General features: G+C 43.3%; 5 protein-coding genes across 5 annotated transcripts; 2 read left to right on the forward strand and 3 right to left on the reverse strand.

Annotated features, from left to right (window-relative positions):
- Positions 1-6141: 6141 nt before the first annotated feature.
- SPG21 (SPG21 abhydrolase domain containing, maspardin) lies at positions 6142-46604 on the reverse strand. Its single transcript, XM_079699693.1, has 9 exons — positions 46491-46604; positions 42480-42566; positions 39391-39552; positions 14879-14959; positions 13839-13984; positions 11757-11865; positions 10975-11082; positions 8246-8386; positions 6142-6816 (listed from the first exon to the last, which is right to left on the reverse strand). The coding sequence occupies exons 2-9, from the start codon at positions 42540-42542 to the stop codon at positions 6700-6702; spliced, it is 927 nt and encodes a 308-aa protein (XP_079555819.1). The 5' UTR covers positions 42543-42566; positions 46491-46604; the 3' UTR covers positions 6142-6699.
- An 8194-nt stretch (positions 46605-54798) lies between these two features.
- MTFMT (mitochondrial methionyl-tRNA formyltransferase) lies at positions 54799-74252 on the reverse strand (the record flags this gene model as incomplete). The annotated part of the gene is made up of 9 exons (XM_079701176.1): positions 54799-54984; positions 56169-56251; positions 57109-57187; positions 63433-63524; positions 67266-67341; positions 68474-68576; positions 70323-70445; positions 71922-72125; positions 74017-74252. The coding sequence occupies 9 exons, from the start codon at positions 74250-74252 to the stop codon at positions 54799-54801; spliced, it is 1182 nt and encodes a 393-aa protein (XP_079557302.1).
- Positions 74253-103242: 28990 nt separating this feature from the next.
- On the forward strand, positions 103243-107224 carry SLC51B (SLC51 subunit beta; the record flags this gene model as incomplete). Its single annotated transcript, XM_079698985.1, has 3 exons — positions 103243-103336; positions 104390-104480; positions 107035-107224. The coding sequence occupies 3 exons, from the start codon at positions 103243-103245 to the stop codon at positions 107222-107224; spliced, it is 375 nt and encodes a 124-aa protein (XP_079555111.1).
- Positions 107225-108889: 1665 nt separating this feature from the next.
- On the reverse strand, positions 108890-126307 carry RASL12 (RAS like family 12; the record flags this gene model as incomplete). Its single annotated transcript, XM_079699685.1, has 6 exons — positions 126253-126307; positions 120662-120771; positions 118655-118711; positions 112843-112916; positions 111928-112118; positions 108890-109265 (listed from the first exon to the last, which is right to left on the reverse strand). The coding sequence occupies exons 2-6, from the start codon at positions 120762-120764 to the stop codon at positions 108890-108892; spliced, it is 801 nt and encodes a 266-aa protein (XP_079555811.1). The 5' UTR covers positions 120765-120771; positions 126253-126307.
- Positions 126308-128048: 1741 nt separating this feature from the next.
- KBTBD13 (kelch repeat and BTB domain containing 13) lies at positions 128049-129419 on the forward strand (the record flags this gene model as incomplete). Its single annotated transcript, XM_079700441.1, has 1 exon — positions 128049-129419. The coding sequence occupies one exon, from the start codon at positions 128049-128051 to the stop codon at positions 129417-129419; it is 1371 nt and encodes a 456-aa protein (XP_079556567.1).
- Between the last annotated feature and the right edge of the window lie 10976 nt (positions 129420-140395).

Consider the following 140395-nt stretch of genomic DNA (forward strand, 5'->3'; position numbering starts at 1 on the left):
ACTCCTTTCATCAGCGTCTTATAGTTACTTTTCTGAGTAAAGGTCTTTTACCTCCTTAGGTAGGTTTATTCCTATTTTACTCTTTTTGATGTGATAGTAAATGGATTGTTTCCTTAATTTCTCTAATAGTTCGTTCTTAGTGTTTAGAAATGCAACAGATTTCTGTATATTAATTTTGTACCCTGCAACTTTAGTGAATTAATTGATGAGCCCTGTCAGTTTTCTTGTGGTGTCTTTAGGATTTTCTATGTATAGAATCATGTTTCATCCAAACAATGACAGTTTTACTTCTTCCTTTTCAATTTGGATTACTTTTCTTTTCTTGTCTGATTGTTGTGGCTAGGACTTGCAATACCATGTTGAATAAAAGTGGCAAGAGTGGTCATGCTTGTCTTGTTCCTGATCTTAGAGGAAATGCTTTCAGCTTTTTACTGTTGAGCATGATGTTAGTAGTGGGCTTGTTATATATGGCCTTTATTATGTTGAGCTATGCTTCCCTCTATGCCCACTTTCTGGAGAGTTTTTTTAATCAGAAATGGATATTGAGGGGTTTTTTTTGTTTGTTTGTTTTGCGGTACATGGGCCTCTCAGTGCTGTGACCTCTCCTGTTGCAGAGCACACACTCCGGACGCGCATGCTCGGTGGCCATGGCTCACGGGCCAAGCTGCACCGCGGCGTGTGGGATCTTCCTGGACTGGGGCACGAACCCGCGTCCCCTGCATCGGCAGGCGGACTCTCAACCACTGTGCCACCAGGGAAGCTTGGATATTGAGTTTTTATGAAAAGCTTTTTCTGAATCTATTGAGATGATCATATGGTTTTTATTCTTCAGTTTGTTAATGTGGTGTATCACATTGATTGTGAATATTGAAACAGTTTTGCATCCCTGAGATAAATCCCACTTGATTATATTATATGATTCTTTTAATGTATCATTGGATTTGGTTTGCTAATATTTTGTTGAGGGTTTTTGCATTTATATTCATCAGTGATATTGTCCTGAAATTTTCTCTTTTTGTGGTATCTTTTTCTGGTTTTGGTATCCGGGTGATGCTGGCCTCATAGAATGAGTTTGGGAGTATTTCTTCCTCTGCAGTTTTTTGGAATAGTTTCAGAAGGATAGGTGTTAACTCTTGTAGAAATGTTTGGTAGAATTCTCCAGTGAAGCCACATGGTCCTGGACTTTGGTGTTGTTGTTGGGATTTTATAAAGTTTCTGATTCAGTTTCATTATGGGTAATTGATCTGTTCATATTTTCTACTTATTCCTGTTTCAGTCTTGGGAAGTTGTATATTTCTAGGAATTTGTCCATTTCTTCTAGGTTGTTCATTTTATTAGCATATACTTGTTTGTAGTAGTCTATTATGATCCTTTGTATTTCTGTGGTGTTGGCAGTAACTTCTCCTTTTTCATTTCCGGTTTTATTGATTTGGGCCCTCCCTCTTTTTTCTTGATGAGTCTGGCTAAAGGTTTATCAATTTTATCCTTTCAAACAACTAGCTCTTAGTTTCATTGATTTTTTTAAAATCTCTATTTCATTTATTTCTGCTCTAATTTACTATTTCTTTCCTTCTATTGACTTGGGGTTTTGTTTGTTGTTCTTTTTCTAGTTCCTTTACGTGTAAGGTCAGGTTGAGATTTTTCTTGTTTCCTGAGGTAAGCTTGTATTGCTATAAACTTCCCTCGTACACCTGCTTTTGCTGCATCCCATAGATTTTTGGATCATTGTGTTTTCATTTTCATTTGTCTCTAGGTATTTTTTATTTCCTCTTTGATTTATTCAGTGCTTTTTAGTAGCATATTGTTTAGCCTCCACCTGTTTGTGTTTTTTGCAGGTTTTTTTTTCTTGCAGTTGATTTCTAGTTGCATAGTATTGTGGCTGGAAAAGATGCTTGATATGATTTCAATTTTCTTAAATTTACCAAGGATTGTTTTCTGGCCTAGCATGTGATCTCTCCTGGAGAATGTTCCATGAGCACTTGAATGTGTATTCTACTGCTTTTTATGGGATGTTCTATATATATCTATTAAGTTTATTAGGTGTAAGGTGTCATTTAAAGCCAGTGTTTCCTTATTGATTCTCTGGATGTTCTGTCCATTGATGTAAGTGTGGTAAGGTCCCCTATTATTATTGTTACTATCAATTTCTGCCTTTATGTCCATTAATGTTTGCTTTATGTATTTAGGTGCTCCTATGTTGGGTGCATATATATTTACAATTGGTATATCTTTTTCTTGGATTGATCCCTTGTTCATTATGTAATGTCCTCCTTTATCTCTTGTAACAGTCTTTATTTTAAAGTCTATTTTGTCTGATATGAGTATTGCTATCTTGGCTTTCTTTTGATTTCCATTTGCATGGAATGGATATTTTTTCATCCCCTTTTTCCATCCCCTCACTTTCAGTTTGTGTGTGTCTTTACATCTCAAGTGAGTCTCTTGTAGCCAGCATATATGTGGGTCTAGTTTTTTATTCATTCAGCCACTCTGTCTTTTAATTGGAGCATTTAGTCCATTTACATTTAAAGTAATTACGGATATGTATGTTCTCATTGCCATTTTGTTAATTGTTTTGGGTTATTTTTATAGGTCTTTTTTGTTCCCTTCTTCTTTTGTTCTCTTGTGATTTGATGACTATCTTTAGTGTTGTTTGGATTCCTTTTTCTTTTTGACTGTGTGTGTCTATTACAGATCTTGTGTGTGATTACCATGAGATTTGTTTTTTAAGATTTATTTATTTATTTTGGCTGCTCCACGTCTTAGTTGTGGCATGTGGGATCTTCATTGCAGCATGCATGTGGGATCTAACTCCCTGACCAGGGATTGAACCTGGGCTCCCTGCATTTGGAGCACAGAGTCTTAGCCACTGGACCACCAGGGAAGTCCCCCATGACGTTTTTATATAGCAATTGATATATATATGTGATTGTTTTAAGTTGCTGATCTCTTAATTTCCAATGCCTTTTAACAACCCTGCATTTGTCCTCTCCTCTCCTCATGTTTACTGTTTTTGATATTATGTTTTACATCTAATTGTTTTGTGTATCTCTTTCCTGCTTACCGTGGATGTAGATTTTACTACTTTTGTGTTTTAACCTTCCTACTAGCTTTGTGTGTGGGTGATTTCCTGCCTTTACTGTTTGCCTTCACCAATGAGATTTTTCCTTTCATGATTTTCGGGTTTCCTGTTGTGGCCTTTTCTTTTTTGCTTAGAGAAGTTCCTTTAACATTTCTTGTTTGGTGGTGCTGAACTGTTTTTGCTTTTGCTTGTCTGTAAGGCTTTTGATCTCTCCATGAAATCTGAATGAGAGCCTTGCTGGGTATTCTTGGTTGTTGTAGGTTTTTCCCTTTCATCAGTTTAAGTATATGGTGCCATTCCCTACTGGCCTACAGAGTTTCTGCTGAAAAGTCCTCTGATAGGTTTATGGGACTTTATTTGTATTTCCTTTGTTGTTTTTCCCTTGCTGCTTTTAATATTCTCTCCATCTCTACTTTCTGCCATTTTGATTAAAATGTGTCTTGGTGTGTTTCTCTTTGGGTTAATCCTGTGGGGACTCTGTACTTCCTGGATTGGATGTTTGTTTCCTGTCCCATTTTAGGCCAGTTTTCAGCTATTATGTCTTCAAGTTTGTTCTCAACTCCCTTTTCTGTTTCCTCCTTCTTGGACCTCTATATTACTGCACTTGATGTTGTCCCAGAGGTCTCTTAAATTGTCATTTTTTTCTGCTCAGCTTCAGTGATTTCCACTTCTGCATCTTCCAGCTCGCTGATCCATTCCTCTGTCCCATTTGGTCTATTGTTGGTTTGTTCTAGTATATTTTTCATTTCAGTTATTGTATTCTCATCTCTGTTTGGTTCTTTACATTTTCCAACTCTTTGTTTAAAACTTCCAAATTCTCTGTTTATCCACTCTACTCCCATGTTCTTTGATCATTTTTATGATCCCTACCCTGAACTCTTTCTTGAGTAGAACTGCATATCTCCACTGTGCTTAGTTTTTCTTCTGGGGTTTTATCTTGTTCCTTTGTTTGGAAAATACTTCTCTGGTGCCTCATTTTGCTGAGTTGTTGTTTTTATTTTTATATATCTGGCAGGTTGGTTACATTTCCCCTCCCTGGAGAAGCGGCCTTTTGTAGGAGACATCCTATGCATCCCAGCAATGCATCCCCTTCTTGTTACCCAAGCTGTATGTCCTCTAGGGGTTCACTCTTTGAGGGCTGCATGGGTCCCTCTGTTGTGGCAGGCTGTGTTGGTAGTTTGGTAGGCTTGATTGGCCCCTGGTTCAGTTGATTCCCAGGCCTTGCCTTGTGTGTGGGGTGCTAACCATTGGTTGGTGGAACCAGGTGATGTGGTGGCTGAATGTGGAACCCAGGAGGCCCGGGACTAGTGCTAGGCACTGGTTGGCAGAGTCAAGGTCCAGCAGACTCTGGGGCTGTTGCCCACCCACTGGTGCGGGAACCCAGGTCCTGGGGCTAGTGTGATCCTACCGGTAGGCAGAGCCAGATCCTGGAATCTAGTCCCGGTGACCAGGGGTCCCTGAGCTGGTGTCAGGTCGCTGGTGGGTGAGGCCCTTTCCTGACATGGTTGAGTGCAGACTCCAGAGCATCCTGAAGTTTGTGTTGGCCTGCTAGTGGTGCAGCCAGGCCCAGCTGGTCCTAGTGCAGGATCTGGCCTGATGGTGGAGTGTCCGGGTCCATTGGCTGTGGAGCTGTGGTTTTCTTGCTGTTGGTGTCTGCTCCCTTGTGGGTAAGACTGGTCTGGAGGGTAGAGCAGACTCCTTGGAATGTGGGACTGTGGCCCAGGCACTGGTGCCTGCCCATGGTGGGGTGGAGCTGGGCCCTATGGTGGGCACAGCCATGTCCAGAGGTGGCTGGGGGCTCAGGGGGTCTCAAGGCAGCCTGATGGTGGGTAGAGCTGTGTCCCCACCCAGTTATTTGCTTGGCCTAAGGTATCCCAGCAGTGGTGCCTATAGGCTGTTGGGCCAGGGTCAGGCTGGGTGCTGGGGCTAATAAGCTGCAGGGAGGATTCCACAATGACTTACCAGCACCAGTGTCCATTTGGTAGAATGAGATCCCAAGACTGGCTGCTGCCAGTGACTATGTCCCTAGGGTGAGCTGCAGTTGCCTCCTGCCTCTCCAGGAGATTCTCTAAGAGCAGCAAGTAGGTCTGACCCAGGCTCCTATATAATCACTGCTCCTGCCCTGGGTCCTGGAGCATGTGAGATTTTCTGTGAGGCGTTTGAGAGTGAAGTCTCTGTTTCCGCCAGCCCTCTGGTACTCCTGAAAGTAAGCCCCTCTTGCCTTTTAAAGCCAAATGCTCTGGGTGCTCATCTTGCCAGTGCAGGACCCTTGGGATGGGGAGCCTGACTTGGGGCTTGGAACCCTCTTTTGGGAGAACCGCTGCAATTGCTATTCTCCCGTTATGTCGGTCCCCCACCTGGGGGTATGGGACTTGGCTATATTGCGACTCCACCACTCCTGCCCGTCTTGCAGTGGTTCCTTCTTTATATTATCTTTAGTTGTAGAAGACCTTTTTGGTAGGTTCTGGACTTTCAACAGTGTCAACTTTGGAAGCTGATTAGAACAAGTCAACTGTAAAAAGACATTTATGAGATAATTACAAATAAGAACATTGACTGGATGTTAGTATGAAGGAATTATTGGTGAATTTTTTAGTGTGAAAATGGCATTATTTTATCTCTTGAAGGTATATATAGATAGGTACAGATGAAATAAGGTATCAGACATTGCCTTAAAATAATTCAGTCATAGGAGTATATGTGGAAAAAGTGAGGGTTGGGTAAGAGATGATACAACACAGTCCATGAGTTGATAATTTTTGAATCTGGGTAATGGGGATGTAGTTCATTATACTATTTTCTCTACTTTATGTGTGTTTAGAATCTTCCACTGAGGGGGAAAAAAAGCAGGTATGAAAAGTACATTGCACATAGCAGCACCTCAATAAAGGATTGTTTCTGTAATCCAACAATGAGCAAACTGCACTTTAGAGAGATTAAGTAGCTTAACCTAAAGACACACAGCGTTGGCAAACACCAGTCTGCTTCTCAGAGAGTCCTATGTGTAGGTAGCCCAGTTGGCAGCTATGATAATCACAAAAGCCACTCACTCAAATTGAATTTTTATTCCAAAGACTGTAATGCGTAGAAAGACAACAGCCAAAACGGAAAACAATTTGCTGAACTGGAAATTAGAAGTAGGTCATTTGCAGGAGAGCAAACAGTGGGTGACAGCCTTGGCACTCTGATACGTTGTAACCAAGAAAGCATAAAAATAACCAATGTCCTGATATACAGTGTGGATGTGCAGCATTTACAGCAAATAACAGGAAGAAAGGAAAGGAAAAAAATCCACAGAATCCCCAAATTCAGAAATTAACATTCACTTAACAACAGAGTGGTGAAGACTTTGGTAGCAAAATTTTCACAATTCTTAAAATGGGAATCTTCAAAAGTACTTCTTTAAGTTCAAAAGCTAAAAAAACTGAAGAGGGAATAGTTACACTGGCTTAGAAGAGCTGCCGCCTGTCACGAAGATGACAATCAATCAGTCCTAGTTCCAAACACAGTGATAACCGGTGAACCTGACGAACCGAAGAGAGAGGCTGACTGGTGGGCACTGATGTCACTGATTGTACGAACACCCTGGATCACTCATCACTAACAGCCAACTCTAACGGCTACTGCTCCTCCTGACTGATGCCAAGGTTGCCTTTCTGCACCTCGAGCTCCTCAGCACTGACCATAGATGGGTCAATAGCCGCATATTTGGTTCCATGGAATTGCAGCAAATGTATCTGCAGAAATGCAGAATAATTATTTTAAACATCACTGTTGTTGTGTATTAATGGTTCCTAGTTCTAAAATTACAGAGTACTGGGGGAATGGGTTAGATAAGGTCAGGGGGTTAAAAGGTACAAACTACTACGTATAAAATAAGCTAGAAGAATATATTGTACAGCACAGGGAATATAGCCAATATTTTATAGTAACTTTAAATGTAGTATAATCTCTAAAAATGTTGAATCACTATATAGAACACCTGAAACTAATATTGTAAATCAACTATACCTCAATAAAAATAAATATATATGCTAAAAAATTAGAGTAGTACATACTAATTAGAAAAATTAGAAAACAGAAAAGTCCAACAATTTTTAAAAACCACAATTTGGGGACTTCCCTGGCAGTAGTGCAGTGGTTAAGCATCTGACTGCCAATGCAGGGGACATGGGTTCAAGCCCTGGTCCGGGAATATCCCACATGCTGTGGAGCAACTAAGCCTGTGTGCCACAACTACTGTGCCTGTGCTCTAGAGCCCGCAAGCCACAACTACTGAGCCCGTGCGCCACAAATACTGAAGCCTGCGTGCCTAGACCCTGTGCTCTGCAACAAGAAAAGCCACCGCAATGAGAAGCCATGCACTACGATGAAGAGTAGCCCCTGCTTGCTGCAACCAGAGAAAGCCTGCATGCAGCAACGAAGACCCAACACAGGCAAAAACCAAAAAGAAACCAAAACCACAAAACCACAATTTGGGATCTTTGTTCCTCACTTAATATGTAGCCAGTCTTTCCAGGTTAACTACAAAGTGTTATTTACATCTTACCATCCTCTGCTGTTCTAGCACCATAAGGGCTATCTCTGGGAATCAAGTGTTTTTGTATTTATGATCCTCTCCTCAGGATTTGTTGCCACACGTGGACAACAGGATCAAAGAACATGACTGGCTTTTTAAGGCTCTTGATATTCTTGTCAAATTGCAAAGCAACCATTTCTCACCACTATTCTAATATCCATTTAGGCAGGTATGAGAAGAAGTGGTGTGTGTTTGTTTGTGTGTGTGTGTTTTAATGCATTAAAATTAGACCAAGAAGTCACTTCATAGGATTCAGATTGACTCCATTTAAGTCTGGTGTCCTGCTCTGGCTGAATTCATTGTGTCCAGGAGCCAAGGTCCCATTGTACCAAACGGCTGCTTCAGTGTGTGAGTTCAGGCCTGTGGTTCTTAGAAAAGGGATAGTGGGCATAGAGTCCCCCAGGTGTCTCTAATATGCTTGAATTCTCCTGTAAGTTACTAATGTAGACCACCTTTATCAAGTCAATGCTTCATTCCTACAGAGAATTCTGTAGTTCTCTTACTTGACCACCAAAAAAAAAAAAACACTTTATGTTCCAAACCAGACTCTGGGTTCAAAGTGCTCTGGGTTCCAACCTAGGACCTACCTGTACATAGAGATTCACCTCTGCACTTCTGCACAGGTATGGGAAATTGCCTCCTGTTTTCAGGTGAGCTCTCCGGGCATTAGGATACAGTTTGTACATTTCTTCTTTAGCTTCAGTTGAAAGTGCACTCTGGTCAAACACCTTTAAAAAAACATGAGGCCCAAACTGTTATTTCAATGTGTTCTTTTCATGTTCAGCAAAGTGCCCCACCCCGCCAAGCATTCCTTTCAAGAGACATGGCTGAACCCTTCTAGAGCCCTCTTGCTCATCCCTGGTGACTCTAACTCCAATGTAAAACATTAATACAGATTTTATTGCCAAATGTCTCCTGCATTGTTTAGCAGAAAAAATTCTACCATGAATTTCCTTTGTCCTCAAACATAGTTAACTAAATTAACAGAATATTAATAGCAATTTTTTTTTTTGGGGGCTGCGTTGGGTCTTTGTTGCTGTGTGGGCTTTCTCTAGTTGAGGCGAGTGGGAGTTACTCTTTGTTGTCATGTGTGGCTTCTCATTGCAGTGGCTTCTCTTGTGGAGCACGGGCTCTAGGCACATGGGCTTCAGCAGTTGTGGCCCACGGGCTCAGGAGTTGTTGCGCATGGGCTTAGTTGCTTTGTGTCATGTGGGAGCTTCCAGGACCAGGGATTGAACTCATGTCCCCTGCATTGGCAGGCGGATTCTTAACCATTGAGCCACCAGGGACGTCCCACGAACAATCGTTGAAAATACCAATTTCAAAAAGATCCCGAAACCCCAAAAGAACTTATTATTAATTTAAAAACAGTTATAGGGACTTCCCTAGTGGCGCAGTGGTTAAGAATCCGCCTGCCAATGCAGGGGACATGGGTTCAAGCCCTGGCCTGGGAAGATCCCACATGTCGCAGAGCAACTAAGCCCATGCGCCACAACTACTGAGCCTGTGCTCCGCAACAAGAGAAGCCACCACAATGAGAAGCCCATGCACCACAAAAAATAGTAGCCCCCACTTGCCACAACTAGGCCTGGGCACAACAATGAAGACTCAGTGCAGCCATGAATAAATAAATTTATTTAAAAAAAGAGAAAAAAATTTTATTAAAAAAATAAAAAGTTATATAAGTAGCGTATGCTCGGTGAAGAAGAATTGAAAGAAAAATTTTTATAGTATAAGTCGAGACCCTTTTCTGGGGGAGCCACTGTCATAAGTTTGGAATATATGACTCTAGAATCTTTCAGTACTCATACAAATTTATGTTTATGCACGTGCAAAAAATTATTCAAAGTAATTTAAAAGAAACAAAAGAACCCATGAAAATAAAAATAGGTGCATCTCCACCTTGCTAAAACTTGTAGACAGTTTTAAGTGACCATGTACCCAAGTGGTGAACACAACTTTGAAAGGGCAGGCAGAGCAAATGCACTGTGAGGACCATATATTTCACTGAGAGTATTGGAAAGCTTGCTCTGTGTCATGGTAAGTGTTGGAATGTAGGAATTATAGTGGAGAATGATAAGTTATTGTACATGTTTGTAATGGATCATTTCCTGATAAAAATCAGTTCTTAAAAATACCATGTTGCTTGCATTTAGGAATAAATCCATTATGAGACAGAACAGTTATATGATTAAAATAAAAAGTCAAAGCCACAGTAAGATACCACTTCACATCCACTAGGGTGGCTACTATCAAAAAAAACAGAAAACAACAAGTGCTGGAGAGGATATGGAGAAGTTGGAAACCTTATGCATTGCTAGTGGGAATGTAAAATGGTACAGCCCCTGTGGAAGACGATAAGGCAGTTCCTCAAAAAGTTAAATATAGAATTACCAAATGATTCAGCAATTCTACTTCTAGGTATGCACTACCCAAAAGAATTGAAAGCAGGAACTCAAATGGGTATTTGTACACCAATTTTCACAATAGCCAAAAGGTGGAAACAACTCAAATATGTCAGTAGATGAGAAGATAAACAAAAGGTGGTATATGCGTACAATGGAGTATAATTCAACCTTAAAAGGGAATGACACTGTAACATGGATGAACCTTGAAAACATTATGCTAAGTAAGTGAAACAAGCCAGATACAAAAGGATAATTATATGATTCCACTTGTATGAGGTACCTAGAATAGGCAAATTCATAGAGAAAAAAAGTAAGATAAAGGTTAGTAGTAGGGACTGGGGGGGAATGGGGAATTATTGTTTAATGGGTACAGAGTTTCAGTTTGGGATGATGGAAAGTTCTGGAGATAACAGTGGCAGTTGGACCACACTGTAAATGTACTTAATGCCACTGCTCTGTACACTTAAAAGTGATTTAAATGGTGAATTTTGTTATGTATATTTCACTACAATTAAAAAATATATAAGAAGCAAGTTTTTGTGTTAGACTTTATGGAATTCTTGATTCTCTGCACTCACGAGGCACCTTCACTTTACTGCCCAGATTTGTAATTTAGGCTAAAGAGCAATCTCTGTTGATGAGAATAGCAAAGCAAACCAAAATGGGTAAGGACTACCATGTTTGTTTAAATTTACTTTGATTTCAATGGTGTTATTCCTGCCAGGAAAAATACAGGATAAGCAATAAAAGATTATTTTGGATTTGATAAAGCTGGGGGGTAAAAAAAAGAAAATCCAAGGCAGTATTTGAAGAGGCACACTGAAAAATCATAAAATAATTATAAGGTGGATCTTGACATATACATATAGAAAAAGCAAAGCATCTATTTTACTTAAAAGAAAACTTACGTCCATGATGGTTACAGGGATGTCCCGAATTTTATGAGGTTCCACATAAGAATTTTGACAATTCAGGGTAAGTCTTGAAGCCAGTTCACTCTGCCCCAAACTTTCCAGCTGCAGCAAGAAACAAAGGTGAATTTTTTAAAAATTAATTTTGTTTTTCACATTTACATTAAATCCACAGATAATATCTGTGCTTAGAAAGGTGGCATTATGTGTGGTGGGGCCAGTATGGTCACCACTGAGGAAACACAGTGTATTTGAGACCATAACTGGGCCTTGCAAGTGGTGACATTTTTCTATTCTGGGCACCTGGCCTTCCACAGCCCTCAACCTGAGCCGACTCTCCCACCAGGTGCCTGTGGGTACCAAGCCAATTCCAGCAGCTCCAAGAGGACAGACAGACATTTAAGTAGAGGCCTCCGAAGAAAAACGTCTATCCCAGTAGTTCCTAAATGCAAGTCCACAGACCTGCTCCGTCACACTTACCTGGGGAGGTGAAAGAGGAGGGGTGAAGTAAAAACACAGATTCCCAGCGCCCTCGGCCAGGGATTCTAGTTCAATGGTCTGGTGTGAGGCCTTAGAATCTGTATTTTTAAAAGCTCCCCCAAGTGATTCTGATGAATTACTTAGCAGCAGGAATATCTGTCTGGATGTAGTAAAGTTAATATGGAAGAACGCTTAACAAATACCTCTAGTACACAGTGAGACACGTATTTCTTCAGGAACCAAGTGGACATGAAAATTCCAAGTACAAGGTGTCCCCACCCCAAGGCCATGATCCTTACCCTGTCCACCATGAAATCAATGGCATCAGCCATCATAGGGTCCACTGGGCCAGATGCAAAGTTTCCAAGAACTATTTTTTTGAGCATAAATGATGGCATCAGCCAAAAGCTGTTAAAAAAAAAAAAAGACCTGATAATTTAAATTTCCAAGACTACACATAAATGGCAAATATTCATTCAACACTGAAGCTTCATATTAGCTAGGTACTTGGGACCTAGAGATTAAAAAAACCCTAGTCCCTTCCTTTAAAGAGCTAGTTTTGAAGCATCTAGTTTTTGTATGCATTTTCTCAAGCTCTGAGTTATGGTTTAATATGATCCAACTTTTGGGGATTTGGAATAATTATAAGCAATATTTCAAAATGCCATTACAGAGGTAGACATTCTGATGATTCCAAGATTTTATTTTCTATTTGGTCTTATTTCCAATGGCTAACCTATTTGCAGTAAAGTGAACACTTACCATATCAACCTTAAGGTTTATATCACCTTTTGATTAAAGATAGATTTCAAAATAGGAAAATCAGAGTTATTATTATACCTCCTATTGCTACTACTGGGTTCAATTGGGCTAATTCAAAGCAACTCAATCTTTATGTATTTCTATATGTGATCTGTCATTAGTATTTACTCCACTAATTACACTGAGAGCCATTATACAGGATAAACATGAATTTCTCTACCCTATGCTGAAAATGACTTATAAAAGGTGTAGACCAGGGACTTCCCTGGTGGTCCAATGGTTAAGACTCCATGCTTCCAATGCAGGGCACGTGGGTTCGATCCCTGGTCAGGGAACTAAGATCCCACAGGCTGCAGCCAAAAAAAAAAAAAAAAAACCACAAAACACGTGCAGACCACCTTCTGATGCATATTCTCAGTGGGCTTCCCTCACAAGGACCAGACAGCCATCTTTCAGTCACCTTCAGTGATCTTTCTAAGTTCTCTACCCCACAGCTCCTTATCTTCTAAAGGTGATGCTGCCTAGGTGTGCTCTGTAGAGGGTGCATCCTCTTGGCTCTGTTTGCCCCTGCAGCCTCTGTGTGGCACATAGTAAGTACTCAGACATTTGATAAAAAGTAGCTGATATGCAAGAGCACAAACAAAGTGGGGGAAGTCTTGGCTTCTGACAATTAAAACAACATGAAGAATCATCAAAAATAATCAATGACTTAGTGTATCATCTGGACATGAAGTATCTCTGTCTGATGTATATAAGAAATTGCTGCATGAATGTTGAGTAAACAACTGAGAAAATATCAGGAGAAATATTTTAAAAATCAGAGTGAATGTTGAGTAGATGTGAAAACCATGAAAACAATGTTTACCTAGAACATTATGTGAAAACCAATCTGATCACACAGGTAGGTTTAGTTACTAGGCTGCTTTTTGGGGTAGAGCCTAGCCTTGCTAGCAATGAAAGAAATATCACGTCAGCTTTAAGGTACCATTAGACATCTATCAAGTTAATTAAAATGATTAAATCAATAAAGGGATGGCTCAGAGGAAACAGGTACCCCACTAGTTGCCCCGCAAAGCATTCCACCATTTCCATCTTTCTAAAAAGCAGACTAACATTGTAAAAGTGTCAAGATGTGCAGAACATCTGCTGACAGACTAAATGCTCTAATCTCTCCCTTTTGGGGAACATATCTCAAGAAAATAACCCAGAAAGGGAAGGAACAAAAGTAATTTATACAAAGATTTACAGTAGAACATGATGAAAAATTGGGGGAAGCCAAAGGCCTTAAAAAACTATAACAGGACTGTGTACACAAAATACTAAGTGGAGCAAGCAGAACACAGTATCAGTTACATATGCACTAAACTGTAAAGGCATGTGAACATATAGTAAACAAAGCTAGACAATGATTTAGAGTAATGGAAACAACTGAATTTAGAAGTCTTTCAATTCTTTTCTTTTCCAAAGGTGATTGTTTCTAATTTTAAGAGCCAGGGTGGTTTCAAAAGACACAAGTATATATGGCCTCTCCCTCCCTAATGCATTGAAAAACCAAAAGCCAACATTTTCAAAATTCCACTGAAAATAAAAAAATGTTGGTTGAATGTTTACATTCTTACCTGTTTGCAGTCCATGTTTGGTTAAAGATAGAAGTGTCACTGAAGGAATTGCAGAGGATGAGAGAATGGACTCTGGGAGATTTGTGAGTGTATTCAGCAAACTTCTGGGCCAAAAAGCCTCCCAAAGAAGCCCCAAAGAGATGAACCTAATTGGAAACAAACACAAGGATCCTAAGAACAATGATCAATCTTGAAGTATCAAAAAAAATTGTTTTAATTATCACCAACCACAGAATACAATGTCATCACCAGTCATTAGACTGAAATATTTACAGCAGTTAGAAGTTTAGGAAATATTGTATTTAAATGCAAAGTCTACACCCTGTCAAGAAAAAATACAACTGTGCATATAAATTACACAAGTTAAAAAATATTATTCATAGATTGCATTAGAAAATTAAACTTCTTTGTAGTTTCTGTTTAAGAAAACTATGATTCGGTAATTCCACTCCTAGGCAGGTACCCAAGAGAACTGAAAACATCTGTCTACACAAAAACTTGTATAAGAATGTTCATAGCAACATTACTCATAATAACTAACCAATGGAAACAAACCAAATGACAAATGGATAAATAAAATGTGTTATATCCATACAATGGGATATTATTTGACAATAAAAAGGAATGAAATATTGACATAATCTGCAACATTGATGAACCCTGAAAGTGTTTATGCTAAGCGAAAAAAGCCAGTCACAAAAGACCACAAATTACATCATTCCATTTACATAAAATATCCAAAATAGGCAAATCCATAGAAACAGGGCTCCAGGGAGGAAGGGTGGGGAGTGACTGCTAAGTATGGGGTTTCTTTTTGGGGTGGAAAAATGTTCAAAAATTGACTGTGGTGATGGTTGTACATACTGTGAATATATTAAAAAACAGTGAATTATACACTTTAAAAGGGTAAACTGTACAGTATGTGAATTCTATCTCAAAAGAGCTGTTATTAAAAAATAAAAGACAACACCAGACTTAACAATGTATCAATAAATGTTGCATTAAAATCACATGTGAGTAATTAGTTTCAAGGGACTCACTTTATCCAACTGTAAATGGTCTAAAAGTTTTCTGAATCCATCACAGAATTCAAGATGGTCCCAATAAACTGGATACTGCAACTAGAATAATAACAATAAATTTAAAATTTATTTTAAAAACTGTAGAGGTAAAATACAACTCATATATATCTGAAAAATTTAGGAATTTCATAATAGCATTTCTCATTTGCTTAATCTCTGCTCCTTATTCAAAATATGTGGAAAATAAGCTCTCATCTTATCCTAAACTTCAAAATTCACATTTTATCTAATAGAACAATTTAACAAATAAAAATAAAAAAGCACACTTTAGTGATATTATGTACACAACAATTTTAATTCACATCAATTTCCTTTCCAAATAGCTAAGAAACTCTGAGGTTCAAGGATGAACAGAGCAGAACCCATTCAAATAAAGAAATTCTGTTTTCCCTTTAAACCAATTTCGTTCTGAATTATGGCTCAGGAGAACAAGAAATAAAATCTGTTCTAAGGAGAGTTTCCTCTCTTTTTGGTAGCATTTCTTTAAGGCAGTATTCAATAAAATTGTTCCTCTACTTTTAATGACTTAGTCATTCTCTCTGATTTCTTGTAGTACTTTTGTTTGTGACCAAAAATTTCAGATGCTTGACCCTAAGTAGCCTATTAATGTTGACAATAATGAAGAAAAAGAAACACAAGTCATTAATTCCTTTCTAGGAGACTCAGGCTTGTCACCTAAGAGTTCCCCTCTCTTTAATACATGTAAAACCCATCTTAAAGGCTTGCTGTTTTAAGCACTTAGATTCATTTTGCCATTGACAAATCACTGGGATAGATACTGCCATGTAAATTATGGGATAATTTCAGATATGATGTAATATGTTACTTTTACTATTAAAATCCCACTTGTGGATAGAATTCCACTTTTCTGAGGCAGGATGGAGAACAGACTCTCCCTAGCTGCAAATTTGAGAATTTGAGTCAGATGACAGCCTAAAAGAAAGGAGATGACATTTTTATGAACCCTTTAATTTAAAAATGTCTGTGCCTTACGGAGTGTAGCAGAGCTGAGGTGTCAAGCACAGCCATTTCACACTAGAAACTCTGGCTTGAAGTACCAGGTGGAAAGCCTCTGCATGCAGGACTCTATGAGCAAGTGAGACTGGAAGCACAAAGGGAAAAAAGAAAGCTGGAGATAAGATGGTGGAGTAGAAGGACTTGAGCTCACCTCCTCTCATGAAAACACCAAAATCACAACTAACTGCTGACAAAAAACACTGGAGCCTACCAAAAAAGATATTCTATACCCAAAGACAAAGAAGCCATAATGAGATGCCCGAGGAACAGAGACCACAAACACAGAAAATTAGACAAAATGAGATGCAGAGAAATATATTCCACATGAAAGAACAAGACAAAACCCCAGAAGAACAACTAAGTGAAGTGGGGATAGGCAAGCTACCTGAAAAAGAATTCAGAGTAATGATAGTAAAGATCTCAGTAAAAGAATGGAGGCACAGATCGAGAAGATACAAGAAATGTTTAAGAAAGAGCTGGGAGGGGGAAGATGGCAGAAGAGTAAGACGCGGAGATCACCTTCCTCCCCACAGATACATCAGAAATACATCTACACGTGGAACAACTACAGAACACCTACTGAACGCTGACAGAAGACCTCAGACTTCCCAAAAGGCAAGAAACTCCCCACGTACCTGGGCAGGGCAAAAGAAAAAAGAATAAACAGAGACAAAAGAATAGGGACGGGACCTGCACCAGTGGGAGGGAGCCGTGAAGGAGGAAAGGTTTCCACACACTAGAAGCCCCTTCGCGGGCGGAGACTGCAGGTGGCGGAGCGGGGGAGCTTCGGGGCCGCGGAGGAGAGCGCAGCAACAGGGGTGCAGAGGGCAAAGCAGAGGGATTTTCGCACAGAGGATCGGGGCCGACCAGCACTCACCAGCCCGAGAGGCTTGTCTGCTCACCCAACGGGGTGGGTGGGGCTGGGAACTGAGGCTCAGGCTTTGGTGGGAGCACAGGGAGAGGACTGGCGGCGTGAACACAGCCTGAAGGGGTTACTGCACCACAGCTAGCCGGAAGGGAGTCCGGGAAAAAGTCTGGACCTGCCGAAGAGGCAAGAGACTTTTTCTTCCCTCTTTGTTTCCTGGTGCGCGAGGAGAGGGGATTAAGAGCGCTGCTTAAAGGAGCTCCAGAGACCAGCGCGAGCCGCAGCTAACAGTGCGGACCCCAGAGACGGGCATGGGACGCTGGGGCTGCTGCTGCCGGCGCCTGTTTGCGAGCACAGGTCACTCTCCACACATCCCTTCCAGGGAGCCTGTGCAGCCTACCACTGCCACGGTCCCGGGATCCAGGGACAACTTCCCCGGGAGAAAGCACGGCACACCTCAGGCTGCTGCAACGTCATGCTGGCTTCTGCCGCCGCAAGCACGCCCCGCACTCCGTACCCCTCCCTCCCCCCGGCCTGAGTGAGCCAGAGACCCGAAGCAGCTGCTCCTTTAACCCCGTCCTGTCTGAGCGAAGAACGGACGCCCTCCAGCGACCTACACGCAGAGGTGGGGCCAAATCCAAAGCTGAGCCCTGGGAGCTGTGAGAACAAAGAAGAGAAAGGGAAATCTCTCCCAGCAACCTCAGGAGCAGCGGATTAAAGCTCCACAATCAACTTGATGTACCCTGCGTCTGTGGAATACCTGAATGGATAATGAATCATCCCAAATTGAGGAGGTGGACTTTGAGAGCAAGATTTATGATTTTTTCCCCTTTTCCTCTTTTTGTGAGTGTGTATGTGTATGCTTCTGTGTGAGATTTTGTCTGTATAGCTTTGAGTCCACCATTTGTCCTAGGGTTCTATCTGTCCGTTTTTTTTTTTCTTTTTAAAAAATTTTTTTTCTTAATAATTATTTCTTATTTTAATAACTTTTATTTTATCTTATTTTATTTTATTTTATGCTGTTTCTTTCTTTCTTTCCCTCTCTCCCTCTCTCTCTCTCTCCCTCTCTCCCTCCCTCTCTCTCTCTCTCTCTCTCTTTCTACTTTTTCTCCCTTTTATTCTGACCCATGTGGTTGAAAGGCTCTTGGTGCTGCAGCCAGGAGTCAGCGGTGTGCCTCTGAGGTGGGAGAGCCAACTTCAGGACACTGATCCACAAGAGACCTCCCAGCTCCACATAATATCAAACGGCGAAAATCTCCCAGAGATCTCCATCTCAACACCAGCACCCAGCTTCACTCAACGACCAGCAAGCTACAGTGCTGGACACCTATGCCAAACAACTAGTAAGACAGGAACACAACCCCACCCATTAGCAGAGAGGTTGCCTAAAATCATAATAAGTCCACAGACACCCCAAAACACACCACCAGACATGGACCTGCCCACAAGAATGACAAAATCCAGCCTCATCCACCAGAACACAGGCACTAGTCCCTTCCACAAGGAAGCCTACACAACCCACAGAACCAACTTTAGCCACTGGGGACAGACACCAAAAACAACGGGAACCTGCAGCCTGAAAAAAGGAGACCCCAAACACAGTAAGATAAGCAAAATGAGAAGACAGAAAAACACACAGCAGATGAAGGAGCAAGATAAAAACCCACCAGACCTAACAAATGAAGAGGAAATAGGCAGTCTACCTGAAAAAGAATTCAGAATAATGGTAGTAAAGATGATCCAAAATCTTGGAAATAGAATAGAGAAAATGCAAGAAACATTTAACAAGGACCTAGAAGAACTAAAGATGAAACAAGCAATGATGAACACACAATGAATGAAATTAAAAATACTCTAGATGGGATCAATAGCAGAATAACTGAGGCAAAAGAACGGATAAGTGACCTGGAAGATAAAATAGTGGAAATAACTACTGCATAGCAGAATAAAGAAAAAAGAATGAAAAGCACTGAGGACAGTCTCAGAGACCTCTGGGACAACATTAAATGTACCAACATTCGAATTATAGGGGTTCCAGAAGAAGAAGAGAAAAAGAAAGGGACTGAGAAAAAATTGAAGAGATTATAGTTGAAAACTTCCCTAATATGGGAAAGGAAATAGTTAATCAAGTCCAGAAAGCACAGAGAGTTCCATACAGGATAAATCCAAGGAGAAACATGCCAAGACACATATTAATAAAACTGTCAAAAATTAAATACAAAGAAAACATATTAAAAGCAGCAAGGGAAAAACAACAAATAACACACAAGGGAAACCCCATAAGGTTAACAGCTGATCTTTCAGCAGAAACTCTGCAAGCCAAAAGGGACTGGCAGGACATATTTGAAGTGATGAAGGAGAAAAACCTACAACCAAGATTACTCTATCCAGCAAGGATCTCATTCAGCTTTGATGGAGAAATTAAAACCTTTACAGACAAGCAAAAGCTGAGAGAATTCAGCACCACCAAACCAGCTTTACAACAAACGTTAAAGGAACTTCTCTAGGCAAGAAACACAAGAGAAGGAAAAGACCTACAATAACAAACCCAAAACAATTAAGAAAATGGGAATAGGAACATACATATCGATAATTACCTTAAATGTAAATGGATTAAATGCTCCCACCAAAAGACACAGACTGGCTGAATGGATACAAAAACAAGACCCATATATATGCTGTCTACAAGAGACCCACTTCAGACCTAGAGACACATACAGACTAAAGGAAGGGGATGGAAAAAGATATTCCATGCAAATGGAAACCAAAAGAAAGCTGGCGTAGCAATTCTCATATCAGACAAAATAGAGTTTAAAATAAAGACTCTTAGAAAAGACAAAGAAGGACACTACATAATGATCAAGGGATCGATCCAGGAAGAAGATATAACAATTGTAAATATTTATGCACCCAACATAGGAGCACCTAAATACATAAAGCAAATACTAACAGCCATAAAAGGGGAAATCGACAGTAACACATTCATAGTAGGGGATTTTAACACCCCACTTTCACCAATGGACAGATCACCCAAAATGAAAGTAAATAAGGAAACACAAGCTTTAAATGATACATTAAACAAGATGGACTTAATTGATATCTATAGGACATTCCATCCAAAAACAACAGAATACACATTTTTCTCAAGTGCTCATGGAACATTCTCCAGGAGAGATCATATCTTGGGTCAAAAATCAAGCCTTGGTAAATTTAAGAAAATTGAAATTGTATCAAGTATCTTTTCTGACCACAATGCTATGAGACTAGACATCAATTACAAACACATGGAGGCTAAACAATACACTACTTAATAATGAAGTGATCACTGGAGAAATCAAAGAGGAAATAAAAAAATACCTAGAAAAAAATGACAATGGAGACACGACGACCCAAAACCTATGGGATGCAGAAAAAGCAGTTCTAAGGGGGAAGTTTATAGCAATAGAATCCCACCTTAAGAAACAGGAAACATCTCGAGTAAACAACCTGACCCTGCACCTAAAGCAATTAGAGAAAGAAGAACAAAAAACCCCCAAAGTTAGCAGAAGGAAAGAAATCATAAAGATCAGATCAGAAATAAATGAAGGAAATGATAGCAAAGATCAATAAAACTAAAAGCTGGTTCTTTGAGAAGACAAACAAAATTGACAAACCATTAGCCAGACTCATTAAGAAAAAAAGGGAGAAGACTCAAATCAATAGAATTAGAAATGAAAAAGGAGAAGTAACAACTGACACTGCAGAAATACAAAAGATCATGAGAGATTACTATAAGCAACTCTATGCCAATAAAATGGACAACCTGGAAGAAATGGACAAATTCTTAGAAATGCACAACCTGCCAAGACTGAATCAGGAAGAAATAGAAAATATGAATAGACCAATCACAAGCACTGAAATTGAAACTGTGATTAAAAATCTTCCAACAAACAAAAGCTCAGGACCAGACGGCTTCACAGGCGAATTCTATCAAACATTTAGAGAAGAGCTAACACCCATCCTTCTCAAACTCTTCCAAATAATTTCAGAGGAAGGAACACTCCCAAACTCATTCTACGAGGCCACCATCACCTTGATACCAAAACCAGGCAAGGATGTCACAAAGAAAGAAAACTACAGGCCAATATCACTGGTGAACATAGATGCAAAAATCCTCAACAAAATACTAGCAAACAGAATCCAACAGCACATTAAAAGGATCATACACCATGATCAAGTGGGGTTTATTCCAGGAATGCAAGGATTCAACAATATACACAAATCAATCAATGTGATACACCATATTAACAAATTGAAGGAGAAAACCATAGGATCATCTCAATAGATGCAGAGAAAGCTTTCGACAAAATTCAACACCCATTTATGATAAAAACCCTCCAGAATGTAGGCATGGAGGGAACTTTCCTCAACATAATAAAGGCCATATATGACAAACCCACAGCCAACATTGTCCTCAATGGTGAAAAACTGAAACCATTTCCACTAAGATCAGGAACAAGACAAGGCTGCCCACTCTCACCACTCTTATTCAACCTAGTTTTGGAAGTTCTAGCCACAGCAATCAGAGAAGAAAAGGAAATAAAAAGAATCCAAATTGGAAAAGAAGAAGTAAAGCTGTCACTGTTTGCAGATGACATGATACTATACATAGAGAATCCTAAAGATGCTACCAGAAAACTACTAGAGCTAATCAATGAATTTGGTAAAGTAGCAGGATACAAAATTAATGCACAGAAATCTCTGGCATTCCTGTACACTAATGATGAAAAATCTAAAAATGAAATCAAGAAAACACTCTCATTTACCATTGCAACAAAAAGAATAAAATATCTAGGAATAAACCTACCTAAGGAGACAAAAGACCTGTATGCAGAGAATTATAAGACACTGATGAAAGAAATTAAAGATGATACAAATAGATGGAGAGATATACCATGCTCCTGGATTGGAAGAATCAATATTGTCAAAATGACTCTAATACCCAAAGCAATCTACAGATTCAATGCAATCCCTATCAAACTACCATTGGCATTTTTCACAGAACTAGAACAAAAAATTTCAAAATTTGTTTGGAAAAACAAAAGACCCCGAATAGCCAAAGCAATCTTGAGAACGAAAAATGGAGCTGGAGGAATCAGGCTCCCTGACTTCAGACTATACTACAAAGCTACAGCAATCAAGACAGTGTGGTACTGGCACAAAAAGAGAAAGATAGATCAATGGAACAGGATAGAAAGCCCAGAGATAAACCCACGCACATATGGTCACCTTATCTTTGATAAAGGAGGCAGGAATGTACAGTGGAGAAAGGACAGCCTCTTCAATAAGTGGTGCTGGGAAAACTGGACAGGGACATGTAAAAGTATGAGACTAGATCCCTCCCTAACACCATACACAAAAATAAGCTCAAAATGGATTAAAGACCTAAATGTAAGGCCAGAAACTATCAAACTCTTAGAGGAAAACATAGGCAGAAGACTCTATGACATAAATCACAGCAAGATCCTTTTGGACTCACCTCCTAGAGAAATGGAAATAAAAACAAAGATAAACAAATGGGACCTAATGAAACTTCAAAGCTTTTGCACAGCAAAGAAAACCATAAACAAGACCAAAAGACAACCCTCAGAATGGGAGAAAATATTTGCAAATGAAGCAACTGACAAAGGATTCATCTCCAAAATTTATAAGCAGCTCATGCAGCTCAATAGCAAAAAAACAAACAAGCCAATCCAAAAATGGGCAGAAGACTTAAATAGGCATTTCTCCAAAGAACATATACAGACTGCCAACAAACACATGAAAGAATGCTCAACATCATTAATCATTAGAGAAATGCAAATCAAAACTACAATGAGATATCATCTCACACCAGTCAGAATGGCCATCATCAAGAAATCTAGAAACAATAAATGCTGGAGAGGGTGTGGAGAAAAGGGAACACTCTTGCACTGCTGGTGGGAATGTGAATTGGTACAGCCACTAAAGAGAACAGTATGGAAGTTTCTTAAAAAACTAAAAATAGAACTACCATATGACCCAGCAATCCCACTACTAGGCATATACCCTGAGAAAACCATAATTCAAAAAGAGACATGTACCAAAATGTTCATTGCAGCTCTATTCACAATAGCCCGGAGCTGGAAACAACCTAAGTGTCCATCATCGGATGAATGGATAAAGAAGATGTGGCACATATATACAATGGAATATTACTCAGCCATAAAAAGAAACGAAACAGAGCTATTTATAATGAGGTGGATAGAGCTAGAGTCTGTCATACAGAGTGAAGTAAGTCAGAAAGAGAAAGAAAAATACCGTATGCTAACACATATATATGGAATTTAAAAAAAAATGTCATGAAGAACCTAGGGGTAAAACGGGAATAAAGACACAGACCTACTTGAGAATGGACTTGAGGATATGGGGAGGGGGAAGGGTAAGCTGTGACAAAGCGAAAGAGAGGCATGGACATATATACACTACCAAACGTAAGGTAGATTGATAGTGGGAAGCAGCTGCAGAGCACAGGGAGATCAGCTCGGTGCTTTGTGACTGCCTGGAGGGGTGGGATGGGGAGGGTGGGAGGGAGGGAGATGCATGAGGGAAGGGATGTGGGAACAGATGTATATGTATGACTGATTCACTTTGTTATAAAGCAGAAACTAATAAAAAAAAAAAAGAAAATTGAAATTGTATCAAGTATCTTTTCTGACCACAACGCTATGAGACTAGATATCAATTACAGGAAAAGATCTGTAAAAAATACAAACACATGGAGGCTAAACAATACGCTACTTAATAACGAAGTGATCACTGAAGAAATCAAAGAGGAAATAAAAAAATACCTAGAAACAAATGACAATGGAGACACGACGACCGAAAACCTATGGGATGCAGCAAAAGCAGTTCTAAGAGGGAAGTTTATAGCAATACAATCCCACCTTAAGAAACAGGAAACATCTCGAATAAACAACCTAACCTTGCACCTAAAGCAATTAGAGAAAGAAGAACAAAAAACCCCCAAAGTTAGCAGAAGGAAAGAAATCATAAAGATCAGATCAGAAATAAATGAAAAAGAAATGAAGGAAACGATAGCAAAGATCAATAAAACTAAAAGCTGGTTCTTTGAGAAGATAAACAAAATTGATAATCCATTAGCCAGACTCATCAAGAAAAAAAGGGAGAAGACTCAAATCAATAGAATTAGAAATGAAAAAGGAGAAGTAACAACTGACACTGCAGAAATACAAAAGATCATGAGAGATTACTACAAGCAACTCTATGCCAATAAAATGGACAACCTGGAAGAAATGGACAAATTCTTAGAAATGTACAACCTGCCAAGACTGAACCAGGAAGAAATAGAAAATATGAACAGACCAATCACAAGCACTGAAATTGAAATTGTGATTAAAAATCTTCCAACAAACAAAAGCCCAGGACCAGATGGCTTCACAGGTGAATTCTATCAAACATTTAGAGAAGAGCTAACACCTGTCCTTCTCAAACTCTTCCAAAATATAGCAGAGGGAGGAACACTCCCAAACTCATTCTACGAGGCCACCATCACCCTGATACCAAAACCGACAAGGATGTCACAAAGAAAGAAAACTACAGGCCAATATCACTGATGAACATAGATGCAAAAATCCTCAACAAAATACTAGCAAACAGAATCCAACAACTCATTAAAAGGATCATACACCATGATCAAGTGGGGTTTATTCCAGGAATGCAAGGATTCAACAATATACACAAATCAATCAATGTGATACACCATATTAACAAATTGAAGGAGAAAACCATAGGATCATCTCAATAGATGCAGAGAAAGCTTTCGACAAAATTCAACACCCATTTATGATAAAAACCCTCCAGAATGTAGGCATGGAGGGAACTTTCCTCAACATAATAAAGGCCATATATGACAAACCCACAGCCAACATCGTCCTAAATGGTGAAAAACTGAAAGCATTTCCACTAAGATCAGGAACAAGACAAGGTTGCCCACTCTCACCACTCCTATTCAACATAGTTTTGGAAGTTTTAGTCACAGCAATCAGAGAAGAAAAGGAAATAAAAGGAATCCAAGTCAGAAAAGAAGAAGTAAAGCTGTCACTGTTTGCAGACGTCAGGATACTACACATAGAGAATCCTAAAGATGCTACCAGAAAACTACTAGAGCTAATCAATGAATTTGGTAAAGTAGCAGGATACAAAATTAATGCAAAGAAATCTCTGGCATTCCTATACACTAATGATAAAAAATCTGAAAGTGAAACCAAGAAAACACTCCCATTTACCACTGCAACAAAAAGAATAAAATACCTAGGAATAAACCTTCCTAAGGAGAGAAAAGACCTGTATGCAGAAAATTATAAGACACTGATGAAAGAAATTAATGATGATACAAATAGATGGAGAGATATACCATGGTCTTGGATTGGAAGAATTAACATTGTGAAAATGACTCTACTACCCAAAGCAATCTACAGATTCAGTGCAATCCCTATCAAACTACCACTGGCATTTTTCACAGAACTAGAACAAAAAATTTCACAATTTGTATGGAAACACAAAAGACCCCGAATAGCCAAAGCAATCTTGAGAATGAAAAACGGAGCTGGAGGAATCAGGCTCCCTGACTTCAGACTATACTACTAAGCTACAGTAATCAAGATAGTATGGTACTGGCACAAAAAGAGAAAGATAGATCAATGGAACAGGATAGAAAGACCAGAGATAAACCCACGCACATATGGTCACCTTATCTTTGATAAAGGAGGCAGGAATGTACAGTGGAGAAAGGACAGCCTCTTCAATAAGTGGTGCTGGGAAAACTGGACAGGGACATGTAAAAGTATGAGACTAGATCACTCCCTAACACCATACACAAAAATAAGCTCAAAATGGATTAAAGACCTAAATGTAAGGCCAGAAACTATCAAACTCTTAGAGGAAAACATAGGCAGAACACTATGACATAAATCACAGCAAGATCCTTTTTGACCCACCTCCTAGAGACATGGAAATAAAAACAAAAATAAACAGATGGGACCTAATGAAACTTCAAAGCTTTTGCACAGCAAAGGAAACCATAAACAAGACCAAAAGACAACCCTCAGAATGGGAGAAAATATTTGCAAATGAAGCAACTGACAAAGCATTAATCTCCAAAATTTACAAGCAGCTCATGCAGCTCAATAACAAAAAAACAAACAACCCAATCCAAAAATGGGCAGAAGACCTAAATAGACATTTCTCCAAAGAAGATATACAGACTGCCAACAAACACATGAAAGAATGCTCAACATCATTAATCATTAGAGAAATGCAAATCAAAACTACAATGAGATATCATCTCACACCAGTCAGAATGGCCATCATCAAAAAATCTACAAACAGTAAATGCTGGAGAGGGTGTGGAGAAAAGGGAACACTCTTGCATTGCTGGTGGGAATGTGAAGTGGTACAGCCATTATGGAGAACAGTATAGAGGTTCCTTAAAAAACTAAAAATAGAACTACCATATGACCCAGCAATCCCACTACTGGGCATATACCCTGAGAAAACCATAATTCAAGAAGAGTCATGTACCACAATGTTCCTTGCAGCTCTATTTACAATAGCCCAGAGATGGAAACAACCTAAGTGTCCATCGTCAGATGAATGGATAAAGAAGATGTGGTACATATATACAATGGAATATTACTCAGCCATAAAAAGAAACGAAACTGAGCTATTTGTAATGAGGTGGATGGACCTAGAGTCTGTCATACAGAGTGAAGTAAGTCAGAAAGAGAAAGACAAATACTGTATGCTAACACATATATATGGAGTTTAAGAAAAAAAAATGTCATGAAGAACCTAGGGGTAAGACAGGAATAAAGACACAGACCTACTAGAGAATGGACTTGAGGATATGGGGAGGGGGAAGGGTAAGCTGGGAAAAGTGAGAGAGTGGCATGTACATATATATACTACCAAACGTAAAATAGATAGCTAGTGGGAAGCAGCCGCAGAGCACAGGGAGACCAGCTCGGTGCTTTGTGACCACCTAGAGGGGTGGGATAGGGAGGGTGGGAGGGAGGGAGACGCAAGAGGGAAGAGACATGGGAACACATGTATATGTATAACTGATTCACTTTCTTATAAAGCAGAAACCAACACACCATTGTAAAGCAATTATACTTCAATAAAGATGTAGAAAAAAAAAACAAAGAGCGAGAAGCTTTAAAGAACAAACAGAGATGAACAATACAACTGAAATGAAAAATAGAATAGAAGGAATCGATAGCAGAATAAATGAGACAAAAGAACAAATAAGTGAGTTGTAAGACAGGTTGGTGGAAATCACTGCTGCAGAACAGAATAAAGAAAAAAGAATGAGGGGGCTTCCCTAGTGGCGCAGTGGTTGGGAGTCCGCCTGCCAGTGCAGGGGACGCGGGTTCGTGCCCTGGTCTGGGAGGATCCCACATGCCGCGGAGCAGCTGGGCCCGGGAGCCATGGCCGCTGAGCCTGCGCGTCCGGAGCCTGTGCTCCGCAACGGGAGAGGCCACAACAGTGAGAGGCCCGTGTACTGCCAAAAAAAAAAAAGAAAATAGAATGAAAAGAAATGAGGACAGTCTGAGAGAACTCTGGGACAACATTAAATGCACCAACATTCACATTATAGGGGTCCCAAAAGAAGAGGGAGAGAAAGGGCCTAAAAAAATATTTGCAGAGATAATAGCCAAAAACTTCCCTAACATGGGAAAGGAAACACTCAAGTCCAGAGACTTCCATATAGGATAAACCCAAGGAGGAACACGCCAAGAAACATATTAATCAAATTTATAAAAATTAAAGACAAAGAGAAGATATTAAAAGCAACAAATCATATACAAGGACTCCCCATACAGTTATCAGCTGATTTTACAGCAGAAACTCTGCAGACCTGAAGGGAGTGGCACAATATATTTAAAGTGATGCAGCCAAGAATACTCTACCCAGCAAGGCTCTCACTCAGATTCGACGGAGAAATCAAAAGCTTAATGGACAAGCAAAAGCTAAGAGAATTCAGCACCACCAAACCTGCTTTACAACAAATGCTAAAAGGAACTTCTCTAGATGGAAAAGAAAGGCCACAACTAAAAACAAGAAAATTACAAACAGGAAAGCTGACCAGTAAAGGCAAACATACAGTAAAGGTAGGAAATCATCCACACACAAATATGATATGAAAACCAGCAATCACGGGACTTCCCTGGTGGTCCAGTGGGTAAGACTCTGTGTTCCCAATGCAGGAGGCCCGGGTTCGATCCCTAGTGGGTGAACCAGATCCCACATGCATGCCACAACTAAGCATGCCACAACTAAGAGTCCGCATGCTGCAACTAAGAAATCTGCATGCTGCAACTAAGAAGTCTGCATGCCGCAACTAAAAGATCCCGCATGCTGCAACAAAGATCCCGCATGCTGCAACTAAGACTCAGCGCAGCCAAAATAAATAAATAAACAAACAAATAGATAGATAGATAACACCAGCAATCGTGAGAAGAGAGTACAAATGCAGGATGTTAGAAATGCATTTGAAATTAAGAGACCAGCACTTAAAACAATCTTGTATATATAGACTGCTATAACAAAACCTCATGGTAACTGCAAACCAAAAATCTACAATAGATACACACACAAAAAAGCAGCAGCAATCCAAACAAAACACTAAAGAGGGCATCCCTGGTGGTGCAGTGGTTGAGTCCGCCTGCCGATGCAGGGGACACAGGTTCGTGCCCCGGTCTGGGAGGATCCCACATGTTGCGGAGCGGCTGGGTCCGTGAGCCATGGCCACTGAGCCTGTGCATCCGGAGCCTGTGCCCCGCAACGGGAGAGGCCACAACAGTGGGAGGCCCGCGTACCGCAAAAAAAAAAAAAACCCACTAAAGATAGGCATCAAATCACAAGCGAAGAGAACAAAAGAGGAAGGGAAGAAAAAAGATGTACAAAACAAATCCAAAACAATTAACAAAACAGCAATAAGAGCATACATATTGATAATTACCTTAAATGTAAATGGATTAAATGCTCCAACCAAAAGACACAGACTGGCTGAATGGATACAAAAACAAGACCCATATATATGCTGTCTACAAGAGACCCACTTCAGACATAGGGACACATACAGACTGAAAGTGAGGGGATGGAAAAACGTATTCCATGCAAATGGAAATCAAAAGAAAGCTTGAGTAGCAATTCTCATATCAGACAAAATAGACTTTAAAATAAAGACTGTTATAAGAGACAAAGAAGGATACTGCATAATGATCAAGGGATCAATCCAAGAAAAAGATATAACTGTAAATATACATGCACCCAAGATAGGAGCACCTCAATATATAGGCAAATGCTAACAGCCATAAAAGGAGAAATCAACAGTAACACAATAATAGTGGGGAACTTTAACACCCCACTTACATCAGTGGACAGAACATCCAGACAGAAAATCAAATAAGGAAACACAAGGCTTAAATGACACATTAGAGCAAATGAACTTAATTGATATTTATAGAACATTCCATCTGAAAGCAGAATATACATTCTTCTCAAGTGCACATGGCCCATTCTCCAGGACAGATTACATGCTGGGCCACAAAGCAAGCCTTGGTAAATTTAAGAAAACTAAAATCATATCAAGCATCTTCTCCAACCACAATGCTATGAGATTAGAAATCAGCTACAAGAAAAAAAACTGAAAAACACAAACACATGGAAGCTAAACAATATGTTACTAAACAACCAACGGATTGCTGAAAAAATCAAAGAGGAAATCAAAAAATAGCTAGAGACAAAAGAAAATGAAAACATGATGATCCAAAACCGATGGGATGCAGCAAAAGCAGTTCTATGAGGGAAGTTCACAGCAATACAATCTGACCTCAGGAAACAGGAAAAATCTCAAATGAACAACCTAACCTTACACCTAAAGCAACTAGAGAATGAAAAACAAACAAAACCCAAAGTTAGTAGAAGGAAAGAAATCATAAAAATCAGAGCAGAAATAAATGAAATAAAAAAAAGAAAGAAATGAAATAGAGATGAAGAAAACATAGGAAAGATCAATGAAGTTAAAGCTGGTTCTTTGAAAGACTAAACAAAATTGATAAACCTTTAGCCAAACTCATCAAGAAAAAAAAGGGAGAGGGCTCAAATCCATAAAATTAGCAATGAAAAAAGAAGAAGTTACAATGGACACCACAGAAATACTAAGGATAATAAGAGACTACTACAAGCAACTATATGCCAATAAAATGGACAACCTAGAAGAAGTGGACAAATTCTTAGAAAGGTACAATCTTCCAAGACTGAACCAGGAAGAAATAGAAAGTATGAACAGACCAATCACAAGTACTGAAATTGAAACTGTGATTAAAAAACTACCACAAACAAAAGTCCAGGACCAGATGCCTTCACAGGCGAATTCTATCAAGCATTTAGACAAGAGTTAACACCTATCCTTCTGAAACTATTCCAAAAAACTGCAGAGGAAGGAACACTCCCAAACTCATTCTATGAGGCCACCATCACCCTGATACGAAAACCAGACAAAGATACCACAAAAATAGAAAGAAACCAATACCACTGATTAACATAGATGCAAAAATCCTCAAAAAAATAATAGCAAACTGAATCCAACAATACATTAAAAGGATAATACACCATGATCAAGTGGGATGCAAGGATTTTTCAATATCTACAAATCAATCAGTGGGATACACCACATTAACAAACTGAAGCATAAAAACCATATGATCATGTAATAGATGCAGAAAAAGCTCTTGACAAAACTCAACACCCATTTATTATAAAAACTCTCCAGAAGGTAGGCATAGAGGGAACCTACCTCAACATAATAAAGGCCATATATGACAAACCCACAGCTAACATCATACTCAACAGTGAAAAGCTGAAAGCATTTTCTATAGGATCAGGAACAAGATGAGGATGTCCACTCTTGCCACTTTTATTCAACACAGTTTTGGAATTCCTAGCCATGGGAATTAGAGAAGTAAAAGAAATAAAAGGAATCCAAATTGGAAAAGAAGTAAAACTGTCACTGTTTGCAGATGACTGTAAACAGTCATCTGTTTACACTGTTTATACTGTACACAGAAAATCCTAAAGATAATACCATAAAACTACTAGAGCTCATCAATGAATTCGGTAAAGTTGCAGGATACAAAATTAATATACAGAAATCTGTTGCATTTCTATACATTAACAATGAAAGACCAGAAAGAGAAATTAAAGAAACAATCCCACTTACCAATGCATCAAAAAGAATAAAATATCTAGGAATAAACCTGCCCAAGGAGGCAAAAGACCTATACTCTGAAAACTATAAGACGCTGATGAAAGAAATTAAAGATAACACAAACAAATTGAAAGATAGACTATGTTCTTGGATTGGAAGAATCAATATTGTCAAAATGACTATACTACTCAAGGCAATCTATAGATTCAATGCAATCCCTATTAAATTACCAATGGCATATTTCACAGAACTAGAACAAAAAAATTTAAAAATTTGTATGGAAACACAAAAGACCCGAATAGCCAAAGCAATCCTGAGAAAGAAAAATGGAGCTGGAGGAACCGGACTCCCTGATTTCAGACTATACTACAAAGCTACAGTAATCAAAACAGTATGGTACAGGCACAAAAACAGAAATATAGATCAGGGGAACAGGATAGAAAGCCTAGAAATAAACCCACGTGCCTATGGTCAATTAATCTATGACAAAGGATACAAGAACATACAATGGAGAAATGGTGCTGGGACAACTGGACAGCTACATGTAAAAGAATGCAACTAGAACATTCTCTAACACCATACACAAAAATAAACTCAAAAAAGATTGAAGACCTAAATGAAGACTGGATACTGTAAAACTCTCAGAGGAAAACATAGGCAGAACACTCTGACATAAATCACAGCAATAAATTTTTGGATCCACCATCTAGAGTAATGAAAATAAAAATAAACAAATGGGACCTAATTAAACTTAAAAGCTTTTGCACAACAAAGGAAATCATAAACAAAATGAAAAGGCAACCCACAGAATGGGATAAAATATTTGCAAATGAAGCAACTGACAAGGGATTAATCTCCAAAATATACAAACAGCTCATGCAGCTCAATATCAAAAAACAAACAACCTGATTGAAAAATGGGCAGAAGACCTGAACAGACATTTCTCCAAAGAAGACATACAGATGTCCAAAAAGCACATGAAAAGGTGCTCAACACTGCTAATTATTAGAGAAATAGAAATCAAAACTACAATGAGGTATCACCTCACATGAGTCAGAATGGCCATCATCAAAAAGTCTACAAACAATAAATGCTAAAGAGGGTGTGGAGAAAACAGAACCCTCCTACACTGTTGGTGGGAATTTAAATTGGTACAACTACTGTGGAGAACAGTATGGAGGTTCCTTAAAAAACTAAGTACTACCGGGCTTCCCTGGTGGCACAGTGGTTGAGAGTCTGCCTGCCGATGCAGGGGACACGGGTTCGTGCCCCGGTCCGGGAAGATCCCACATGCCGCGGAGTGGCTGGGCCCGTGAGTCATGGCCGCTGAGCCTGCGTGTCCAGAGCCTGTGCTCCGCAACGGGAGAGGCCACAACAGTGAGAGGCCTGCATACTGCAAAAAAAAAAAAAAAAAACCAAAAAAACCCCAAAAAACTAAGAACTACCATTTGATCCAGCACTCTCACTCCTGGGCATATATCCAGAAAAACTCATAATTCGAAATGATATATGCACTCCAATGTTCAGGACAGCACTATTTACAACAGCCAAGACATGGAAGCAACCTAAATGTCCATCGAGAGGAATGGATAAAGAAGATGTGGTACAGGTGCCGGCCTCTGACGCCGCAGGCTCGCCCCGCACGCCGTACCCCTCCCTCCCCCACGGCCTGAGTGAGCCAGAGACCCGAAGCAGCTGCTCCTTTAACCCCGTCCTGTCTGAGCGAAGAACGGACGCCCTCCAGCGACCTACACGCAGAGGTGGGGCCAAATCCAAAGCTGAGCCCCGGGAGCTGTGAGAACAAAGAAGAGAAAGGGAAATCTCTCCCAGCAACCTCAGGAGCAGCGGATTAAAGCTCCACAATCAACTTGATGTACCCTGCGTCTGTGGAATACCTGAATGGATAATGAATCATCCCAAATTGAGGAGGTGGACTTTGAGAGCAAGATTTATGATTTTTTCCCCTTTTCCTCTTTTTGTGAGTGTGTATGTGTATGCTTCTGTGTGAGATTTTGTCTGTATAGCTTTGAGTCCACCATTTGTCCTAGGGTTCTATCTGTCCGTTTTTTTGTTTGTTTAAAAAAAATATTTTTTCTTAATAATTATTTTTTATTTTAATAACTTTATTTTATTTTATCTTACTTTATTTTAGTTTATCTTCTTTCTTTCCTTCTTTTCTTCCTTCCTTCCCCCCTTCCTCCCTCCCTCCCTCCTTCCTTCCTTCCTTCTTCTAATTCTTTCTTTCTACTTTTTCTCCCTTTTATTCTGAGCTGTGTGGATGAAAGGCTCTTGGTGCTGCAGCCAAGAATCAGTGCTGTGCCAATGAGGTGGGAGAGCCAACTTCAGGACACTGGTCCACAAGAGACCTCCCAGCTCCACATAATATCAAATGGCAAAAATCTCCCAGAGATCTCCATCTCAACACCAGTACCCAGCTTCACTCAACGACCAGCAAGCTATAGTGCTGGACACCCTATGCCAAACAACTAGCAAGACAGGAACACAACCCCACCCATTAGCAGAGAGGTTGCCTAAAATCATAATAAGTCCACAGACACCACAAAATACACCACCAGACGTGGACTTGCCCACCAGAAAGACAAGATCCAGCCTCATCCACCAGAACACAGGCACTAGTCCCCTCCACCAGGAAGCCTACACAACCCACTGAACCAACCTTAGCCACTGGGGACAGACACCAAAAACAACGGGAACTATGAACCTGCAGCCTGCAAAAAGGAAACCCCAAACACAGTAAGATAAGCAAAATGAGAAGATAGAAAAACACACAGCAGATGAAGGAGCAAAATAAAAACCCACCAGACCTAACAAATGAGGAGGAAATAGGCAGTCTACCTGAAAAAGAATTCAGAATAATGATAGTAAAGATGATCCAAAATCTTGGAAACAGAATAGAGAAAATGCAAGAAACATTTAACAAGGACCTAGAAGAACGAAAGATGAAACAAGCAACGATGAACACACAATAAATGAAATTAAAAATACTCTAGATGGGATCAATAGCAGAATAACTGAGGGAGAAGAACGGATAAGTGATCTGGAAAATAAAATAGTGGAAATAACTACTGCAGAGCAGAATAAAGAAAAAAGAATGAAAAGCACTGAGGACAGTCTCAGAGACCTCTGGGACAACGTTAAACGCACCAACATTCGAATTATAGGGGTTCCAGAAGAAGAAGAGAAAAAGAAAGGGACTGAGAAAATACTTGAAGAGATTATAGTTGAAAACTTCCCTAATATGGGAAAGGAAATAGTTAATCAAGTCCAGTAAGCACAGAGAGTTCCATACAGGATAAATCCAAGGAGAAACACGCCAAGACACATATTAATCAAACTGTCAAAAATTAAATACAAAGAAAACATATTAAAAGCAGCAAGGGAAAAACAACAAATAACACACAAGGGAATCCCCATAAGGTTAACAGCTGATCTTTCAGCAGAAACTCTGCAAGCCAGAAAGGACTGGCAGGACATATTTAAAGTGATGAAGGAGAAAAGCCTGCACCCAAGATTACTCTACCCAGCAAGGATCTCACTCAGCTTTGATGGAGAAATTAAAACCTTTACAGACAAGCAAAGGCTGAGAGAATTCAGCACCACCAAACCAGCTTTACAACAAATGCTAAAGGAACTTCTCTAGGCAAGAAACACAAGAGAAGGAAAAGACCTACAATGATAAACCCAAAACAATTAAGAAAATGGGAATAGGAACATACATATCAATAATTACCTTAAATGTAAATGGATTAAATGCTCCCACCAAAAGACACAGACTGGCTGAATGGATACAAAAACAAGACCCATATATATGCTGTCTACAAGAGACCCACTTCAGACCTAGAGACACATACAGACTGAAGGAAGGGGATGGAAAAAGATATTCCATGCAAATGGAAACCAAAAGAAAGCTGGAGTAGCAATTCTCATATCAGACAAAATAGAGTTTAAAATAAAGACTCTCAGAAGAGACAAAGAAGGACACTACATAATGATCAAGGGATTGTTCCAAGAAGAAGATATAACAATTGTAAATATTTATGCACCCAACATAGGAGCACCTCAATACATAAGGCAAATACTAACAGTCATAAAAGGGGAAATCGACAGTAACACATCCATAGTAGGGGACTTTAACACCCCACTTTCACCAATGGACAGATCACCCAAAATGAAAATAAATAAGGAAACACAAGCTTTAAATGATACATTAAACAAGATGGACTTAATTGATATTTATAGGACATTCCATCCAAAAACAACAGAATACACATTTTTCTCAAGTGCTCATGGAACATTCTCCAGGATAGATCATATCTTGGGTCACAAATCAAGCCTTGGTAAATTTAAGAAAATTGAAATTGTATCAAGTATCTTTTCTGACCACAATGCTATGAGACTAGATATCAATTACAGGAAAAGATCTGTAAAAAATACAAACACATGGAGGCTAAACAATACACTACTTAATAACGAAGTGATCACTGAGGAAATCAAAGAGGAAATAAAAAAATACCTAGAAACAAATGACAATGGAGACACGACGACCCAAAACCTATGGGATGCAGCAAAAGCAGTTCTAAGAGGGAAGTTTATAGCAATACAATCCTACCTTAAGAAACAGGAAACATCTCGAATAAACAATCTAACCTTGCACCTAAAACAATTAGAGAAAGAAGAACAAAAAACCCCCAAAGTTAGCAGAAGGAAAGAAATCATAAAGATCAGATCAGAAATAAATGAAAAAGAAATGAAGGAAACAATAGCAAAGATCAATAAAACTAAAAGCTGGTTCTTTGAGAAGACAAACAAAATTGATAATCCATTAGCCAGACTCATCAAGAAAAAAAGGGAGAAGACTCAAATCAATAGAAAATATGAACAGACCAATAACAAGCACTGAAATTGAAATTGTGATTAAAAATCTTCCAACAAACAAAAGCCCAGGACCAGATGGCTTCACAGGTGAATTCTATCAAACATTTAGAGAAGAGCTAACACCTGTCCTTCTCAAACTCTTCCAAAATATAGCAGAGGGAGGAACACTCCCAAACTCATTCTACAAGGCCACCATCACCCTGATATCAAAACCAGACAAGGATGTCACAAAGAAAGAAAACTACAGGCCAATATCACTGATGAACATAGATGCAAAAATCCTCAACAAAATACTAGCAAACAGAATCCAACAACTCATTAAAAGGATCATACACCATGATCAAGTGGGGTTTATTCCAGGAATGCAAGGATTCAACAATATACACAAATCAATCAATGTGGTACACCATATTAACAAATTGAAGGAGAAAACCATAGGATCATCTCAATAGATGCAGAGAAAGCTTTCGACAAAATTCAACACCCATTTATGATAAAAACCCTCCAGAATGTAGGCATGGAGGGAACTTTCCTCAACATAATAAAGGCCATATATGACAAACCCACAGCCAACATCGTCCTAAATGGTGAAAAACTGAAAGCATTTCCACTAAGATCAGGAACAAGACAAGGTTGCCCACTCTCACCACTCCTATTCAACATAGTTTTGGAAGTTTTAGTCACAGCAATCAGAGAAGAAAAGGAAATAAAAGGAATCCAAGTCAGAAAAGAAGAAGTAAAGCTGTCACTGTTTGCAGACGTCAGGATACTACACATAGAGAATCCTAAAGATGCTACCAGAAAACTACTAGAGCTAATCAATGAATTTGGTAAAGTAGCAGGATACAAAATTAATGCAAAGAAATCTCTGGCATTCCTATACACTAATGATAAAAAATCTGAAAGTGAAACCAAGAAAACACTCCCATTTACCACTGCAACAAAAAGAATAAAATACCTAGGAATAAACCTTCCTAAGGAGAGAAAAGACCTGTATGCAGAAAATTATAAGACACTGATGAAAGAAATTAATGATGATACAAATAGATGGAGAGATATACCATGGTCTTGGATTGGAAGAATTAACATTGTGAAAATGACTCTACTACCCAAAGCAATCTACAGATTCAGTGCAATCCCTATCAAACTACCACTGGCATTTTTCACAGAACTAGAACAAAAAATTTCACAATTTGTATGGAAACACAAAAGACCCCGAATAGCCAAAGCAATCTTGAGAATGAAAAACGGAGCTGGAGGAATCAGGCTCCCTGACTTCAGACTATACTACTAAGCTACAGTAATCAAGATAGTATGGTACTGGCACAAAAAGAGAAAGATAGATCAATGGAACAGGATAGAAAGACCAGAGATAAACCCACGCACATATGGTCACCTTATCTTTGATAAAGGAGGCAGGAATGTACAGTGGAGAAAGGACAGCCTCTTCAATAAGTGGTGCTGGGAAAACTGGACAGGGACATGTAAAAGTATGAGACTAGATCACTCCCTAACACCATACACAAAAATAAGCTCAAAATGGATTAAAGACCTAAATGTAAGGCCAGAAACTATCAAATTCTTAGAGGAAAACATAGGCAGAACACTATGACATAAATCACAGCAAGATCCTTTTTGACCCACCTCCTAGAGACATGGAAATAAAAACAAAAATAAACAGATGGGACCTAATGAAACTTCAAAGCTTTTGCACAGCAAAGGAAACCATAAACAAGACCAAAAGACAACCCTCAGAATGGGAGAAAATATTTGCAAATGAAGCAACTGACAAAGCATTAATCTCCAAAATTTATAAGCAGCTCATGCAGCTCAATAACAAAAAAACAAACAACCCAATCCAAAAATGGGCAGAAGACCTAAATAGACATTTCTCCAAAGAAGATATACAGACTGCCAACAAACACATGAAAGAATGCTCAACATCATTAATCATTAGAGAAATGCAAATCAAAACTACAATGAGATATCATCTCACACCAGTCAGAATGGCCATCATCAAAAAATCTACAAACAGTAAATGCTGGAGAGGGTGTGGAGAAAAGGGAACACTCTTGCATTGCTGGTGGGAATGTGAAGTGGTACAGCCATTATGGAGAACAGTATAGAGGTTCCTTAAAAAACTAAAAATAGAACTACCATATGACCCAGCAATCCCACTACTGGGCATATACCCTGAGAAAACCATATTTCAAAAAGAGTCATGTACCAAAGTGTTCATTGCAGCTCTATTTACAATAGCCCAGAGATGGAAACAACCTAAGTGTCCATCATCGGATGAATGGATAAAGAAGATGTGGTACATATATACAACGGAATATTACTCAGACATAAAAAGAAACGAAACTGAGCTATTTGTAATGAGGTGGATGGACCTAGAGTCTGTCATACAGAGTGAGGTAAGTCAGAAAGAGAAAGACAAATACCGTATGCTAACACATATATATGGAATTTAAGAAAAAAATATGTCATGAAGAAACTATGGGTAAGACAGGAATAAAGACACAGACCTACTAGAGAATGGACTTGAGGATATGGGGAGGGGGAAGGGTAAGCTGTGACAAAGCGAGAGAGAGGCATGGACATATATACACTACCAAACGTAAAATAGATAGCTAATGGGAAGCAGCCACATAGCACAGGGAGTTCAGCTCTGTGCTTTGTGACCACCTAGAGGGGTGGGATAGGGAGGGTGGGAGGGAGGGAGACGCAAGAGGGAAGAGATATGGCAACATATGTATGTGTATAACTGATTCACTTTGTTATAAAGCAGAAACTAATACACCATTGTAAAGCAATTATACTCCAATAAAGATGTAAAAAAAAAAAGAAACAAAAAACCAAATGCGAAGGATATGAGCCAATTAATGAGCCTCACCTCACCTAACAAAGACTCATATTAAAGCAAGCTTTCAGTCCCCTGGATGTCAGCTGATCCCTCTGCTGCCCCCAAAGCAGTGATGTAATAAAAGGGGAGGGTAAATGGGGTCAGAAGACTGAGCTGGCCTCTCCCTCCATGGCTTACTGGCTGTGTGACCCTCGGTGATCACTAAAACGGTCTGGACCTCAGTCCCCTTAACTATAAACAAGGACAATGCTTCCTGCTGGTCAGAGTTATTCAGAAAATGCATGTTCAAGCTGAGGGTAGAGAAGGCTTCCAATAGAGGTTTGTCCCCTCTGAGCCTCTGTATGTTGGTGAACCACACCACCTTCCTTCAAAAAACTCCCTTTCACATTTTAAGAAAGGAAAACAGTATCTTACCTCAATAAAAAACATGCCTATTACTACAGTTAATCAGAAACAGAAGCGCACATGCACACACACACACAGAAAACCAGAAAATGTGGACTTAATTTCCATCCTGAGTCAATAATACTTACAGCTATAACCCGGTAACCCCATCCAGTCAAAGCCAAAATCTGCCGGAAAAATACATCAGCAGTTCCGCTGACGGGAGGGAGAAATATGAGAGGACACCTGATATTTCTGGGGCCTGCATCGTAGAGCGACCAGATCTTACTGTCGTCATCATCCACAATAATCTGGAGGGAAAATTATAAGAAAAAAAAAAGAAAAACCTCATGGATTGGGTTTTATATAGTTATTTCAGCACTATAATTTCACTGACAATTTTAATACCACTGCCTTGGTTGTTACAAGCTAATGCGGGGATCACATCAGACTAGCACATATAAAAAACGGTTTTGTCTCCATTTCTTTCTTCAGTGCTGACATAGTCCATGGAACTGCTTTATACTTCTCCCAAGAGCTGTTTTTTCTATCAGTTTTGAATTTTCCTCCCCAGCCATGATTATATGAAGTTTATTTTGTTTACCATTAAACAGTAAACTCTGTACATGGCATCTTATTTCTTCCCCATACTTCTGCCTGTGTGTGTGTGCACACACACGTGCATGTGCGTGTGTGTGTGCACATAGGAGGAGGACAATTTGCAGAGTCATTCTCGGGTGCTGGCCCAGAGGGCGGGCTGGGATCAGCAGGGTCAGTGTGTGACCAGGGGAGGTGAGGGGAAGAAAAGACTCCAGGCTCCGGGGAGAAACTGGGTAGAGATGGGACCTCTCAAGAGATGCTTCAGTAGCCTGATCTAGACCAAGCCTCTGAAGGGGAGACCTCTGCTAGAGAGGAGGGACAAGGCAGGTATAGGCGTCACTGTCCCCAGAAAATGTTTCAAACCATTTAGTCAGTGTGGGGAATGGGCTCAGGGAAAAACTGGCTTTTTGGGGAAAAGGGGGTAAGAAGGAAGAAGGTCATCAGAAACCTTCCTGATTTAGTGGCTCTTGACCCAAAAAGGGAAACAGATGGGCATTACATGAGCTGAGACAAATCAGGTGTTTAGCACAGAGTTTGGCAGATATTGAGTGTTCAACAGTGTCAAGAGTGTTAGCTACAGTATGCACTGCATGATAGTTTAATTTTTGTTCTCTTTGGCTGACTTTTTGGTAGTTGGAAAAGTACATTAACTGCTTGAACTTTTGCCAATGCAAATCAACACTTATCCTTTTTACATTAAAAAGTTCAAGGTTCTATTTTCTGAGAGCTCCTAACTGGCAGTGCTGTGGGGACCATGGTGTCAATGTGGGTGGCGGCACACTAACCGGGGTCACCGGCATCACTGGGAGCAGACAACCAGGGCAAGGAAACGCCCAGAGGGCCCTAACCAACACCTTCTGGAATTCCCCGGGTGACAGTATATCTCATGATTATGTTTTTGCCCTTTGTATTTGCCACTCACATTTTTGCTTTTCCTGTTTCTTTTTGCTCTGATTGTAGTAAAAAAAAAAATCTCAGTAACCTCTGATAGTGGTATGCGGTAAATTCCAACCTTATAGTAATAAAATTCATATGAGATAAGATATTCAGATCTCTGAAATGAAAATCTAGCACTATGAAATTTCAAGCAAACTTTTCATGTCTTGTGGGCCAAACTGACCAAAGGAGAAAATTACATCAATGAAACTACTACTTCCAAGAATATTTAGATAAGTTTGTGTTGTTTTGGGTCTGGTGATCAGCTTGCTGAGTGAGTCCATGGAGAGGAGCTCACATGAATTACTTGAGGGGATGGGACAAGGCAGAGGGGCTCTGGGGGCAATTCTCCTAGCAATGGGCAGTAGTTCCTGGGGTAGCAAGAAGAAAGGCGGATTCCCTTTGGTAAGCTGCCAATTAGTTCTGGCTTTTTTTTTTTTTTAAGGAATTTTTTCTTTTTTTAAAGAAGTTAATTAATTTTTGGCTGTGCTGGGTCTTTGTTGCTGACTGCGGGCTTTTTCTAGTTGCGGAGAGCGGGGGCTACTCTTTATTGTGGTGCGCAGGCTTCTCATTGCCGTGGCTTCTCTTGTGGTGGAGCATGGGCTCTAGGCGCACGGGCCTTAGTAGTTGTGGCACGCAGGCTCAGTAGTTGCGGCGCACAGGCTTAGTTGCTCAGCAGCATGTGGGATCTTCCTGGACCAGGGATCGAACCCGTGTCCCCTGCATTGGCAGGCGGATTCTTAACCGCTGTGCCACCAGGGAAGCTCAGTTCTGGCTTTGAAGGCAGATTAATTTGATTTTAATTTAAACTCGACTAGACTGTGTGACTTTAACATGTTAACCTCCATGAACCTCAGTTTTCCCATCTGCTAAGTGGGCACACCACTATCCACTTTGTTAAACTGTTGAAAGAATTAAATAAGATATTTTGGGACTTCCTACAACAGTGCCAGGTATATAGCAGGTATTCTGTCTATACTTGGAGACTGTATCTCAAATTTCTATATGAAGTGTAATTCTGTTATCAATTCAAACTTGCATGATACTTCCACAGCTATATATCCTGACAAAATAATTACAACAGAGACATAGATGTTCTTCATATCATAGTACTCTAATATTTCTGCAAGGGGATCAGCAAAGATTTTATTCTGACACAACTTTTGTCTAGTGTGATCCCCAAACATTTGGGATTAAATTGGGACTCAGAGTCAACAAACTTCAATATAAGTGTTTAGCATTTCTAGACATCCCAGGCATATAAAGTTTCCAAAAGATGACTATGGCAGAATGAGTATATATCATGGCAAACAGAGGACCTATAATGTGACTCACTGTAAATCTTAAATCTGAGGAACAGGAAAATGCTTTCTAATAGAATCTAACTGCACTTACGGTACAGTTGCAGTTGCTGTAAGCTTTCTACTAAACTATACAGAGGAGTACACATATTCCTGCTTGCTTGAATATGTAAAACCAATTATAAAATAATGAGTACAGTTATTCTCACTTTTACTCTTGAATGAGTCTCAAAAGTTGAATGTACTTGACAGGGAAGGGGTGAACTTTAGGCTCTGCAACCCAGTCACAATACTTGGCAATAACCTTTACTCTCAAACAATACTAAGACATAACATCTAAATCACAGATAAAAACAATTACAAGATTTTGTAAATAAGAGGTGTAGTAAAACCATACATACCTTTTTAAGGGGGACTGTACTTCTAAACCAGTTATAATCAGGAGAGACTTTAATCTCTCCCATGATCAGCTGAAATGGAGGTTAACCCTGAAATAAAAGCATGTGATGTTTCATGTCAAGAATTCATGTTTACATCAGCACTAAACGTAGAGTCTGGTCTAGCTCTACCAACAATACTTTAAAGGATAAAACTGAGGAAATGGGCTATTTCAAGCTATATGCTATATGCTTGTCGGCATATACTTAAACTACAGAAAACAATTTGGTGAAAACCTATAATCATGGAGCAGGAAGGGCCCTGAGAGAGAATTATTCCAACCCTCTTAATTCCCCCAGAAGAAGAATCTGGTCTAGAAAATTTTAATGACTTACCCAAGATCCCATGGCTATTGCAAAACCAGGACCAGACCCAGGACAGCCTTTTCTGACACCTGACTGTCTGTCCTAGTTAAATGATTCCAAATGCAGTAGCATAACCTATCTTTTGACAAGATCTTAAGAATCTATGTTAATAAAGATATTCCTGTCTGATAAAGTTCTAGAGAACAGTCCATACTAGAAAAAAGAGTTAATGTAAGCCTGCTTCCTCACAAATTCATAAAATGCCATAAATCTCACTCTAGGGGAACATAGCTTCAGAAACTCACACATAGTTTTTAATGCAAAATACAGGAAAACTTGCTGTTCATATGGATGTGGTTAAAAGTGATATAATGTACTCTGAAAGATCTATGATAAGATACCAGAATAGACCTGAAGGCACAATAACTAGCAACAAAACAAAACATGTGCCTTTAGAAAAAATGTGTGGTCTTCTGTTGTGAGATTAGTGATTTCCAGCTTTTATAGTTGGAAAAGTCACTGACCCTTTTTGGGCTGTTTTCTCATCTGTGACTATTTCACCACTCTCTCTCCAAAGCATAGAACAGTGCTTGGTACACAGCAGGCATTATCTGTTGACTAAATAAATGACTACATCCTAAGCAGGCCAAACTAGGCAATCCTGGAGTCCCTTTTAACCCAGGTACCTACGAGCTTTCCATTAGCTGGGCATCTTCAACTTAAAGGCTACCCCTCTTTGCTCAGGGATCTGTGTTGTGTTGTAACAGGAACCTGAAAATTATAGTTCCTTGTTGCAGATTCTTATTGCCCAATGAAGAACTTCCACCCATCAGTATGGAAGGATTCAAATGCTTGTTTGCATCATGTCCTCTACCCCAGCACAAGCCTGGATTTTCCTAGCAGGGCTAGGATGAGTTTGAGACCCTAGGACTTAACTCCTGCGATGACTCTGAACTGCCATTTTAGAGGGGTTTCTCTGGACTGGTCAGGAGCTGGGGATTCTAAAACCAACGAATCTTCCTCCTTGGCCCTCCAAATCTTCTCCCTCAAGAACACAGGGCACTGAGCAATCTCAACTGCTACCTCTAACCTTGGGGGTTACTAAACTGAACCCCAAGGAGATGGTAAATGTAGACATCCAATATTAAACCAGGTTTACAACCTTGACACTGTAATAATGGTCTCTTCTCTCGAGGCTAGGATGGTACTTAGAAGTTTATTAAAATCTTAAGTGGCTCTAAAATATCAAGAAAATTATCAGCCAGTCTTATGCTGAAAATCAGTGTGCACAGATGTAGTTCTTATTCATACTGAAATAAAGAAAATCATTCTTTGCATTTTCATTTTCTCTTAACAAATATTAATGTTAAAAATTGAAGCCATTTGAACTACAGCCTTTCTCTAAGCTGGTCACTGCTTTTAATTGAAAGCAACTAGCCCATATAGTTAATTCCAGAATATTTTCTACCTGGACAGACTTGAAATATTTCTATATCATCTAAATATTGCCTAATGGAGACATTTTCTAGTATTGCAATACTATAAACAATCACTATTCTACAGGAGGAAACATCAAAAACATGTTTAGAAAAAAACCCTACTCAACAGATTTATAAAACACTTTAGCTAATTAAAGCTAGAAAGTATGCTTCTAGATTCACCAAACTTGGGATAAAATAAAGTATTCATAGTTTGAATCAGTTGCAATCTACAAACCAAACTACCATACAAATACACATACACACATCATTCACAGGCACACACAATCACTGTCATCCACTTCTTCCCTCAGCAGTAAGTAGAAAGATGTTCCTCACCACAGTCCTCAGTATTATCCACTACCACCCAATATTATTTTATAACTAATCTTGCTGGATGGAGAGATTCCACCCAACTGTAACTAGATTTTTGTAGAGGCAAGTGATTTTAACACTTGTGCTAGTTTGGCAGTACATGAAAGCTAAGATAGATACCAAATGTTGCATCTGACCAACTGACGTTTAAGTGAAAAAAAAAAAAAAAAAAAAAACTGCTGCAAAGGGAAAGCAGCTGTGAGTGGTATGAAAAGGAAGTTTGTTCTCCCAGCTCTCTTTCATCCACTTCAGGGGAATACTTTTCCAAGTCACAAGGGGAACATTCTGCATAGGGCAAAAAAAAAAAAAAAAGGTTCACTGAGACTGTAACTCAACTGGTCAGTATTAAATAAGAAAGAATGTGGACCACGAACTCAATGCTGATTTGATCTCTCACAATTCTTCACAAAAACAAAAGCACCTGCTCATGTTGCTGGGAAAAGGGCTGCAGGAATTTTGCCTTAATCCTGCCTAAGGAAACCCCTCCTCAGGGAGTGCTCTGGACACCGGGGCCTCTCTGGCCCTTGTACTGCTCGACAATTAAACTGCTAGTTGCGAGTGTGCACCAAGAATTACGTGCACTTATCCCTCAAGGTTTCAGCAGAACCAGCCAGTTTACAGTCCACTTATCCCTCAGGGTTTCAACAGACCCTGCCAATTTAGAGTCAGTGAAATTGCCTTTACAAATGTTTAAGTCATCTAACCAGTTTAACTAGTCAGATGTTTTCTTATCCTTTATCTTAATCATATGATCTTCGTATGGACAATCTGTGATTATTATTAACACCAGCAATAACGAAATATTAGAACCTGAGAGTCTCTGGGCAATGCCATTGGCTTTTTAATGCAAGCCTCCATACCTCACCACACCAGTACAGAGCTATTCTTTTTTTTAGGTTTCCTCAGGGGAAGATTTACCCCTCTTTTCTTCAGAAACTTATTCCATTATCTTCTAAACCTCATGGGAGGAAAAGCTGACTACCTGACATTTCGACGGTGACACCTCATCTTGTACTTTGTCTTAGTATAAAAGCTTTTGGAAATTTGCACACAGCTATTCTATCACCCCTCAGTCTCTTGAAGCTTTGTGCCAACAGGAGCTGGAACATTGTAGGTGGAGACAAAGAAGCAGCATAAATGCAGAACTTATGACTCCCTAGGAAAAGTGAGACAGCCTAGCCCTGCTACTTTCCTCATGCCTCCTTCACAAGCCTCACACCTGGCCCGTACTCAGCAATGACAAAGGCATTTATCACTTTCAGGCTGAGATGCAATCTCCAAAATAACTAGTCTGCTCAGAGTTCTTAAAAGTTTACAGGACAAACATGTTCCTGGGCTGCAGCACTGTAGCCCCCAAATGGTATTACAGTCGTATGCCCAGGTCAAGCGCCCCACTGCCCACCCCAGGCGACCCACACACAGATCTCCACCTTCTCCCAGTCCCACTGATGACAGCTACACAAAGGCAGGGGCACAGGCACACCAATCACCCCCATGAACTCAGACTCGACCTCAGACACACACAGGGACATGCAATCACGTGCATGGTCACATGAACCGACCCACTCAGGGCCACACTCACAAAGTCACACCGACAGAGGCAGCCGCGCACACTACAAACCATACTCACCTGCAGCCACAAACGCGTCACACACCCACATCCCCCGCTTCCCAGGGCCTCGCCCACCCCTCACCTGCCGTGGCCGCCCCCAGGTCCCTTTCCCTCCTCCCCAAGGCGGCTCTTCCCTCCACTAGGGGTGCGGGCCTGGGAAGCTGCTGGGCCCGGGTCGGGGCCGGCGGCTTGAGCGCTCAGTACCCGCAAGCGCTGTGGACCTTGGGGCGCGCTGGAGGGCCGGCCTCCGAGGGGCGGGGAGCGCAGCCAAGCGAGCCTCGGCCACCGCCCTCCCTCCTCCCGAATCTTACGCGCAGCTGGCTCGAGCCTCGCGTTTCCGGGTTCGGAGGGGCGGGGCCACGCCTCGAGGAAGGGGTGGAGCTGCGTGACTCCGGCGGTCACCATGGCGACGGGGCGAGTTGGACCACAGGGTGAGACTTCGGCCCTCTATTGTACATCCTGCCGGGTGCGGAGTCGGCATCCGCTCTGCTGGTGGCGGCGGGCGCGGGGAGGAGGTCCGAGGAGCCTCTGGGTCAGTTCTAGGTCACCCATGTGACGTGAGTACCTAGGGAGAGGTCGTGGGACTGGAAAAAAGGGGCGCCTGACCCTTGAAATCTGCCTCCACCAGCAGTTCGCGCCCTCTTGGAGGAAGCAGATGCCGACCTTTTCTCTCCGCCGTGTAAAGCTTTGAGGGGATCCCTTTGGGTTACAGGCTTTGACGAACAGGGCTTTGTATACTCTCTTTTCTTGGCAAGATTTTTTTCCTTTGGCACAACTACAGACGCCCTCCCTAATCCTCCACTGTAACGCCCCCACCTCCCTTCCCAGACTTGTGCTGAGGTCCTGGGGATTTCCGGGAACAGCTCCCACTGAGCCTCCAGCTCCTTCATCACTTTCCCTTAAAGGAATAGAGAATATTAATCTATTTATAATCATTTTTCTTAAGATGTTGCAGAGGTCACGACTCTCCTTTTCAGTAAAATATTTGGAGATATGAAAAGGTTGAATAACATGTAAATCTCCTTGTTGGAAGTCTTTTAGTGATCCTTCAACAAGATCCTGCTGAAAATGCCTCTCCCTAATCTGTGTTAGGGAAAACCTGTACCCTATTAAAGGCCTTTGCCTTTACCCTGGCAACTGTTTTGGGGATTAAGGTCAGGGGAGAATCCAAGTAAACTGCATCCTAAGTCATGACCTCTGCCCTCCTGCTCAGGAGCCTTGGTTCCCAGTCTAGAACTTGGACAAATCCCAGACGAATTTCCCAAGAGCACAGTAACATATCCGCCTTTTTTCCCCCCAATCACCTTTTCAGAATTTTGAATCAGTAACAGAAAATGGTCTTCTATTATAAGCACCACATAGGTGCTATACAGGGAATGTTTTTGTGAAAGATTTTTAACTTTGAGACTTTTTCTAAAAAACTTGGAGAGGTTTAATGAATGGAATACCTGGCAAATCACTGGTTGTATTTATGTAAAATCCATTATGGGTACTCATTACATTGTTTATCTGTCTCCCCCAGTGGGCTGGGAGCTTTAATTTAGAGCAAAGTGAACAGAGTGATTTAACCAGTGCCTGAGCTATTATGACCTGGTTCATAATAAGTACTAAATGTGTACTGAATGAACTAATTAGCAAATAAAGAAATCTATCTGCTTGTATCCTAAGGCTGTATTCCTATATCCCACACTCCCAGACCTCACTTGAGTATCAGCCCTGAAGAGACATGAACTATGGATGTGCCCAAATGTATTAGAAGTCCTTATTCTGTTAGTTTGGTAATAATAATTTTTAACTTGACTGTTGATAATGGAAAACTATTTCACTATGTAGATATGTTTTGTTATATGTATACTTTTATTAAAAGATCAAACCCAAAATAATGAATGTTTTGTTTCCCTTAGAAAAGGAATCCATGGTCATGTTTGGATCTTCAGTTGGTCCAGAACACATAGCAAGCACATTGTCCATTCCCTAATCTGAACAAGAAACATTTAGTATCTGTGAATTCCAGCTGTCCTGTAATTGCACAACTGCAGGACGCAAACTTTTAACCCACGGCAGGCCACGGTGCAGGCAGACCTGGTGGATATGGCTGGGAGGGTTCGCAGCTGTCATGGTTGGGGTCTGCTAGATGGTTCCCACAGCACCAGTCCCTGTGTGAGAATCTCACTTTACAAACTGGAATGTTCACAAAATACTCTGTGAACACCGAGCAAAGTAAACAGGTGGCCAGCTGGTTCTCAAAATTGCCCAAACCCAAGCTCTTTTCCTCAAATTTATCTTTTGACAGGATAATATTTGTTTTAAAACACATGTGCAGGGTTTCCCTGGTGGCGCAGTGGTTGAGAGTCCACCTGCCGATGCAGGGGACACGCGTTCGTGCCCCGGTCTGGGAAGATCCCACGTGCTGCGGAGCGGCTGGGCCCATGAGCCATGGCCGCTGAGCCTGCGCGTCCGGAGCGTGTGCTCCGCAGCGGGAGAGGCCACAACAGTGAGAGGCCCACGTACCGCAAAAAAAAAAACAAAAACAAACAAAAAAAACACATGTGCAAAATAATCCTAGATATCTCTCTTATGCACATATACATACCAAACAGAGTAGTGGTTACTGGGAAACCATACCAAACAGAGTAGGGGAAACTGGGAATAGAAGGGGTGTTGAAGGAGAAGCTGGCTTTAGATTTAGTATTTGAATTTATATAAGCATGTATCCATATGTTATTGTATGACATAAAATTACTTAAAAGCAACTATATTCATGCTTTAAATGCTGCTGTAAACCTGCTAAATCCTTCAATAGCTCCCCATTGCCTTCAAGCTAAAGTCCAAAGTGTATGGGCTACAGCAGGTCTGACATAGGGCCCATTACACCCTATGAGGTCTCAAACCTCTAGGCATTTGTGTATGCTCTTCCCTCCACTCAGAGTGAATTTCCCCTATTTTGCTCCCAGGAACCATGTGTGAAAAAGTAAAAGAGGAGCAAAACACTTAGTTTTTCACACTAATACCAATTCTTGAATTACCATCCTTTTAAGCTTTCCAGGGTACAATCGACTGCAGTGTTATATATCAAATTATGCTAAGAACCAAGATTGAAAATGAATGCTGTTTCCTCATTGCCCGACCCAGTCTGTGACATACACATACTATACTGGATTATAGGGATCAGACACAGAGTGGGGATTCTAAAACTGCCCAAGAAAGATACCGACATGACTATTCTATAGTTTGCTACCTAAAGGTCCTATCAAACAAGTTATATACAGTTATTTATAATTAATAATTTATTATCATTCGGGAGTTAAGAAACCTGAGTTCTATCCTTGGGCAAGACATTTCCTCTCTCTAGGTGTGGTTTTCTTTTCTGTAAAATGAGTCCAAAGTTAGACTAAATGATCTCTAAGTTCTTTCCAATTCTAAGATTTTAGATTCTATGTACTTATGAGAGCTATATTACAGAATCTTTACAACAGCCTTTCCTCAAAGCTGCTCTTCTCTGATAATCCCCCCACCATCACTCCCTTCCAGTCAAACTTTAAAAAAAAAGTAGCCTGGCCAGTGAGTTGCAACTAAGGAGCCCGCCTGCCACAACTAAGACCTGGTGCAACCAAATAAATAGACAAATAAAATAAATATTAAAAAAAAAAAAGTATCCTGGGGCTTCCCTGGTGGAGCAGTGGTTGAGAGTCCGCCTGCCGATGCAGGGGACGCGGGTTTGTGCCCCGGTCCGGGAGGATCCCACATGCCGCGGAGCGGCTGGGCCCGTGAGCCATGGCCTCTGAGCCTGCGCGTCCGGAGCCTGTGCTCCGCAACGGGAGAGGCCACAACAGCGAGAGGCCCGCGTACCGCGAAAAAAAAAAAAAAAAAAAAAGTATCCTGCACACAAAAATGCCTGCTTATGGAAACAGTATTTTGACTTCTTCGATAAGTTAATGTCTGACCATTATTAACTTGGTAAAATAAAAGTTCCTAAGCAAAGGTACCACATCTTTTGTATCATCTGCCAACCTAGCATCTCATTAATGTTTCTTCCATAAATAACAATGCGATAACCTTCCGGAAAAAGAGCTGCAATTAAAAAATCCTGGGAAACAAGAGCTGCACTATTATACTACAAAATAAAGCAGCTTCTATCTGTAGGGTTCTAGAAAACTTTATGAATTCTTAGAGGTAATAAAGACAGTGACTAAATAGTAACTAAAATAGGAAAATCTTTTTGAAATTGTCTAGCCTAGTGCATGCATATGATGGGCACTTAATTAACATGTGCTCCTACTTCTACATTTCTGAGCACAAAAGCCTAATATATTAAATTCCTTGATCAAGGATAAAAACATTTGCAATAGAGGTAGGGTACCAAAGTGGTTAGGCCCACAGACTGGTGTCAGACTACTGGAGTGTGAATTCTAGCTCTACCACTTATTAGCTATCTAACAGTCTGGAAAAATGAGGATCAATAACATTACCTGACTCATAGGGTTACTGTAAATATAAAATGAGATAGTTCAGGTCGAGTCCTTAGCAACGAGACTAGCAATCAATAAATGTTGGCTAATAATAATGGTATCGAGAACCTGCTGTGTTCCAGGCACTGTGCTAGGTACATTACATATACTATTTTTATTCCTCATGAGAATCCTTGCAAAGCAGGTAACAATTTTCATTTCATAGATAAGGAAACAGATTCAGAGAGGGTGTGTAATCAGCCTCAGCTTAAGGTCAGTGGCAGGGCTCATGCCATTTGAATCTAAGACTCTACCTCTCAAAATCATATCTCTTTACCTTGAAATTGTTTGATAAATATAAAGAAAAATGGTGAAAATAGGTTGTACTTCCTTTAACACAACGTTTAAAAGCAATAAACATTCTCTCAGCAGGCTTTTTCAAGAGCTCAATTTTATGCTCAGGTACATTTCTTTTGTCCCTCAAATCAAACCAAGAATAAAATCCTTTTTAAACAAAATCTACAGTAGTCTTTGGGTTCTAATATTGTCACTAGCTAGCTCTTGCTGGACCCCTGTTTCATCATCTCCAAACTGAAATTTTGAGTACTAAATCATTGAGCCTTTCCCGCTCTAAAATTCTTTTCCTCCTGTTAGTCTAAAGGCATCTCAGCAAGTTGCTGCTGCCATCCAGAGGAGGAAATATTGTTGCAGGCCCAAAGAAGGCATAGCAGTGTTAGACTGTGGTGACAAAAATAGCTACCATTTATTGTCTACTGTTTGCCATGTGCTTCCCTGGGCATATTCTATATGTATTTCTATTCTGCAAGATAGAATGTTTTTACATTCTACCCTTGTTTTTAAACTGAGAAATCAGAATTTAAAAAAATTTTTTTTGGTTGCACCCCACACAGCATACGGGATCTTAGTTCCTCAAGCAGGGATTGAACCTGTGCCCCCTGCAGTGGAAGCACGGAGTCCTAACGACTGGACCACCAGGGAATTCCCAGAATTAAAAATTTTTTAAATTTGTCCTGGGTCACCCAACTAGCCATGAGTAACTGAACTGTTTTGAGTCTGATGTTTTTTCAGCAATGACAAGAATCAAAATAGAAGCATCTTGCACAAGGAGGCAATGTGTTTGCAAATCCATCCTTTCAGCCAGAGTGCTTTCAGTCCTCCTTTCTAGGAGGACCCCAGACCTAAGGCCCAACATGTGGCCCCATGTGTACCTCTTGCTGGTTAAAGCTGTTACTGCTCTAACATACAAATTATTTGTTGAGTGTGATCAAATGCAGATTCCCATATCCAGAGATTCTGATTCAAGCACTGGAGTAGGGCCCAGGAATCTACATTTTAAACAAGTACTCCAGGTGAGTCTGGTTCAGGTGAGAAACTGCTCAGTCATACTGGGTTGTGGTCTCTACAGGGGGCCTGAAAGAGTGGGTCATCTCATTTCCTGAGGCCTATCTGGGATGTGCACCATTTAATTTTTCAAAGAATGGGCTGTTAACATAGAGATGGCATTCTAAACCTGGTGTTTGTCCTCCAGTACCATGATGGGCTTGAGGCTCCCTGGATGGGAAACTGCCCTCTATGAGATGGGCCTTGCACTCGTGCCTCAAGATTTCATATGTATAAACGGTATTTCATGTTGTCCTAAGTGTACCAACCATGTCAGTCATGATGACCAGCTTCCCTTTCCAGCTCACACAGCCTCACCCACAGCCCCCTACTTGGCATTAGGCTGAACTGGTTATGCAGGTGGCATCACTGGACTGGGGCAGGCCTTGACTCACTGTCTGGCCAAGGGCTAGGGGTGGTCTGGCAAAAAGATTCTGCCCAGCAAGGGCAAAGGTAATAGGCTAAACAATCAGATAGGCTCCACCAAGAATGCAGGGAGGCAGACCTGAGACCATTTACCACCATGTAGTAAGAGAGGAGAACTTATAGCAGAAATCTGGGCCCTCACTAAGGTTCCCCACTCCCTGTGGCAATGTCTGAGTGGGTACCTCCCGAGATTCCCTGCAGAAATCACCAGTAAGCTCCCAGGGGACACTGACTCTCGTCCTCTCTGAATTCCATAACATGAGCTTAGTGCCTGGAGAGGGGGGCGAGTGCTCAATACACAACTGAAAAACAACAACAAAAAGGCACTTTCACACAGTCATTGATTCTCAAAACTATTTTGGGAGTGCTGTTTTTTATCTTCAGCCCCATTTCACATATGAGGAAACTAAAGTTCAGTGATGTTTAGTAACTTGTTAGAGATCAAAGAGCTAATCACTGGTGAAGCCAAAACTCTCCATAAGAATATAATACCCAACTGATAACTCAAGTTCTTACTTCCACAGCAAAATCTTTTAAACCATTTCCCCCACCCCCATTAACTGCTGCCATAGTTCATATCTTCATGTTTCTAACCTCCCTGCCCCAGGTTTTACCTCCAATCTACCTTCCACCCCACCACCAGAGTTAACTTACCAAAATGCAAATCTGTAGTCATGTCACTTCCTTGATTGTCTATTGCACTACAAGACAAAGGTCCAAATCCTCATGGTCTTCAAGCCCTCCATGATCTGGTCTTCCAGACTCACCTCCATTGTTCTGCTCCATTTCTATCAATTCTTCCAGTTTCTTTAAAACACAGCTCTTTTTTCCCTGTGTTTAACATGCCATTTGTTTCTCTTCCATGATTCACTGTTAGCGTTCTCCAAGCCATCTCTATATACACTTACGTAAGTGTATAACTAGCTCATACACGTAAGAGTGCATAGCAAATTTATGGTTTAAAGAATGATAATAAAAGGCAATCATGCTCCCAGTTTAAGAACCACGTTACCAACCGCCTATGGGATAGTGTTCTTGTATGCCTCTGTTCCTCTGCACGTGCTAGAATCTTCTTCCAGGCCTTAGTCTGCATAATGAACTCATCATTTGGAACCTCAGATTCAGCTTTGCCTCCTCTGGGAAGCCTCCAATGACTCCCTTGAGGGTGACTTACTGCTTCCACTATACCTTCATTATGGCATTTATAACAGTATATTTGCTTATGCTTGCCTCCCCAGTAGATTGAACACACCAAATATTATTTAATCTCTGAATCTCCAGCAATCAGCATAAAGTCTGGTTATACTGTAAGTGTTCAATAAATAGGATGTTTACACAACCTGGTTTGCCTGGGAGTCCTGTTTATGCCTGTTGTTCAGAAATAATTAATATAAGTGCTTCTTTTTACTCATGAACATGTCCTAATTTAGATGACCAATTATCTGATCACGCTATCAATAAATGTTGAATGGACGAATTAATGACTGCAGAAAGATTTTAACTGATAGCATCTAGGCAGGAAAAGCTGATTATGTAAAGATATTAAAAAATTCAACAGCTGGCCACTGCACCTCCTTCCTCCTCCAGAAGTGCCTGACTCTCCTGGAGACGGAGAAGATGAGTTTGCACAGACCAGATGCTCAATAACCTTTACTGCACAAATACGTTGAAGAATGTTACTGTATTCCTACTTTAAGAAAATCTAGATGTAAAATCTGAATTTATTGGACAGATCAATGTGACACAGATTATTACACATTATGAATGTTTATGACTTGGTGAGAACTAGATGGTAGCTAAATTTAAAAAGCTGACTTTACTCCTTGTTGAAAATCCAAAATGCAGATTAAATGCTACTGAAATGGTAACATAGTCAATGGGGACACATGATTTAAAAAATTTAACAGATGCACTTTTTAAAAGAACCTCTCTTCAGTATATACACATAACAGTTAGTTGTACTTGCTCTTAGGGAAAGATACAATCTCCATGAATCTGATATTATAAATAAAAATTTAATTTAAAGTTTCTATTGTTATTGAAATAGAAAAAGCTGTTTTTAACTACTGTTAAATGAAAAGTGAAAAGTGAGGTAATTCATCTTTTTGACAATAATCTTTCCTTCCAACAGTGTCATCTTCTCTGAAAGTCAAGGTAATTCCTTGTAAATAAGGCTTTTAACAAATTACAAGTATGTAGTAGGTACTTGTCCATCTTCTTCCTAACTACTTGGTGCACTATTGCATAGCGACAATTTTTTTTTCCTGCTTCTTCTTCAGTGGAAGTCTGAGAGTCTGAAATCTGCACTGGCTTGGTTGAGCCTGGGAATTTTTTTGGTACCAGGGGTGTAAATATCCATTGTAGAAATCAGTAGCTGTTAGTGTTTTCTTGAGCATCACTGATCGAACACCAATCCAGCCATCCTATAGGGCAAAAGACAAATAGTGAATACGCGGTGCTGGCAAAACTGGTGGTAAATTTTAGTTTATAAAACTTTTATCATGAAAAAAATAAACCAACAAATCTTTACTAAATGCCAGGCTACAAATAGCACTAAGTAACATATATGATTCTTTGACTCTAAAAGTTTATTACCGAGGAGTGATAACGAATGTATAGACCTATTTAAATCTATTTAAACGTAGACAGGGCAGAATAAAAAGGTATACGTTGTATTTGTGTGGTGCTTGACAGTTTTCAGAGTATGTCCATGTATCTTATTGTTACTGGTTGTCAAAATACAAGCACTCTAAAAAGTAGGCAGATCCAATATTATCCCCAGATAAAACTGATTTTACAAGAGAAAACTGATGCCCAGAGAGTGTGAGTGATTTGTCCAAGGTGACATAACTGGTGGGACCCAAACTCACACGTTGAGACAACCCACTTCTTCTATGAGAGCAAACTGTGGATTTGAAGTATAGATGTATACAGACACAGACATATGCACCCAGTGCTATTCCAGAATAAGTTGAAGAGAGGTGAAGAGAGGTTGCTGTAGGCATTCTGTATCTACAGTCTTGTGTAGGTCAGATCAATCTTATCACACATTTTAAATACTCTTTCTTGAGCATGGAACATCGCACATAAATACCACATGAAGGAAAATACTCAGGAAATGGAAGGAACAAGGAACACTTCTCAGGATAATGCCATTGTCTTAAAAATGATAATGGTTTCAAAGTCATTTTAAATAGTTAAGAAATCTCCTCTCTAACCACATTAAACAGTAGAAGCAAGTAGGATACAGGCACTGTTGTAGTTCAGTGAGATACTCTGACATTACTATTTTTTTGTGATAGTCCTATTAACAAGATGACTTGTTAATTAAATTGGATTACTGAGAATATACAAGTTTCTTTTGAGAAAGAACTAAAGTTACTGAATCTTCTTTCATTGTCTGAGTAATAGTAACACCTTGGTAAAACTTCATCTCTTGAAAAAAATTATACTAGAGATTCTACTATTTCTTAAGAAAATTAAACTGTCCATTGGCTCAATCTGATGGGCAGGCAGTTGAGTGAAGTCTCAGCTAAAAATGACAAATGATACCAACTATAAACTCAGTAAAACAAGTGTGATAATGTGAAACTAAAGGAAAATGTACCTTGCAACAAACCAGCAGTATTTGTGACTGTCTGTGGTATATTACTGATCCTGGAATAACAGCCTGTCCTGTTAATTTTGGATCTAAAGACAGGGGAGGGGAAAAGAGGCATATGAGAGAGAGAATAAATAATTATGCAACTTCACGATGCTTCTTAAAAATCAAAAAACATTCTGCAAGACAGTACTAATATCGGAGGGTACACATCTGCTGATGCCCTGACTTTGTAATCTAAAACTTACGATAGAGCTGTGGTGCTCTGTGTGTATCTTGAACCCAAAGGGAAGCTTTCCATACACACAAGAAGCTATGAGTCCTTTACCCAGTGTCCCAGAGATCAACCTAAAATGTTGAATCTTGAAGTTCTGACCATTTGGGGGAAATAACTAGCTACCAGTGGAGAGACATACAGGAGACTTAGGATCTAAGCTGGCCCTTCCAACCATGACTAAACAAGTCGCAATTCCCAGATTTCTGGGGAACTCTCTGCCTTTGTGGCTCACACTCCTTCAGTCCACCAGGATGGGAGGGCACTGATGGGCCTCTGAATGGACCAGGGTCATGAAATGCTACACCCTGGCCTAAGATTCTCACTGAGGTGCCCAGAGATTTTCATTATGATATTCACCAGAATGAAATCAACCTAGGCACTCTGCATTCCCTGAAAACCTTAATATAGGGAATCACAGAGCTTAAAATGGGATAGTAACACTGATCTGCCTACTTCTCAGGTTCTTATGATGACCAGAAGAGAAAATACACATGAACAGACACTGTAAAGAATAAGACTATAAATGAATGTAAAGTATTACCATTATTGAACTGAAACAAGCTAAAAGAATCCTTATTTTTAGTAAATGGGACCTATGGTAAAACAGACACATTTTCAAATAGACTATACTGAAAACATTTTCCATGTCAGCTATTCAAAAATAAGTACCAGTGAGGATTGAACTATTAACTTCTACCAAATCCAGAAGTTTAATGGTACTATTCACCCAGAGTGTCTGCAACGGAATCTGCAAATAAAATGAAAGAAGGATGATAAATAAATACACTCAACCCTGAAACCCTTTTCAACTACTATTTTGTGTTAATCCGGTCTGACTTCTCTCCCAATTACAGAGGAATTGGGAACTCAGTCTCTAAACCTTACAGAATAGAACATAACATGACCCTCTACATCAGTCTCCAGGATTCATTAGATCTTAAAATTAAACACTATTTTAAAATCAATGTTTATATCTTCATTAATATTTCTAGTTAAAAATCATGCTCATTTTAAAAAATGCAGGCATTACAACAACTATGTTAAAAAAAAATTAGAATGTGAAAGTATTCTGTACTCCCATCCCCAGAGGTAACCACTGCTAATAGTTCAATGTGTATATCCTTGTATTTTTCCTACAAATATAATTATCACAAAAATCTAGAACATACTGTTTGACAAGGAACTTTTTCTACTTAACCATAAACTGTGGACAAATTTTCATCAGTACACACTTATCTATTTCACTCTTTAATCTGCTGCACAGTATTCCATTTTATAAAATGTACCATAATTTATGCAACAAATGCCTTTATGATGGATATTTCATAACACATTACAAAATTACGAAAAAATTTAAATGTGATAACAAATATCCTGGTAGATATATCTTTGAGGACTTTTATAATTCTGGAGAATAGTTGTTTTTTAAGTGGACCACCTGGGTTAAAGAGTATCAACATTTTATTGTTAAACTGCCTTGATAAGAGAAGAAAAATGGCAGTCTATTGCTGTTTATTATTAGTGAGGCTGAGGAGCAGTCCATATCTACCTGCACATGTTATTTATTTCTTAGGCCTATTTATGCCCTTTGCCCATTAAAACAAAAACAAAAACAAACCAAAAAAACCCTGAGTTATTCATCTCTTTCTTATTAATTTGTGAAAGGCTTTTATATTTTTAGGAAATTAGCCCTTTAGTTCTCAGATGATTATGAATATTTTTCTAGTTTGTTGACTTTAAATATTGGGTAATTTTTTTCCATGCATAATTTTTTAATTTTATGGAGTAATATTTATCACTCTTTTCTCTCATGACTTCATTGGTTCATGTCATGCTTAAAAAGGCCTTTCCACGTTTATCAAATATTATAAAATTATTCAACTGTTCTTTTTCCCAGTTCTTTGTGGTTTCATTTTTTGAAAACACTTAAATCCTTGATCCATCTAGATTTTATTTTGATTTGAAAAGGTGAGACTTGAGGGCTCTCCCTTTTAAAGGCTAACCAGCTGTCCCAACACTATTTATTGAATAATCCATCCCACCCTTCCCCTCAGTGTGAAATGCTACCTTTATTACATTTTGATTTAAATAGGCTAACAGAAATTAACACACACCAGGAAATAAGTTCTCTCAACTTTCTGAAGTAAATAAACGGATTTTCAGACTGCAGTTCAGTCCTCTATTTCATAGACGAGGAAAGTGAGGCCCAGAGAAATGCAGCTGTTTTCCCAAGTTTAGACACAGCTAGTTAGTGGCACAGCCAAGGAACAGAATCTATGCTTTCTCATTCTCAGTTCAGTGCTCTTTTGATGACATTCTCTAAAGAGGACATTTTACTTTCAGAGCAGTTAGGTTGTTTCAAAGATGTGAACGATTAATCAGAGAATTAAAGAAATCAGAGAATTAAGTAAATTTGAAGAAAAGTATTCACAACCTTATATATGTCATATTTTGGTAAAATATCCTCTTCTATAATTTGCTTATTTTTCTTTCATCTGCTTCTAATAAAAGTTATGAAATGACTTTCATGTGTGTAACTTTTTTCTTTCAAAGAACTCAAAATACTTCTGAAACATGATTACTGTTTGAAAAATGTTTATATTTACTGAGAACTATAAATATGATAGGTATAGAATCAGAATATACCCTTCTTGTTCTTGAGGAGGTAAAGCTCATCTTCACCTTATCATCAGAGCACTGAAGAAAGGAAAGTGATGGTAAGAAAACAGTCATTTCTGTGCCCACTGTCATTACTGTCAAAATCACATGCTGGCGTGGATTTAAATTCACAGTTTATCTCCTTTGATCTTGACAGTTGTGGACCAGGTCATTAACCTCATTTTAGAGATAGAAAAGCAGAAGCTCAGAGAAGATAGAAAAGCAGAAACTCAGAGAAGATAAGGATCTTGCTCTTGGTTAATACACGGCAACTCTAGGAATCAAATTTCACCTTCTGGCTCCAAGATAGGCACACCTTCTGTTGTAGCACAAGAATTTCTCAGTGGAGAGGAAAAGTGAATTGCAGAAGATAAGAATTATTATGCAGTGTTTAACTTTTTGGGGAACTGTCAAATTGTTTTCTAAAGCAGCTGCCCCATTTTACATTTCTACCAACAATGAATGAGGGTTCCAAATTTCTCCGTATCCCTGTCAACACTTGTTATTGTCTGTTTTTAAAATTACAGTAATCCTAGTGTGAAGTGGTATCTCAGTATAGTTTTGATTTGCATTTCCCTAATGACTAATGAAATTATCTCTTCATATGCATAGTAGCCATTTATATATTTTCTTAGGATAAATGTCTATGTAGATCCTTTGCTGATTTTCTAATCATGTTATTTATCTTTTTGCTATAGAAGTTCTTTATATACTCTGGATACTAGACCCTCATCAGATTTGTGATTTGCAAATATCTTCTTCTATTATGTAGGTTGTCTTTTCATTTTCTTGTTAGTGTTCTTTGAAGCCCAACAGTTTTAAATTTTGAAGTCCAATTTCTCTATTTTTAGTTCATTGCTTATGCTTCAGGCATTATATCTAAGAACCACCGCCTACTTCAAGGTCATGAAGATATGCCCCTATATCTTCTTCCAAGAGTTTTCATAGTTTCAGCTCTTACATTTAGGTTTCTGATCCACTTAGAGTTCATTTTTATATGTGGTATGAGGTAGGGATCCAAATCCATATCTTCTGATTGTGGATATCCAGTTGTCCAAGCACCATGTGGTAAAAAGATTATTCTTTCCCCATCAAATTGCCTTGGCACCCTTATCAAAAATCGAGTGACCATAAATGTATGGGTTTATTTCTGGACTCTGAATTCTATCCCATTGAGCTTTATGTCTTTGTCAGTATCACACTGCCTTGATTACTGTAGCATTGTAGTAAATTTTGAAATCAGGAACTATGCATCCTGATTTCATAGGAACTTTGAAATTGGAAATTCATTCTTCTTTTTCAAGATTTTCTGTCTATTCTGGGCCTCTTGGGATTCCATATGAATTTTAGGATAAGCCTGTCAATTTCTGCAAAGAAGTCAACTAGGATTTTTATAACAATTGTGTTGAGTCTGTATATCAATTTGGGGAATAGTGCCATCTTAACAATATTAAGTCTTCTAATCCATAAATACAGAGGCCCTTCCATTTACTTAGGTCTTCTTTACTATTTATTAGCCCTATTAGTTTTGGGGGGTGGAATTATTTATAATTTTCTATATATAAGATTACACCATCTGCAAATATAGTTTTACATTGTTCCTTTTTTTCTTGCCTAATCACCCCGGCTATAACCTCCAGTACAATGTTGAATAGAAGTGGTGACAGTGGACACCTTTGTCTTGTTCCTGATCTTAGAGGGAACAGTTTCAATCTTTCGCCATCAAATATGATGTTAGATTTGGATTTTTTTGTAGATATTCTTCATCAGATTGAGGAAGTTCCCGTCTATTCTTAGTTTGTTGAACATTTTTATCATGAAAAGGTACTGGATTTTTCAAATGCTGTTTCTGCATCTACTGAGATAATTATGTGGCTTTTGTCCTTTATTCCATTAATATGGTATATTATGTGGATTGATTTTTGTATGTTGAACCAGGCTTACATTCCTGGGCTACATCCCACTTGGTCAGTGTATAATCCTTTTCTACATGTTGTTTGATTCACTTTGCTAATTCTGTTAAGGGTTTTTGCCTCTATATTAACAAGGGCTATTGATTTGTAGTTTTCTTTTCTTGTAAAATCTTTATCTGGTTTAGCTTACTTGACTTTTGTACTAGCTACTCCCTCTGCCTGGAATGGTCTTTTCCTGATCTTGGCATGACTTGCTCCTTATTGTCTTTCAGACCTCAGCTTAAATGTCAGTTCAAAGTGGCCGTCCCCATTTAGATATCCAGTCTAAAATAGCCACCAGTTAATCTATCACATTATTTTAATTTTCATCAAAGAGCTTATCACACCATCTGATATTTTTCTTATTTATTTATTTGTTTCCGTCTTCTCACATCACCTCTAATACCTAGAACAATGCCTGACATATAAGAGGCTTTCAATAAATATTTTGTTTAATGAATGAATAAGAACAGATATCATTTAATGAGTACCTACTCAGATACTGTACTAGATGCTTTATATACATTATATCATTCTAATTTTCAAATGAACTAACTAAAGCTCAGAGCTAAATAACCTTCTCAAGTCTACAAAGCGAGGAAGTAGCAGAGAGAAGATGGAACCCAGCTCCGTCTGGCTCTAAAGTCAATGTTCCTTGCCCTATGCCATTCTCTTACAGTGGGGAAAGTACAGGGTTTGACGTCAGGCAGATCTGGTTCAAAACCTGACTCTCACTAACTAGCAATGTGACCTTGAGCAACATTCAACAGCCATTCACTGAGTATCTTCTTTAAGCCTCAATTTCATCAACTTAAAGTGGGATAATACCCACAACATGAGGCTGTAATCCTCACCGGAGAACCTGGCATGCTACAGATATTCAATGGCAGTTCACCATTTTAACCTACAGAGGAGGTCCATTAAAACCCCACACTTGGTAGACTCAGAGTTCAAACAACATAAGATGCTATCAAAATGAAGGGAAAAAACTCCAATAAATTTGTCAAAGAACTGAGAATTTAATTCAGATATTTTAACAAGTTATTACAACTAGATTTTGTATGCCATATGTAGAAATCAAGGATTTAAGAATTCAGTTGTAAAAAATGGGCCAAAGGCAGAAAGACATACTAGTAAAAGCATTGGACTAGGAGTTAGAAGATTTAGGTTCATTATTCAGTGACTGGGCACCCGAAGTTAGTCACTTCATTTTCATTCTCCTCATCTATGAAACAGGATAATAAAATTTGGTTATGGGAGATGGCAAAATATCTATTTTAAAGTACTTTGTAAATTCTAAGTCCCCTATGAAAACTTGAAGTTTAAAGAATATTTAAAAAATGAATGTCATATATTCAAAAGAACTGAAACAGGGACTCAAACAGATATGTGTACACCCAAGTTCATGCAGCATTATTCACATTAGCTAAAAGGTAGAAACAACCCAACTGTCCATTGATAGACAAATGGATAAACAAAATGTGCTATATACATACAATGGAATATTACTCAGACTAAAAAAGGAATGACATTCTGATACATGGTACAACATGAATGAAACTTGAAAACATTATGCTAGGTGAGATAAGCCAGACACAAAAGGATAAATATTGTATGATTCCACTTATAAAAGGCAGATTCATAGAGACAGGAAGTAGAATAGTGATTACCAGGGACTGTGGGGGGGGGGAATGAGGAGTTGTTATTTAATGGGTATAGAGTTTCAGTCTGAGATGATGAAAAAGTTCTGGAAATGGATACTGGTGATGGTTGCATAACAATGTAAATGTACTTAATGCCACTGAACTATATACTTAAAAATGGTTTAAATGGTAAATTTTATGTTATATATATTTTATCCCAATAAAAAAAGTTTCTTTTTTTTTAACATCTTTATTGGAGTATAATTGCTTTACAGTGTTGTGTTAGTTTCTGCTGCATAACAAAGTGAATCAGCTATATGCGTATGTATATCCCCATATCACTTCCCTCTTGCATCTCCCTCCCACTCTCCTTATCCCACCCCTCCTAGTGGTCGCAAAGCAGAGCGGATCTCCCTGTGCCATGAAGCTGCTTCCCGCTAGCTATCTATTTTACATTTGGTAGTGTATATATGTCAGTGTTATTCTCCCACATTGTCTCAGCTTACCCGTCCCCCTCCCCTTGTCCTCAAGTCCATTCTCTACATCTGTGTCTTTATTCCTGTCCTGCCCCTAGGTTCAAAAGAACCAAAAGATAGTTATTTTAAAAAAAAATGAACTTCAGGATCCTTTGGTTTTGTTTATGAGATTTATTCCTAAATTAAAATATTTCAAAAGTAAATTACACACACACACACTCACACACACAATAAGGTAAAACTGCAATTTGACTTCCAACTTACTATATTTCCAATGGCACGATGAAGTCTGAATATCTGCTCTGAAGTTTGTTCCTCCCATTTTACACAGCTGGTAGCAGCAGAAATCTTAGGGGCTACAAGATAAAGCCAATAGCAAGAATGAATATCAGATCAATGACCATAAATTGGTAATTACTGATACTGAATGACAGCTACAAGAGAATTCATTATATTATTTTCTCAACTTTTGTATGTTTTAAATTTTCCATAATATAAGATATATACATACATACATAGTAAATAAAAGTACTAGAAGAAAACATGGGTAAATTTCTTTATAACCTAGTAATAGAAAAAGTCCTTCTATGACTCAAAATCCAGAAACAATTAAAGAATGATAAATGTGACTACAAAAAATTAAACTTTTGTAAGACAAAAAGAAATGCCATAAATCAAGCCAAAAAACAAATGACAAACAAGTTATTTGCAATTTATATCACAGTACTTTATATCTGTTTATATATATCCCATGAGAGATGTATCTATAATAAATATAATAAATATATTTATATATTTATATATAATTACTATATATATGTAATATATATATATTATATATATTTATATTATATTTAGGAGTACTTTGTATCTATTATATAGATTTATTTCTATCTATTACACAAACTACTCCTAAAAACTGAGACAAAAAAGACCAAAAACCAGATAGAAAAATGGGCAAAAGATATAACAGACCCTTCTCAGAAAAAAAGAAATGCAAATAGTCCTTAAACATATAAAAAGCTCCTCAGCCTCACTCAAGGAGGAATGTAAATTAAAACTACTCCAAGACACAATTTTTTATCTATTAGATTAGGAGGTAACGTATGCATAAAGTTATTCATAGTGGCATTATTTGAAATAGCAAAAGATTGGTAACAATCCAAATGTCCACCAATAGGGGATCTATTGATTAAATTATGATTTACCCATACAAGTGAGAACTATACTGCCATAAAAAAGAACAGGAAAATTTCTTCTTATTGATAGGAAATGATCACTAGGATACACCGTAAAGTGAAAAAAAGAAAGATGCAGAAGAGTGTATATTTTATGCCACCTTTTGTGGAAGAAAAAAGGAAAAATCAGTTTTAAAGTATGTGTTTTTGCTTATTTTCATAAAAGGAAACAACTGAAAGGCTAAATCAGAAACTACTAACTCTAGAGGGAGGGAAACAGGATTGGAAGAGATACAAATGGGATGGAAGTAAGACTTCTTCTCTGTATAACCTTTTCAAATAGTTTTAACTTTGAATCATGTAAGTATTTTATATATTCAAAAATAAGATTTAGTTGTAAAGAGGAAAATGCAACCCTGAAAATTAAAAACAAACTGAAACAAAGGAACTTAACTATATATCAAAGTAGATAACAAAACCACATGGAAAAAATAATTATCTCCAGTAAGTTTTGAACACAGTACTCTGACTATATACCCTTCGTAGGATATATTTTAAGGACAAAAAAACCAAAAAAACAAAAAACTGCAGAAAAAAAAAACTGCAGAAAAATCTTAACTCTCACTTAGTAGTTATACTTTCTGTAGTGATATTGGTGCTGTAATCTTGAAATTATCTTATGCACAGCAAATAAAAAACAGGTCAGCATTGATTTAAAAAAGATTTTCTGTGTAAGAGAAAATACCGGAAAAACCCTGTACTTTAAAATTTGAATCAGAAACAATATGAGCTCAAATATTTTTTTTTAAAGGCTTTACTGAATTTGTTACAATACTGCTTTTGGGTTTTTTTGGTTTTTTTTTTTTGCGGTATGCGGGCCTCTCACTGTTGTGGCCTCTCCCGTTGCGGAGGACAGGCTCTGGATGCGCAGGCTCAGCGGCCATGGCTCACGGGCCCAGCCGCTCCTCGGCATGTGGGATCTTCCCGGACCGGGGCACAAACCACGTGTCCCCTGCATAGGCAAGCGGACTCTCAACCACTGCGCCACCAGGGAAGCCCATGCTTCTGTTTTATGTTTTGTTTTTTGGGCCCTGAGGCATGTGGGATCTTAACTCCCCAACCAGGGATTGAACCTGCACCCCCTGCATTGGAATGTGAAGTATTAACCACTGGACAGCCAGGGAAGTCCCTGAACTCAAACATTTTTTAAAAATGCCTACCCTTCTCCACTAACACTTCACTTTGGAACACATCATTGTATTAGATGGTTTCTAAATACTACCCCCCAACTAAAATAAACAAGGGAGAGGAGGCTGATTCCAACATGGGACAGAGAATTTACAAGGTGAGCCTGGGACATCTTGCGATAGAAACAAGGAAGTGCTCAAAAACTAGCTGGGGGTGGAGGGATGTCAAAGGATTCGGGAGCCAACTTTAAGAGGCTCCCACTAGCGAAATTTGGGACAACTTGAGCAGCACAAAGCATTAAGAATGTAATTAACTATAAAACACAGTAAATAAAAATCCACAAGTCAAATAACTAAAAAAACTCACTCGCCACCATAATTGAAGGTGATTATGGCACCAACTCCCTATCTTAAATATTGATAATTAGAGAAAGAATTAAGTATTTATCCTGCCATTTTAGGATGAATTAAAATTCACCCGCAATTAATAAGGAAAAGCTCTTCTTTACAGAACAATGCCAACTATTAAGTATAAAAGGAATTGGAAAATCACCATTTTGATTTTCATTGAAATAATTCATTCAGGGAAGGAGCATCAATCCATGCTAAAACTGTTACGTGAAAGGCTGGTAGGGAACCGGATATTTGCATGGTGCCAAAGTATTACCCCATGGATTACCTGCCATTTGCAAAGGGAGAAATACATCTTTACACTGGAAAGATCTGGTGGTCACCACCTCCATCAAGTGATCAAATTTAGCGTCACTAGCCTTGATGCAACCTGGTATTATGGCTTGCTGATATGACTCCCTAAGACTGTAGGGGACGGAGGCGGGGGCTTCTCTGAGTAGATCCTTTAAACAGTTTTAACTTTTGAGTCATGTAAATGTCTTACGTAGTCAAGAAATAAAACTACATCATAAATAAAAATAAAATGCAACCATTAAGGTTAAAAAACAAAGTGAAACAAATATCACTGGAACACAATATCATCTATGAAATACTCTTTCCACAAACTTTAAGCCCGAATCTCATCAAGCCTGTAGAACTTCCAACTTACAGGAACTTTAAGGGCTAGAAAAACACATTAAACAACACTGGAAGGAAAGAGACAATTGGCCTGGTCTCTTCAAAAAGTTAATGACATGGAGGGAAAAAAATAGTGGAGGAATTACTCTAATGAGACTAAAGAGACATACAACTAATTATAATTGGATCCTAGTTTGAAAAAATATACAGCTATAAAATATATTTTTAGAGTGTCAGGAAAATTTAAATATGGACTGGCTATTCGATGCTATTAAGGAACTGTTCATTTTTCCTAGGAGATGCATGTTGAAATATTTAGGGATGAAAGGTCATGATGCATACTTCCAAATGGTATAGCAAAAATTAAAATATATATGCTACATAAACACATATATATGGCCAAACATTAATAATTGTTGACTCTGGGTTAAACAGGTATTCACTGTCTTTCAACTTACCTTTGTGTTTGGTATTTTTCAATATAAAGAATAGAGAAAATTGTTCTAATCTTTCATAAGGCTAAATGTGAAGAGGGAGAGAGACCCCTTACCAATCATTCTCTGGAAAAGGACATGCAAGTGGACATTCAATCTTTAGTCAAAATTAAGGGAAACTTGCAAGTGAGGAAGCCACAGTGTTCAGATGCCATCACAACAAACAAAACCTTAGGAAAGATGTAAGAGTCTCTGCCATCTGCACTTACCATGTGTCACCCCCTCGGCTGGCTGCTGCCTTCCATTGTTCAAACTTTCAGGCAAATTTTTCAAAACTGAAATAAGCTTTAAAAAAAGGAGAGTAATATATTCAAGATGAAAAGAACGAAAGCAGAAATACATTACAATTCAGTACCATGAAATTACAGCTTTAAGAGCTGTGTGGCAGGGTAAAGCAGTAAATTGGCTTAGGCTGTGAGGATCCATCTACTTGGTGGAGTTTCAGTAGAGATGTTGCTCTCTGTAGAGTACAGGTCATTGATTTCCTTCCAGAGAATACTGAGCCTCGACTAGCTGTCAGAACAGCCTGTGCTCGGCCATCCACACTCGCACTCTCACTCTGAAGGAAGGCAGTGGGGACTTCATACTCTGGAGTCACATAGTTCTGGGTTCAAATCCCAGTTCTACCACCTGCTAGCTGTGTCACTGTGGAAAAGTTATTTTACCTGTCTGTGGCCTTCAATGTCATTATCTATAAAACAGTTGAAAGCAATAGCTACCTCAAAGGTTTCTTGCAAAGGTAAAAAAAAAAATAAGTCTATGAAAGTATCTAAAACAGTCTTGGCACACAAGCCAGTGCTCAATAAACGACAGACACTATAATAACAGCATTTCCGAGGTGAGTGCCTAGAATGGGAAGCATCATCTATACAGCAGGGGGTGGGGTGGAGGGGGCGGTTCCTCTACAGAAAATTTAGTTCAGATGAAAATAATTAATTGGGTCATTAAGCCTTTATTCACACCCTATTGTATGCAGACTCAAAAGTCTCAGAGTTCATTTACAGCTAGAGGGTCAGCAGAATTCCAATGGTACAGATGCAAATGACTGGAACACAGGCATACAAGTGGGAGGAAAACAGAGACTTACTTAGGAAATGATGTTAGTTCAGTTCGACAGGGGTGAATGGTACGTCTATGAGACTAAGGAGAGTGAAAATGGGAAGAATAGTCTTAAAGCCTCACCATGAAATGTAACAGACCATATAAAATCACATATTTCATTCAAAAGCTTTGATTACGTACATACTCTGTGTAAATTCTCAAAGACTAACATAAGATCACAAAAGCCATGCTAATTTTTAGGAAGCCAGGGATAGAAACCACTTTTTAAAAAGAAGCTTAAAATCACACATCATAAAATTGTTCTTTTCATCATAACCACTTAGGAAACAAGCAGGGGGATATTGGAAAACTGTACCATGTTGGCACCCAGTCTTGACAGCACTGCTTCCAAATCCTTTGTGGTGCTCTTGGGTGGTACAGGAACTGTTTCCTGTTTGAGAATTGGGCCTACATCAAACCTACCAAAAAATTAAAAGCAAATAATAACATGATTACTGACTATTTCTTAAGATCAATATGTTTGTCTACATGAAAGTTTATATACCACAAAGATAGTTTTTTTGTTTGTTCGGGTGGGTTTTGTTTTGTTTTGTTTTTTTAGGCCACACAGTGTGGCTTATGGGATCTTAGTTCCCTGACCAGGGATCGAACCCAGGCCCGCTGCAGTGGAAGTGCAGAGTCCTAACCACTGGAAGGCCAGGAAATTCCCCCACAAGGATAGTTTAACCGTGGCCATGAATGTGACTATTAGCCATTGGCAAGGGAGAAATGTCAGTTAGAAAGAAGGGAGAACAACATTAGCATGTTACTAATATCACTTTAGTCTATCAACTAGATAGTTTAAGCACGTTAACTTTTCACCATTCTCTGCATTTTCATCTGCTTTATTCTTAAGTACCATTTTCTGGTCATTTATGGAGTCAATACTTGAGCTTAACAAAATTAAATTCTAATACAGTCATTTTACCAAACTATTAAAATTTTAAAAATTAAAATCCATAACATTTTGAAAAAAGAAAGAAGGGAGAGCAAAATCTGGCCTATATTTAGATTTTAGGTTTATTTTTTCACAAAGGAAAAAGGTTGCATATCAGGGATTTAAATGCAACTACAAATAATTCTATCATTAGTAGTAAATAGTACAAAAAAATCTCTAATTATATAATGAAAGTACAGAGCAAAGAATATGTTTTCCAAGGAAGTACAACTAGGAATTTACAATCATTCCTTCCTGTATTTCCTTTCTCAAAGGACAAGAGTTTTGCCTGAATTATAATCAATAGTGATTATAAGTAGGTGCAAGGGTATTTGCATTCCCATAAGTCTTATATTCAATATTTTATATCAAGCTCTGCAAATATAGGCCATCAGTTTTTATTAGAAATATATTTTGTTTTAAATACTTAACTTTGTGGTCTGTTAACTCTATTTTTAACCTATGAGCTTTAATAAAATGCTTATTATGAAAAGTTACAAACATTCCAAAAACAGAATGAACAGTCTAAGGAATCCCCATATACACATCTCCCAGATTTGAGAATTACCAAAGTTTCGCCACTCTTGTTTCATCTGCCCCTCCCTTCTTTTTTTTTTTTTTTGAAGTAAGTTAAAGCAAATCCCAGATATTGACTTAGTCTTGTGAACTTGTTAATTTTTCTTTTCTATGGGGATGTTAGGTGATAATAGGCAGAGGCATAATACACTCCTAAAACAATTTAAAATAATTGTTTCTTAGATTGTAGGTATAATTTAAAAAATTAAACATTTAAGACAATTATATAACACACTGGTATACAATGTATTCTTACTTCAGGTTCCAAAAAATTTTTGACCATAGAAACCAAAGCCAGCAGAACAGAGATTCATAACTAATATACAAAAATCCATCTCTCATCTACACAACATCGTTTATAGAAATCCAGTTGTTAATAATTTATTTCAATTAACAAGTTTAAAGAGACACTGTGTAAATGCCAAACACATGTGGTTTGTTAGAAACCAGGAAGAAACCCAGGAGTTAGAGAAATTAGTACTCTAGTACACTCTAATTTATTACTAATTTCTAACTCCTAATTAGAAATTAGGAGTTAGAAATTAGTAATAAATTAGAGTAATTAGTACCCACTCATCCACCTCCACTTGCCCCCAGGCAGACTGACATCAACAATCACCATCACAAAAAGTCTCAAGAAAATATGCTCTACCTTTTAGGCCTAATTTGCATAATCGTTACTCCAGCAACTGTGTCTCCGTGCAGGACCGTATGGATTATAGGGGCTGGACCACGCCACCTCGGGAGGCAACTGGGATGGACATTCAAGATGCCACTGAGTTAGAAAAGGCAGGAAATTAGTATGCAAGTGGGCTTTTTACCATTTAGTTTACTGCTACCTAAACTAATATGCTACTTTTCATCATTAAACTTGCCCAGAAGTTTTGAAAAACAGTTAAATCTGGTCTCATACCAACTGAAGCAGGAGTCAGAGCTAAGTTCAACTTTCTTACCATAAGAGACCAATGAAACTCAATTAAAAAAAGAGCAGGAACAACTATTCATTGTTCCGAAGATGTTCCAGCTTCACAATTCGAGACATAGCTCGCAATGTCTGGGAGTTTTTAAATAAAGACAAAAAATGTGTTTTTTACTCTATAAGAAAAACCACTCAAATGCAATCATGCATCTCATGGATGATGTGAATTACATGTATAGTTTAGTTACATAATTACCCTCATTTCACTTTAGAGTTCCTAAAACAAGCTTCTTAAATCCCCATCTAATGATTTATTCACCTTTGCTGTTTATCCCTATACACCTTTCACCCATTAATGAGCAATTTTAATAATTTACTAATCTGTCATTAGTTTAATGTCTCCATCAGCATGAGTATACACTTGAGAGTGCATATGTGTATATATATATTCTAAATTCCACTGTTCAGCCCAGTCTCATTCATCCAACAAATATTTACTGAGCACAATCCATGTTCTGGCACTAAGTGCTGGGGATATAAGCAACAGTGAACCACACCGAAAAAAAAAAAAATTCTGCCCTCATAGGCCAATATAAGGACTTGACTTTTATTCTGAGGGAGATGGAAAACCACCAGAGAATTTTGAGCAAAGTGACATGATCTATGTTTTAAAAGGATCACTTTGGTGTTGGGTGGTAAAAGACTGAGAGGGCCAAAGACAGAAGTGGAGACCACTTAGGAGGCTACTGCAGTATGACAGCCAAGAGTGGTGGCAGCAGAAGTGATGAGAATCAGACATTCTAGAGAGGTTTCAAAGGCAGAGCCAACAGGATTTCCTGATGGATTGGATGCGTGGTGTGAGATAAGGAATTAAGAATAATGCCAAGGCTTTGGGTCCGAGCAACTTAAAGCCTGGAGTCACCGTGTACTGAGATGAAGATTTTGGGAAGGAACAGGTTTTGGGGTGAAAGTTCAGGAATGTTGTTTTGGACATCTTACATGTAAGGTGCCTATCAGACATCCAAGCAGAGCTGCGGAGGAGGCAGTGGCTATCAGGGGCCTGGAGTTCAGGGAGAGATCTGAACTGGAGGGACACATCTGGGAGTTATTAGCATACACATGGAATTTAAATGAGGGTGGGTGAGAGCTCATAGATAGTGATAAAGAGCATCATACATTTTAACAATTCATGCCACTAATAAAATCTTTTATTTTAAGAGAAAATACTAAAGAAAGCAGAATTAAGTTCAAGTTATTGCACTTTAGATACCAGGTCCATATATGAAGACCGAGGTCTCTACACATTTGTATTTCCTTACAAATAAAACTTACTAGGGAAATTTAAGAATAAGAGCCTCACTCAAAAGTCGGCCAAATGAAGCTACCACTCCAACATCATATTCTCCAGATCCCACATCTGGCCACTCATACACTGGAAGCTGAGATTGGACAGCATATTGCTTCACCGGCAGTCTTTTTGGTGAGGGAACTGTGACCACCTCCAAGTTTTCAATTAACTCTTCCCCTTTGTTTTCCCTAAATTGGAAAGATTAGAAGAAAATGTGACAGTGTTAAGACAATGTCGGAAAGCTAAACTACTTCACGCATTTCTAAGGCATTTTTATGATTAAATTCACAAAGCATTTAAGGGTAAATGATTAAAACTAGTGCAACTGAGAGACTAAAGTTTTGTTTTTATTTAATTGTTTTAAATTTAAAGAGTCACAAGTGGCTACTGGCTACTGTTTGGACTGTTATGGTTGTAGAAATTTCCTGTGCATGCAGAAACATATACAGTAGAGACATTTTACACAATTGTAATATTATATATACTGTCCTGCATTTTGTTTTTTTCTCTTAACATTATGTATGCTATTATGTGAGTCTTTTTAAAAAATGGGTTAAATATACATTTGCTTGTATATGCATCAAACATTTCTAGAATAGGAAACTGAAAACAGTGGCTATCTTTGAAGTGAAGAGAAGAACTGGGGACTGGGAGAAAGAGATGGAAGGAACTGACTTTTCATTTTATATCTTTTGAATTTTTTACTATAACCACATGTTATTCAAACAATACTTAAAATATATATATATATACATATATATGTGTATATATATATATATGTATATATATACACACACACACCATGGGCATCATTCCATGACACTATATGTAGCACTACCTCATTTTTTTTACCTGCTGCAAAGTATTCCAGTGCCTGGGGCTGTTTATTTATTTATTTAGTAGGTACTGCATCATGCAGGCACAACATCATAAATGTTGAGGATTTATGAGAAAAGGAATAGACAGGAGGGCCCAAAAGAAAAAGTGCAGAAGTACTGGAGCTGCCAAGTGAAGCATCAGCAGAAGCGTCAGGATACACGCAGTGAGAGGTGCAGGAGGCCATACAAGAAAAGTAGCATGTAGAGAGTGTATTACGGAGGTGTGCAAAGGGAACATGTGTGAAGGAAGTGTTTCAGGGTGTGTTACAGAGGGTAGTGTGTGAAGGGGGAAATACAAGGGGATTCATGAATGAGTCAACATCAGGGTCTGCTGGGAAGTATTTGTAGAGAAGACTTGATGAAGGGAGACTGCAGAAATGAGTGTGAGGGTGCATCAGGAAAAAACGGAGTGGGGAAATAAAAAATGGAGGCTGGGGAAAGGAGACAGAGCAGGATATATGCGTATAGCCACCACATACCATGGACTTTCAGGACAGGTTGGATCTCAATTATTTTTGTCCAGGAAACACAATTTGTTAAATTTTAGAAATACTAAATGTATACCTAAGAGCTCTGATTTATAAATTTATTTATAGGAAAACAGTTCGTTTTTGTACTATGTCTTCATTTCAGTCTCAGAAAACTGGGTCCGGTTGTATATAGGGAGGCGATGGGGAGCGAAGGCGTGAGGCAAGTGTGTGCAGAGGGATGGATGTCTGTGCCTGGGAAGAAGCCCAAAGGATTAGATGATACAAATCAGGTGAGTAGGAGGCAGAAGGAGGAAGTGGAAAGGGGAGGTCCTTTAAGTCAGAGCACGTTTTACTACCAACCTGCTCAGCTGATGACCTGGGGCAATCTCTTAACCTCTCTGAGCTACGGTTTACATGCTAAACGGGCAGGGAGGTGGTGGGACTGGACGGAGGTGATGCAGGTAAAGCAACGAGCGTGGCCTTGGCACCGCGGGGCGCCCGGTGGCGCTCAGAGCGCGGAAAGAGTCGGGCGTGTAGACCGGACGGGACCAGGCGGGCGCCCAAGGGCTGACCGAGCACCTTCCGGGCGCCCGGAGACGCCGAGATCTGGGCCCACACCCCTCCGGCGCAGCTGCTTTCCCCGACTAGGAGTCCAAACCCTCGAGGCCGGCCGCAGTGGCTCCACAGCCGCGCCCTCGACACCCGGGCCTCCCAGTCCCTGACCCCGGTACCTGGCGGCCTGCAGCGCCCGCAGCGTTTCGCGGGCGAACTGGTCAGTGCCGAAAAAGAGCACCCGCCAAGGCGGCTTCTCGCGGACTCGAGCGCCCCGGCCGTCCTCCCCGCCAGAGGACCCGCTCAGGCCGACCAGGGATCGCCACTGAGGGCTCGGCCTCCTGCCCGCGCCGCCGCCGCCGCCGCCGCCGCTGCCTGGCAGGGGCCCCCAGCAGCCCCGTACCAGACCCCTCATTGCCTCCGCGGGCGGCCCACCCTGCGCAGGCGCATTGTGGTGGGGGCAGCAGGAGCTAGGCAGGAGGGGCGGGGCCGGGGAGGAAACCCGGTGGGCGAGGTCTTTCAGCGACTGGGGCGGGGCTTGCCTGATTGCAGGCGCGGCAGATGAAGGAATTTGCCGGTTCAAGCGTCCCCGTGACTTTTGTTGCATTTGTTTGCACGATTTAGCCAATTTCCCCAAACAACTCTTTTGGAACAAATCATATGTGTTTTCAGACGACGAAATCTCATTTATTTGTTTATTTCTGTATCATTTTCTCAGCCATTATAACTAATATTTACTAGAAGCCATGCTTTGGCTAAGCATTTTATATATCCGTTAGTTTAGTTAATCCTCATATCAACTATACCAGGGAGATATTATTACAACCATTTTACTGAAGAGGATCTGAGGCTCCGTGAAATTAAGGTAATTACCTATGTAGGATCCTCACAGCTAGCCCCATGTAGCTCCAAATTCTGTGATCCTAACCATTTGGCCTTCATAGCAATCCTATGTACTAGGGAAGTCAATGTCCCCTTTTTGCCCCTGAGGAAACGGAGGATTAATTCTTGTTCGTAGTCACTCTGGTGAATCAAAGGCCCGCTCTTGCCCGTACCCCGTGGGTTCCCTCCCACACCGAGGGATAACATAGAAGAGACTCTTAAGGAAAATGGGCAGGGGAAGCTGTCTTCAGAAGACTTCTAAAGACCTTTAGTGCTTAGATTCTGTATTCCTGAGGCCTATGCAGTGGCCTTCTCCTTGAGGATGGTCACACATCCTGGCTGTTGAGTGGAGACCAGATTCTCTTCTAGTTTTACTGCCCTCTCCACCTCTCTTCCTCTCTAAATGCTATCCATTCTTCAATGCCAAGGTCAGACATCCTTCCTGAAGACTTGAGCTCTTGCCTGCATGGACTTAATGTCTTTCTCTGTGTGCCCTTTTAATGCTCTGTGGGGACCTCTGCTTCTCACACAATTTGGAATTACTGAGGGAAGTTGTCTAATGTATGCATAGACATTGACAAATTCACCTGTGTGTTGAACAGAAAAGAGAGAGGCAAAGAGGAAGGGAGGGAGTGTATTTCCAGTGATTCTGTTCATCTGATCATATATGAGGTGAGGAGCTAACTGAGATCCCAACCTTCTATTCCTACAGTCAAGTTCTCTTCTAGTATCCTCTCTTAGGGTAAGTGAAATATGATTCTAATATTTTTAAAATGGTCTTTCCCCATACAACATGATCTATAAATACAACCCGAATACTCATTTAGGTCTTCGCCTTAGACTCTGGCTGCTGTCTAAAGAGTGACTCTTCGTATTTGTCTTTACGTAATTTCTCTCCTTGAGTTAGAGAGACTGCATTATGCTACAATTTATTTTTGGCAGCCCAAATTCTCCACAGGTAGCTCCGCCCCACAGAGCTGCCTTGAGCCACTCACAGCGCCCTCTGCCGAGCACATACCGACGGCTCAGTCTGAAGGGCCAACGCCAATCTGTTTTCTTTCCTCCATAGAGTTGGCTCCTACCGCCGACATCTAATTTTCTAGTGGGTGGTCTTTTGATTTTTAGCAAACTTATTTTTAAAAAACTGAACATGATATTATTGTAACAGCTTAAGTTTTCCCAGGATGCTAAAATGGAAGTCTTTCTGAAACTCTTGGTGGTAAATTGGGGTTGTATTGGGGGTGGGGGAGTCCATTTCCAAGCCCAGACAAATCCATGTCTGGAGCTACTATGAAGCACACAGAGAAAATGAGGACGTTAGCTCCTAATGGCAAGGAGTTTTAGGTAATAAGTTAAGACGCCCAGAAAGCACATCCAAGAGGACTGGGCTATAATAGAATCCAGATAATGCTAATTGGCTGGTGCTCCAGTTTCCAGAAATTTCTCTCCCCTGATGAATGGAGTATGTGTGCATTTGAGTCAGTGAAATTACTCCAGTTTCTGAGTCTAGGTGACAAGAGGTTGACAGAGAGGAAGAACTGCTTGGTGGTAACCATGATGACTTTCAGCTTTGCTTTGAAACTGAAGTGATGAGACAAGCAAGTGGAGATGTTTGGTAGAAATCTAGAATGTGGGACTGGTTTCCATGACTAGGGTGGGTGAGAGAGCTGATCCTGGAGTCTGAGGAAGCAGGAAACATCCCCTCCCTATTCCCCATCATCCCACCCTAAACCTATGTGTGTATGAGTTCTGAGGAGTCGGGAGACCTGCCACAGAGAGAGAGAGAGAGAGAGAGAGAGAGAGAGAGTGTGTGTGTGTGTGTGTGTGTAATTAGCCCACTGGCGTTGAGAGTCAAAAAGGGGAGCAGCCGGAGCCCTGGGAAAGATGAAGCAGGGGCATGAGAGGAAAATGGTCAGAAGGACTTCCCCCATGGTCCAGTGGTTAAGACTTGCGCTTCCACTGCGTGGGGCAAGGGTTCGATCCCTGGTCGGGGAAGTGCCACATGCCGCGCGGTGAGGCCAAAAAAGGTGGGGGGTGGGAATTCTGGTTGGTATGTGGCTGATGCTTGAGTCCACAGAATTCCTGCATGTGCCCTGGGAGGCAATGCCACATGTGACCAGGAGGAGAGTTGCCATACACAGGCATCGCGCCAATTATCAGCGGCAGGAACTGAACGGAGGGACGCAGGCCAGTGATGCCTTCTGGGATGCAGCCCCTTAGTGCGAAGTTCCATATACGGCCATCTACTGCCTGTGGTTGCATCAGAAACCCACAAGGGGGCGCTGCGCACTAATTTCCCACCACAGTGTGGTGGACAATTACACACGCTTCAGAGCTTCTGACTCCCATTTGTCTGTCTGACTGTGTTGTTAGGGCCCTTTGTGGTCTCAGTAGATATCACTTCCTAATTTGTCCAGCTGCTCTGTAAAGCAGCAAGGCCACCCGCTAGGGAAGGACCGGGACATGCTGGCCACCCCCATCTCTTAACACCCGCCTCAGCTCTTACAGATAATACACAAATGTTAAAGAGGCAGTTCTATGCAACAGACTCTCTCCCACCAGGGTGGCCTGGGATGCCTTTCCGTCCCAGGGAAGAGCTTAAGAGGCAGTGTGGGCCCACAGGACTGGGTGTCCTTGAGGAGAGAGACTGGAGAGGTTACATGACAGCTGAAGGATGCCAGAGTCCCAGGAAGGGAAGCCAGATGTGGTACTATAGGAATGAGAAGCAGTCTAGGGATAAGAGAAAGGGCTAAGAAAGTTTCTTTTTGCTGCCCATAGTCAACCTAGTAAACCAAGAGATATATCAAAATAGGCTTAAAGAGATCAAATAATAAAATCTTTGGTTGTTTCTCAGCCCCTTCCCCCCAAGCAAAAGATCTGTGCTATATTAACAAAGGGAGAGTACAATTTCTTTTTATAAACTACCTTTGCCTATCCACAAGGAAACTGACAAGATAGTAAAGCCTCTCACATTTAATGGAGCTCATAATATGACTGGTCTAGAGACTGGTAATCACGTACATAAATTTAGAACAAGGGTTTCAAGAACTCTTGGGAAAATAAAAGGAGGAAGAAAGAAACAAGTGTTCAAAAAAGAACAATACATTTTAGTTAATAGAAGGTGTCTGGGACTTCCCTAGTGGCGCAGTGGTTAAGAATCCGCCTGCCAGTGCAGGGGACACGGGTTCGAGCCTTGGTCCGGGAAGATCCCACCTGCTGCGGAGCAACTAAGCCCGTGCGCCACAACTACTGAGACCACGCACCACAACTACTGAAGCCCACGTGCCTAGAGCCCGTGCTCTGCAACAAGAGAAGCCACTGCAATGAGAAGCCCGCTCATCACAACGAAGAGTAGCCCCCACTCGCAGCAACTAGAGAAAGCCCGTGCACAGCAACAAAGACCCAACCAGCCAAAAATGAATAAATAAATTAATTTTTTTTAAAAAGGTGTCTGGTTACTAAGACAACATAGGGAATGAAAGATATCCAAATAGATATTAGACTAGCCCTAAGACATCTTTCTGTATAAGACTTTAAAAAAATAAATTTGTTTATTTTTTATTTATTTATTTTTGGCTGCATTGGGTCTTCGTTACTGTGCGGGCTTTCTCTAGTTGCCATGCACGGGCTTCTCATTGCAGTGGCTTCTCTTGTTGTGGAGCACGGGCCCAGGCACGAGGGCTTCAGTAGTTGTGGCACATGGGCTTAGTAGTTGTGGCTCGAGGGCTCTAGAGCGCAGGCTCAGTAGTTGTGGCATACAGGCTTAGTTGCTCCATGGCATGTGGGATCTTCCTGGACCAGGGATCAAACCCGTGTCCCCTGCACTGGCAAGTGGATACTTAACCACTGCGCCACCAGGGAATCCATCTGTATAAATCTTTTTAACCAAGATATCAAAAGTTGTATCAAGGGACTTCCCTGGTGGTCCAGGGGTTAAGACTCTGCGCTCCCAATGCAGGGGGCCTGAGTCCGATCCCTGGTCAGGGAACTAGATCCCACATGCATGCTGTAACTAAGAGTTTGCATGCCGCAACTAAGAGTCCACATGCTGCAACAAAGATCCCGTGTGCTGCAGCTAAGACCCAGTGCAGCCAAATAAATAAATAAATATTATAAAAATAAAAGTTGTATCAATACTTGATAAACAAATAGAAGAGAATTATATACAATTACAATTTCTAATACTCTTGATCATGGTAAATACCTGGACAAGTTAAATGTTTGTGTTAAATATGGTTTAAGAGAAAGCTATTGTGTATCTCTGAAAAAGGGCTTGTATCCAGAGTATATAAAGAATTCCCACAGATCAATTTAAAAAGGGAGATAACCCAATGGAAAAAAGAGTTGGACACTCTATGAAAGAGGATATTCAAAGAACCAATAAACATATTAGTCATCAAAGAAATGCAAATTAAAACCACAGTGAGATATAAACATGTGACTGTCAGAATGGCTGAAACCAAGAGACAGGCAATACCAAATGTTGGCATTGATGCAGAACAAGTGGAATTCTCATACACTGTTGGTGGGGGAGTCATTTTGGAAAATCATTTGACAGTATCTACTAAGGCTGAACATAAGCCTACCCTGTGACCTGGCAATTCTACTCCTAGTGTACACATGTTCACCAAAAGACAAGCTCACACATGTTCATAGAACTACTCTTCATAATAGCCCCAAACTGGAAACAACCCCAAAGCTGTCAGCAATAGAATGGATAAATAATGTAAGACTAGTCACAAATGGAAGACCACATAGCAGCTATACCTGCATGCAACAACATAGATAAATATCACTAACATCGCATCAAGTGAAAGAAGCCAGACACAAAAGTGCTTCCACTTACATAAAGTTGAAAACACACAAAACAAATTCATGGTGTTAGAATCAAGAGAGTTGTTGCCCTTAGAGGGGGTTTGGTGGTGGTGACTGGAAAGAGCACAAGAGGGGCTTCTAGGTATCTGGTCAGCCTCCATTTCTTGATCTGGGGGCTGATTACGCAGGTGTGATCCATTTGTGAAAATTCATCAAGCTCTACATTTATGATTTTTGGATTCTGTGTGTCTGGTATACTTCAATTTTTTAAAAGGCTCTTATTTGATCACAATGTGGGTAAAATGCCAACATACCATTTTAACTCGTAAGGCTTGGATTTATATTCTGATAAACCTAATTAGTTGGAATTTTCTAAATTCCTCATGCTTGTCTTATAGATTACATAGGTAATCATTCTTTATACCAAGAATATAAAACTATGTAGACATAAATGTGGGGTCTCAACTAAATGTAACTATAAAAACTAGTGAGATATGTAAAATTCAGGCCATGTTGCAAACCATGTGGAACCACAGAATTGCTTTGCTTGCAATACCTGAGTAAAAGTTAGGGTGTGTATTTAATATTAACAGTGATTAATTATTTAATGTCAGTTTAAATAGTAATCCCAAGATCACTAATTAATTTTAAGAGCTTAGACATATTAATTAAAAGTAATTAATAAATGATTTTTGGTTATCTGAAAAAAATTAAGAAATTAAAAGGAACAGAGACAGAAAGCATACAAGTTCTTGAATACTACGTGATCCTTTTTACAACGAGTCACAAAAGATCACAAAAGACCAAATAAGTATATGATTCCATTTATATGAATGTCCAGAATAGACAGATCTCTAGAGACAGAAAGTAGGGCAGGGGTGGGTGTTGGAACAGTTGAGGGGTGCCTCCAAGGGGCACAGGGTTTCTTTTGGGGATGATAAAAACACTCTGAAATTGGTTGCATTGATGGTTACACAGTTCTATGAACTTACTAAAAGCCATTGAATTGCACACATTTTAAATGAGTGAATTGTATGGTGGGTCAATTATATTTCAATAAAACTGTTAGAGCATATATTTTTTTACATACTCGTCTGTATGGAATGTACTTTTTTCATCAGATTCAAATTACAAGAATAAAATCAATGCAGTAAAAAGTATCCTAAAATATGTTTATAAGGCTAATTTTATTTTTAAAGCAAAAACTTTAAGCTTTAAATAACATTGTAGGGGCTTCCCAGGTGGCGCAGTGGTTGGGAGTCCGCCTGCCGATGCAGGAGACACGGGTTCGTGCCCCGGTCCGGGAAGATCCCACACGCCGCGGAGCGGCTGGGCCCGTGAGCCATGGTCACTGAGCCTGCACGTCCGGAGCCTGTGCTCCGCAACGGGAGAGGCCACAGCAGTGAGAGGCCCACGTAACGCAAAAAAAATAATAAAATAAAATAACATTGTACCTATCATTATTTAGGCTGCACATTCAAAATATATATGTATTGAGCTATATTAAAATTAATAATGTAACTGGTAAGCTTACGTTTAATAAAGTACTAAAAATCTAACTTGACACATCGATCATATGCCTGGTCGCGAGTATACAGTTGTCCTCAATGTGAGGTAGTGAAAAAAGTTTGTATTTTTAATGTATACTACTAAAAGGGTCTATTAACTTTCATGAAGCTTTTGGAAATATAAAACCTGCAAATGATTGTAAGCAAACAGAACCATAAAGGATTCCTTGCTTCTAGAGCAGCTGGAATTCCTGTTTGTTGTGTTGCCTTCTGCTCTGGTATTACAAAGCACTGCAAAATTCTGGTTAATAAAATAGCTAAAGCCATGGTCATCTCGTTTTGGACACCTGGGTTCTTATCTGAAAGCCCTTTCTGATGCTGCTTTTCTCTGAAATTGGGCCCCACGTCTGAAGTAATAAAATAGCTAGCCTGACTTTTACACCCAAACCATCTTTGCTATTTCCTAGACAGCTACAGACAGCACTAAAGCCTCGCTCCTTCACCTCAGGTAGCACTCACAAAGAAGAGGGATGCTAGAAACAGTTGCATGTGATTGATGCACTCCATAGTTTTCAGTTACCTCAATAGCAAGCTTCTCTATTTATTGGGTTCAGAGTACAGGAAAGTTGTCGAATTAAAAAGAGAAGAGCAAGATACCCTATTCATTTCTATAGGTAAAGTGTCACTGTGGCTATATTATTATATAACTTGTGTTGGATAGTAGCATATTTCTGTTCATGTATAAAGGTTGTCAATAAATTTACTTCTAAGAAGATTTCTCCTAGAATTATAATAACTTTGTCAGTTGGAGGTGATTGTGGTACCCACTTTACACTTTACAAGACAGAGTGTCATGCCCTGGAGATTTGTCAAAACCTTCACTGTCTGTAATATTACATCCTTCCCTCTGGGAGTGATGATCAATTAAGTCTTTAAGAGTTATGGAAAGGCCCATTGCTTCTATCCTGCTCTCCAGTAGGGAATTCCACTGTCTTCCATTCTGATGTATTTAGTTGACACTGTAATAAATTAAAGCAGAGGTACCTAGTCTTGTCATCAACAGGTGGTTTTTGCTCTCTCTTCACACTTGCTTAAATGCCCTTGTATGTAAGTCAGAGATCATGCCTTGTGGAAGAAATATCAAAGGAAAATCATACAATCTTCGTAGTAAGGACTGTATCAGATACTCATTATTTTTAACAGTTTTATTGAGATATAATTCACATATTATTCAATTCACCCATTTAAAACGTACAAGTTAGTGGCTTTCAGTATATTCACAGAGCTGTGCACCAACTACTTCAGTCAATTTTAGAATATTTTCACTACTTCCCAAATAAATCCTATTCCATTACCCCTCTCCAACCTCCCCCTGACCCATTGCCCCTAGGCAACCACTAATCTATTTTCTGTCTCTATAGATTTGCCTATTCTGGACATTTCATGTAAATGGAATCATATAAGATGTGGTCTTTTGTGACTGGCTTCTTTCACTATATAGTTTTAAAGGTTCATCTGTGTTGTATATATCAGCTCTTCAGTGCTTTTTTTCTTATAAATTTATTTATTTATTTTTTGCTGTGTTGGGTCTTCATTGCTGCGTGCAGGCTTTCTCTAGTTGCGGCAAGTGGGGGCTACTCTTCGTCACGGTGTGCAGGCTTCTCACTGTGGTGGCTTCTCTTGTTGCGGAGCATGGGCTCTAGGTGTGCAGGCTTCAGTAGTTGTGGCATGCAGGCTCTAGAGTGCAGGCTCAGTAGTTGTGGCGCACAGGCTTAGCTGCTCCGCAGCATGTGGGATCTTCCCTGACCAGGGCTCGAACCCGTGTCCCTTGCACTGCAGATTCTTAACCACTGTGACACCAGGGAAGCCTTTCATTGCTTTTTATAGCTGATTAATATTCCATTGCTTATTCAATTCATCAGTCGAGGGACATTGTGTTGTTTCTACTTGTTAATTATTATGAATAATACTGCTATGAACATTCATGTGCAAGGTTTTGTGTGGACATATGTTTTCAATTTTCTTGGGTATAGACCTAGGAGTGGAATTGCTGGGTCAAATGGTAACTTCACATTCTTCTTTTAGAAGAAATGTCAAGGTGTTTTCCAAAGTGGCTGCACCATTTTATATTCCCACCAGCAGTGTATGACAGCGTGTCAGCAATCTTTACTGATACTTCAGGGAATTAACTCATGAGTTCTGGCCTTTTGGTGTGAGTTGACTTTGCCTGGCAGGCTGTACCAGAGCACTTAAATCCCAGAATTTCTGGAACTCCTTTATCTAGAAGCAGATAAATGTTTAAACATGGACAGCTGACCCAATATTTGCCTACAGAGAATTCATCATGTAGGACTGAATGAAACCAGTGACAGAATGTAGATTGCGTTGTCTTGGAATGTTTTTGGTACTTTTCTACTGTTCTATATTCTGCTAGGCATATGATTGATTAAGGGCCTTTTTATTGCATCTCTAACCTTCAGTTTAGCAGGCTTTAACTCGTCAAACTGAAAGAAACTCTCTCTCTCTTAACACGCATAGTTAAAGGAACTATTACCCTAAATCTCCTTGATTATTAGCTTTGTGAATCCTTCCCCTTAGCTGGTATTTTATTTCAGATGATCCCTCAAGATTCATGAAAGAAATTATATTGTGTACTTCAGATCATCCAGTTTTTCGAAGCCAGGGACTAAATGCCTCAGAATACCTGCCCACATTGTCATACCCTATTAGAGTCCAGGAGGTATAAAATGTCCTTCTCTGTAGCACTATCCATAATGGAGGTCAGGAAGGCCCCTGTTTTCCAGGGAGGTTATTGGCATAAGTTCAATAAGAATTGGTTCTCCTTCCCACCAAAGTATGATTGGAAAATCCAAATGTGTAACCAAGTCCAGCCAGGAGGGTCATATTTAGAGATGAATTTCTTTGTATGAGTTTTAAGCCTTCCCATGGATAGGAAACAAGGACTGCATTTTATATATGGAAATGATGCTGTAAAACCCTTCAAGGAAATGGCTTATGGAGTCACAACCTTACAGGTAGTAAAGGCTGACACTTCTAGACAGGCCAGAAACATTCACAAACTTCAGGGAGCTGGAGAAGAGATGTGGAAACTGATGATCAAACCTGGTGAGGTGAATTAGATTGTGCTTGATTTCTGTCCTCAGAGCAAACACACTGATAAGTTCAGTAGAAAGCACTTCTGGTGGAAGAAATGGAAACTCAACCCTACGGCTTTGTAACATTTACAGGCAAAAGTTAACTTTCTGCTTCTAACCTTATAGGTCTAATTTTGTTCACCATTCAGCAAAGAGGCTTTGTGCATTTATAGATGCCACTCGTTGCACCCCTGAATTAAAACATGACACACAGAATAACACTTACATGATTCAGGCTCATAAACGGCATGAGATAGTTACCACCAGACTGAAACACCATACAATATTTGTTTAGAAATTCCTCCCAACCCTCCTACACTGCTGGTGGGAATGTAAGTTGGTGCACCCACTATGGAAAACAGTATGGAGGTTCCTCAAAAAACTAAAAATACAGTTGCCATATGATCCAGCAATCCCACTCCCGGGCATATATTTGGATAAAACTATAATTCAAAAAGATACATGCAGGGCTTCCCTGGTGGTGCAGTGGTTAAGAATCTGCCTGCCATTGCAGGGGACACGGGTTCAAGCCCTGGTCCGGGAAGATCCCACATGCTGCAGAGGAACTAAGCCCATGAGCCACAACTACTGAGCCCACGCGCCACATCTACTGAAGCCCACACACTCTAGAGCCTGTGCTCTGCAACAAGAGAAGCCACCGCAATGAGAAGCCTGTGCACCACAACGAAGAGTAGCCCCCGCTCACTGCAACTAGAGAAAGCCCGCGCACAGCAACAAAGACCAAACCCAGCCAAAAATAATAAATAAGTAAAAATAAATAAATTTTTAAAAAAAGATACATGCACCCCTATATTCATAGCAGCGCTATTCACAATAGCCAAGATGTGGAAGCAACCTAAGTGTCCATGAACAGATGAATGGATAAGGAAGACATGGGGACTTCCCTGGTGGCACAGTCATTAAGAATCCGCCTGCCAATGCAGGGGACACAGGTTCAACCTCTGGTCCGGGAAGATCCCACATGCTGCAGAGCAACTAAGCTTGTACACCACAGCTACTGAGCCTGTGCTCTAGAGCCTGTAAACCACAACTACTGAGCCCTCGTGCCACAACTACTGAAGTCCATGAACCTAGAGCCCATGCTCCGTAACAAGAGAAGCCACCGCAATGAGAAGTCCGCACACCGCAATGAAGAGTAGCCCCCGCTCGCCACAACTAGAGAAAGCCCGCATGCAGCAATGAACACCCAACACAGCCAAAAAAATAAATAAACAAAATAAATTTAAAAAAAAAGGGAAGATGTGGTATAAATATACAATGGAATACTACTCAGCCATGAAAAAGAACCAAATAACGCCATTTGCAGCAATATGGATGGACCTACAGATTATCATACCAAGTGAAGTAAGTCAGAAAGACAAATACCATATGATATCACTTATATGTGGACTCTAAAATATGACACAAATGAACTTATCTATGAAACAGAAACAGACTCGCAGATATAGAGGACAGATTTGTGGTTACCAAAGGGGAGGGGGTTGGGGGAGGGATGGAGTGGGAGTTTGGGGTTAGCAGATGCAAACTGTAATATTATGTATAGAATGGGGGGAGATTGGTTCAAGATGGCGCAAAAGAAGGATGTGCTCTCACTGCCTCTCAAGAGAGCACTGGAGTCACAACTAACTGCTGAACAATCATCGACAGGAAGACACTGGAACTCACCAAAAAAGATACCCCACATCCAAAGACAAAGGAGAAGCCACAGTGAGAGGGTAGGAGGGGCACAATCACAATAAAATCAAATCCCATAACTGCTGAGTGGGTGACTCTCAAACTGGAGAACACTTTACCACAGAAGTCCACGCACTGGAGTGAAGGTTTTGAGCCCCACGTCAGGCTTCCCAACCTGGGGGTCCGGCAATGGGAGGAGGAATTCCTAGAGAATCAGACTTTGAAGCCTAGTGGGAATTGATTGCAGGACTTTGACAAGACTGGGGGAAACAGAGACTCCACTCTTGGAGGGCACACACAAAGTAGTGTATGCATTGGGACCCAGGGGAAGGAGCAGTGACCCCATAGGAGACAGACCCAGACCTACCTGATAGTGTTGGAGGGTCTCCTGCAGAGGAAGGGGGTGGCTGTGTCTCACAGTGAGGACAAGGACACTGGCAGCAGAAGTTCTGGGAAGTACTCCTTGGCATGACCCCTCCCAGAGTCCGCCATTAGCCCCACCAAAGAGCCTGGGTAGGCTCCAGGGTGGGTCGCCTCAGGCCAAACAACCAACAGGGAGGGAACCCAGCCCCACCCATTAGCAGACAAGTGGATTAAAGTTTTACTGAGCTCTGCCCACCAGAGCAACAGCCAGCTCTACCCACCACCAGTCCCTCCCATCAGGAAACTTGCTCAAGCCTCTTAGCCTCATCCACCAGAGGGCAGACAGCAGAAGCAAGAAGAACTACAATCCTGCAGCCTGTGGAACAAAAACCACATTCGCAGAAAGATAGACAAGATGAAAAGGCAGAGGGCTATGTACCAGATGAAGGAACAAGATAAAACCCCAGAAAAACAACTAAATGAATGGAGATAGGCAACCTTCCAGAAAAAGAATTCAGAATAATGATAGTGAAGATGATCCAGGACCTTGGAAAAAGAATGGAGGCAAAGATCGAGAAGATGCAAGAAATGTTTAACAAAGACTTAGAAGAATTAAAGAACAAACAAACAGAGATGAGCAATACAATAACTGAAATGAAAACTACACTAGAAGGAATCAATAGTAGAATAATTGAGGCAGAAGAACAGATAAGTGACCTGGAAGACAGAATGGTGGAATTCACTGCTGTGGAACAGAATAAAGAAAAAAGAATGTAAAGAAATGAAGACAGCCTCAGAGACCTCTGGGACAACATTAAACGCAACAACATTCACATTATAGGGGTCCCAGAAGGAGAAGAGAGAGAAAAAAGACCCGAGAAAATATGTGAAGAGATTATAGTCAAAAACTTCCCTAACATGGGAAAGAAAATAGCCACCCAAGTCCAGGAAGTGCAGAGAGTCCCATACAGGATAAACCCAAAGAGAAACATGCTGAGACACATAGTAATCAAATTGGCAAAAATTAAAGACAAAGAAAAAAATTGAAAGCTTCAAGGGAAAAATGACAACATACAAGGGAACTCCCATAAGGTTAACAGCTGATTTCTCAGCAGAAACTCTACAAGCCAGAAGGGAGTGGCATGACATACTTAAAGTGATGAAAGGGAAGAACCTACTACCAAGACTACTCTACCTGGCAAGGATCTCATTCAGATTCGATGGAGAAATCAAAAGCTTCACAGAAAAGCAAAAGCTAAGGGAATTCAGCACCACCAAACCAGCTCTACAACAAATGCTAAAGGAACTTCTCTAAGTGGGAAACACAAGAGAAGAAAAGGACCTACAAAAACAAACCCAAAACAATTAAGAAAATGGTCATAGGAACATACATATCGATAATTACCTTAAACGTGAATGGATTAAATGCTCCAGCCAAAAGACACAGGCATGGTGAATGAATACAAAAACAAGACCCATATATATGCTGTCTACAAGAGACCCACTTCAGAACTAGGGACACATACAGACTGAAAGTGAGAAGAAGAAGATATAACAATTATAAAGAAGAAGATAAAATAAGAAGAAGAAGATATAACAATTATAAATATATATGCACCCAACATAGGAGCACCTCAATACATAAGGCAACTGCTAACAGCTATAAAAGAGGAAATCGACAGTAACACAATAACAGTGGGGACTTTAACACCTCACTTACACCAATGGACAGATCTTTCAAACAGAAAGTTAATAAGGAAACACAAGCTTTAAATGACACAATAGACCAGATAGATTTAATTAATATTTATAGGACATTCCATCCAAAAACAGCAGATTACACTTTCTTCTCAAGTGCGCATGGAACATTCTCCAGGATAGATCACATCTTGTGTCACAAATCAAGCCTCAGTAAATTTAAGAAAATTGAAATCATATCAAGCATCTTTTCTGACCACAACGCTATGAGATTAGAAATGAATTATAGGAAAAAAAATGTAAAAAACACAAACACATGGAGGCTAAACAATATGTTACTAAATAACCAAGAGATCACTGAAGAAATCAAAGAGGAAATCAAAAACTACCTAGAGACAAATGACAATGAAAACACAACAATCCAAAACCTATGGGATGCAGCAAAAGCAGTTCTAAGAGGGAAGTTTATAGCTATACAAGCCTCCCTCAAGAAACAAGAAAAATCTCAAATAAACAATCTAACCTTACACCTAAAGGAACTAGAAAAAGAAGAACAAACAAGACCCAAAGTTAGCAGAAGGAAAGAGATCATAAAGATCAGAGCAGAAATAAATGAAATAGAAACAAAGAAAACAACAGCAAAGATCAATAAAACTAAAAGCTGGTTCTTTGAGAAGATAAACAAAATTGATAAACCATTAGCCAGACTCATCAAGAAAAAGAGGGAGAGGACTCAAATCAATAAAATTAGAAATGAAAAAGGAGAAGTTACAACAGATACCGCAGAAATACAAAGCATCCTAAGAGACTACTACAAGCAACTCTATACCAATAAAATGGACAACCTGAAAGAAATGGACAAGTTCTTAGAAAGGTATAACCTTCCAAGACTGAACCTGGAAGAGACAGAAAATATGAACAAACCAATCACAAGTAATGAAATTGCAACTGTGATTAAAAATCTTCCAACAAACAAAAGTCCAGGACCAGATGGTTCACAGGTGAATTCTATCGAACATTTAGAGAAGAGTTAACACCTATCCTTCTCAAACTCTTCCAAAAAATTGCAGAGGAAGGAACACTCCCAAACTCATTCTATGAGGCCACCATCACCCTGATACCAAAACCAGACGAAGACACTACAAAAAAAGAAAATTACAGACCAATATCACTGATGAATATAGATGCAAAAATCCTCAACAAAATACTAGCAAACAGAATCCAACAACATATTAAAAGGATCATACACCATGATCAAGTGGGATTTATCCCAAGGATGCAAGGATTCTTCAATATACGCAAATCAATCAATGTGATACACCATATTAACAAACTGAAGAAGAAAAACCATATGATCATCTCAATAGTTGCAGAAAAAGCTTTTGACAAAATTCAACACCCATTTATGATAAAAACACTCCAGAAAGTGAGCATAGAGGGAACCTACCTCAACATAATAAAGGCCATATATGATAAACCCACAGCAAACATCATTCTCAATGGTGAAAAACTGAAAGCATTTCCTCTAAGATCAGAAACGAGACAAGGATGTCCACTCTCACCACTATTATTCAACATAGTTTTGGAAGTCCTAGCCATGGCAATCAGAGAAGAAAAAGAAATAAAAGGAATACAAATTGGAAAAGAAGAAGTAAAGCTGTCAGTGTTTGAAGACAACATGATACTATACATAGAGAATCCTAAAGATGCCACCAGAACTCTACTAGAGCTAATCAATGAATTTGGTAAGGTTGCAGGATACAAAATTAATGCACAGAAATCTCTGGCATTCCTATAAACTAATGATGAAAATTCTGAAAGAGAAATTAAGGAAACACTCCCATTTACCACTGCAACAAAAAGAATAAAATACCTAGGAATAAACTTACCCAGGGAGACAAAAGACCTCTATGCAGAAAACTATAAGACACTTATGAAGGAAATTAAAGATGATACAAACAGAGAGATATACCATGTTCTTGGAGTGGAAGTATCAATATTGTGAAAATGACTATACTACCCAAAGCAATCTACAGATTCACTGCAATCCCTATCAAATTACCAATGGCATTTTTTACAGAACTAGAACAAAAAATCTTAAAATTTGTATGGAGACACAAAAGATCCTGAATAGCCAAAGCAGTCTTGAGGGAAAAAAACAGAGCTGGAGGGGCTTCCCTGGTGGCGCAGTGGTTGAGAGTCCGCCTGCCGATGCAGGGGACACAGGTTCGTGCCCCAGTCCGGGAGGATCCCACATGCCGCGGAGCGGCTGGGTCTGTGAGCCGTGGCCGCTGGGCCTGCACGTCCGGAGCCTGTGCTCCGCAGCGGGAGAGGCCACAGCAGTGAGAAGCCCACGTACCAAAAAGAAAACAAAAAACAAAAAACAGAGCTGGAGGAATCAGACTCCCTGACTTCAGAGTATACTACAAAGCTACAGTCATCAAGACAATATGGTACTGGCACAAAAACAGAAATACAGATCAATGGAACAGGATAGAAAGCCCAGAGATAAACCCATGCAACTATGGTCAACTAATCTATTACAAAGGAGGCAAGGATATACAATGGAGAAAAGACAGCCTATTCAATAAGTGGTGCTGGGAAAACTGGACAGCTACATGTAAAAGAATGAAATGAGAACACTCCCTAACACCATACACAAAAATATACTCAAAATGGATTAGAGACCTAAATGTAAGACTGGACACTATAAAACTCTTAGAGGAAAACATAGGAAGAACACTCTTTGACATAAATCACAGCAAGATCTTTTTTGATCCACCTCCTAGAGTAATGGAAATAAAAACAAAAATAAACAAATGGGACCTAATGAAACTTAAAAGGTTTTGCACAGCAAAGGAAACTACAAACAAGACAAAAAGACAACCCTCAGAAAGGGAGAAAAAAATTGCAAACAAATCAACAGACGAAAGATTCATCTCCAAAATATATAAACAGCTTATGCAGCTCAGTATTAAAAAAACAAACAACCCAATCCAAAAATGGGCAGAAGACCTAAATAGACACTTCTCCAAAGAAGACATACAGATGGCCAAGAAGCACATGAAAAGCTGCTCAACATCACTAATTATTAGAGAAATGCAAATCAAAATTACAATGAGGTATCACCTCTCACCAGTTAGAATGGGCATCATCAGAAAATCTACAAACAACAAATGCTGGAGAGGGTGTGGAGAAAAGGGAACCCTCTTGCACTGTTGGTGGGAATGTAAATTGATACAGCCACTATGGAGAACAGTATGGAGGTTCCTTAAAAAACTAAAAATAGAATTACCATATGATCCAGCAATCCCAATACTGGGCATATACCCAGAGAAAACCATAATTCAAAAAGACACATGAGCCCCAATGTTCATTGCAGCACTATTTAAAATACCCAGGACATGGAAGCAACCTAAATGCCCATCGACAGACGAACGGATAAAGAAGATATGGTACATATATACAATGGAATATTACTCAGCCATAAAAAGGAACGAAATTGGATCATTTGTAGAGACATGGATGGATCTAGAGACTGTCATACAGAGTTAAGTAAGTCAGAAAGAGAAAAACAAATATCGTATATTAACGCATATATGTGGAACCTAGAAAAATGGTACAGATGAACTGGTTTGCAGGGTAGAAATTGAGACACAGATGTAGAGAACAAACATGGACACCAAGGGGGGGAAGTGGTGGGGGTGGTGGTATGATGAATTGAGAGACTGGGATTGACATGTATACACTAATATGTATAAAATGGATAACTAATAAGAACCTGCTGTATAAAAAAATAAATAAAATTAAATTAAAAATTAAAAAAAGATGTGTGTATGTGTGTGTATAAAAATATTATATATACAATGAATAAACAAGATCCTACTGTATAGCACAGGAAACTATATTCAATATCCTGCGATTAAACCATAATGGAAAAGAATATGAAAAAGAATATATATATATTTGTATAACTGAATCACTTTGCCATACAGCAGAAACTAACACAACATTATAAATCAACTGTACATTGAGGGGACTTCCCTCGTGGTCCAGCGGTTAAGAATCCACCTTCCAATGCAGGGGACACAGGTTCGATCCCTGGTCAGGGAACTAAGATCTCACATGCCGTGGAGCAACTAAGCCTGCGTGCCCAACTACTGAGCCCACACGCCCTGGAGCCCATGCACCACAACTAGAGAGAAGTGTGCGCACCGCAACAAAAGATCCCACGTGCCGCAACTAAGACCCAATGCAGACAAAAAAATAAAAAAATAAAACTATACTCCAATAAAAATTTTTTTAAAAATCAATTATATGTTGAGGAAAAAAGATTTTTTTAAAGAAATTCTTTCCCAATATAGGAAGCTGGTTTAAAGGAATAATATTAATGTGGATATAAATACTTCTGTCAATGATGATTATATATTTTCTTGTATGGCTACTTGCCTCCATTTTTTAAAAAAAAGTAAAAAGTGATCAACTAGGGAAGAAATTTAATGAAAATAGAGTCCCTTTTTTGAGGAAGACAGATCTTTAAAAATTATCTGAGCCCAAAGGAGGAGTTGTTCAAAAGAAAAATTGTCCCAAATCTGGTCGAGGACAGAATTTTTTTTCTTTTTGAATGATTTAATTCATAACCTCTGGAAAGAAATTATGATTCCTGATTAAAATGCTCAGAAATTTTTCTGATACATTTAAGAGGATTAAGACTTATTCTGAAAAACTTAGTCACCCACCCACCCAACTGACATCAGTCAAGAGTCTTAGTGACTTTTTAATTGGACATGGTTTTTGTTTTTATTTTAAATCTAGTCTCACAATGATTAATCACCCACCAAAAGTGAATTTCTAAACTGGGACTACCAGAAGCCCTTCCCCTTACAGCACGATTGTGATAAAACTTTAACTGCAGTCCTAACTAAATTGTCTGAAGTGTTCTTGTTAACAGTGGGGTCAATCGTATGCCACTTAGTTCCTCTGAAAGAATGCTTACTTGCTTGTAAAGTGAGAACAACAAAATTCAGACAAAGTAACACACAATGATTATTGACCAAGTTGTTAGACATTCCTCAAACACATTATTGAGCAACTCTCTTCAAGACAAAGCTATTCAAAGAGTGATGTGTCGGGGAATGATTAAACTTCAAGTACCTCATATTATTAAAATGAAAGGCTGATAGACTTTGATTTTATTCTACTCTTGGACTTTGATTTAGTCAGGGACTGAAGAATGTATTTGGTTATCCTATAACCAGGAGCAAGGGGTCAAAGACATAGAATTAAGGATTGTAAATAAGGGTCAATGACATAGAACGTTTCTAATGTTATAACTAAGATAAAAGTGATGATGGGGCTTCCCTGGTGGCGCAGTGGTTGAGAGTCCGCCTGCCGATGCAGGGGAAACGGGTTCGTGCCCCGGTCTAGGAGGATCCCACATGCCGCGGAGCGGCTGAGCCCGTGAGCCATGGCCGCTGGGCCTGTGCTCCGCAACGGGAGAGGCCACAACAGTGAGAGGCCCACATACCGCAAAAAAAAAAAAAAAAAAAAAAAAAAAAAGTGATGGCTACAGAATGTCCTTTCTTGGAGGAAGTACATACTTTGTACCATTGTTTCACACCAGTTTCTGCCCAAACTTCCAATACTTTGCAAATGTTTCTGAAATGCTTCCAGCAAAATCCATGTCTGTTGAAAATGCATCTGATCACTGAGATGATTTTATTTCAGTATAACGATGTCTTCCCTTTGGATACCCATCTTTTTTCTCAACCACCCTACCACAGATGGAGGCATCAAGTCAGTGCTTAAGCACCAATAATTTTGGGCTAAATTGCCACACCTTTTCAGAAAATCTCCTCACTAATTCTACTATATGTTTCTCTCCTCTGGGTTTAATATAAAAATTGGCCCCTAGAGGGCTTCCCTGGTGGTGCAATGGTTGAGAATCTGCCCGCCAATGCAGAGGACGCCGGTTTGAGCCCTGGTCTGGGAGGATCCCACATGCCGCGGAGCAGCTGGGCCCATGAGCCACAATTACTGAGCCTGCGCATGTGGAGCCTGTGCTCCGCAACAAGAGAGGCCGCAATAGTGAGAGGCCCGTGCACCACAATGAAGAGTGGCCCCCGCTTGCCACAACTGGAGAGAGCCCTTAGGCAGAAACGAAGACCCAACATAGCCATAAATTAATTAATTAATTAATTTTAAAAAATTGGCCCCTAGAAGAAGTATTGGTTCCAAATGTACTATAATTTAACCCCTCCCCTGTTCTTGGATATTTAGATTTTTTTTAACCTCCTTAAACAATGTTCCAATGAACATCCTTGTATCTCTGCTGGGTTATCCTGTGTGTTATCATTTTCTTACATCACCACTTTTGGATTTCATTTCATTTTCTATGAAGTTTACTGAGAAGAGAATGTGCTGCTTTTGGGAACTTGGCAGAATTATTGTTCAAACTGAATGATTAAATTGGCTTCTGAGTGTAAGTGATGTTTGAGAAAATGAAGGAAAGAACAAACAGTAAGCCAAGGGCTTGTCCACCCACTTGGTATCAGCTGACAGTGAATGACCCACCCCAAGGAACAGAACAGCCTGACCTGGAAATATAGAGCAGTCTCCAGCACCTTGAAGCCTTTGCTGGCTGTCAGCTTTAGCAAACATCACATCTTCGATGTGGGGAGGCAGGAGGTTGAGAAGCAGGAAGATGCTTACCCTTAGGTCCCTGGAGCTTAGGGTAGGATCCTACCTGGCACTTTAACCCTGGCATCAGATTAAAGTGCCCTGAACTGAGAGGTCAAGACCCTGGACAGCTCAATGGGTGTTTCCCTACCTTTTCTTAGGAAAAGGGTTCCTCCCTTCATATTGGGCTTTACCTATTATTTATTTAGCAGAAAAGCTAACTGGTTAACCCCAGGTGAAAAACCTACTGAGTTTAAAGGGCCTGGATTTCGTCATTACACAATTGACCCCTCCTGGTAATAATTTCTTAGATACATTTCCTTTTTACTCCTCTTTGAAGCTTATATGGTTTGATAAGAAAAAGAGGTTCAAGGTCCAAGGCCCTAAGGCTGGTCATAGCAAAGGTGAACTAGACTAGAACTTAGTTCTTCTGATACCATGGCATTCACTAATTCAGCAGTCACTGAGCATAAATAATGTATGTATTAGTTACAGTACAGACTAAGTTTCTGTAACAAAGAGATCTCAAACACAGTGCCTCAAATCATACCAAAGTTTACCTCTCTCCCACGTAACACTACAGAGGTGGACAGCTCCAGGGCAGGTAGGCTGCTGTGCTCCATGAGGTTATCCAGGGAACCAGGCCCTTCTAACTTGTTGTCTGGGTCCACAAAATTTTCCTGTAAAGGGCCACACAGTAAGTATTTTAGGCTTTGCAGACAATATAATCATTGCTACAACTGCCCATTTCTTCTAATGGAATGCAAAAGCAGCCATAGACATTACATAAGCAAATGAGCACCGCCATTGTTCCAATAAAACTGTATTTACAAAAACAGGCTGCAGGTTAGATTTGGCCCATACGTTATAATTTAATGACTCTTGCCTTTAGATGTTCTTTCCACCATCATATTCATGTTCCAGACAGAGGAAAGAAGGGATGGGTTGAAATTTCTCTTACAAAAATAGGATCCATAGATAAAAATAGTGTGGCATAGCCACACAATGGAATATTCTGAAAACAAGAATGAATGAGCCACAACTACACACAACATGGGTGAATACCACAATATAATGTTGAGCAAAGAAGCCAGGCACAAAAGATTACCTACCGATTGATTCCATTTACATAAAATATAAAAACAGGCAAAGTAACCTATGGTATTAAAAGTTAGGACAGTGGTTGTCTTTGTGGGGGGTAGTAACCAGAAGTGGACACAATAAGACTTCTGCGTTCTCGCAATGTTCTATTTCTTGATCTAGAGGGTGTATGTTCCCACACACGGGTGTGTTCACATGTAAAAATCCACTAAGCCAGATCTTAATATTTGTTTACTTTTCTGCATGTAGGTTACACTTCAATTTAAAAGTTTACATAATTGCAAAAAAAAAAAAAAAGGAGAGAGAGTAATTCAGAAGTAGTATACTACTCTCATCTCTTGTCCAAAACTTAGTCAAAGGACCACCCCAAACTGCAAGCGATCTGGGAAATGCAGTCTCTAGCTGGGTGGCCATATGACGCTCAAATTCAGAGGGTTCTTTTATAAAAAGGAGGAAGGGAAGAATGTATTCTAGGGGACAATTAGCAGGCTCTGTTACAGTCTGTGTAGCCATCACTGGTCCATGACGGTTATCAAATCCTGCTGGGCATGACCTGTGACGATCCCCTGACAATAAAGTTTCCTGGTTAGCCCACTGGCTGCCCCGCTACTGTTCTATGGGAATGCCGTCCTTCTCTGTAGTTCTCCGTGTTGTCTGGATTTACTCTCTGGCAGGTTATTTGTCCATTATACTTGATAGCCACATCTTTTTGTCCTTCTTCCCTTTTTTCTTTTTATCTGCTTGGAACTTGGACATCATGGCAGGGGCTGCATTAGCCTTCTTGGGACCATGAGGGAATTCTCAGAAATCAGCACTGATTTCCTTGAGCTTTTGACATCAGTAACTGTCTACCTCTGAAATTCTTAAAAAAAAAAAAAAAAAAAGTTTTTATTTATTTATTTATTTATTTATTTAGCCTGCACCAGGTCTTAGTTGTGGCATGCGGGATCTTCGTTGAGGCCTGTGGGATCTTTTTTTTTAGTTGCAGCATGCAGGCTTCTTAGTTGTGGCATGTGAACTCTTAGTTGCGCCACGCATGTGGGATCTGGTTCCCCGACAAGGGATCGTACCTGGGCCCCCTGCACTGGGAGTGTGGAGTCTTACCCACTGGACCAGCAGGGAAGTCCCTACCTCTGAAATTCTTATATGAAAAAATAAACCCTATGTATTTTAACCACTGAAATTGGGTCTTTGTTACCCAGAACCAATCACAAGTCTTAACTGATATGGAATGTTTCCCTGACAGGATGATATTTAAACTGAGATTAGAAGGGGTATGAGGTGGTAGATTTAGTATAGCAGGGGAAAGTCCAAAGCTCTTTCTACTCCAATCCACTACTAATTGCCCAGGGAGGGAGACAAGGAACTGGAGAGGTCAAGAAAGGAGAGTCCAAGGTAGGACTGATTTGTCTGGAAGTGATATTTGAAGCTATGAGGAAGGGAGGGGTTGGCAATGTTCTCTCATCTCTGTGTGTATGTTTCCTTCATGGCCCTTATCACACAGCAATCAATTACGTGATCCCTGGTGTGACTACCTGTGTGACTCCCATGAGACTGCAGTCTCCATGAAGTCAGGGACAATGACTGTGATTGTTCATCAGTAGCATAATCCTGGCACAGAGCAGACACAGAATAATAGTTATTGGATAAGCTATAGCAGAGAGAACTAAAGTAAGAGGAGGAAGAAAAGAGAAACAGGTAGAAGAGCGGAAAACCTTAGATGGGGCAGGCGCCTCTTGAAGGGGACACAACCCCCTTTAAGAGCCCAGTGACACTCCCCCAGGGCAGACTGGGAGGATTGTAGTCAAGGGGTCACTTTAGGGACCCACACTGGCATGGCTATCCAGCTCACAGCCTTTCTCTCTTGGCTACTCGATGGGTATGAGATTTGAGCTAGCATCCATAGTACTTCACCCTTGGCCATAACAACTGATCCAAAACGTGGGTATGTGACCCAGCCCAGGACAATTAGGGTCCTGTCCCAGGAACTGCCAAACTGGAGTTGAGAAGAGGGACTCCTTCTTCCTCTAGCTGTAAGGGTGTGAGCCTGGATTTCCTGTGGTCTGGTCCAGTTACCAGGAGATGGCGAGCCTGTGGGAATGAGCCTGATACCCAAAGAGAAGCAGGAAGAGACCTAGAGAGAAAGAGCAAAGGATCTTCAGGCTCCTGGTTCTAGCTATCCGTAAGAACAGCTCCACTCTGCACTTCCCAGTTATATGAGCCAATGAATTCCTTTCGAATTCCTTTTGTGCTTAAGAGAGTTAGAGTTCCTTTCTTCCGAAATCTATCAGCTGCCTTTCTCTCCAAAATGTACCCTGCATCTGGCCACTTCTCCCCATCTTTGCTGTCATTATCCTGGTCCAAACCACCACTGTCTCTTGCCTGGATGAATGCAAGAGCCTCCCAATGTCTCCCATCTCCTCTCTCGCTCCCTTACAAACCATTCCCCACCCAGCAGGCCAAGTGATCTTGGATAAATGTCAGTCAGATCATGTCACCTCTGGTGGCTTCTCTCTACATCCATACTCCTTATTCTGTTTTACCTCACGTTCTGTTTCTGTCTAGCCTCCAACTTTATCCCATGCCACCTCCCCAAATCACTGTGCTTCAGCTACGTTGCCCTTTTTTTTTTTGTTTCTCAAACTAGTTAAGCTCATTATTTCTTCAGTGCTGCCCCAGGTCTTTGCATAGTTAATTCTTTGTCATTCAGTTTTTAGTAAAGTAATATAGTAATCACAGCCCCCCATCTATTTCTGTATCATTTTGTTGTTTAAATTATTCACAGAAATTGTCACTAGCTGAAATTATCTTATGTTTTACTTACTTTTTTGTTGCCTGTCTGTCCCCTAGAGTATGAGCTTCAGGAGACCAGGGTCCTTGCCTGTCTTGTTTACCTTGTGTCCACACAGTTGGTGTTCAAGTAATATTTATTGAATGAATGAGTTACGAAACGATGAGGAGCTGGAGTCTGTTCTGGCCCTAGGTTCCCTGTTGCATCTCCTTTTCTCTGTCGTTCACACCGTTGACCAATATTAACTCGTAGAGGAGCTTGCACCTGTCATGTGACTTCATTCAACCTGCTTCATTTGGGAAATAGGAACCCTACTCCTTACTGAGCCAACTCCAAGGGATGCTGGAGATGCAAGGAGCCTGGGGGGTGGGGGTAGAAAAGCCCACTGATGATCAGAATTGAATACATGTGGCCTGGTTGGGGGAGCACCTCACTCCTGCTTCCCCACCAAACCCTTCCCACTCAACGCTGTTCAACCTGGCCCGCTTCTTCCTCTCTGGGTCACTCACACAGCCTCACATGCCTTGCCTTCCCCACCCGTGACCCTCCAAAGGTCTTATTTTATAGCTTCTTGTGAGGAGTTCACAGGAGGCCATGATCCTCACTGGGAGAAAGCAGAGGCTGTAAAAGGCCAGGCTTGGCTCCCTGCTCCGTGGTTAAACATTGATAATACCAGGAAATAGAGGCCTGGAGTGGGCACACCACACAGCCCCCTGCAATGACGGGACCTTCAGATGGAGGGTCCTCCCCAGCCCATTCCCCTGGGCTGGCAAGAGGGTCTGGATGTTTTCTTTTTCTTTGAGGCCAACAGATAAGAAGGAGAGCACTGGGCTTCTAGTTCTTACTGATTGTGAAAGTCAGGTGGAGCCTGTTTGCCATCTGAGGCCTCTCATTCAAGAGGTCAGTCACCCCCAAGTGACAGAGAAGGCTCCAGGCGTGTGATAAATGCAGAGCTACCAGATGGGCCTGGCTGCCCCAGGCTCTGCAGCGCTGCCCACTAGGTGACAGCTGTGTGAAAGCTCAGGTGGAAAGACCATCGGTATTGCCCAGAAAGGAGGAAGAGGAACGGAAAAATCGGTGCTGCTCTCAACAGCAGATCAGACAAGTCCTCGGAACCCAGGAGCCGGGGTGAGTGTCTTCAACCTCCCATGGGGATGGGTGGCCCAGGTTCTTTGGCAGGAATCACTGTCCAATGACAGATGGTTAAGCCCTGTTTAAAATGCAGGAATCTCCTGGAGGGGCCTAAGGAGACATGACAACTAAATGCAATATGATATCCTGGATGGGAACCTGGAGCAGCAAAAAGACATTAATGGAAAAATGAAATGCAAATAAATCATGAAGTTTAGTTAATAATTTTTAAAAAGCAGAGATATTAATACCATGTTCACTCTAGAAGAAAACTGGATAAGTGCTCTGAGAGAACTGTGTCCTTTGTTTCTGTGGCATCTAACACAGTCAGGGAGGGCTGACTTGTATCCATCTTATCACTTTGTTTGTTTCATTTGTTGGTATATTTTTATTATAACAATATTATACATGTTTAAAGCACACATTCCAGGCTTCCTGGTGGCGCAGTGGTTGAGAGTCTGCCTGCCAATGCAGGGGACACGGGTTCATGCCCCGGTCCGGGAGGATCCCACATGTCACGGAGCGGCTGGGCCCGTGAGCCATGGCCGCTGAGCCTGTGCATCCAGAGCCTGTGCTCTGCAACGGGAGAGGCCACAACAGTGAGAGGCCCACGTACCGCAAAAATAAAATAAAATAAAATAACTTGCTGGGATTTTGACTGGGGTTGCACTGTATCTATAGATCAAATTGGTAAGAACTGACATCTTGATTAGTTCCACTAATTAAATATCCAAAATTGGAACTGTCTCAAAAGGCATAAATACAATATATACATACTTTTTTTAATTGAGGTATAGTTTTTTTACAATATTATATGTTTCAGGTGTATAACATAGTGATTCATAATTTTTAAATGTTATACTCCATTTATAGTTATTTATAAACTATTGCTTATATTCCCTGTACTGTGCAGTACATCCTTGTAGCTTATTTATTTTATACATAGTAGTTTGTACCTCTTAATCCCCTACCCCAATATATTGCCCCTTCCCCTTCCCTCTTCCCACTGGTAACCACTAGTTTGTTCTCTGTATCTTTGAGTCTGTTTCTTTTTTGTTATATTCACTATTTCTTTTCTGTTTTATTTTTTAGATTCCACATATAAGTGATATCATACAGTATTTGTCTTTCTTTGACTTATTTCACTTAGCATAATACCCTTCAAGTCCATCCATGTTGCTGCAAATGGCAAAATTTCATTTTTTATGGCTGAGTAGTATTCCATTGTATATATACATACTACATCTTCTTTATCCATTCATCTGTTGATGGACACTTAGGTTGCTTCCATATCTTGGCTATTGTAAATAATGCTGCTGTGAATGTTGGGTTGCATCTATCTTTTCTTTTTTTAAAAACAAATAAATTTATTTATTTATTTATGGCTGTGTTGGGTCTTCGTTGTTGCACTCGGGCTTTCTCTAGTTGCGGCGAGTGGGGGCTGCTCTTCGTTGTGGTGCACGGGCTTCTCATTGCGGTGGCTTCTCTTGTTGCGGAGCATGGGCTTTAGGCACACAGGCTTCAGTAGTTGTGGCACGTGGGCTCAGTAGTTGTGTCTTGCGGGCTCTAGAGCGCAGTAATTGTGGCGCATGGGCTTAGTTGCTCCGTGGCATGTGGGATCTTCCCCTACCAGGGCTCGAACCCGTGCCCTCTGCATTGGCAGGCAGATTGTTAACTACTGCGCCACCAGGGAAGTCCCTGCATCTATCTTTTCGAATTTAGGTTTTCGTTTTCTTTGGATAGTAAATACATACATTTAAAATACATACAAATACACAAAATATATATTTAGAATATACACACAAAATACATACATTTAAAAAATGTAATTACGTGTATTGTTTTCACGAAGGTAGTATGTGCTCACAAGAAATGTATACAATACAGAAGTGTTCAAATTGGATGTCCCATGGGTCTAGGCCCCATCTCACTTCCCCAAAGGGAGTTGGTGTTTGGTGTCTTGACCTCTGCGCTCTTTTCTCTGTGGGTATTCAGGGGGGCTCTGCATATGCAACAGGGGCCTGTGGCCAATGTTACTAATTAATCCAGGTACTCCTGCATCTGAGACTGGACAGAAACTCACGGCTCTTCTTAGCAAGGGCTCTGGACAGTTGGAGCTGGAACACAAGATCACATCAATTCGCCACTCCTGTAACTTTGTCTTTCCCTTATCCAGTATATATATTATATCCTTCAAATGAGTAAGCAGGTAGTAGGCATCTGAGTCCCTGAAAGTCTAAAAAAAGGTCTTTCTTTCTCCCTGACTTCCATCTCTATCTTGACACATGAATGATCATTCATATAGGAAAAACTCAGCTCAATATTATATTTGTGTCAAAATATTTTCCCTCAAAATCTGTAGATGTTTCTTCAGTTTTCTCAGAGCTGGAGAGTTGGAGAAAACTCTGATGGCAATCTTTTTATTAGCACCTTGTTCTTCTGTTTGGCTGTTTGCCATCCATTTGTTTTCAGATGTTCCTGGCTGAGCCTCCAAAGGCTATTTTGGATTGGAAGGCAGTGTCAGAGCAGGGGGACTTGAGATGGCTTCTGGCCTCTCTTGTTCTCTCTTTGCCTTATTGTCTTCTTAGCCCGATGACATGATTTCATGATTGGTCTGTTCAAAACCCTTCTCCTGTTTTATTTCTTTACTTGGATCTCCATTTCTGTTACCTTTTTCTTCTCCCCACCCCCAGTGATAATTATCCTAATGTGTTGAATGTGTCTTTTTTAAAATGTGTTTTTGTAAAATGTGTGTTGTTGTTTTGTGTGCATACGTGAATTTTCATAAATGGTGTGGCATGCCCCCTTATGATCCTCAGGGATACTTTGAGATATAAATACACTCAGGAGTAGAACTGCTGGGTCACGTGTACACTTAGTTTGACTAATTTGCTCCCTAGATGGCTGCCCCAGTCTAAACACCCTGGCAGTGCATAAGGCTATAGCCTCAGAGCCCCACCAACACACGGCATTATCCACCTTCTAAACTATGCCAATCTAACAGATGTCAAGTGGTGTTTCATTTTGTTTTAATTTTCATTCTTGTTATTGGCAAAGAGTTTATTTTCATATTCTTGCTAGCCTTTTGGGTTTCCTATTTTGTAAACTGCCTGTTTATATCCTTTACACATTTATTAGGATTCTAGTCTTTTTCTTAATTTGTGAGAATTCTTTGTATTTCTAGATATCAGTTTCTTCTTGGAGAACGGGAGTCCCCTGCAAGAGTCCCAGAGCCCATCAGTGGCTCAGTCCTCCTCACTCCCAGGTCAGTGCTCTTCCCCACACATGATGAGTTTTCCTAAAGATTTGAGTGACTCCCACTTCTATGGTCTCTGCTTCTCCAGGCCCCACCTGTTCCGGGAGTTCCAGCTGTTTTGGTCCTGTAACTTTGGGCCTGAGGAGAGCTGGGTTTGGGCAGGGAGGGGAGAGTAAACTGGGGTGGGATATCCAGTCATGCTCTCTGCTTTGTCTCCAGCAGGCTTTGGGGCTTTGCAAAGAGCCAGAACCTAGGAGGCCAGGAGAGCACCTGGGGGCGAAGGGGCCTAAGGACTTTGTTGTCAGAAACATATCCCAACCAGGAGCAGTGGCATGGGCTACGAGGAGCTTACTGGAGCCCCACCTGGCACCGAGGTGCCTCAGGAGCTGCTGGAAGAAATGCTTTGGGTTTTTCGTGTAGAAGATGGTAAGTGGTGGACACAACACAAAGAGAGGAATCTGGTTGAAGCCCCCTTCATGGTCCCCTCCTCTGCAGCAGACTGCACGTTTCCTCTAAGCCAGGGACTGAGGCTGAGGGGTCTCCCTACCCAGAGGGGTCTGGTTAAACTGCACCCTCCTTTTCTCAGGGCTGGCCACTCATTTACTCATCCATCCTGTCATACACAAATATTTATTAAATTCCTTCTGTGCACCAGGCACTGTTCTCAGGACTGGGGTTACAGAAGGGAAAAAACAAAAATCTCCACCCTCATGAAGCATACCTTCTAGTGAAAGAGACAGAAAATCAACAAATGACTAAAATGCATAGTGTGCTGGTGATGCAAAATACGGAGAAAAATTAAGTGGAGAAAGGGAATAGGAAGTGTGCTGCAGGGAACATAATGTGGTCAAGGAAGGCCTCCCTAAGAAGGCGGTGTTTGAATAAAGCTTGCAGGAGGTGAAGGAATTAGCCATGCAGATTATGTGGGGGAAGAACATTCCTGGTAGAGGGAACAGCAAACGCAAAAGCTCTGAAGCTAGATCCTGCCTCACTTGGGTACAGTGTGGACCAATCTTGATTATCCAAATTCAGATTAGCCACTTTACGTATTGTCTGTGGGCAGTGGGTCGAATCCAATTTAACTGCCACCCCTTCTTTCTTTCCTCCCTCCCTCCTTCCCTCCCTCCCTCCTTTCCTTCCTTTTTCCCTTGTACTGCACTTGGCTAGTCCCTAGCAAAACTCTGAAGACTGTGAAGTTTATCTTCACCCACACTCCTCCTTTGCCCACTATCATTACCCAGCTGCAGTGCTGTCTCCCCCAGGTAGATGAGAGCTTCTTCAGAGCAGAGATCTTATCTCCCTCTCCCCCTGACACTGGACTGGGAGTTCCCGCAGGGCAGGGGGCTCATTTTCAGCTTAGAGTCTCCCCACAATACCTGGCCCACAGCACAGGAAGGTTGATGCTGTGAGCTGGTCTGTTAGGGGCCTGAAGGGCACCCAGCCTCTCCTCAAGGCTCTGTCCTATGTGTCCCTCCCCAGCAACTCCTTGGAATAGTTCCATGTTTGTCCTGGTGGCCGTGGTGGTCGTGATAAGCATTGTCTTCTTGAGAAGGAACATCCAGGCAAACAGGTGAGGAGCTGGTCTGGGGGTGGTCTCTGGAGGGGGTGGGCCCTGCCCTCCCAAAGGAAACCTAGAGAGGGGTCATCTAGGGGCCTTGGCTGTCCACCCTTTGGGACAGCAAAATGCATCCTTTAGGATCCTCTGAGAACCCAAGGCTGCTGAAAAACTGGCAACTGTCCCTGATGACCACTCCTTGGCCCTGGCCAGCAAACAGGGCATGGGCTGGTGGTGTATCTCAGAAGTCAGGATCTCTGGCTCTGGAGTCACACAAGCTGGGTTCAAATTCCAGTTCTGCCACTCAGTAGCTGGGCAAGACACTCAATATCTCCAAGCCAGCTTCTTCTTCTATAAATGGCAGTAATAACGGATTCCCCCCTCCTAGGATTGTGGGGAGTGCACAGTGGGGGCTTTTGCAGAGTTAGGGCTGTTCTTAAAGGGGAAAGCCTTGTGCTGCTCCAAGGCCAAATGCAGGGCACGGAAAGAGACCTGAGATCAGTCGGTGCTCCTGGGGTAATTTTGACACCTTTATAACAACAATACTCCTTAACCCTGGATACACAACCAAATCACCTGAGGAGGAATATTAAAAACACAGAAATCTGTACCTCGTCTTGGAGATTCTGACACAAAGGGTGTAGGGTGGGACCTGGGCATTGGCATTTTGTTAAACTCTCTGGATGATTCCAGGGCTAACTTCTGAGAGCTCCTTGAAGGCAGGGACCACATTTGACTCAATTTTGTTTCCCCAAGCAACTGGCACAAAGTCTGGTTCTAGAAGTTATTCAGTAAATGCTTGGTTCACTCATTCCCATTCATTCAATAATTACTATAGCCCTAGTAACTAGCAGTAACTTTTAAACAATAATAATGAGAATCTCTCCCTCAGATCTGTATCATGTTTTACAATTTTAAAGGCACCTTCACATTCTCTCACTTGATCAAGACAGCCCTGTAAGGCGGGGCTGGCACAAATTACCTATTCCCACTGTACAGAATAAGGTCACTGAGGATCCATGGAAGGGTTGGCCTAACCTCCGTGCTCTTCCTTCTGTGCTATATTTTATGTCATCTATGAATCCTCCTCACAGTTCTGCCGTAAAGCCAGAAAGAAATAACCCAGTGCCCTTTGCTCACATTGGTAACTAGTCGTTATGAACTGCTACGGCCCAGTCATCATTCAATCCACAGAATAAGCTGGGCACCTGCTCTGCGCTAAGCTCCGCACTGAGAGCGGGGGCCACAGGGCTGGGCAAGATAGATTCAGCCCTGGCCTTATGGAGTTTACAGTTTGGTGGGGAGATAATTGTAGTTTAGAGTGACAGGTGGCGACTGTGGGACATATAGAGTATTGTGGGAGCACAGAGATGGGATCTGGGGCCTGCGGGGCAAAAAGAGAGAGAGGGTGGGCTATGGAAGCCTTCCAGACCAAGGGACAGCACACACCAAGCTCGAGACAGGAGGAGGAGGGTCCGTGGGGCTGCAGTGTGGAGTGTGGGGAGGGCAAGGGGAGAAGGAGGCCAAGAGGCAGCAGAGCCCAGAGTGAACAGGCCCTGGGGGCCATCCTAAGGAGTTCAGGTTCTAGCTCATGGGCACTGGGGAGCCAAAGAAGAGCTCTGCACAGGGACATGAAAGGCTTATGTTTTAACCAGATCAGTCTGGATGCAGGATATAAAAAGACCCAGAGGGTATAGCCTCTAAGAAGGTGACCTTTCCTCTCTCACCCTGTCAGGAAGCATCCCCCTCAACAAGGTCACTTCAGAGACAAGGCAGGTGTCCTCAGAAGCAGCAGACGCTGAGATGCTCCCCTATGGCCCAAGCAGATTGGGCGGTCAGCTCTAACCACAGCCGGGTCCCTCTACTATGGCCAGGAAATCTAGAGGCGGATACTTTGAGTAGAACCACCTCAGAGGGGAGACATTTGGGAAGGTTATTGGAAGGAAGACTGGATCTTGAATGCCAGGTTAAGGAAGTGGGAGTGGGGAGCCACTGAAGGTGCTTGAGCTGGGGAGTGACATGTACGCACAGGGACTTTAGAATCATGATTGGTGTGTGTAGGCCAGTTTGGAGAAGTAAGCACCTAGAGGCAGGAAGATTAGTTAGGAATTTCCTGAGGTAGTTTGTCTAGAGATGCGGCGGAGTGAGGGTGGGGATGGGGTGTGGGGTGACAAGGACCTGCACGAAATAGGACGACAGCCCTGCGATGAGAAAATGCGGTTTGGTGAAAAGAACACGGGACTCAGAGTCAGGAAACGGAAACGCACGTCCCAGGCATGTGCTCCTTTGACCCCTTTGAGCCACATTACATCACCTGTAAGGGGAGCAATAGTAGTTGAGCTCACAGGTGGCACTGAGGATTTGGTAAGGTGACACACAGGCAAGTATAAGATGTTTCTCTGCCAAAAACCATGGCACCATCTCGGCTTCTCCCGAAACTGTTCCCAGAACTGTGTACTGGATTTCTACCTCAAACTCACTAACCCACCTGGGACACCCAGTCCTGCCCCAAACACTCGGTACCCCAACTCAGGGAACTCACATTCCATAGTGTTTTCTCTCCTCCCAGAAATCGAAAGAGACTGCCACCAGAAAAACAAACTCCAGAAGTCCTGTACTTGGCCGAGGCCAGAAACAAAGATGACGACAACCTGACCACCCTAAGAGAGACTTTGCTCTCAGAGAAGCCAAAGGTAGCCCAGGCGGAAGTGGACGTAAATGACAGTGATGTGCCGCCAGTCATTCTTCCAGACCCATGAGAATCTGAGAGCTAGTTAGGGTGCAGGGCAGTGCCCCCGTGGTGTTAGCAGACAGAGTGAGTGAACTGCAATCAAACTAAAACCCTGTTAGGAAAAAACGAACAAAACCTTTTTATTAAAATGCTTCTGGATGTGGGCAGTTGGAATTGCATAGTCTGTTCAAATGGCAGTGGTCCACACACAAGCGGCTTGAAACAAAAGTGCAAAATTCAGAGCCAGCCTGTGGGTCAGGAAGCCTGGCCAGGACTCCTCACGTGGCCTTGAGGAGTTCACAGCCTCCCTCTGACCTCGGCTTCTCCGTCTGCAGAAGGTGGCTGAAGCCTGGGCAAGAGCTATTGTTTTCAATCCAAGCTCCTGGAAGGGCTGAGTGAGGAAGGGGCAGGATTCTGGACTCAGAATCCCCTCCCCCTCCCTTCCCCCACCACAGGCCACTCCTCTACCTGCTGGTCTGCTGAGGGTCCGTGAAAGACTTCCTTTGGGCCAGGGGCCCTGTGGTAAAGAGAGCTAGAAAACTAAGAAACGCCCTGCCTCTGAGACCCTTCTCTTGCTAATCGTGGGATCCCAAAGGAGTGTCGCGATCCCATGTCTGAGCCACCGTGTTGTAAGCTGTGGTGGCAACCCCAAATAATTTACGCAAAAATTTGCTTTATGAACCAAAAATGCTTTAGGTGGTATCTTACAAAAGTGGACTTTGAACACGCAGACCCATTGCCAAGGGTACTAGGTCCTGCCGCACCAGACTACAAACAGAAAACTGTGTTTCTCCCTACTGGATGTCTGATACAGCCAGTTGTGGGCTCCCTGGAGTCCTGGGTGATTGTCACTGGACAGAATGACTTTGTTCTGAGGTTTGATCAGTAAACTTGAGAAGGCTGGTCCTGAGGGCCTGCGGACAGAGTCCTTGATTTAAGGTTGGAAAATACGGGGGCCCTGCCTCCTGGTGGAAACACACAGGAGGCTCCCTACCCTGGCCTACCCGTGGCCCTCCCCCTCTACCCTCATTGAGAGGCAAAGGACTGGAAACAGGCCTTCCCGGGACACCTTTGCTTCTCACAGGCTATCCCGTAGGATTATTGCAAACTAGATTTTACTTGGATAAACTATGAGGTTTGTTGCCTGGGGGTTCTGTGAGGTCAGAAGGCAAGGGGAGGGCCAGGCTCTGGCCCCGCAAAACCTGCAGCTGCCCTGCCCTTCCCGTCCACCAGGAGGTGCTGGGACCTCAGGGCAGGATGCTCTCAGGCCCACACTTATGCAGTGCCTCCTGAAGCTGTCCACCCAGAGCTGTCCACCAGGCGCCACATCAGGCCTGGCTGTAGATGGAGCAGGAAGGGGTGATGGCGCCATGATGGACGCTGCAATCTCCTTCCACTTCAGGCTGACCCCAGGTCTCTGCGTTGTCACAGTGGCTGTTTCCTTCAGGGTGAGGGATGCGGTGGTTACCATGGAAACCAAGGTCTGGAGGGAATAGGAGCAGAATTTCTGCCTGTCCCTATTGCTCCTACAGTGAACTGGGTGTCAGGAACACTGCCTGGTGCTGGAGGAGGGGTCAGCTGTCCACCAGAGGGTGAGGGCTGCTGTTCCATCAGAAGGAAAGCCGGTGGTGAGAATCCAGCTCCTGCCCTGCAGACTGCCCAGCGCTGAGCCTGGAATCCTGAGCAGGGGCCCTCAGAAGATCTTGAAGCCCTTCAACAGTGTCAGGGTGGGTGCCTTGCGCTTGCTCTGAGCCCGGGATGACTTTACAGTGACCAGCTTGGCCTGGGCCACAGCAGGCATCTCCTTCAGGCTAGCAGTAGACAGTGTGTTGAAGGCGCAGCTGGCCAGCCCGTGCCGGGCCGTGAGTGGGGCCTGGTGATGCAGGGCCCTCTCCTCGGAGATGAAGAGGGGCCTGGCCAGGGAGTTCTTCTCCATCTCCCGCCGTGCCTCCCGTACTGCCTCGTGGAAGACGTGCTGCACGTGCTCGAAGTCCAGGCAGGCAGAGACCTCGAAAAACAGGCACCCGAACCTGCCCGCCAAGGCCATGCCCTCTGCCTGAGTGACCTGCCTGGCGGGGAAGCAGGGTGAGGCGGGGTCAGGAGCATGCATCCAAGTCAGGCAGGCCCAGGCCTACACCTGGAGCCTCACTTACTAGCTCGGTGACCATCTTCATCTGTCTGAGGCTCAGTTTTCTCATCAGTAAAATGGGATAATGAGAGCTGCCTCTCAGGGTTGTTAAGATTAAGAAGACGATTTGTGTCAAGTGCCTAGTACAGTCCCTGCTTAATAAATGGCGGCTGATGTCACCGAAGCCAGAATTTCAGAACGAGGCTGAGGGGAAGGGAGAAGCTGGCCCAAAGTCCGTGGCTAGGCCCTGCCTGTGGCCAGAGGAAGATGAGTATTCCCAGCCCCACATCTCCTTGACTCCCTTGGTCAGGAAATGAGCCATCCTCAGCCCTGGCATGTGGGATCAGCTCTGGGGAAAGGCAGTGGTCTGGTTGGAAGGATGTGAGACCACAGTGTCCACAGAGGCCTGGTGGGCCGAGGTCCTGAATCAGGACGCCTGTGGCCGGCAGAGGTCTCAGGGAGAGACTCATGCCAGGGAGTTTTGTCTGCTTGCCCAGGAGAGAGGCAGGAGAGAGCAAGGGTGACAGCACGAGAGAGGGAGCAGCACCTATTCCCAGCTTCATCCTGTACCACTTCCCATGATGATGGGATCGAGTATTTGTAACTAGGAAGGTCCTGAAAACCATGGGAATCAGGGTGAGAGAAAAATACTGGCCCTCGGATAGGTCAGATGTCCAGAAGAGGCAGGGGGTGGGGGGGGAGGGGTCCCTGAGGGCTGGAGGTCAAGGTTTCAATGGCTAAATCTCACTGCTGAGCTGCCTCACCTGCCATTCCTGAGGACAGTGGCACAGCCTGGGAGCTGAGAGGGGACACCAGGGTGGGTATGGTGGGAAAAGGTTTCTGAGCCAAGGTTAATTTGGCAGGAGCAAAGGCTGGAAGTGGGCTAGCTCAACAGACAGAGGGAATGACTGGGACAAAAAGGGTCAGGGACAGAGCGCCTAATCCACTCCCCAACCAGGGTTGGTGTCCTGTCAGCTCACAGATTCCTGAGGAACCCCTTTTGAAAGAATGCTTGGTATTATGTGCCTTTGTGATGAACTTGAATCTGAAACTTTGTCATTGTGGGGCTTGAATAATGAGCTTTCAGAAACAAGAACCCCATACGTGCATGTGTGTGCGTGAATGGATGAGCCGGGCATATAACATTATTACCCTTTTTCTTATTTTGGCGTAGCCTAGCGAAAATGTTATCAGTGGTTATCACCGCTCTAACCCACATTTTACCCTTTAGCTGCAAGACACTCATGGGAGACACTGACCAACGCTCAGCTAAAAATTACATTGTCTGTACCCATCAAATCCTGACCTACCAACCTCGGGACTTGACCAAAGAAGGAAGTGGGGATAAATCTCATGACTCCTTCTTAGGGAAACGATGCTGCTTTGCTCTTTGCCCCCAAACCACTTTTGGACAATCCCACTGGCAAATATTGGGACCAAAACAGTGGCCTAGTTTTTTTCCTCATATTTAAAACTGGTTTATTCACAATCCAGTCTTCTGATCCCTATTCTAGGCTCTGTGGGATCTGTGATTCCTCAAAGACTACCTTTTGGCTTTAAGATCACAAAACTTTCCTCATTCCCTGAGATGGAATTTGTCTGGGTCTGAGGGTCTGCCCACCTTTGAAGGCTCCTACCGTGAGCCCCCTTCATGAGACCACACCCCCTCTCTCCACTGCCCATCAGCCCCGATCTATATTAAGTGTTCCCTCCTTCCTAACATCAGTCAGTGGGCCTTTGGGGCCTGGGGAAGCAGGAGTGACCAGCCCTGAGAAGGAAGGGATGGGAGGAAGGCTAGTGGGAAGTTCCCTACCTCGCAGGTGGACTGGCCACACAGGACGGATGTGCTGGAGAGGGCCAGTGGGCTCACTCATCAGGTGGAGGCATCACAGTCTCAAACACCTCAGGGGCCAGGCGGGCAACTTGAATGTGCGGGGAGGGTGGAGGTAAGCCACGGGGAGTATGAGGCCTGTGTTCGGCTGGAGGGAGGCACGCCCCGCCTCAAAGCATTCCAGTCCCAGGTCTTTTAAAACACTGTGCCAGCCAAGCAAAATATGGCTGCAGCACTCAGTGGTCATCTGCCCTCTGGCCCAGTCTGTGGTCTCTGATTCAACTCCAACTCTTTCTAAGAGAACCTGCCCTCAGCACGGCCAACTGTGGGAATGAGCCTGGGGACCACGCTTGGGTGAGGCGAGAGCTGGTTGGACCAGGGCAGACACCTGACCCAGGTGGCCAATCAGAGCCTCTCTCCCCAGAATTGGAATTGGGCACTGGATGACCAGCCAGCTGTGGGGAGTGGAAACAGAAGGTCATATAGTCTCAGGAAAGAAAGGGTGAGGCTGAGAGAGACCTCAGAGCCTCAGGAGGATGGGAGGAGTGGCCTCTCTTCTGACTTTCAGGGTCCAGCCCCTGTGCAGCCCAGATGCTCTTCCCTTCCTGCCCTTGGCTGCCTGGAAGCCCTGCCCACTGTTCCTTACAACACACCCCCTTCTATCTACATCCAAGGGGATTACTCTTCTTAGCAGCCAAATAATCCCTGAAGGTGACACCGTTTTATAAGAAGAAGGCGAGCTCTAGGATGTGGGACAAAGTGCCGCACTCACCTGTACTGGGCCATGTCCAGCTTGTTGCCCAGCAGCAGAGCAGGGTAGCTGTGCTGCGTCTCCTTCTCATGCAGAGCGAGCAGCTCCAGGTAGCTGCTGCTGCCCTCAAAGCTCTGGCGGCTGTCGACGCTGTACACCACCAGGAAGGCGTGGGCCCAGTTCAGGTAGCGCTCACAGTTCCTGGGGGTGTCCTGAGGCAAAGGAGGGCAGCCTCTGTCAGGGGCAGAGGAGGCCAGGGTAAAGGCCTTCACCTGAGCTGTCTCATCCCACTTCCCCGCTCCCTGCGTCTCTGTACATTGTTCCCCAGCAGGGCCCTTTTCAAAGGGGCACTTGAGTGTGGATTTGGCTTGTTGTGAAAGGAGACATTGTTTCGGAGCCTCACTCCCACCACCCAGCCACAGACTTGGAGACCTTGGCCTCTGGGGCACAGAGCCAAGACTTTGGCATGGCCCCTACAGAGACCTGGCTGTGCCTGGGCACTGCTGGTTTTGGGTCAGGTTCATGGTGCCCCTTTGGCTTCTGAGAAGAACTGGCATCCAGCCTTGGCAGGGGGCAGTGAGGACACAGGGAGATGTATGTACTGGGCGGCGGGGCGGGGTTGGGCCAGGGGAGCCTCTGTGTAAACACGTGTGTGCACCTGTCCCCATGTGTACACAGGCATCAAGCCCCAGAGCACAGAATCTCAGAGCTGACACCAACAATCATCAGGTCTCCCCAGGCCCCTTCCTATCCCTTCTCATTTGGCAAATCAACAGATTCAGGCCCAGAGAAGTCAGCACCTCAATCAGGGACGCATAGCAAATTGGCGCTTAAAAGGTTTACAGATTCCCATCTGAGGCCCACACTCTGGAAGCAGGACTTCCCAAGAGGCTGCACTGACTCTCAGCTCTTCATGGGTCATGGGGGTAATGTTACCGGGTCTGCAGTGTCCATGACCCTCAGGTGGACAGGCTGGTGGTCCACGGTCTCCTCGGAGCTGTAGGTATCCTCTGCAACACAGACGGTCAGCCCAGTCAGAGGCAGGGCAGGCCACTTGATGGTAGGCTGGGTCTGAGTCCCAGCTTCCCTTTGCTGGATCCCTGTGCACCCCTGGGGGACTTGCTCTGGGGCTGGCTGAGCCAGGACCACTGGAAAGACCTTGGCTCTCACCCACATGGAGGACACGGGCAGACCCTCCCACCAAGGAGATGCTGCTCCACCTGTCATGGCCCAGAGCACCAGAGGGCACTCATAGAACATGCCACAGGGTATGGGATTGTGTTCTGGGTCCACCCACCACACCTGCAGGATGGAGTGTGTGGCTCATGGGCCCAGTAAGCAGCAGAGGCCTCAGAAGCTGCACTGCCAGCACCTCCCACCTGAACCCCAAGCTTCTCCACCCCCTCCTCCTCCAACCACAGTACCTGGCCCACAGGAAGACCCCAAGGATAATCAGGACAACCCTCTGGCCCCCGGTGGGGAAGAGACAAGAAAGGAGAAACACACAACATGACTAAGGCAGGGGCTGGGGGCGGGGAGGGGAGGTGGGTCAGGAGGCGCAGGGGATGGGGGAGGGAAGGACTGGGAGTTTGGGATTAGCAGAGGTGAACTATTATATACAGGATGGATAAACAACAAGGTCCTACTGTATAGCACAGGGAACTATATTCAATATCCTGTAATAAACCATAATGGAAAAGAATATTTTAAAAAGTGTCTCTGTGTATAACTGAGTCACTTTGCTGTAGAGCAGAGACCGGCACAACGTTGTAAATCAACTATATTTCAATAAAGAAAAAGAAGTCCCAAGAAGGTTTTACAAATAATCCTTGTCAAAATAATAGCAGAGGAATCTAGGATGGTTGAAAGTTTCAGGTTGGAGATGGGAATCAAACCCAACTTCAGCTACTTTTTAGATGTGTGCCTTGGCCAAGTCATTTCAGCATTCTGAGACTCTGTTTCCTCATTTTAAAATAGGGATGATGTGAAAACACTGGCTAACAGTTTTCAGGTTTTTACTCCGTGCCAGGTGCTGTGCTAAAGGCTTGTCCCTGCACCATTCACAGGGCTGCATGAGGACTGGATGGGCCCCTAGGCATGGGGCCTGGCCCTCCACAAATGCCTGGTAAAGGACAGTGCGCACATAGTGCTCCAAAGTTTCCAGGGCAGGTTCACATTCCTAGGTGATTTTTTTTTTTTTTTACTTTTTATTTTGAAATAATTTTAGACTCATGTAGAAGTTGCAAAATAGTACAGAGAGTTCCTGTGTACTCTTCCCCCCTCCCCCCAATGTTAGCACCTTACATAACCATAGCACAATGGTCAAAACCAGGAAATTGACATTGGTACCATACTATGAACTACACCACTGACCTTATTTGGATTTCATAAGTTTTTACAAATTTTTTTTCTAAGTTCTCATGACCTCAAACCTGAGAAAGTATCAAGTGGCCAGGCCTGCAAAGAGGACCTCGCTGTCACAATCATTCTCCCTACCCCCAACTTTCCCCTGTGCCACTGGCCCAGACATGTGAGTGCACTTGGCCCTCACCTTTCCCTGGGGGTGTGGTGCCCCTGTGCCCCAAGTGACCCCAAAGAAGAATCCTCTGGGCAGAACTGGAGCCCTCTCTGCCTGTTGGTAGCAGCCACTGTGAGAAGAGTACCCCCCAGCCGTGGCGGAATTCACAAACCCTTCTCTCTGAGGGCCATTGGCAGCCAAGCCAGGCCTGGACACACGCCAGGTCCACTAGCAGCCTGCAGGAGTCACAGACAGCTCCCATCCCCGGTCTGCTGTGGGGACTTGGATAAATAGCCGTTCTTGTTCAAAGACCAAAAAAAAAAAAAAAATCTAATGGAAAATACGCCCCAAATGTTTAACTATATTTGGTGCAAGAAGAGCTGCCCCTGGATACCTACATCTCCTTCAGATTTTTATTTTCCTGCCAGAGTTGTCTGATGCATGCCTTTTAGGTGCTTCCCAGCTTCCGTGCCCAAACAGGCACCATGCTGTGCCCAGCCCAAGGAAATATATTAGCCCAACCTTGGTCTCCTACAGTCCCTTAAATGCAACAGCCTTTTGAGATTGCTGTTAGCTCTTCCATAGAGAGATGACAGGAAGGTGAGGCCCAGAAAAGGAGAGAACGCTCCCACAGCCACACAGCACCCTATCAGAAGGAACTTGAACTTGGGGCTCTACAGTGGGACCCCCTCACTCCCTCTGCTCAGTGGACAAGCCAATTCTCCAGCTCTATCTGTGCAGAATACAGGGAAAGAGCAGAAGCTCCCCGTCCAGCTGAGGCCGTGGAACATGCATGGGAAAAGTGGAGGAGGCTCAGAGGTCATGAAATCATCTTATCCAGCTCCCTCCCCCTTTGCAAGTGAGGTGACTCCAGGGGCTGGGGGTGCATTGGGGGCTCCTTTCCAAGTCACAGTAATGTCCTGCCTCCCCATCACAAAGTCCCTGCCCTCAGGTCATTCTACAGTCCTTTAGTAAATATGGGTTTCATAAGTCCTAGTTCTAAATAACATTCTTAGGACTTCAAGGCTGAGAGAAGATCCCTTTCCCAAAGTATTTTTCTCTCATTTACAGTAATAACTTTTTTTTTTTTTTTTTTGTGGTACGCGGGCCTCTCACTGTTGTGGCCTCTCCCGTTGCGGAGCACAGGCTCCGGACGCGCAGGCCCAGCAGCCATGGCTCACGGGCCCAGCCGCTCCGCGGCATATGGGATCCTCCCAGACCGAGGCACGAACCCGTATCCCCTGCATCGGCAGGCGGACTCTCAACCACTGCGCCACCAGGGAGGCCCTACAGTAATAACTTTTAAAACGTCACTAAAGGAGCTCTGGTCAGAGTGTGTATGCGATGATGCTTCAGAAATGGTGCCTGTATCCTTGTTGGAGCAGGATGAAGAGAAGAGCGGTGAGAAGCTTGTCATTCTACCCTGGGCAAACCAGGTGAGATGCCCCCAATCCCTCTGTGAGAGGAGGGTGTTCTCCTGGATACCCCTGCTCGCTTCCTGGAGTGCTCAGCACAGGCAAAGCCCTTTCACAGGCACTGACTCTCTTGGCTCCTACCAACTCTAACAGTCACAACCTATAACAAGGCACAGCTCACACACAGAGCACAGTCTATTAGTCCTATCTTCCAGATGGGGAAATCAAGGCTCAGAGAGCCCAGTGCCACACACACTTCTGACTTTAGGTCCTCGATAGCATAAGGCCACCCTTAGTGGAGGGCAACTGGAGTGGTGTCTCATCTTTCTTTGTACCTGAGGTTCTCCATGATCTTAGGCAAACCACTGAGCCCTCTCTGCCTCAGTTTCTTTACCTGTAAAATGGGGATAATAATAGGAGCTCTTCTTTAAAGGGTAATCCTAAAACCAAAATACAAATCCCATGTTTAACAGCATCTGTGTTGTGCCTAGCACTGCACTCCAAGCTGGAAAGAGGAATGAACATCACAGGTGTCCACCCTCAAGAGGCCCCTTTGAGCTCAAGCTCTTGGAAGGTGTTCGAAAAGGGGAAAGGGTGGTTTTACATCTCCACATGGCTAACTCTTCCTTGGACGCTCAGACCTTTCTCCACAGAAGGAAAGGCTCTGGTCCGAGAGTCCCCCGCTGTTGCTGGAAGCAGCCATGGGATAGTGGCGGGAATGTTTAGACAGTGGACAGGACCCCCAAGGAGCAGCACTAGCCTCCCAGAATGGCCGACAGGAGAGTGTCTGGCCATCTCTCCAGCTCAGAAACTCTCAGGGTGTGGTAGGAGACCAAAGGCTGAGGTGACTAACCACTGTGGAGCTGCCACACCCCCGTCCCAGACCGTCTGACCACGCATTCCCCTACCAGTTCAGAACTCCAAAACTGCTCAACCAGGAAGCTCAAACCACCACTGTAATAGGCTCCTCTGGTGGGACCCTGCCTGGAGGGTATGAATGGGGGACAGGAAGAAGAGAGACTGGAGACAGGTTGCCAAATAAAATACAAGATAACCAGTTAAATTTGAATTTCCGATAAACAGCTAATACTTTTTAGTATAAGTATGCTCCATGCAATATTTGAGGTAGGCAGAATCTGTCTTTTGAGGCACTGTCCTTGAGAATCTCCATTTTCCCTTCCCAGACATCCCTGGTGTGTGCCTTCCCTTCCCACCCACTCCCCCACCCCGCCCATCTGACTTCATGCTCCTGTGTCTCACTCCCCTGGGCACTGACCTCCACTAATCAATGGGCTCCCCTCAGACCTGCTGGTGACCTTGGCCCACAAAGCTCCTTGGGCCTACTTCCTCCGCTGTAGCCGAGGGGCTGTGTCAAAGCACAGGCGGTCACACCAAACTTTGAGGAACAAACCCCTTAAGGACTGTCCGCGAGTTGCCTGCCCTGCATTCCCGACTTAGCCAGGGGACCCCCTCTGCTTCCTCTGCTTGACCTCTGGGGTTCTGTGTAAGATCTCTGTGGAAGAAGGGATTCTGCTACGTAAGGAATAAATGCTGAAAACCACTGGACCAAGTAGCCTTGACATCCCTTCCTGCTCTGACACTGGGATTCAACATCCCAGCCTGGACTGAGGGGCTGAGGGGCACCAGTGGGCTGAGGAGCTCTTTCCTTCAGGCGTGAAGGGTGCACTCCATCAGAGGCCTGCTGCCGGTGGTGCTGCACTGTGGAGGTTTCATTTGTGGGACCCCAGGGTCCTCCTGGAGCCCTGGGTTTCCTCAGAGGGCCTTCAGGGGTTCCACAAACGCCTTATTCAATTCTTATGAAGGGGAAAAATAATCTAAGACTGCAACTCCCATTTCCAAAGAGCATCCAGACACCCCATTCTTCTCAGTGGAAAGTTTACCATAAAGAAATGCTATAAATGTGAGCTTTAAGTTACATTTATATTAATAAAATTCTGCTTTTACGTATTTAGGTATTGGGCTTCCATGTAAGAGGTTATTTGAGGAAAAGGTCCTGCTGCTAAAATTAATTTTCAGAAACAGTGATCTAATTAACTTGGGCGAATCTCAGCCACCACAGATGGGAAGCCATCTGAGGAGAAAGAAGGAAGGAGAAGTGAATACGCATTCAATGTCTCTGTGGGTCAAGTAGTATGCTACATCTTTTACATGTGTTATTTCTTTAATCCTCACAGTAATTCTCTGAGATAGGTATTTTTATGCCCATTTCACAGATGAGGAAACAGAAGCTCAGAGAGCTTAGGTGACTGCTTCAAAGGTGCACAGCCGATAAGTGACAGAGCCAGGATTCAAACTCAGCTCTGACACCAGGGCATCCCTTTTTCCAATACACCATAATGATACAGCTACCAAACAAGACTAGTTTTCTTGTGTGGTTAAAAAACTGGTTTAGAAGCCAGTATTACTAGGGAATTTCCCAAATGTCTTGTCCAGCTTTTCTGGAAAAGTACACTGAATAACCATCTGGAAGAAAAACACTTAATGGATGTGGATATTCTACAATGCTTGATTTTTTTTTTTTTAAGTTTCATCATACTTCATATTTTAGGGCAAATCAACTTCTCTCAGTTCTCTTAATTGGGCTAACCCCCAAGTTGTCTGGGGTGAGCTGTGGAAGGGTACATTTTTGGAACTTAAAACATTTTGTCGCATGGGCTGAGTCATCCTGGTGGCTCCTCCCCTCGGCCCCCAGATGTGTGGTCCTGGTCAGGCCTGGGCCCACCACGGCATGTGTGTGTTTGCAGGCGAGAGCCAAGTGGGCACAGCAGGAGGGACGGGGGGAGTGGGCCCTTACCCAAGTTGGGGTCATATTCGCTGATAAACCTCCTGGTCAGAAACTTCACCGTCAGGGCTGTAAGAAGGAGAAAGAAGTTGGCTCAGTCTCCCCATCGTGTCTGGCTGCTGGGCCCTGGAGCCTGCCCCTCTCATTTTAGGGAGGACTTATCTAGCCTCTGTGACCCCTCTGCTCTCTGGAGAGCTGGGGAACTGGTTTGAGAGGCTCAGAGGAAACCAGAAATATGGGGAACCATGTCCTTCCCAGTTGCATTCTGGGATGTTTTATTTTGGAGGGGGATGGCAGCGAGAAAACAAATGAGAGGCAAGCCTAAGGGGTGTTTGTGAAGACCCTAACTAAGGGGTCTGGACCCAGGCAAGCAGTTACCTTAGGGTCAACTTGCTGAGACTCCAAGAGAGACCTCCCCCACCTTTGACAAGGCACAAAGACTCTGAAGTGTGGAGGCATTTATCCCAGCTTTGGCTACAAGCCAAAGAGAGAGTAAGAGCTGAGTTATCAGTGGGTGATCTCTGGGAGGGATAGGAACCCCCGAATCCCAAGTAAACACACTCTAGTCCTCAGTCCTCGAGTCTTGGCTCTAAGGCCTCCACACTCATCATGGGAGTGTCACAGAACATAAAACCTGGGGAAGTTCTCCCCAGGTGGAATGCATTAACAAGACTGATTTTGTTCAGAACTTAACCACATAAAGCTGACGGTCAGCCCACTACTATACTGAACTCTTAAAAAATAATGCAGTATTTTAAAGAAAATCCTTAAAATTCTTTCCCAGGATTCCTAACAGTGTCAGTTTGCAAACTAATACCCAGGGAATACATATTTTAAAATTTAAATTCTTTCATTCATGTAGTCACTGGCTAAACTGTACCAGTGACAGAGCCACAGATAACAATTTGATTTTCAAAGGGAAGAGGGCAAATCTTTTCTCTAGGAAAGCATGATTCAGAGTCCCATCTCTGAGCCAGGGGGCTGGTTTCAAAAGTGGAGAGTAGGCTCCCACCAGTGAGTCTCAAAGAATACTCTGGAGAAAGAAACTCACAGCTGAGTCCATGATGGCCATTCACTAATGGCTGCAACTGGAAAACAGCCAGTGGAGGAGCCCCCTCTGCCTTCCCCCCTTCAGCTACCTGGGACTGGGAATGGCAGGGAGAGCGGTGAGCCCTTTTTCTGGATCTTTGCCTATGGTGACACCCCCATCCCCACCCCCTGGGCTCCAGCTGCCAAAAGTGGTGAAGGCAGAGTTCAGTGTTGATAGAAATGGCCTGAGTGTAAATCCAAGCGCTTTGTTCATCAAGGACAAGTCCGAGGCACCTGAGACCATAGTCCAATGTGTTTCCATAAAGTCAAGAGAGGGGTCTGACTTGAAACAAATACATTTGGTAAGAATTCACACTTTGCTCCAGAATCCCAGAGAATTGGGGTGGGGAGTGGGTAGCGGCCTCTCCCTGGGAAACCCCAAAAGCCAGCGACTTTTACCACCTCCCTTCAGGGGCCTGGGGCCCCTTCTCCCGTGGCCTAAATCAAGGAGCAGCAAGGCTGCGACTAAGCTCCGTAGGGGCCCTGGGCTGGGGATCAGTGCCTAACAGGTCCCTTTGGTGCCAGTCACCAGGGCTGACTGCTGGCCAGGAAGAGGAGATGGAGGGCGGTAAACGGCAAGGGGGAGACCAGCAGAGGACTGGGAGACACAGAGACAGAGGGGAGACAGCTGGGGTCACAGACAAGGAGGACACAGACACAGTAGGGAGACACAGAGGGAAAGACAGGTCAGGAAGAGAAGACAGCTGAGAGATGGAGGAGCTGAAAACAAGCTGAGGGAGAACCAAGCAAGAGAAGCTGAGGCAAAGAAGGATACCATCACGGTGTCTCATCCAACCCACCTGGGCGCAGGAAGCCCCGAAAGCCAGGGGAAGAGGCTGCCCGCAAGCCCACAGCGCCCCGTTCCCTCCACCGCTCCCCGTCTCTCGCGTTCCCGCCTGACCCCTTCCCTTCCGCCCGCACCCTACTCACCGGACTTGCCCACCCCGCGGCGCCCCAGGATAGCCAAGTTGACCTCGAGGTGTGCGCTCTGCTGCCCGCTGCCCGCGCGGGGTTTCCCGAACACCGAGGACATGGCGACGCTGTGGAGAGGGAGACGGGTCCTGGCCTAAGGGCCCCGAGCAGCGTGCCCGCCCGTAGGGGCCCTCGGGAGCGAGTGGCGGCCTCTGGCACTCACGGCCCCGGCGGCGTCGGCCTCCCGGGCCCCGCGCCTAGCAGCCTTCCCGCGGTCAGGCCCGACCGTGCAGGGAGGAGGGGCCGGGGGAGCCCGGTGGGCGGGGCCGCCCGAGCGCCGCCAAACTCCTTGTAAGGGCTGCGGAGACCCCTGCGAGCGGAAAGGATCTCCGGCCGGCCGCGCCCCCCAGGGCCTTGCTGTACCTCGAGGGCCGGGCGGCGCCCTCACCCTTCGGAGCGCCCCCAAGACCCGGCGGGAAAGGACAAGAACCGGAGAGAGGGAGGCCAGGGATAGGGGCACTGAGGGGAAGATGTTTCCAGCCTTGTCTGAATCTCCACTCTGTCACTTCCCATCAGCAAGATCCACCCCTCCCTTTGTTTTACCCAGCTGGCCCCGCCTCCTCCTCCGGGAAGCCTGCCGGGTTCAACTCCGAGCCTGGTCCTTTCTCTGGATCACAAGCCAGCTCAGCCTTGGCACACAACTTCCCTGACCACATTACCCTGCCCTTCGGTGTGGGGACTCTCAGGCATCACTACAGAACCCGTAAAGAATCCTAGCTTCTGGGAACGGGGTGGGGGGCTGGGGGGCTGGGGGGAGACGACTTTACTAAGATTTCATGGCCAATCTGGGTCCAGCTTCAAGAAACCAAACCCATTCTGGATTACTGTTTTCTCCCTGATGGGAGCTAATGAGTCGCATGTGTTTGTGGCCTAGTGTGTAAATGAGGCATTTTATTCTAAAACCTGGCACTCCCTCTTGCCTATGATTCTGGGATTGGTGGATGAGCCTGGCAGGGTCACCTGTCATTCCCCTTGAAACCCAGGGTAAATCTGGTCATGCTGGAAACAGGGCAAAGGGCTGACACGAGGAATCTGGACATTTAGGATCTAGTGCCAGCTCTTTCACTGGGTGACCTTAGGCAAGTCATCTCACTTCTTTGGGCTTTGGTGTCCCCATCTATAATACTAAAGGAAGGGGAAAATAAATCCAATTCAAACCTAATGGAGAGTGACAAAATCAACCCTGGGTTCCATGTCTGAGTACTTTCTAGAACCCTGCGGGACCTCTCTTTTGGAATACACTCCAGTCTTGAGTGGAGAAAGATATGGGAGTCTCAGAGACTTCTCACTGCAGCCCTTCCCCCTCCAACCCCAAACCCCTATCCTCCCATAGCTAATCTACCCACCCATGTGCAAAAGAAACCAGGAAAACCCAGGTCAGCAGGCGGAGGGTCTGGAGTCAGAGCCTGATGGTAATAACTTCTCCTCAACCAAGAGAGAAAATTATTTTCCAGGACAGGACATGAATACTGACTCAGCCTAATAGTGTTTCTGGGAGATCATGGTAAACCAGCTGTGTTATTAAGACTCTAAGGTGTTGAGGGAATCTGTTTAGATTACACCCACAGGCCAGAATCGCTCACAGAGCTAATGGCCAAGGGTTTTCCTTTGAGTTGCAGAAGGAGAAAAAGTGGGAGCCAAGTTTTAGCCACATCCCTGGGCTGGCCCTAGTCCTGGGAGGACAGACTGGTTCTTGGGTGGGGCTATGGGGAGACTCAGTCTCACTGGAGGACTGCTGGAGAGAGGGCAGGCTGTGGACGCCCAGAGGCCCAACTGGGAGTAAACCTGGGCTCTGCTACTTCCCTACTTATATGATTTTGGAGGAGTTACGTTCCTTATCTTTAAGACTCAGACCAACCAGTAGATGGGAGCTGCAAGGAGGCAGGTTCTAGCTCAGTGTGAGTGTGAACTCTAATCACCTGAGCTGCCCATAGTTAGAAGGGACTACTGTCTTTGGAAGAAGTGAGCCCCCCGACACTGAAGGCAATCAAGGGGATGACACTTCAAGGAGGTGTTGTAAGGAGACACCACAATGATTTGCAAGATGGGATGAGATGATCTTAACTCACTTCTATTTAAAAGATTATTTGAATTCTTTGCCAGCTGGTTACTCAGGCCCTCAGCTGTGACCGCTAAGTGCCCAAAGTCTGCCCCTCCTACGAGGCTTGGGAGGAAAACAGTGCCCATCTCACAGCTGCAACCACTCCCATTCCCCATCCTCAGCCTCCTCATCTGTGGGCTGCTTGTCCAGCGCTCAGAAGTGCCCATTGTGGACCAGAAAGGCTCTTGGAATCAGTCACTTACTGCCAGACTGTGGAATAAGCTACTTTGTCCATCTGGGCCTCAGTTCCTCATTTTATTACTCCCTGTACATTTTTTCTCACACATCACTGTATTCTCAACCACCACCAACAGTTCCAAAATCACAGTCAAAGGACTTCCCTGGTGGTCCAGTGGTTGAGATCCTGTGCTTCCACTGTGGGGGCACAGGTTCAATCCCTATTCTGGGAACTAGGGTCCCACATGCTGCGTGGTGAGTCCAAAACAAACAAAACAAACAAACAAATACAGTCAAATAATTATGGAAATTTGATATAGGAAATTTGAAGTGCTGAGTCAGACCTAAAAGATTAAAATATAAAAATTTCAACATTTCCACCTATGTCATTCCCTGGGGGGTACAACTTATTGAAAGGAATAGTCATTGTTTTTATACACAAATACCATCACCAAATTATTGACCTGTCTTGGGGATTTTTAAAAATCTATGAATAATGTTGAGCTGAAAGGACTCTTTGATTTAAGGGATTTGAAATACACGTGTTTGGAATTCCTACCAATGAGAAATCATCACTGACTCTCAGTTGCCCTTCTTGGTTTATTTTTCAAAGACCCCAAACTCATTCAGAATTCCCAGAGCTGCAATATAATTAAATATCTCTTAGACTAAGCCAATATGATAATAATCTCCTTGAATTATTCACAATGCTTAATGCACTTCTGTTTTTTATCCATCTGTTCCTTATTATCATCCTAAGAGGTAGTTATCACACCCATTTCATAGTGGAAGAGTTACAGAGACACCTCGTCTTTAAAATAGGGATGATATTAAGTATTAGATAACATGAAAATATTCCACCTAGAGGTTGGCCCATAGCCCAAAACAGCAAATGCTAGTTCCCTGCACTCCCCTGGACGCAAATAGCTCACACTTCTCACCCAACTGCCAAGAAGCCACAACTGTTTAGTGACCAGGCATTTGGGCACTTTGGGTGAAGAGAGAGGTTATTCTGCTAGGGCCAGTATCCCAACCCTCCTTATCACCACCTCCCCACATTTGAGGCTCTTATAAGGGGCCCTGGGGTCCTTGAAATGCAGAGGATGTGGCCCCTCACCCAGCAGTGGGCTTGCAGCAGGTGCTCAATAGGTGGCTCTGGAGTGAGTGGGGCACATACAGGTCTAGACAGGTAGGACTAGATCCTGCCCTTGCCACCCACCCCTACTCCCACCCCCAGAAGCCATTCCACATAAAGCTAACCTTTTGGGACCCCTTTGTGATGTCACTGCATTCCCTGGAGGCACAATATGACAACCACTTCTGTGATTTTTCAGTTATAAATTCAGATGTCAAAACTGAACAGAACCTTAGAAGTCAGATCCAAGCTCCACTTTACAGATGAAGAACTGAGGCCTGGGGACTTCCCTGGTGGTCCAGTGGTTAAGACTCTGCACTCTCAATGCAGGGGCCACAGGTTTGATCCCTGGTTGGGGAACTAAGATCCTGCATGCTGCATGGCATGGCCAAAAAAAAAAAGAACTGAGGCCTGGACAGGTTGGGTAGCTTTGCAAGCCAGTGGTAGTACCAGCATCAAAGCCCGGCAGGAATCCTGACTCCCAGTCCAGTGCTCTTCTTCAGGTCCAGGCAAGCTCATCACTACCCTGTGTGCAGAAATACCACCATGGGTGGCAAAGGCCAGGGGTCACCCATCAGGCAGGAGGGCCAGGAGGTCACAGTTGGAGGGAACTTCAGTCTCATATGGTTCAACACCTTCATTTATAGTGGAGGGTCAGAAGGGGAATTGTGCAGGGTGGTGGAGCTGGGCCCAGTCCTCCACCAGATTGCAGGCTCTCCTGGGTCAGGGGTTGTGTCTCCTCCATCAGACTGGGGATTCCTACTTAGGTTAGGGCCCAGGAGTCCACCAGATCCCTCAGTGTGCCAATCACTGCAGACAGAGAGATGTACAAGGTGGGGCGTGTGCTCTAGAAAGGCTCAGGGTCTGACACAGAGCCCCTTTCCTTGCCTCCACCCTCAACCTTGCTAAGTAGAGAGGGAGGTTGGTGTGGGGTTGGGCAGAGCCTGGGAACTCCGTGGGCTGCCCACAGCCATGACAGTTTCCTTGTCCTCTCCAAGTCCCAGAGGGACATTTGTTGTCCGGGTGGAGGAAACTCTCACCAGCTGCAGAAAACACCCCACTGGGGCGTTGGGCACAGGGCCAAAGTGCTGATCCTGGACTCAGCCTCAGAGTCATGACCCCCCACCTAGGATGACCCCCTCCCCACTTCCTGGCTGCTGAGGGTGGGAACCGGGTGTGTGCACTAGCCCTCCAACCCACTGAAATCAGGGATGGACTTGTGAAAAACTGGGACTGGGAGGGAACTTCAGCCAGTAGGGGGTTCGTGCTCCTTCCCACTCCTGCTCTCAGGAGAGGTGCAGGCAGTGGTTCTGTTTGTCTACCAGTTACTAGGTGCCAGGAACAGGCCATCTGGGGAGGGAACTGTGGCCCCCTGGGGGTCAGCCCCTTCCCCACCCGCCCCTTCGTTTGAGCCTGGCAGGAGGCAGCTGCTTCCCTTCCTGAAGAAAAGGCTGATGCAGGTGAGGAGAGGCAGCTGGGCTGGGGCCTGGGGTCAAGTGGACGGGGTTCAATCCATCCCACATCTTCATTCATAACCAAGGCAAAGCCCATTCCATCTCTAGGCCTCCCTTTCCTCATCTGTGAAATGAGAAGAGTCAGACACTCTCCTTGCCACTAGCAAGGACAGAGTCAGGACTGGGCACTGCAGAGCCCACTTTCCTCCAAGGAGGGGCTGTCATGCTTTCAGCCAACGTCTAGCCTCAGGGAAGGAGGAAAGCTGGCAGAGGGCCTGGGATAGTATCCGTGGGGACTCCTGCCCACCCCCTCTATCTCTTCCTCCTCTTCCTGTCTGGTCTCTGGGGCAGAGTCTTGCATATTTCTGGCTGCCGCCTCCAGGCTTCTGGCTTCCCAGGCTCACACAAGTGGTCCCCACATCCCAGCCCTGCTTTAATGGGGTGAACTGGGTGGGAGTCCCCGGCAAGAAAGGCACACCCGTGTTGGGTCTGCAGATTCATACTTGAGGATCTGTGCATGCGTGTGTCTTGGGGGAAAGGAAGGTCCCCTGCTCCCTTCCCAAGTACAGCTTGATCACTGTGAGCCGCTAAGCTACCCCATCCCTCCTGAAGAAGACCTGCTGCTGAACATATCCTGAAAGGCAGATACATCCTACACAGGGCTGGGCCTCAGTTAACCCACCTGTAGAACAAGGTAGCAGGAGAAGATAATCACCAAGCTCCCTTCCGGCTGACATTTTGGAACCCGGAGTCTTAGGTGGTCACCCAGGAAAGTTCTGGGCAAGGTGGGCAGCAGGAGGCCTGGGGCTGTCTGCTTCCAGACCCTGGACAATTCCTTGTCTGATCCTCTACTGTAAGTGAAGGGGTTGAACCAGAGGAGACTGAAATTCCTTCCAACTGTGACCTCCTGGCACAAAGTGACTGCCCAGCATCTGTAGCACAGGGAGGAAGCAGAACACAACGGTTAGAGACGCAGGCTCTGGGGTCAGACTGGCTGCACTCCAGTCCTAGCTTTGCTGCTCTCTGGCCATGTCATCTCGGGCATGTGAGTGAACCTCTTGGTGACTCAGTCTCCTCATCTGTGAATTTAATAATATCTGACTTATGCATGCTGTAAGCAATAAATGGATAATATCTATCAAACGAGGGGAAATAATAGTTATTTTCTCACCTGATTGCTGCGAGGATTATAGACGTTCAAGTGCTCACAAAATGCCTGCAATTTAAGTATTAAATATTATTTCAAGAAGCCTGTCTCCTTCCCATCCACAGACATATAGTCCCCTCAGCAGCCCCACTTACCTTTTCCCAAGATCTGAGCTATACAGCAATGGACGAGTGGGGAGTAGCAAGAGGGGAACAGACACCAGCTTCCCACACCCATCCCGAGTCACGGAATACTTCCACATTCAGGGACTTACTGAACGTTCACCTGTTACCCACCCATTTTTACAGAGAAGGAAATCGAGGCTCAAAAAGAGATTGGTCTAGGGGCTTCCATGGTGGCGCAGTGGTTAAGAATCCGCCTGCCAGTGCAGGAGACGCGGGTTCAAGCCCTGGTCCGGGGAGGTCCCACATGCTGCGGAGCAACTAAGCCCGTGAACCATAACTGCTGAGCCTGCGCTCTAGAGCCCACGAGCCACAACTACTGAAGCCCATGTGCCTAGAGCCCGTGCTCTGCAACAAGAGAAGCCACCACAATGAGAAGCCCGCGCGCCGCAACAAAGAGTAGCCCCCCGCTCGCCGCAACTAGAGAAAAGCCCGTGCGCAGCAACGAAGACCCGACGCAGCCACAAATAAATAAAACTAAATAACCATTTAAAAAAAAGAGAGAGAGAGATTGGTCTAGCCCAGAGTCAGGGGCAGAGGCCCAAGCCAAAAGAAAACCTACTCTGGACCCCAGCCTGGCCCACTCTACGTGCTCCACCTCTGCCTCTCCCTCCGGCACCCAAGTACCCCTGCCCCACCAATCGAAGGCGTGAGCTAGGTATTCATCCCGTCCTTGCTCTTTCCCAGCTGAATGATCTTGAACAAGTGATGTAAATTCTCTGAGCCTCATTCCGAACACTGTACAGATACTGTCGAAATACCGTGAAATAGGTGTTATTACTGGCCCCATTTTGAAGAAACAGAGGGTCAGAGTTAGGTTACCTGCACGAGGGCTTACAGCTGCTTTAGTGGTTAAATGGGATATTTTGTAAACTGCCCTCACAGTGCCCTGAATGCAGTAGGTGCCCAGTATATGGTCACCATTATTACTATTTTTTTTACGGAAGTGAGTGACCCGGCAGGTCTCCAGATGCCCTCCGGGCCCTCGGCCATCCAGCCCGCTGGCCACCACATGACATGAGCCGTACTATCTTTAGCCAGGAAGATATTTATATGCCCCGGGTAAGTTTTTGCCGGTACGGGGGAGCCCCGGAGTCGGTGACCACTGCATCCAGGCCCCCAGAGGCGGCCTCCGCGCCTGGGCCCGCCATGCCACAGGGCCCTGGGGCCCTGATGCAGGTGTGGGTGGGCAGCCAGCTCTTCCAGGCCGACCGGGCACTGCTGGTGGAGCACTGCGGCTTCTTCCGCGGCCTCTTCCGCTCGGGCATGAGGGAGGCGCGCGCGGCCGAGGTGCGCCTGGGCGCTCTGAGCCCGGAAGGCTTCCGCACCACGCTGCGGGTGCTGCGCGGCGAAAGGCCGGCGCTGGCGGCCCCCGACGAGCTGCTGCAAGCCGTGGAGTGCGCCGCCTTCCTGCAGACGCCGGCGTTGGCGCGCTTTCTGGAGCACAGCCTCACGTCGGACAACTGCGCGCTGCTGTGCGACGCCGCCGCTGCCTTCGGCCTGCACGACGTCTTCCACAGCGCCGCGCTCTTCATCCGCGACGGCGCCCGCGAGCTAACGGCCGAGCTGGCGCTGCCCGAGACTCGTGCCTACGTGGCGGCGCTGCGACCCAGCAGCTACGTGGCCGTCAGCACGCACGCGCCGGCGCCCGGCTTTTTGGAGGACGCATCGCGGACCGTGTGCTACCTGGACGAAGAAGAGGACGCGTGGCGCACGCTGGCCGCGCTGCCCCTGGAGGCCAGCACGCTGCTGGCCGGCGTGGCTACGCTGGGCAACAAGCTCTACATCGTTGGGGGCGTGCGGGGTCCCAACAAGGAGGTGGTGGAACTGGGCTTCTGCTACGACCCCGACGGCGGCACGTGGCGCGAGTTCCCCAGCCCCCACCAGCCGCGCTATGACACGGCGCTGGCCGGCTTTGACGGCCACCTCTATGCTATCGGGGGCGAATTCCAGAGGATGGCCATGAGCTCCGTGGAGCGCTACGACCCGGCCGCGGGCTGCTGGAGCTTTGCAGCCAACCTGCCGCAGCCAGCTGCCGGCGTGCCCTGCGCCCAAGCCCGCGGCCGCCTCTTCGTGTGTCTGTGGCGGCCAGCCGAAACCACTACCGTGGTGGAGTACACGGTGAGGGCAGACGCGTGGCTGCCCGTGGCCGAGCTGCGGCGCCCTCAGAGCTATGGCCACTGCATGGTGGCCCACCGCGATAGTCTCTACGTGGTGCGCAACGGACCTAAGGATGACTTCCTGCACTGCGCCATCGACTGCCTCAACCTGGCCACGGGCCAGTGGACGGCGTTGCCCGGGCAGTTTGTCAACAGCAAGGGCGCGCTTTTCACAGCCGTGGTGCGCGGCGACACCGTCTATACGGTCAACCGCATGTTTACGCTGCTCTATGCCATTGAGGGCGGCACCTGGCGGCTGCTCAGGGAGAAGGCCGGCTTCCCACGGCCCGGCTCCTTGCAGACCGTTCTCCTCAGGCTGCCTCCTGGGGGGCAGGTGGCCTCCACGACGCCAGAACTGTGACCCCTGGGCTGGGCTTTAGGAGGGGATGCCCAGAGTCTTCTCTGAGCCATGGCTGAGCCTATGAGACTGGCCTTAGGAGCTGCTGGGAACTTCTCTCTACCTGCCCCAGGTGAGATGTCAGGAGCCTTGTGCCTTCTGCCTTCTGGTGGTGTGAACATGTCCAGGAATCTCAGGAAGCAACGACTCTGGGATCTCAACCCTCAAATTACTTGGGCTGTCTTGAGAGCTGGTGGGTCACAATGTCAGTGGAAGGGATGGGGTGTAGGATTTCAATAATCCAGGCTCGTGTGTGAATGGGCCAGTAATTGAGCACCAGCTGGGAGTGGGTTCAGTGATGTTAATCAAACTGCCAGTCAGGCAAGAATTAAGCACCTACTGTGTGCTCAGCAGGGTGCTGCGCCTAATGTGACTGTAGTTGACAGACAGGGGTCCATAAAGCTTAGAGTCTAGCCAAGGACAACAAAAAGTTTACACACATTTGTCTTGATCCACATAGGGCTGAAGGCAACAGGCAAAAACAAACAAAAAAACCCAAACCCTGCAATATAATAAAGTCCTGAAGAAATCAGGGCAAAGGGAAAACAGGGAGAGGAAAAATATGTTACTCCAGGCAGAAGGGTAGTAAACAAACTGTATGAAGAAGACAGGCACGATAATTAGCTGCTAAATGGGGAGACTCGGAAGAGGAGAGACAGGGAAAGCTGGAGCAGGTGGGAAGAGTCTGCGAGCCCTGCCTTTAAGGCAGAGCAGCTGTAGATGGAGGCCTTTGGGGAGGCAGTGAGGCTGCACTGCCTTGTAGAGGCAGAAACTGAGCTGAACCTGGAGTGAGACCTGTGAGGGAAAAAGGGTTCCCCATACCCTCTAATGGGATTGTGGGCCCGCAGGGGAGAACCCAGTTGGAAGTCCCTTATCCACTGCCCTTTTTGTCATCACTCCAGGGCAGTAGACTATTAATTTCCATGACTTCAGGTTACTCAAGGTATGAGCCCAATTTGGGGCAGGTCTAACTGCCTCATCTTCCTCACCTGTACCCCTTCCTCTACATTCTACAGGTTAATCCTAGCCTCCACTCTTGCCATTCCCTGGACCTGGAATGCCATTCCTCTTCCTCTCTCTCTGTTGGCTCTGTGCCTACCTTCTCTGTGCAGGGTTGGCTTTTCCCGACGATGGCTGCGTGCATTGCTCATTGGACCCCTGGCTGACGTCCTTTTCCATGTGTGTATGTGCACATGTGTGCAGCCGTGCACATATGCAGATAGCAAGAGCAGAGATCCTTTTGTGCTGTCAGCTGAGCTGGGACACTTTCCCACCTACAGAATAAAATGATGAGGTCCTACAAAAACACATGGCTACGCAACAGAAACAGACTCACAGACATAAAGAACAGACTTGTGGTTGCCAAGGGAGAGGAGGGGTCAGGGAGGGAAGGATAGGGAGTTTGGGATTAGTAGATGCAAACTATTATATACAGGATGGATAAACAACAAGGTCCTACTGTATACCACAGGGAACTATATTCAATATCCTGTGATAAACCATAATGGCAAAGAATATATATATGTATATGTATGAGTCGCTTTGCTGTACAGCAGAAATTAACACATTGTAAATCAACTATACTTCAATAAAAATTTTTTTAAAAGAAGAAAAACATGAGGTCCTGGGACTTCTCTGCTGGTGCAGTGGTTACAAATTCACCTGCCAACGCAGGGGACATAGGTTCGATCCCTGGTCCAGGAAGATCCCACATGCCGTGGAGCAACTAAGCCCGTGTGCCACAACTACTGAGCCCATGCACCGCAACTACTGAAGCCTGCACACTCTAGGGCCCGCGCTCCGCAACAAGAGAAGCCCCCACTTGCCGCAAAAGCCCATGCACAGCAACGGAGACCCAACATAGCCAACAAATAAATAAATAAAATAAATCGTTTTAGAAACAAAACATGAGGTCCTGAAAGACATCAGGCTGTAGAGATCACTAGTTAGGGACCTGCTGCTGACCTCTGGTGCTGACCTCTGGTGTTAGATGAGGACTCTTATCTCGCCTCTAGAGTACCCTGACCCTGGTTTCTGGTCGGATGCCCAGCTCAGTCCTCCAGACTCTCCAAGCCTCTGGGCAGACTTCTCCGAGTGGTCCTAAGTGGTCTCCATCCTCCAAGACCCAAGGGCCGTGGGAAATCCTGGCCTCATCACAAATGGAGAATGAAGCATCAGCCTGGCACCTCCTGGGCATGGAGCCTAGCGTCTGGGCTGCCCCTTATTGCCTTTTCCTCTGACCTATGTTCCTATTCCAAGCCCTGGAGAATGCTGCCCTCAGAAGCCTGGGACCTTTTAGGCCTGGATTAATCTAATCTGATGAGTCACAATAATAAATTCTGACTTTTGCATCCTGTGAATTATGTGCAAAGTACTTTCACATCCATCTCCCCACTCCAGCCCTACCTCAGTCATGGGACTTAGGTACCTTCTCCCAACTGATGAGATGTGTGAGGTTCAGAGGTCAAGTGACTGGCCCATGCCACAGAGCCCCTCACTTTTTTGTTCTATCAATATGTAATTTTATTCACATGTCAAAGATTTATCTAACTCATTAATAAGGGAACCAAAAGAATGGTAAGGCTGGTTCAAAGGCACATTTGAGAGACAAGAGATCTGTATACTTTGTTGGAAAAGATATACTGAAATAAGTTTGCCAAGATAGAGGTAAAGCCGGTTGGTGTCTTACAGGGAATAAAACCATAACTTTTGTGGTTCTCTACTGGACTAAATTCCTTTTCATCTTCACATACATGCACATACATACTTGTACATGCAGCTACGTTAGCATGTAACTTTACAATGTCAGGACCCTAATCAATAGTAAATAGTAGAACAAAGGCACAGTCTCCTAGAGAATTAAATAACTCTTAGTGCTTCAACCCTGCCCCAGAATGACACTGAAAGGACGTGCAGTCCTCCTTTTGCCTATTTTTAAGTTACAGGTAATTCTTCTTAACAGCACAGACCATTGTCCTTGCTCACTCCTCATCAGTGCTAAGCGCACTTGCAGTCTTGAGATCCATTAGCTCATCTGCTCTCTCAACCCACAGAGCTTTGTTTGTCGGCTTTTAGAGCTGGCTGCGTGGACCAGCCCAGACAGGCCTGCTGGCTCCAGCGTTCGGTCGTCCTTAGCTCTAGACCAACCCTTTCTGAGATGCCTTTTATGTGTAATAAGAACACAGTGTTCACAGAGAACGTTCCCACGGTGGACTTATTTAAGCTTTGTAAGAATTTTAAGTCGTTGGCAGCTTGGCAACATTCCCACTCCCTTCTTAAAGATAAAGGGAAAGAAAACCCCAAACACCCAAAGGTCGTGGGTGACTAGAAGAGGCACAGGTAGGAAGTGGCAGAGCCCAGCTTTGAACCCAGGGCCATGTGCTGTTTTCTGTCGCTGCCTCCCTGCTTGACTGACATCCTGGGACGGACAGGGTAGTTCTGCCGGTCTCCTTTACACTCCCCTCCCTGTTACCCTTCTCTCTGTGCCTCTTCTTCTTGGGGTTCATCTGCCCCCCTGGACTCAGCCCTTTCCCTCCTCCTCCTGAGATAGGAAAATTAACTGTCCTGGGTTCTCTTACCTTAGGATCTAGCTGGTAGAGGAATGGCCCCCTTCACGAGGGTGTTGACTGAAGGCCCTGGCGGGTATCTGCATTTTGACAGATACTCCCTCCCTCTCACAGTGTGGGGAGGTTTTCACAATCCAGCACACCTTACCCTCTGGCCTCACAGGTCAGGCTGCACTGTTTCTTCCTATAGCCTGCCACCCTCGGCAAGGATGGTTACCATGTCTGGTTTGCAGGTGAGGAAATCAGCAGAAAGCTGAAATGAGTCACCCAGAGTCACACAGCCAGTCAAGTGGAAGAGCAAGGACCTGGGACCAGGACTTGGGATTCTCAGTCTCTCATACCCTGGCATCCAGACTTGACCACTGCATGAAGGTGTTTGGAGATGTGAGGCAGCTTCAAGAGGGCAAATTACAGAGATACTTTGAGGTTACTAAGCCCAGAAGGCTGGGTTTGAAATCTCTCTGTGCCTGCCCAGAGGGACACTCTAAGAAGTTTGTCCTTCCAGAGAGATCTACACACACACACACACACACACACACACACACACACACACACGGCTTAATGCAGCAAGGAGCATCTTCCTGAACCTCCATGACAGCCCTGCAGCCCCACTCTCTGGAGTTCTCTCCAGTCTTCTACAAACTTTCTCCTTCACCCTGACTCTGGAGGCCCTGCACCCCAAGCTTTCCTCTCCCTGGGAATTATCCTGGTTTGCTTACATAGCCTGCCTGACAGAGGCAGAAGGAGACACCAGCCCTTCCCACACTCTACCCAGGGCCTGCTTCCCTGCTGGCCTCTCTTCGGCCTGCTCACGTGGGCAGAGTCAACCTGATGATACGCCAGCCAGACCCTGTTGCTTTTCTGCTCAGACCCCTGGGTGCTCCTCAACTCCCTTGAGTGAAAGCCCAAGTCCTTTCAGGATCCCCTGCCCATTTCCTCCCTGACTTTATCTATCACTACTCTCCCCCTGGCTTCATTGCTCTTCTTCAAGTACCCCGAGCATGCTCCCACCTCAGGGCCTTTGCACTGTGTCCCTCTGCTGGGCACACCTCCCTCCCTCTGTACCGTGTCCCTCTGCTGGGCACACCTCCCTCCCTCTGTACCGTGTCCCTCTGCTGGGCACACCTCCCTCCCTCTGTACCGTGTCCCTCTGCTGGGCACACCTCCCTCCCTTTGCACCGTGTCCCTCTGCTGGGCACACCTCCCTCCCTTAGCTGCCTGGCTCACTCCCCACCTCCTATGGGCCTTTGCCCAAATGTCACTTTCATTCTGAGGCCTTTCCTGACCACCCTACATAAAATCTACCTCCCCCTTCTCTGCATTCCCTACTTCTTTTCCTGTTTTATTTCTCTCCATAGCATCTAGCACCATCCCCTATGCTCTATTTTTACTTGTTTAGTGTGTGTTTCCTTCTACTAAAGTTGAGCTCCATGAGGGCAGAGATTTGTGTCTGTTTGTTCACTGCTGTATCACCAGGACAGTGAACAGAACATAGTAGGGGCTTAATAAATTTTGAATGAATTAATGGTGCTCAATGGATGTCAAAAGAATAAATGAATTAATCACATGGTCAATCAATCAAAGGAAAAACCCATAGAAAGAGGCTGTCGGATTTCAGAGGAGAGGGGTATCATTTCTGGCAGGGGCTGGGGTGGGCGGGTGACTAGGGGAGACCTTCATGAGAGGGTGATGAGCTGTGGGGTGCACAGCATACCGTGGGAAGAGTGGGATCTCAGAACAGCAGCAGCTCAGAGGCCACTTCTCCGGCTCCAGTGGAGGGGAGGAGACGGGAATTGGAAGTGCTAATCATCCTATGAAGAATTGCTCCTCTTGGAGGTGGAATACACACAGGGCTGGTCTGTTTATTTTCCTTTGGCCCCAAGCAGCTGGGCCTCTTTTTCATCCTAATTGCTTTTCTTCAAGTTGCTGTCACTTCCCAGGAACAGTGGCAAGTTTAACTGTGCTGGTGGGAGACACAGCTGTCGGCAGACAGGCCACCTCTGAGCAGGCCCATTGTGGCCGTGGAATATGGGACCGCCATGGAGGGGGGTCTCCCAGGACTCATCCCAGCAGTGTCCTCTGCAACCCTCGTGATTCTGCCCCAGCTGAAGTGGGGAGCCTCTCTCTCTGGCACCTTAGCAACTAACAAAAGGTAAAGGGGTCCTTTTGTAGGGCTGCAGGGTCTTGGAGCAGGATATAAGCATCTCATCTAACCCCTCTCTTTTTACAGGGAGGAAAGGGAAGTTGGCAGGGGGCGGGGCAAATAACTTGCCTGGAGCCACACAGCAATGCAGTGGACCACTCTGAGCTAAAACCCACATCTGTAGAATCCTCTTCCCATCACACCATGCTGCATCTCTTGTGTTGCCTTCCAGGACACCCATGAGTAAGATTCCCCAAAATGACCCATCAGGCCTTCCCTCTCCGATTCCAGACCTCCATCCTTACTTTTTCCAGTAAATATCACCCCTCTTGCATCACATTAATTCAGCACTCTGCTTTCATTCAGCAGATAGAGACAAAAGACTTGGTCTCTAATGGTGGTATTTGGGCACCTGGGCTCTTCACATCACACACACACACACACACACACACACACACACGCACACACACACTCACAATTTTGACAACTCTAAGGTTGGCCTTATGACTTTGGCCCACTATGCTTTTCTTTCCAGTAACATATTTTCATTCTCACTGGGGCCTCCATGGATGGGCCTAGCCCCACAGTCCTGATTAGCAGAGGGAATTTCAGGGGCTCTGAGAGGGGGCGAGCGTTGGGTTGGGGTGGAAACAAGGTGCTGAGACTCTGCCTTCTGACCATGGGAAAGTCTCTTCACCTTTCTGATATTAAGGTGTCTCGACTCTAGACAGGGAGGGTAATTCTTGTCCCAGAGGATGGTTATGAGAGTCAAATATGACCTAGAGGCTAGCACAGGTTATGCTCACCATCCATATTCCTTTCTCCTCCCTCCCCCCTCCTCACCCCTTATTGAGACCCCTTCTGTGAGACAGGCATGGGTGGGATGAGCCAAACATGGCCCTGCAATCCACGCATTTATCACTCAGTGAGGAAGCAGGATGGCAGAACAGGTAAGCATTGGCTTTGGCATCAGGAGACCTGGGTTCATATTCCAGCTCCATCACTTGCCAGCTGTGTCATCTTGGGCAAACTCGGTTTCTTTATAAAATGTTGAGGATGGGCTTCCCTGGTGGCGCAGTGGTTGAGAGTCCTCCTGCCGATGCAGGGGACGCGGGTTCATGCCCCAGTCCGGGAAGATCCCACATGCCGCAGAGCGGCTGGGCCCGTGAGCCATGGCCGCTGAGCCTGCGCGTCCATAGCCTGTGCTCCGCAACGGGAGAGGCCACAGCAGTGAGAGGCCCGCGTACCGCAAAAAAAAAAAAAAAAAAATGTTGAGGATGATAAGGCTTACCGTACAGAGTTGTTGTGCAGGTAGACCACAGGAAGCCCCTGTAGCTCTCCCAGGAGGGAGGGAGGTTGGAGCCTGAGTGTGAAGAGCCTTGAACGCCAGGCTAAGAATGTGGGCCTGTTCTGTAGGAAAAGGGAGCCATAGCAAGGGTTTGAGGTGGAGACTATGGAAGATGGATATCGTGCTTCTCGAATTCCAATACCAGGCCCCTCGCCCGCCCTGCCTGCCCCTCTAGATCCACTCCCCCTTCCTCCTGCCTCCCACCCCAGGAGGCTGCCCTTTGGGTTATATCACCGGCTCTCTTGATTTTGGCCCCCCATGGGGGTACCTGAAGAAGACAGGGGTAGGGGGCAGTGGGAGGTCCAGGGACTTCGTTGATGGTTCCCTCCTTGCCAGGCTGCCTCACACTGACTTTTTTTCCTCCAGTGACCAGAGTCACAGCTCCTGTCAGGTAGCCCTTCCCGTGCAGCCCTCTCAGTCTCCAGGTTGTGGTGACCACCTCTCCCCTCCCCTTGCAGGCCTGGGGATGGTGAGAGCCCCACTGTTGCCAGCCCGGCACTATCCCTATAGTAGTAGCCTCCGCCCTTGGCAAACAGCCTCTTTCTTCAAGTCTCCTCTAAGGACGTGATCTGACTTGCCATCTCTTTCCTGCCATGATCCGTGCCCTGTTCCCTCTGGCTCTCGTCTCTCTGGGCATGTCACCGAGTCACTTGGTTTGCTACAGCAAAGGATACAGGCTTACCTCGCGTTACTGCACTTCGCTTTATCATGCTTCGCAGATGTTGCTTTTTTTTTTACAAATTGAAAGTTAGTGGCAACCCTGCGTTGAGCACGTGTCACGCCATTTTTCCAACAGCACTTACTTACTTTGTGTCTCTGTGTCCCATTTTGGTAATTCTCACAGTATTTCAAACGTTTTCATTATTATTATATTTATTATGGTGATCAGTGATCAGATGTTACTGTTGTAATTGTTTGGGGGTGCCATGAACTGCGCTCATATAAGACTGTGAACTCAATGGATAACATTAGTTTTTATGTTATTTTCCATTAACATAACATTTTATGGAAAAACCCAAACAGACTTTTTGGCCAACCCAGTAGAATACAATATAGTGTAAACATAACTTTTACACGCACTGGGAAACCAAAAAATTTGTGTGACTCGCTTTATTGTATTATTTGCTTTATTGAAGTGGTCTGGAACCAAACCCACAATATCTCTGAGATATGCCTGTACTGGAAAATGTCCATCTCAGTATCTTGGCCTGATTACACAGTGATGGGAACGAGAGAAACGTCTTACCAGAAGGGGTGGTGCCTCAGTGACCGGAAGCTACGGCCTTGCTTCCCAAGCCACTTGAATTTGAGGGGGAAAAAAGTGACCTTTAGAAGCTCTTGGAGGAATGGCTGGGAATGAAACAACTAAATGCATGAGCTCCAGGGAGCACAGCTTCTGCTGCCCCCTCCCAAGTGAGGGACCAGGCAGGTCTGCAGCCCTGGCCACTAGGCAGGGCCTGGTTCTCCACTGTCCTGATCAGACCTGACCTTTACTAGGTTTAACCAAGGGGTCCTGAGGGGGACAGCAGGGAGCCCTAGAGACATTTATTCCAGGCCCAGCCCTGCCACCCATTTGCTGGGTGACGTCATGCCCGATGCTTTACCTCTCTGAGCCCCACTTTGCATCTGTCACTGAAGATGATAGCCTTTGGTGCACACATTCGCTGTGTGGTCAAGAGAGGGGACGTGTGCACATGTTCACTGGTGGTCAAGTGAGGGGATGTGTCTGCAGGCCCGTGGTGAGGGGAACCCAGTGCTCCAGCTTCTAGCTCAGACCTTCTGGATTCTAACTCAGTTCTAGCACTTTCTGACCAGGTGACCTTGGGCAGTTCTTAACCTCTCTGAGCCTCAGGTGGCATCTGTCAATGAAGACTGTTGGGAGGTGAGCGAGCTAGTACACAGAAGGAGCTTAGGATAGTACCAGGCCCACAGCAAGTGTCAGTAAACCCCAGAAAACTTTCCACCCTCAGGCGAGGTCAGTGGGTTATCTTGCCAGTAGCAGTCGTTCTGGCTTCAGATGGAGAAGGCAAATAATGTCTACATGGTGTGGTTGGGAACCTCAAAGAGGGCCTTTGGCCTTGAAAGCATCTTTCACCATTCTTCCTGGTTGGCCATCATCTCCAGAGTGTAACCCCGGGACCCTGCACTGTCTTAGGGTCATAGGCCTGGTGGGGTGGAAGGACAGGCATGTGAGTCCTCTCGCCAGACACTGAGACGGTGTCATCCCTGTGATCCCTGGGCCCCAGCCCCTGTACCCGAAGGCACTGAACCCTTGGGGAGCTCAAAATACTTCTCTTAGCTTCAGCAGCAGTGACCTACCTTGAACCCCGAGAACAACTATCACTCAGCCATTTCCTTGGCCACCTGCCCCCACGTAGCCTGGCATCGGGGTGGGCAGAGCAAAGCTGCTCATCACAGAGACAGGGCTGGTCACCTTCTTAACCAGCAGTGCCCACACCTCTCCTCAAAGCTCAGCCTGGTCCACCACAGAGAGCATGGTCACTGCTTCCAGCCTGCTCAGGGACAGTGACCCATGCTTGTTTCTGTCCAGCCCTGCTGCCATCAAAAAGGGGCCATGTGCTCCCCCAAAGGAGCACATCACAGGGATCATGAGCCAACTTGGACCTCTGTCCCTTCCACGGAGCTCTAGGGGCCTCGTGCAGATTAGCACCGGCACCCTCCCAGCAGCCACAAGGATGCCTTACTCACTCTGGTCCCAGCCACGTGGTCCCTCCAGGCTCTGAGGGGCTGGGCACTAAGGAATGGGGACCGGCTGCCTTTGTCCCCTGAAACCACTGTGCTGATAGTGTCATCCCAAGTACCCAGAGCTTCCCTTAATACTTTCTGGTGAGTCTTTCACCTGGCAATTCAGTGAAACCTCTATGGAAGCCAGTTACCTTCGTCATGGCCACTCCCCAGAGGGCTAACTTTCATGGTTTCCCTCCTTCCCTACCTTCCTCCCTCTTCCTTCTGCAAACACTCAGAGCACCTCCTCTACCACAAGCTGCGCCAGGCATGGGGGCAGAGAGACAAAGCAGGTTCGGTCCCCACCCCCAGGGCTTCACATGGAATGATGGAGGTGCCCCTCCAGCAGTTACAGGACCACAAGGTGTCTCTGATGGATATAAGCCCCTTGGTGAGACCCAGGACCTCCAAGCCTCCTGGCTGCCCATGCCTCGGCCCATATTTCCCTCATCCTGCTTTACAGTCTTAGACTTTTCTCTAGATTCGAGGGGTGACAGGACACCCTCTGCCCCATTTGGCACTGGCTTTACTCATATTCTCATTGCATCCAGCAGGGTGCTTTGGTTGTCAGCAAGAGAAACCAACTTTGGCTAAGTTAAGGAGAACAGAATTCTAGTGGAAGGACGTTGGGTAGCTCCAGGCTCCCAGGGAAGGTCAGAGCACTGGCTGAGAAAGGACAGAATGAGTGTGCTCAAGGTTCCAAGGTGACACGCCAGAGTTGGCCTGGCCCTGTGCAGGTGACATGTGCCCACCCCCTGGTCAGGAGAGGACAGGGCACTTTGACAAGATGACCCACAGCTGGGGGAGGTAATTCCTCCAGGTTCACTGGGTATCATCTAAAAATAAGGGAGGGGCTAACCAAAAGTTTATCCAAGTTTGCTTTCTAAATCAATAAACTCTGCCAAGTTCTCAACAAAAAAAAGCGAGAATGGCTCCTAGCTGGGTGGCCAGAAAACAGCAGTGCTCACTATGGTCTCCCTTCCATCCCCCATGTTGGCACCACTGTGTCAACTCTGTAGCTCGCTGGCTGCAGCATCAAATCCAAACTCCTCAAGGCCCAGCCACAACCCTCCAGGCACACTGAGGAGCTCACCACTTCCCTCCCACCCCAGGTGGTCTCATGCCTGGGTGACAGAGG

The sequence above is a fragment of the Hyperoodon ampullatus genome (genome assembly GCF_949752795.1).
Source record: "Hyperoodon ampullatus genome assembly, chromosome: 3".
NCBI lineage: Eukaryota > Metazoa > Chordata > Mammalia > Artiodactyla > Ziphiidae > Hyperoodon > Hyperoodon ampullatus.

Bases quoted from the DNA above. Each gene is read 5' to 3' on its own strand.
- SPG21 (XM_079699693.1), bottom strand. From the start codon at position 42,542: ATGGGAGAGATTAAAGTCTCTCCTGATTATAACTGGTTTAGAAGTACA. The intron at 13,985-14,878 runs GTGAGTCCCTTG...GTTTCCAATTAG, and splicing joins ACCATTTACAGTTGGATAAA to GTTCATCTCTTTGGGGCTTC. The intron at 11,083-11,756 runs GTAAGGATCATG...TTCTTGCTGCAG, and splicing joins TTGATTTCATGGTGGACAGG to CTGGAAAGTTTGGGGCAGAG.